The sequence below is a fragment of the Copadichromis virginalis genome, linkage group LG17 (genome assembly GCF_057382275.1).
Source record: "Copadichromis virginalis isolate Kocher_CV1m ecotype Utaka linkage group LG17, C_Virginalis_male_GT1.1, whole genome shotgun sequence".
NCBI classification, from domain to species: domain Eukaryota; kingdom Metazoa; phylum Chordata; class Actinopteri; order Cichliformes; family Cichlidae; genus Copadichromis; species Copadichromis virginalis.
In genome coordinates, this window is record NC_140634.1 from 31,535,158 (window position 1) to 31,676,680 (window position 141,523).

The 141,523-nt window shown below is 40.6% G+C and overlaps 11 protein-coding genes, 1 long non-coding RNA gene and 1 pseudogene across 19 annotated transcripts in view; 5 read left to right on the forward strand and 8 right to left on the reverse strand.

Annotated features, from left to right (window-relative positions):
• Positions 1–3,519: 3,519 nt before the first annotated feature.
• LOC146689717 (uncharacterized) lies at positions 3,520–6,223 on the reverse strand. The gene is made up of 2 exons (XR_014916186.1): positions 4,290–6,223; positions 3,520–3,617 (listed from the first exon to the last, which is right to left on the reverse strand). It is a non-coding gene; the product is annotated as an uncharacterized LOC146689717 (long non-coding RNA).
• Positions 6,224–6,506: 283 nt separating this feature from the next.
• On the reverse strand, positions 6,507–19,630 carry LOC146689718 (uncharacterized). The gene is made up of 12 exons (XM_085437733.1): positions 18,706–19,630; positions 13,825–14,022; positions 13,366–13,743; positions 12,805–13,155; positions 12,345–12,719; positions 11,592–11,794; positions 10,971–11,072; positions 10,000–10,092; positions 9,477–9,587; positions 9,104–9,227; positions 8,647–8,892; positions 6,507–8,559 (listed from the first exon to the last, which is right to left on the reverse strand). The coding sequence occupies exons 1-12, from the start codon at positions 19,148–19,150 to the stop codon at positions 7,712–7,714; spliced, it is 3,474 nt and encodes a 1,157-aa protein (XP_085293859.1). The 5' UTR covers positions 19,151–19,630; the 3' UTR covers positions 6,507–7,711.
• Positions 19,631–20,768: 1,138 nt separating this feature from the next.
• On the reverse strand, positions 20,769–26,840 carry LOC146689719 (uncharacterized). Of its 4 annotated transcripts, none has more exons than XM_085436991.1 (7): positions 26,625–26,840; positions 25,749–25,948; positions 25,458–25,550; positions 25,268–25,357; positions 25,021–25,131; positions 23,436–23,559; positions 20,769–23,278 (listed from the first exon to the last, which is right to left on the reverse strand). In XM_085436991.1, exons 1-7 carry the CDS (start codon positions 26,647–26,649, stop codon positions 21,588–21,590), a joined length of 2,334 nt encoding a protein of 777 aa, XP_085293117.1. In that variant the 5' UTR covers positions 26,650–26,840; the 3' UTR covers positions 20,769–21,587. The 4 variants fall into 4 exon arrangements, with proteins under 4 accessions (XP_085293117.1, XP_085293115.1, XP_085293118.1 ...); XM_085436989.1 differs by having other exon boundaries at positions 25,268–25,360; positions 26,625–26,839; XM_085436992.1 differs by lacking the exon at positions 26,625–26,840 and adding an exon at positions 26,529–26,607 and having other exon boundaries at positions 25,268–25,360.
• A 2,160-nt stretch (positions 26,841–29,000) lies between these two features.
• Positions 29,001–34,274, reverse strand: LOC146689720 (uncharacterized). The gene is made up of 7 exons (XM_085437209.1): positions 34,163–34,274; positions 33,063–33,170; positions 32,852–32,908; positions 32,605–32,763; positions 32,033–32,192; positions 31,584–31,684; positions 29,001–31,314 (listed from the first exon to the last, which is right to left on the reverse strand). Exons 1-7 carry the CDS (start codon positions 34,172–34,174, stop codon positions 31,150–31,152), a joined length of 762 nt encoding a protein of 253 aa, XP_085293335.1. The 5' UTR covers positions 34,175–34,274; the 3' UTR covers positions 29,001–31,149.
• Positions 34,275–35,260: 986 nt separating this feature from the next.
• LOC146689721 (uncharacterized) lies at positions 35,261–38,959 on the reverse strand. The gene is made up of 7 exons (XM_085436810.1): positions 38,930–38,959; positions 38,250–38,342; positions 37,955–38,011; positions 37,694–37,852; positions 37,243–37,459; positions 37,024–37,112; positions 35,261–35,684 (listed from the first exon to the last, which is right to left on the reverse strand). Exons 1-7 carry the CDS (start codon positions 38,939–38,941, stop codon positions 35,583–35,585), a joined length of 729 nt encoding a protein of 242 aa, XP_085292936.1. The 5' UTR covers positions 38,942–38,959; the 3' UTR covers positions 35,261–35,582.
• Positions 38,960–40,097: 1,138 nt separating this feature from the next.
• On the forward strand, positions 40,098–47,116 carry asb15b (ankyrin repeat and SOCS box containing 15b). Its single transcript, XM_085437122.1, has 14 exons — positions 40,098–40,169; positions 40,434–40,542; positions 41,190–41,242; positions 41,397–41,528; positions 41,658–41,822; positions 41,912–42,018; positions 42,136–42,274; positions 42,358–42,529; positions 42,876–43,036; positions 43,471–43,615; positions 44,442–44,597; positions 44,700–44,802; positions 44,887–45,040; positions 45,170–47,116. Exons 2-14 carry the CDS (start codon positions 40,436–40,438, stop codon positions 45,337–45,339), a joined length of 1,764 nt encoding a protein of 587 aa, XP_085293248.1. The 5' UTR covers positions 40,098–40,169; positions 40,434–40,435; the 3' UTR covers positions 45,340–47,116.
• Positions 47,117–47,944: 828 nt separating this feature from the next.
• Positions 47,945–55,206, forward strand: lmod2b (leiomodin 2 (cardiac) b). Of its 2 annotated transcripts, none has more exons than XM_085437425.1 (6): positions 47,945–48,567; positions 49,064–49,540; positions 50,872–51,132; positions 51,220–51,435; positions 52,144–52,599; positions 54,161–55,206. In XM_085437425.1, the coding sequence occupies exons 1-6, from the start codon at positions 48,292–48,294 to the stop codon at positions 54,185–54,187; spliced, it is 1,713 nt and encodes a 570-aa protein (XP_085293551.1). In that variant the 5' UTR covers positions 47,945–48,291; the 3' UTR covers positions 54,188–55,206. The 2 variants fall into 2 exon arrangements, with proteins under 2 accessions (XP_085293551.1, XP_085293552.1); XM_085437426.1 differs by having other exon boundaries at positions 47,946–48,567; positions 52,147–52,599.
• Positions 55,207–59,379: 4,173 nt separating this feature from the next.
• LOC146689724 (actin nucleation-promoting factor WASL-like) lies at positions 59,380–84,800 on the reverse strand. 3 transcript variants are annotated; one of them, XM_085437427.1, is made up of 12 exons: positions 84,371–84,800; positions 75,783–75,917; positions 75,548–75,634; positions 74,253–74,349; positions 72,522–72,545; positions 67,167–67,353; positions 66,214–66,256; positions 64,893–65,046; positions 64,688–64,705; positions 63,372–63,913; positions 63,172–63,280; positions 59,380–62,149 (listed from the first exon to the last, which is right to left on the reverse strand). In XM_085437427.1, exons 1-12 carry the CDS (start codon positions 84,473–84,475, stop codon positions 62,088–62,090), a joined length of 1,563 nt encoding a protein of 520 aa, XP_085293553.1. In that variant the 5' UTR covers positions 84,476–84,800; the 3' UTR covers positions 59,380–62,087. The 3 variants fall into 3 exon arrangements, with proteins under 3 accessions (XP_085293553.1, XP_085293555.1, XP_085293554.1); XM_085437429.1 differs by lacking the exon at positions 72,522–72,545 and having other exon boundaries at positions 84,371–84,799; XM_085437428.1 differs by lacking the exon at positions 64,688–64,705 and having other exon boundaries at positions 84,371–84,799.
• A 14,941-nt stretch (positions 84,801–99,741) lies between these two features.
• Positions 99,742–103,248, forward strand: LOC146689725 (zinc finger MYM-type protein 1-like). The gene is made up of 2 exons (XM_085436182.1): positions 99,742–100,039; positions 100,820–103,248. The coding sequence occupies exons 1-2, from the start codon at positions 99,955–99,957 to the stop codon at positions 103,246–103,248; spliced, it is 2,514 nt and encodes an 837-aa protein (XP_085292308.1). The 5' UTR covers positions 99,742–99,954.
• A 1,313-nt stretch (positions 103,249–104,561) lies between these two features.
• On the reverse strand, positions 104,562–107,137 carry LOC146689726 (uncharacterized; annotated as a pseudogene).
• A 1,431-nt stretch (positions 107,138–108,568) lies between these two features.
• LOC146689727 (hyaluronidase PH-20-like) lies at positions 108,569–118,131 on the forward strand. 2 transcript variants are annotated; one of them, XM_085436476.1, is made up of 7 exons: positions 108,569–110,739; positions 110,878–111,044; positions 111,132–111,300; positions 111,413–111,631; positions 112,240–112,398; positions 113,272–113,361; positions 117,579–118,131. In XM_085436476.1, exons 1-7 carry the CDS (start codon positions 109,750–109,752, stop codon positions 118,023–118,025), a joined length of 2,241 nt encoding a protein of 746 aa, XP_085292602.1. In that variant the 5' UTR covers positions 108,569–109,749; the 3' UTR covers positions 118,026–118,131. The 2 variants fall into 2 exon arrangements, with proteins under 2 accessions (XP_085292602.1, XP_085292603.1); XM_085436477.1 differs by having other exon boundaries at positions 111,413–111,556.
• A 2,262-nt stretch (positions 118,132–120,393) lies between these two features.
• On the reverse strand, positions 120,394–124,392 carry tmem229a (transmembrane protein 229A). Its single transcript, XM_085436478.1, has one exon. The coding sequence runs from the start codon at positions 124,277–124,279 to the stop codon at positions 123,215–123,217; it is 1,065 nt and encodes a 354-aa protein (XP_085292604.1). The 5' UTR covers positions 124,280–124,392; the 3' UTR covers positions 120,394–123,214.
• A 16,473-nt stretch (positions 124,393–140,865) lies between these two features.
• Positions 140,866–141,523, forward strand: part of LOC146689729 (uncharacterized) — an 844-nt gene continuing 186 nt past the window's right edge. Inside the window, exon 1 of the mRNA XM_085437207.1 lies at positions 140,866–141,523. This exon is cut by the window's right edge and continues 186 nt beyond it. Within this exon, the coding sequence (XP_085293333.1) occupies positions 140,994–141,523 (530 nt within the window). The 5' untranslated portion in view covers positions 140,866–140,993.

Genomic DNA, 141,523 nt, shown 5'->3' on the forward strand with positions numbered 1-141,523 from the left:
TCTGGAAATCAGGCTCTGACCACTTACACTTTGCCAGAATACCGAACCGGCGACTTGAATTTAAACCAGAGGAAGAGCAGGAAAGTCAAAATGAGAAAAATCCTAAAAGAAGAATGGGTCCTGGGAGTGTTTTAGCTGTTGGATTTGCGCTTAAAAAAAAAACCATTCATTCGAAACAACCTGCACATAAAGACTGCCAGGCATTAGGAAAAAGTGGAAGACCACATAGAGGATTCACACAAGAGGGATGGTGTCACAGATATGGTGACATTATCGGTTTAAAGAGGTTATTTAAGTGTTGATTCATGAATCACTGATCTTTTGTGATGGGGAGCATTCATTCTCTGAATTCATGGATTTATTTGTGGAACTCATTGCAAACCACACAGTCTTTTTATTTGATTAGTGTGGTTAGTCTGATTTGGCCCATTTCTCACAGGCTGTAATATCATAGAAATGAACTTTTAAAGAATCTAGGTTATTTATGCAGCAGTAATGTGGTGCAGATCCAAGATCAGAGGTGGCAAGTTGCTCAGGCCATGTCTGTCTTGGGCCACAAGGAGGAGATCCTGAGGTGCAACTTGGAGGTCCACTTTTAGAGAAGCGCCATGTATCACCAAACCATACAAAACTAGCCAGGCAGCCACAGAGCATCCACCTTATCTACTTTTGGATCCAAAAAGGTTTCGGGGGGATTGTGAAGTGAAAGGGGAAAAAGTGGTGGAACCGACTGCAATGCTGTCAGTGGGAGCGTACGAGATTATGTTCTAGGTTTCATTAAACACAGAAAATAATATTTATGTGAATATGAAAATCTCTGTGGAGAACATGAATATTTAATGGCCGTTTCAAAAGGCATGAGAAAGTGGGCATGTTTGGGTTTTGGACTGCTGTTGGACTAAAACTATCGAGGGGGAAAAAAAATCTGTCATTTTAAGCCTCAACAGTTGCACTGACACATGTCTTATATTTACTACAGCAGCATTTGTTCTTCATGTCGGAAAACTGAGACATCTCAGGCATGATTGGATAGTTAAACTTCTTTACACTGACGGAAAAAAGAGTTTCACCGGACCAGCCGGTTGAAGACCAAAGAGGCTGCACGAGTTTGACGTCTCTCCTCTGAGACTCAAGCCATTTAAAGGAGGTTTGATGAAGAAATGCTAATTGGCAAGACATATATTACAGTAATAGTGACCTGAAGGTGAACGCGCGCAAAGCTACTGGTCCGGACGGGATTCCCGGCCGCGTCCTCAAGTCATGCGCGGCTCAGCTGGCTGGAGTGTTCACGCACATCTTCAACCTTTCCCTCTCTCTGTCTGTAGTCCCAGCCTGCTTCAAAATGGCCACCATCGTCCCTGTACCCAAATCCTCCACCATCTCCTCATTGAACGCCTGGCGACCTGTAGCCCTGACCCCCATCGTAAGCAAATGCTTCGAGAAGCTGGTCAGGGACTTCATCTGCTCTGCACTACCCGACTCACTGGACCCTCTACAGTTTGCATACCGCCACAACAGGTCCACTGATGATGCCATAGCCCTGACACTACATACTGCCCTGTCACACCTGGAGAAGAGAGACACGTATGTGAGAATGCTGTTTGTAGATTACAGCTCAGCATTCAATACCATCGTTCCCTCGAAGCTGGACAGGAAACTGCAGGATCTAGGACTGAGCAGCTCCCTCTGCAGCTGGATCCTTAGCTTCCTGTCTGACAGACGCCAGGTGGTCAGACTGGGCAGCATCACCTCATCCCCCATCACACTGAACACTGGTGCTCCACAGGGGTGTGTACTGAGCCCTCTCCTGTACTCACTCTACACCTACGACTGCACAGCCACTAACAGCTCCAACATCATTGTGAAGTTTGCGGACGACACTACAGTGGTGGGTCTTATCACCAACGGTGATGAGACGGCTTACAGGGAGGAGGTCAGCGCCCTGACCCACTGGTGTCAAGACAACCATCTCACCTTCAACGTCGCAAAGACAAAGGAGTTGATAGTGGACTTCCGGAGGTGCAGAGAAGTACACACCCCCATCACCATCAACGGCGCTGCTGTGGAGAGAGTGAGCAGCTTCCGGTTCCTTGGAGTACATCTGGCTGAGGATCTTACGTGGTCAGTACACGCAAACAAAACAGTGAAGAAGGCGCAGCAGCGCCTCTTCTTTCTCAGGAGACTGAAAAGATTCGGCATGAGCCCCCGCATCCTCAGGACCTTCTATCACTGTGCCATTGAGAGCATCCTCACTGGATGCATCACCACCTGGTATGGCAACAGCACCGCCTACAACTGCAAAGCTCTCCAGAGAGTAGTGCGGTGCTCTGAACGGATAATTGGAGGTGAGCTTCCCTCCCTCCAAGACATCTACAGGAAGCGCTGCCTGAGGAAAGCGGGGAGGATCATCAAGGACTCCAGTCACCCCAGCCATAAACTGTTCAGACTGCTTCCATCAGGAAGGAGGTTCTGCAGCATCCGGTCCCGTACCAGCAGACTGAGAGACAGCTTTTTCCACCAGGCCATCAGACTGCTGAACACGTCATAGACACCTCAGCTTCACTACTGGAACTTCAACATTATGCACTCCACACTGTATATAAATGCCACTTGTTTTGCACATATTCAACTCTGTATATTTTATATATTTTATTATTATTATTATTATTTTATTTTTTTTACTATTTAATTTGTAAAAATGTGTATACACACACACACACACACACACACACACACACACACGTAGGAAAATATTTAGTATACACATCCAGAAATGCATACACTATTATATATTGTACATATATTTATTAGTTTCAGGTTGGCCATTCTTGTATTTTGCTCGTTTGTGTTGTTGTGTTTGCACATCTCTGTTGCTTGTGGGGCTCGCACACAAGAATTTCACTCACATGTGCTGTGCCAGTGTGCCTGCACATGTGATGTGACAATAAAAGTGATTTGATTTGATTTGAAGCCCTGAATTTAACGTCTGTGTGCAACAACAGAGATGATAGTATTTGAGAGGGGCTACAGTTAATACCACATTTGGAACAGCAGATGTCTCAGGCTGTTCACTGAAAACGCCAGGCTCTGGGGGTAAGTTGGTTTAATTGTCCTCTATCAGGCCTTCCACTCTGTACATGGCTGATTTTGAGATTAAAGGCTCCAGCTCAGTTTGTCTAGACACGTTCAGCTGATCTAATAATGTGGGCAACGACGCATCCCGAACATCAAATCCTGATTTGTCCCAGATGAAACTGAGGATACATTATGAATTGTATCAGAGTGCTCATCTGGAAACAGTTGAGTAGGTGGTACATTGTTTTATGATGACAGTGCCTGTTATCCTCTTTTGAAAGTAGATGAGAAGCAGACAGGGTCTGTGAAGGGTGGATTTGGCAGTGTTTTAGTCTTTGGAGAGAAAATGCAACACTTCAGCTCAGCCCCCTACAAACAGAAAGAGTGTAATATTATATTTAACCCTGGAATTTAGACTTTATAGAGTCAATGTTTTTACATAAATTAACACAGAGAAATTGCTTTTAATTCATCTCGTACACCTTGAGTGATTTTTGGAGCGTTCCAGCTGTTTGCTATTTCATCAACTGCTCTCATTTTTTCTTTGGAAAAAAACGAAAAAAAATTAGCTCAACTTATTCCAACATGATCGTACTGTTCATTCACTATTACAGGTTTCACAGCATAGGTTAACTATCATTTTATAACTATTTATTTTATTATAAATCAACATTGAGAAAGACTGCCATCTGTTATTCACCAACAAAATGTTTGCTGGGAAGTGTTGGAAGATATTTTGTCACTCCTTTATTTTTCTTTCCCCCTGGCAAACATTTCAATGTTGAATAACTGTAGGCTGTTGGTCTGCTGACATTACCACAACGTCGGTTCAAGGTGGTCATCCACCCATCCATCCATCAAAATTCCCTAACTCTCATGCTGCCATTATAATTACTAGAATAACAACTCAGAGGTGCAATCATAGCTTAAAAAGTGACTGTGTTAGTGTGGTGTTGTAATCAATCTTTATGTGATTCTCAATAAAAAGGCAAGACTCTTAACACAGTGATCTGTTTTCCACGTGTCCTATGCTTGTCGTATTTTTCTGACTACATTAGGCCACATATGTCCCTCCATTCATTCATCCACTGAGCTCCATTCAGCTGTGGGCTCTCTTTCAAACAAGGTCAAGTCATTACAACATATGATCTGAATGACTAAGAACCCGGAACAATCCTACATAGTCATATAGATGTCAACAGCAGCACACTTACCACGTGATTGGCTCTCTGAGTCAGTGTGGTTTGTTCTGTAAGATTCTGTCTAGAGGGGGGTTTCCATCTTATGAGGTCTCGGGGTCAGACAAGTGGTGAGCGGTTCTCCGCTGATCGCCCTCTGTGGCAGCTTGGAAGTAAGAGGTTGAGGTCAGCGGCAGTGAGGGGTGAATACTGTGTGGTCTACAGGATGGAAACAGTGTTGAGAGAGCTTTGGTATTGCAACTTTCCCAGTCATTATATGAGTCTTGGACTTTGAAATTGGAAACTTGAATTCCTGCCTTTTGGGTACATTTAGGTACAAAAAAAAGAAGCAAATATCTTGGGTCTATAGTGTGACTGCAATTTCTTCTGTGCAATAAGCTGGCTGATTAAGAGTTCTTATATTTGCGTGGACAGTGTATGTTGGCTTAGCTAAATCAGACAGTCATTCCTCATCTTAGCAATGAGAAGGCCCCAGAAGCTGAGCAACCCAATCTCCCATGGCATCTTGCTTCTCAGCAAGCTCACCTTGCCTATAAACTCGGGGTTTCTCTTGTTTTAGTAAGTGAAAACAGGGGGACAAAACTGAGGAGCAAATGCAGGCATAATTCAAGAGTCGCAGAATGTCGGCCCAGACGATCCTCTCCCTCTCAAAGCAGGACAAAATGTCTCTATTAGAGACGGAGGCAAAACAAACTTATTTTTATTGACTTTAAATATCTCTGCCAATATTCCAAAGATAAAGTGATGCTACTAAAAAGGATTTTATAATTTCCCACCCTCTTACCATGCTGAGCTCTTCTCAGTCACTCTTTTGTTCAGCATTAGCTGATAAAAGTGGGCAGTGCACTTCTCTCCATTGCAAGACACTTTCATGTGGTATCCCGCAATCCTTTATCAAAGGCAGAGCAGATAGGCTGTTGGTTTATTGACTGAATATCATCTAGTGGGTCAAAGTGTTATTTCCATCAGCCAGTGATAGCTGGAGGTCAAAGGTAAACTTGATGTTTAGCAGTCTGGGAGACCAACACTTCTGGTTTCAAACCTCCTGGTGATCAGTTAATCAATTAACAGCACCTGGCTGCTACTTACCCTCTTAATTCCTGTGGAAGCAGTAAAGGTGTACCTATTAATTATTTATACTGCATTTAACGCCCATCTACTTGAAATTATATCAAGAAATATTAAATATATGGTTGCTTTTTGGTTTGAGTTCTTGCGTAAACAACATTGATCATACAAACTACACTTACCATGGTTATGTTAAGTATGACATGTATTTGTGTGTCTGTCTTTATGTAATGGTCGTGTAGCCCAGTTTCTGGAAATAAGCAGAATGCGTAGGAGGTGCCAGGTGCTGTCAGGTGTCAATTTCACACCCTGCTCAACATTTTCTAAAGACCACACAGGTAAATAAAAATAAACAGTCTTATAAATCTGTAAGCAAAACAGTTCCTTCCAATATTTTTCATGAAAACATCATTTCTTTCAACTCCTAATAAAATCCTTTTTGGAGTTTATGGCTGCGACTGTATATTCCACTGGCTAAAGATGAGACGAATCTGTCTTGTGTGGATGCTTCACCACATTTGAGGCTGTAATATCTTCAAGAATGTGATTTACAAACAGGTGGGTATCAGTTTTTAACATGACCAGTATTTGTGGTATGGTTTGGGGGTTTGGTAATTTTTCATAATGGGCAAATTGAAAAATGTTGCAGCTCTGTTGTGTCAAATCAAGAGTCTTCATATGCATTGCTGCTACAGCTTCTATATCTATTCCCAATGTCACCCATAAACATCCATAAATCTAAATTTTAGGCATCAAAAAACTGGATTGTTGTGGTGGTTAAGGTTTCAGTCATCCTGTGTGGACTGATGGGAGCAGGCCTTGCTATGACAAGTTCCGTTCATCTGTTCTGGATCGTCAATGCAGACGTTTTGTATTCAATGAGTCCCCCCCCCCCCCCCAGGTGATATGTATATTCTTCTTACCCTGCTGGGTGACCCGGTACTGGGCCTGTTGTGGCTTTGTGTTGGGTGTATTGCTAAGAACTCTGGGTGGGGAACCTCTGATAGGCCTACCTTACGTCCTGCCTCTGCCATGGGACAACATCCAGGAGGACGGCCACCAATATCACCTGTTTTCTTTTCGCACTGCCATTATGCTCATCAACACTGGAACTATTTTACTAATATCACAGCTCACTGAGTGGCTGTATGAGAAGAGCTTTCTGAAAACGAATCCTCATATCGACTACAACATAAACTACACAGCACCAGTCCTGGTGTCTCAGTGTCTCACTGATCCTCTTAAAAGCACTAAAGAAAGGGAAAATTGTTGTGATGCAATTTTCATGGCAGGAAATAAGCACAAGTGGAAAACAGGCCTCTGAAATAAATCATTTGGAGACCTAAGAGTCACATATGTTTCACATTTTTCAAACTGCTAAAATTTATTAATGTTTTTATTATACAGATTAATGTTTCAGAACGACATTTGGTTGTGCATTGTGAATTTCTTTGTGTCTTGTTTTCCTTTGAAAACGTGTTGATGAGACAAAGAGAAGCAGCGGATCAGACGTTGAACCAGAGATCAAGAACATCTGTGGAGAATCTTGATTTAGATATTAGATAGTTGACTATTTAGAGATTTTGTTCTTATAATTTGGCTGAACTTACCTTCTGATAACTATACACTTATGAACCCAAATAAAATTGAGATTTAAACTTTTGTTATTTGATTTTTACTCAAAGTAGCAACAGCTACTTTTCATTAACAAATAACTTCAGTTTGTAGCTCACACAAACTTTTAAAGTTACCTGTGTGCTAACTGGACTGTTTATGGAATATTAGCTTTACAAAGTTTTCAAAAACATTTGCCTAAAACCCAACAGCTCCCCAGTTTGAGACCAGGAGGAGACACAAAATGTGCCCTCTGTATTACAGAAGTAGCCGAAAGAAACACAGAGTTACATCGTTTCCAACAATTAAGCTGGTTCTTTAAGCAATAGTGGAGTTATATAAGTGAATGAGAACTTTTAAACTCAACTGCTGAAACTAAAATATTTTACACTGCCATTTTTTTAAAGGAGACCTATTATGCTCATTTTAAGCTCCATATTTTTTTTATCATAGATACTGTTAGAGCAGCTTTGAATGACTTGTAGTTGAAAATATACGTTATATATCTCTGTGCAGCCTCTTAGTTTAGTCACTGTTAGCTCTCTGTTGGCTCCTCTGACTGTTTGCCCCTTGTGGGTTTGCTCTAAATGACATCATAAAGATCCAAGAGAGGAAAAAAAACCCATTGGTGCAAGCCAAGCATTTATAGCAGTCTAAAGCCTGAGGTTTTGGCTTCTTTGTCTGTTTGAACGCTGACCTCACAACTTGAAAATTTGGACAGAAAATAAGTGGTAGCATAATAGGTCCCCTTTAAATCATTTGTGAGTCTCAGCATGTGTTTTGAAAGTTTCCTCTTGCCGGAATATTTTACCACACTTCAAACACTGGAAAGACTTTTTGCTTGAGTGTATCACCAGGTGTCTTTTCTGTGCTCTCAAAGTGCGGAAGGACTTCGGACACAGCAAGCACCTATAAGGACTCTCCCCCGTGTGCTGGCGGGTGTGAACAGTCAGCAGGCACTTTGCGATGAAGCCTTTCCCGCAGTGTTTGCACGTGTACGGCCGCTCGCCTGTGTGAAACCTCATGTGAAGCCTCAGCTCCCCAGAGGACAGAAAAGCCTTCCCGCACTCGGTACACAGATAGTTCTTTTCCCCTCGGTGCATGCGCATGTGTCTCGACAGATGCTGGATTGATGTTTTTCCGCATATGGGACATTTGTATCGGCGGTCTCCTGTGTGTATACGGACGTGCAGAGCAAGGATATTTGAAGACCTAAAGCCTTGACCGCAGTACGAACACAGATATGGAGTCTCGCCTGTGTGAATCCGACGGTGCACTGTCAGCGACCACTTGGAGGAGTACTTCTTGTCACACTTGTCACAGTGGAATGGAAGAGTGTGTGTTTTAATGTGGCTGGTTAGGGCTGATACATCCTTAAAGACCTTCCCGCAATACTCACAAGTGTCCGTTATCCTCCTCATCTTAGGAGTGAACGTTTGATCTTTGACTCTCTGAAAGACGCAGTCTTTCCCAGGATCTGTGATGGGATTAGATTCCTGGATCAGATGCTCTTCTCTGATGTGCCTGAGAAGTCCTGACACATGGCTGTCAGAGTAGGGACACAGAGAGCAGGTCTGCAGCTGCAAAGGTGCACAATTTAAATCTGAAAATGGGAAGATAATGAGGACTCATAAGAATGTGGAAATTCAATGGAAAACAGTTATTCTCAAAGGCGTCAGTGCTTGCATACCTGAGCAGTATGAAGATGCCATGCCATCGCTTTGTTCATGTTTTAACTTTAGGCCTTTAATTTCTTTCTCACAGCCCTTCACAGGTGCTTTGCAATCAGCTGGCTCTTCAGCCTCGCTGTAATCAGACTGTCTTTCATCTTTGCTGCTTGAAAGCTCATCCAGTTGTGCTGAAACATGCTGGAAGTTTCCTTTGGGATTAAACAACAGCTTTGGCAAAAACATATTCTCGTCAGCCTGAGAACAGCCTATGAGAGACAGAAAAACTCACATTAAATACTGATGTGCAGCCTTCCTAATACAAGTTTTGTTGTATTCCAATAGATTTAACTTCTGAATAGTTTTATTTCCAGGCTGAAAATTTAAAACTTGAGTTAATTTTGAAGCTTATTTACTTATCAACAGTTTAGCAAGCCCAGTCAGCTGATCATATTTTAACCAGGGTAGTAACCTATTCACATTTGCTTCCGTTTCCTGACTGTTGCTGATGGAAGTTCAGTAGCGCCTTCAGCTGATCAGGTTCCAGAATAAGCCGTGCACATTCTTCTGTGACAGAGGGAGCGGAGCTGAGCCACTGTGCAGTCTGTGAAAGGTTTGCAAAACACTTCATGAGAATGCGGTGCTGTCCCGTATTCAGTAAGTGAAAATAAAATAAAAAAATTAATTAATTAATTAATAAATAAAAAAAAAAAAGAGAGAATGCGGTGCACAATCAACAGAATAAAGCATGCTGACACATCGCTGATCAATTTGTATTCAGTAGTTTGCTTAAGGTCATGGAGCACTACAGTGTGTGTGTATTGATATGAAAGACCACACATTTAAACCTTACCTGTCTAATATCAGGGATTGGTAAGAGATTATCCAGCCTGGAGATGAATTTCCACACCAAAGCTTGCAATGTGACATCATACTGTTTGCCATAGTATATGGAGAAGACCTCCTAGAACAAATGGGAAAAAGGTCATTTCATCTCACTTTACCAAATTTGAAACAACTCTCCAACTCAGATTTGTCCAGTGGATAAACCCTTCTTCACAGGAATTTTGCAAAATGTCTGGATAATCCAGTTAATCAAGATAATCTAGTTTTCTAGTTAAAAAAACATCATTCTTCCATAATGATAGCAAGGACTGGAAATCTTTGTGTAATTCCTATTAAGACGTGTATCTTTGTCCTGGATGTTTTTCATGAAAGTCTGAGATGGTAAAGTGGAAAGAATTGAACTAACAAACTGAAACATGAACTTGTTGCAAAAACTGAAATGGAAAAAATAGTTGAGCTCTTTCTTCTCAAATAAAGTTCACTCATTACATATTTTTCAATTATGATAACTGTGTTACTGTGCGTCTCACCTTATAAAACCTCTGTCTCTCCTCTGGGTCCTCCAGTATGGCATGAACAACCTCCACAAAGTTGGACTTTGAATTTTCCAACTCGGTGGCATCCTGTCAAATGGTGTCAAAGACAAACATGTTTAACATGTATATGCTGGGTTCTTTAAACATAAAAAATTGTAATCATTTGATAATTGATAATGGAGTGTGAGAAATGTGCTGAGATCTGGTCAATGTGTATTATAGCTGAAGGACACAGCCCACAGTCTCAGGATTAAACATTTGGAGGCTACTTTTAATTTGTACAGAAATATTAAATAAACAGAGTTTTCAATTTGAATATGTGAAAGTAAACTAGGATTTTAAAAAACAAACAAACATCAGAAGAGTTTATTCAAAGCTCAAAAGCTCAGTGAAACATCAGTAATAAATATGCTATGAAAAAAGCAGGGAAAAAAATCAAAGAAGCTCAGCATAACTGAACAAACATGGGACCAACGCTGATCTTAAATCGGAAAGGCGTGTTCAGTGTCTCAGGCGAAGTATAGACTAGCCCTACTTTTTAAATGTTCAAGGGGGTTAAGGAAGGAATGTTACTTAATTTGAGCAGGCAAAGAGCAAAGGTGCAAAATAGGGGTGCAAAGACTGAATGAATGCATGTTATACACATGTTAATTTACCATTTGATAACAACGGGGCATCCATTTAATGACCACTGTGCTTGCAAAATGGGAAATCGAAATAACTAATGCGACTACTTCTTTGTTGTTTGCTTATTTTCATATTTCACTAAGGTCAGTTGAGAAACACGATTGTTTCTGATTTAAAAAACATGTTGCTCAAAGTTACTAAAAGCTCAAGGCTTTCAGAAAAGAGCTGGAAGCCAACCTAATTTCATCATTTGTGCTAAATTCTTTGGTAAAGACGTTTTTAAAAGTCTGAAAGAACATAAAATGTATACAGAGTGAAACTGTACCCGAGAAACCTACCTCCTGTTCACAGCTTAAGGTGAGGTCTCGGATGACATTCAGGTGGGGCTGGATATTCAGCAGGTCAGTCGTGTTCTCGTTGAGACACAACTCCAGCACAAGCTGAAAGAGACATTTTCAAATGCTAATTAATGATCTACACTATCCATCCATCCATCCATTCGCTTCCGCTTATCCTTTTCAGGGTCGCGGGGGGTGCTGGAGCCTATCCCAGCTGTCATAGGGCGAAAAGCGGGGTACACCCTGGACAGGTCGCCAGTCTGTTGCAGGGCTAACACATAGGGACAGACAACCATTCACACTCACATTCACTCGCACATTCACACCTAGTGACAATTTGGATTAATCAATTAACCTATCCCCACAAGCTGCATGTCTTTGGACGGTGGGAGGAAGCCGGAGTACCCGGAGAGAACCCACGCAAACACGGGGAGAACATGCAAACTCCACACAGAAAGACCCCGGCCTGATGGTGGAATTGAACTCAGGACCTTCTAGCTGTGCGGCAACAGTGCTAACCACCGTGCCACCGTGCTGCCCTTGATCTACACTAATTAAGTATTTTTCCCCTTAGTTTGTTGTTGAATATTCATAAAATATACTCTAATGTGGGCCTCTCACCCTGGCTCTCAGTCTGAGTAGGAGTTGCACTCTCTCTCTGGTTGTCAGCAGCTCTGGAGCCACCTCCGTCACTAACTTCACCAGCTCCTCCACCTTTCTGTACTGCGCCACATTACAACACTGAACCACCTGCCAGGCAAAGGCGCACATCAGTCGCAGAGTTGGAACGAGGAGGCACAACGAGGAGACGGACAAACGGCAACCTGCAGAGAGAATAAGAAAGACTGAAAAATCTAAATTAACAAACAAACGAAATTGGCATATTTAATTATCAAGCTATTATTTTGTGTCTGTAAAGTCTAAAAAGAGCATGTTTTAAATTGCAGGAAGTGAAAGCGGAGTTAGTGGATTGAGAAAAGGTTAGTTGATGTGTATGAAAGCAGGGGGGGGGCTTTGAGATTTGCTCCCTGGCTTGTTTTTAATTATTACCGTGTTACAACAAGGTTGTTTGGAATTCACAGGGTGAATGCTTTGCAGGAATGCAGCGTTGAGTTTCTATTCATGGATCCTGCATAGTTTAGGTGGAGCTGATCTTGCTTAAGAGGTGTCTTCAGTTGTGGAAGGTCATTTAATCCGTAAACAATTAATTGTAAAAATAATACAAATATTTGATCGTACTGTAACTCACTTTACTGAAAGCTACAGCAAATTTTGTCATCTTGGCTGCGATAATCCCTTCCACACAGAGACCCACATCCCATCATGTTTACTGCAGCTGCCACTGTAAAGTGAATAAACAGGAGCTCATTTTACCCTCCGCTGTGTCAGGTAGGCTCTGCTGTGATGTCTGCAGAGATGCACGCTGTGAATCTCTGACTGGTTTAGTTTCAGTCTCTGTCTTGCTGCGACTGAGGACTTTATCCATGATGGCAAACCATCTGCTTTTTTGCTTTTCCGGGTCTTCCTGTGCCTTGATCCTTCTGTACTTTTGTGTCAGGAGTGCTATTTTCGACCTGCATTGACTCGTGGTCTTATCAAAACCCTGAGTGGCGAGCTCGGAGCTCAGCTGAGCAAAGGCTCTCTCGTTTCTCGGATTTGATCGAAGCTGCTCCTGGATGCTTTCCTCTGCCCATCGACTGAGCAGAACTCTGACTTCGTCTGGTGTCCAAACAGCCCGCAATTTATCTGCTGGAATCAAAAAAAGAATATAGCAACAGATCAGCAAATTTTTTTCTGCACAAAACTATTTATTATTACGTTTTAAACAACTTACCATCCACGTGCTCATGTTCTGTTGATTTAGGCTTTTTCTGCACAACGCATAAATTCACCTCTTTCAAAGTTGCTCCATCAGCGTCAAAAACACTATCCAAAATAGCAAACCAGTCGCCTTTAACAACTCCATATAGCTCCATGTGCTTAATTTTTTTGTACTCCTCTTTAAGCTCATTCACTTTGACGCTGCACTGACGTGGTGTCTTGTTAAACCCCACCAGTGATAGCTCACTGCTGAGGTACGTGAAAACCTGATCGCTCGCTGCGGTGAGAAGTTGTTTCTGAATGTTTGGTTGTGCCCAAAGTGTCACCAGCACTTGGACTTCATCAGGCAACCACAGCGTTTCATCTGAAAATGCACAGAAATTTAAGAATAAAAAAAAGTGCATGAATTATGACTTATGTTTACCTAAGAAACACAAAAATATTATTTATTATAGAATTAAAAGTAATCAATTTGAGAGATAACTTGTCAAAACCACAGTTATGAGGACACAGTTAGGTCAATAACTACTCTTAATGGTAGGAGTTATTTCATAGTAGTTTATTTCCAACTTACCATCTGTATCCACATCCAGGGCAACGGCCTGTACAGCTAGGGAGTGCACTGTAGAGGAATTCTGCACTGTCTGTGAACGCTTTGCTGTGAGAGCCTGGGAACTGAGGACTTCATCCATAATGGCAAACCACACACTGCTGCTTCCACCCCTGTATTGGCCGTTCTTGATCCTCTTGTACTCCTGCTTTAGCTTTTTGATCTTCTCCCTGCATTTCTTTGGTGCTTTGTTAAAACCGAGCAAGGCCAGTTTGGAACTGAGACAAGTGTAAACTTTATTATTTCTCACATTGAGGAGAAGCTCCCGTTGAACCTCGGGGTTTGCCCAAAGCGTCAGCAATGCTTGGACCTCTTTACTCGACCAACAACACAAGGGGGTGTCTGTGAAAGTAACAGAAAATTATTTATTCAAGCCGTAAAGCAGCCTTACTTGTAAATATGTTTGGCTTGATAACTACTTGCCTTTGATTGACGTTTGTACAGCAGTGGAGGTGACTGGATTGCTTGTAGAAGGACCATCAAATTCATGAAGCTGAACAGAATAGAAAGAAGATACTTGTGGAATCCCTGCAGGACAAGCTTTTGGTCTGGGCAGAGTGAGTTGCAGTGAATGGGTGGATGTCGTACAGCTTTCTGGAGTGTCTGTTACAGCGGGTGGACCTTAAAGAGACAAATAACTAATTAAAACCCTCATAATGTCCTCCCGATTTGCATACAATGTGAGCCATCAGGGGTCAAAAGTGTCCCCACTTCATTTGACTGTTTTTTAAAGTATAAAGTATAAATTGTCAATCAATTCAGTGTTACACCTTAGTTTTACTTAAGACCAACACATTAACACAAAATTTACTCAACATTTTACATTTTAGGGCCACCAGACCTTCTTTACAAAAAATAAACCCTGTTTTTTTAGCGAAAACAAATTGAGAAAATTAAATATTTAATTGTTTAGATAATTTTGACTATCTGAATAACTAGAGAGTGCTGTATGTTGAACTTTAGTGAGAATTTTTTTTTTCAAGCGTTTATAAATTTTTAATGGCAGCAAATAATCACACTGGTGGTCCTCAGGGGTCAAAAGTGTCCCCACTTCATTTGACTGTTTTTTAAAGTAAAAAGTATAAATTGTCAATCAATTCAGTGTTACACCTTAGTTTTACTTAAGACCAACACATTAACACAAAATTTACTCAACATTTTACATTTTAGGGCCACCAGACCTTCTTTACAAAAAATAAACCCTGTTTTTTAGCGAAAACAAATTGAGAAAATTAAATATTTAATTGTTTAGATAATTTTGACTATCTGAATAACTAGAGAGTGCTGTATGTTGAACTTTAGTGAGAATTTTTTTTTTGAACCATTTAAATTTTTTTAATGGCAGCAAATAATCACACTGGTGGTCCTCAGGGGTCAAAAATGTCCCCACTTCATTTGACTGTTTTTTAAAGTAAAAAGTATAAATTGTCAATCAATTCAGTGTTACACCTTAGTTTTACTTAAGACCAACACATTAACACAAAATTTACTCAACATTTTACATTTTAGGGCCACCAGACCTTCTTTACAAAAAATAAACCCTGTTTTTTAGCGAAAACAAATTGAGAAAATTAAATATTTAATTGTTTAGATAATTTTGACTATCTGAATAACTAGAGAGTGCTGTATGTTGAACTTTAGTGAGAATTTTTTTTTTGAACCATTTAAATTTTTTTAATGGCAGCAAATAATCACACTTGTGGTCCTCAGGGGTCAAAAATGTCCCCACTTCATTTGACTGTTTTTTAAAGTAAAAAGTATAAATTGTCAATCAATTCAGTGTTACACCTTAGTTTTACTTAAGACCAACACATTAACACAAAATTTACTCAACATTTTACATTTTAGGGCCACCAGACCTTCTTTACAAAAAATAAACCCTGTTTTTTAGCGAAAACAAATTGAGAAAATTAAATATTTAATTGTTTAGATAATTTTGACTATCTGAATAACTAGAGAGTGCTGTATGTTGAACTTTAGTGAGAATTTTTTTTTTGAACCATTTAAATTTTTTTAATGGCAGCAAATAATCACACTTGTGGTCCTCAGGGGTCAAAAATGTCCCCACTTCATTTGACTGTTTTTTTTAAAGTAAAAAGTATAAATTGTCAATCAATTCAGTGTTACACCTTAGTTTTACTTAAGACCAACACATTAAAACAAAATTTACCCAACATTTTACATTTTAGGGCCACCAGACCTTGTTTACAAAAAATACACCCTGTTTTTTAGCGAAAATAAAACAAGAAAATTAAATATTTAATTAAATTAAATATTTAAAAAAAAAATTTTTTTTTTAAATTCTCACTAAAGTTCAACATACAGAGTGCTGTATGTTGAACTTTAGTGAGAATTCTTTTTTTGAACCATTTATAAATTTTAAATGGCAGCACATAATCACACCTGTGGTCCTCAGGGCTCAAAAATGACCCCGTTTGCTTTGAAGCAACAAGTATAAAATATCATCCATCTCTGTGTTTCAAGGTTTTATTCAACTTTATTCCAACTCATTGCCTGACAGTTTTCTATATTTTGGCATGGTAGGAGGGCATGAGTCTGAGTGAAGGCAAACTTTCATGAGGACAAAGGCGTGTCCATATTTGACCCAAGTGCAGGAGGAAGCTCAGGTTTATTCCTCTGCACTGGTCCCATCATGGACAGCATTCTTTCTGCAGTTGCAGGCCAAGGGGCATATACAGTAAACAAGCTGTTACAGGTGATTGTTTTCTTTTGGAAACCTGCAATGTTAGGGACAACTCGTGTCCTGACTGCAGGACAGACAGTTTGCCATCGCACACGAGCATGTTCCATGTACAGCTGGACCTGCATCACATGCTGCCCATGTTTTTGTCTCAAAGTTCCCTGGTTTACTTGGATGTTCTGTTGGAGGGGACAGAGTCCTCTGAAGGGGACTTGGTGCTCATACAGTCACATCAGTACCAGGATCTTACATCACAGCAGGAGGAACACCCACTTGTGTTTCAAGTCAAGTCAACACCAACACACATCATACACCTCAAATGGGAGCACGTTTGTGTCATGAACGACGATCATCTATTGTGTCTTTATCAAGAAATTATGTCCTTTTTGTGCTTCTATGATTAATCTTGTGTCAGCATGAAAACTTCTCTACCAGACTCAGGATGTCATAAACTGGCCATAGCGACTCTACTGGATGCACGGCAGTAAGAATCAACACACCCACATATGCCTACAGCTGCATTCGGTCCATTTTTCTTCCTCTCTTGTTGTCCCTCCTTGTTCATCATTGAGTTGGCTGTAGAGCAGGTCATCTGCTAATTGGATGGTTGTTGGTTCAATCTCTGTGTGCTCTAGTCTGGAGTTCTTACCAAGGTGTCCTTGGGCAAGTTACTGAACCCCAACTTGGTCTCTGATGCATCCATTGGCATGTGAACGTTAAAAAGCAGAATACAAGCAGAATACACTGTGTATAATGCTTTCAGTACTCGAGTAGAAAAGCCACTGAAGGAGTATGGGACCTGGCACATGTGCTTGGACTGTGGTAGATCATCTTTCTCTGAGGCACATGAGAGAGTCATGCATCGTCTGTCACTGGGAAGGTTAGAAGACCAGATCAGTGTTTCCTCACGTTACTGCAAATATTCCTCTGTCTCAGCTGATTCCTCTTTCCTGCTTGATTCTTTGTCTTCATCATAATTGAAATGGATGATGTGTAGTCCTCTGACACATCTTCTATTTCAGTTTCACATTCTGAAAATTCAAGAAACTTCAAGAAGCCCAGTCACTTTCTCTCCAAGCTCCTCAGACTACCATGTCCTGGATGCCTGAGAACCTACTTGAACATAGTTCAGATTCTTCATCACTTTTCTTCACTTCATAGCCTTCTTCCACTTCTGCAGGTGGCTGATGTGCTTTTTCAGAGAAAGGGTAGCATGTGCTCTAAATATTGACAATATTTTCTATATCTTCTAACCCTGGATCTTCCTGAACATTGATTCTCCCTCCTCATTATACTAGAGGACAATATGTGCTTTGTCCTACTGGTCATTGCTTTGCACAACATGGTAAAAAAAAGTATGCTCATCAAAGTATGCAAATCTCCAGTGCAATGGAGGCTTTTGAGGATACTTTCTGTGTATGTATTATTGTAGAGTCTACCTTACAATACGAAACACTTTGATGCGGCTGTTGTTGTGATTTGGCGCTGTATAAATAAAATTTCATTGAATATAGAGCACCTGCCTCCTCATTGTGCTGCCTGTTGTGGTTGTTATGACCAGTGCTTGACCCCACACATCAGTGATCCAAGATCAAAGATGTTTGAAAACAGTATGGTGTGAAAATACGGCTCTTTGCAACACTTTGTACTTTGGGGTCATTTTTGTCCACGAGGGCCAACAACGTTATAAAATTCAATAAAAACCACATAAATAAATCAAATTACTTGAAACTTATTACAATCATTCATAGTATAGTAATGAATAACTTCTGTTATTTTCAGCCCATTTGATGAATAACAAATACATTTTTGATAGCAAAAGATTTCTTTAGAGGACAAAAATGACCCGTGGACCACACAAGGGTTAAAATTGGCAAAACTGGGAAGTTAATGTGTTATTCAGTACTGTCCAAAAGTCTTGAGCCACCCTCAGTTTCTTTGTTTTTCTATGTAAGTGCCTTCTCTCTCAAATTCACGCACATTCATAGTCCGATGGATGCATCGGAGAGCAACTTGGGGTTACTCCAAAGACATTTGGCATGCAGACTGAGGATTGATCATTAGAAAGAGTAGTAGCTCTACCTCATGAGCTACAGGCACCCCATATAAGGCATAACAGAGTTTGTACAGTTCTAAGGTGCTTGAAAGTCAATATTTGATATGACCATCTTTATTCCTCAACACACCTTTTACTCTCTTACGCAAGCCTTCTTTTGGAAATTAAATGAAGAAAAAAACTTTTCCTCTGAATATGGTCAGGTCTGGATTCAAAATAAGTGAAAAAGCAGCCAGTGCCCAGAGAAAAAGTTCAGAAAACCTGGAAAACTGTTGCTAAAGACCACTTTTTAAAAAAAATTAAGAGGTGAGGAGTGACTCAAGCCTTTTGCACAGTAATGAGCAGCAAAAACATTAAACAGAAACTATAACAAAACAGCTTGCATCAAGTTCAACAGCTCAGTATACTAAAATACAATATAACATACAAAAACAAACTAAATAGACAGTAAAATAGAGAAGAGAAGCAAGAATCCATATAAAATCTAACTGCTGTTAGTATTTGCTGTACTTTGCATCTGTATTTAATTTATTTCTCTCCAACTTACTTGCTTCCACATCAGGAACCATGACTTCCAGTACCACAGAAGACGGCCGCTCTCTGCTCTGTGTCCGGGCACTCTTGTCACCCATGATAGTGTCCATAGCATCATACCACCTGAAGGTCTTTGTGACTGCCTCACTCCTTTCACCGTGTCTCCTCGTGTTTCTGTATTCCTGTTTAAGTTTCTTTATCTTGGCTCTGCACTGTTTAGCAGAGCGGCTTATTCCCAGAGCAGCCAACCTGCCTGACATCTCCCTGTAAACGGTCTCGTTTCTGAAGGATTCCTCCAGGTCACGCTGGATTTTCTCCTCTGACCACACACCGATAAGCGCTTGGGTCTCTTCATGAGACCAGTGCACCAGCGGCTCCATGATCTCTCCTTTCTTGCAGTTCAGAAATCCAGAGCAACTAAGAGAAGCTGGAATGTTTTCACTTTTTTTTTTCAACATGGCGCTCCTTCCTCCTGTCGCCTAAATGACGTCACCTCATTGGAGCCAGTGAAGTGGAGCGTTGCCTAGATACGGCTCGGCTGAGATAGTGGTTGATTACGGTTTGGCTCATAGCGGACCAGAGGCGTGCCATCCTGGGCCAGTGGAAATGCGCGGTTAGGTGCCACATTGGTGACGGAAACCGCCCCGTAGTTATGGACTGAACTGAGACCAGTGTTGCCAACTTAGCGACTTTGTCGCTATATTTAGCGACCTTTTTTCTAAAAAGCGACTAGCGACAAATCTGGCGACTTTTTCTGGTGTTATTGGAGACTTATTTATGACGACTTTTTGGCGTGAAAGCGCATATCGCTCTTACTCTCAATAAGCAGCGGGTGCTGCTGCGGTGGGCACCTCGCCCGTGCCAAAGCTCACAGGCCAAGGATAGTCCTCCCCCAGCGGCTATCAGGGCAGGAGATGTTCACACCTATGCGTCCAAACTGCAAATGAATCGCGCATGAGCGAAGCCGCTGCTCCCGCACTGACTGTAATGCAGTCAGTTCTTCTTTTACTATTATGTTGTTTTGTGGACCACAAGGTTTATAACTACTTATAAACACACACACACACAAGGTAACGCCACCAGAGTGCCTATTTCGGGTCACTTTTGCCGGTCCAAGCCCGGAAAAGGAGCAGGGTTGGAATTGTTACATTAAAAAAAAACAATAATTGCTAAAATAAATTTAATTTGTAGTTCTAAATAAATTATAAATGCATTTAAGACGTTTTTTTTACTGACTTTATGTCTCTTCCACGATATTATTTCTCTCTCCAACAGGGTAGGTTACAATACATTAGCATGACCAATTATATTAGCATGACCAATTATGCTAATTAGATGACGATGACGTCATTTAGCGACTTCTAGCGACTTTTAGGACAGCCAATAGTGATTTCCCTTACTGAGGAATTGGCAACACTGGACGGCACCGCGACAGGGCGTTTCCATGAAGTTAAAAAAGAGCAAGCGGCATCATTTTTCGGTTGGAAGTGGCACACTTAAAATCCGACGGTTTCTTTAGTTATGGTTCCGGCGATATATATAAATAAATAAAATAGGAGGACCTGTAAGCGGTTTTACCGTGCTGTCGTACAAATGGTTACAAGAAAGCGAGCTAGCTGTTCCTGGACCACTGTCTTTAATAGGAGGCTTACTATACAGTCACATAAAACTAGGTTTAAAACATTTTAACATGAATGGGAAACAGTTGCAGCAATTTATTGAAACATATGCAAACATACTTGGTAATATAATAATAAAAAAAAAGCAAAAAAAGACTTCACAGTCTGAACTATATATAGTATATTACACTAAGAATATAAAACAATACTGAAACTAATTAAAAAAATATACACTTAGTATAGTAGTTCAACACTACTAGTAAGAACTATAATAAATCTTCTGCCTGTATATTCAGATACACTAATAGAGGCATTTTTCTTTATTATAGTTATTTTGGTTTTTTTAAAGCATGTTGTTTACATACTAAAGCTATCTAAATTCAGGACATTCAGAAGACAGTACGGTGGGCATATTGTTGTCGTGAATTAAAATTTAACAAAATACACCAGTGAGAGATGTTTGCCACAAATATTTATTTTACTGAAAAACATCACAAAAAATACTGAGAGTAAGTATATTTCTTTGGGGGTTACATAAACAAAAATGGAATTCACAGAACAACCTCATCACATATTTGCATAAGGTTAAATGGTTGTGCACAGATGAAATAAAGGTCGTCTGTTTCTTGATATTACGTGAACACACACACACAAAACAACTATCAGTTTTAAATCACAAATACATGAATTATATCACTAAAACTATTTGAAAGGCTTACAGTTCATGTTTCATTTAAAAAAAAAAAAAAGCATGTGGTGGAAGTAGTTTTAATTACTAAAATTTCCACAAGAATAGGACAAGTTAAAATGTTTCGTGGCAACACTACAGCATTTTATTACACAGCAGTTTATCTACAGTCACATGCGCTGAAATACTTTTGTTTATATGATACTCATCTCTTAAGTGTTTGCTATATTTAGATAGCCTCTTCAATAGCATGATGCTGGGAAAACATTTTTATCAATGAACATGACTTTTTTTTCTACATAAAATGATTAACAACATTTTAATTCACAATCAGAAATGCTCTTGGCTACCTTAATTTCCAGATAATGTGACATTTTGGCTAACTTCATCACCTAAAGTTAATTTGTCACATTGCCTTATTTTAAGAACATAAACAGTGGATTCTTCATTAAGATGCTCCAGCTAGTCAGGCACTGATTATAGCACGCTATAACTCTGGTCTGTAGAGTCAATGATTCCTAACATCACTTTAATGACTCAGTGCCTCAACATTAAAACACTTTTATTGAAATGTCAGCGTTTCTACAGTTAATAATCATCGCTGACCTCCTCTTCCTCATCAAACTTCCTCTTGAGGGAGAGCTTCTTTTGCTTACCCCTGTGCCTCCGCTTACCGGAGAAATCAGGGTTGGCTTCTCTCGTGTGCAGCTGTTCGTGTTTCTTCAGAAGTCCGGGGACAGAGAATCCCTTCCCGCATGTGTCGCACGTCCAGGGCTTCTTGCACGTATGTGTCCTTTTGTGGACGTTCAGGTGGGATGCCAGCTTGTAAGTCTTCCCGCACACATCGCAGCTGAAGGGCCGCTCATTGGTGTGCAGCCTGATGTGGACCTTTAGATTGCCAACCTGAGTGAAGGTCTTTTCACATATAGTGCACCGGTAGGGTCTTTCTCTGGTGTGGATCCTCAGGTGAACCCTCAGGCAGTACTTGCTGGAGAATTTCTTTTGGCAGACAGGACATGGGATCTTTGCTTTGGGGACATGGTCCTGCTGGTGTCTCTTCAGGTCAGACAAATAGACAAAGGTCTTTCCACACTGGGAACAGAGATACTGGCGGTCGCCAATGTGGTAGCCCATGTGTCTCTTCAGCAGGCTGGGGACGAGGAATCTCTTCCCGCAGCGCTCACACATGTGAGGGCGATCTCTGGTGTGCCAGCGCTCGTGGTTCGACAGCTTGAAAGCCGTAGGAAAAACTTTATTGCAGTGCTTGCAAGGAAACGTCATCTGGCTTGTGTGGCACTCCATGTGTCTTTTGAAGTAGGTGGACTGTGTGAAACCCTTGTTGCAGATGTTACAAAAAAATGGCTTTTGCCCACTGTGGGCGAGAATGTGCTTCGTCAGGCTCTGGAGTTTTGTGAAACACTTCCCGCACTGCCCACAAGCGTAAGGACGAGATGCGTTGTGGGTCTTGAGGTGGTTGTTTAGGAAAGCCTGTGTTCGGAAACTTTTGTTGCATGCTGAGCAGTGGAAAGGCTTCTCTCCTGTATGAATTCGTTCGTGGTCCATCAGCTTGGACTGATAGGGGAAGCTCTTATCACACACACTGCAAGTAAACCTGTCGCCCAGAGGCCTAAATTGCTTTTTTCTTCTTATGCTTGGCCTTGCGTCATCTCCAGCACTCAGCCTGGGTGGAGGAAGAGGTGGGAGGGCAGGGAGTGACAGAGAGTTGGAGGCTATCTGTGACACCCACTGATGCAAAGTGACACGCTGAGTCTGGGGCTTCTGGCCATCTTTTGTTCCCGCACCATCTGCATTTGGTAAAGTGGGAGCAGTTTTGCACGGCACCGTAACTACCCTGAAAGGGATTGATTTCAAAGGCAGTGGCTGTGGTGCTGGTTTCTCTGCTTCTGATGGTGGCGGTTGGGGTGCATTATTCTCTTTGCTCTGCGGAGTTGGAGCAGGCTGTTCTTGTGCAGAACTCTCTTTCTGCACCAAATTCTCCTTTTGAGCTGCTGTTGTGACACTCCTTTCCTTTGATGCAGAGCTATAAAGTGTTTTAAAATCATACCGCCCCCTGCGCGGAGGACTGTAAATGTTGACTGCTGGGCTGTCAGGGTCATCTGAAATTACAGCCACGTCTTCGGTGTCACTGACGGAAGTTTGGTTTGTTTCTTTAGCTGTGACCTCTACTGTTTTTGGAGATTCTGGTGGTGGATCAACAGGTTTGGGCCGGAAGGCAAGTGAAGAGAGGACACAGTCGCCCACTGAAGACGAGATAGTGGCTGCACAAAAAGAAGTGCACATTTTTTAAATTGAACTGAACGAGTTATAATACCAACAAGCTTAGACACCCATATATCTGTTGTTATATTTTGATAAAAAAAGGAATAAAAATTAAAAAAACAAAAACTTTCAATCTTTACACAGCCTAAAGTATACCTTTAACACCAAGGAGTCCTTTGGCCTGCTGGTGTAGAAGGAGTGTCTTCAGATCCACTGGATCAGGGATAAAGCCTCCACATGCCTCCAGAACACTGGGCTCCGTTGAAATCATGGCACCAAGCTGAAGTTCAGGCATTAAAATTAATTAATGCTTCTTTCAGTTGCTTCCTTATAAGAAAAGACTCGGCACAGTGGATGGATGCACATTAGGGCTAGGCTATATCATACCGTTCACGATAATATCGGTGTAATTTTGGGCAACGATAGGAAAATGAAATATCGCGATAGAATATGGGTAAAACACGCATGCACACTAGGTTTGCATACGCAAATGGCGGCGACGTAGAATGTGAAAAGCGAAAGCGGATCGTTAAATGAAACGGATGAACCAGAATTGGTTTGTAAAAATGCTGCAACTTCAATGGTGTAGAACTGGTTTGGCTTTCGTCCGTCAGATACACAACAAAGCACTATTTTTGGTAGCGCATGCTAGCGGGCCGTCGTTATTACCGTGTTTTTTGGAAAATACGACACACTTAAAATACATCCTTTGATTTTTTCTTAAAATCGACAGTGCCCCTTATAATCCCGTGTGCCTTATGTATGAATTCTGGTTGTGTTTACTGACCTTGAAACGATTTTATGTCGTACATGGCGCTCGAAAATCTGTCAAATGTTTTAGTACGACTTTGCTAAGCTACGAACCCGCACCGCTTGATGGATTGTCGGAGCGTAGGCAGGCGCCTCGCGGAGTGATACGTACTGTGCTTCAACACAATATTACCGTATTTTGTGTTTATCACCTCTTTTTAAGTTTTGTGGATGTTATACATGGTTATGCTGAGGATATGTCGGCCAATTTCCACTGGAAATGCCTTTTGGTTAAACTGTCAGCGAGGAATTTGCACTGTTACATTTTTATATAACTTTAATGCACATAAAAAACAGCTGCTTGTTTAAGTGAAAATACATTGATGGGGTTTTTTCCACTAATAAAGTTGTGGAGTTGTAAAGTATTTTGTCTAGTGTCAATTATATCGTTATCGCAAATTTTCAAATGTATATCGTGATAAATATTTTTGGTCATATCGCCCTGCTCTAATGCACATATTTGATTTGGCACAGATTTTTATACCGGATGCCCTTTTTGACACAGCCCTTCCAGGGATTTGAGTCTACATTTGTCTACATTTTCACATTAGACAAATAAAAACCTTTAAATAGAGACTTTAAAATTTCTGTTATCAGTGTCAAACAGACAGACAATTAATTTTCTAACTCTGACCTACATTTATGATAAAAAATAATTAGGTGCTCCATTATCCATGGCGTAGAGACGTACAGCAGACACCCTAGCGTGTCTGGACACTTTAATGAGTGTTAAGATGAATAAGAATTATATTATTATATTGCTTTAGTTGTGGCCAATTACGGAACCGGATAAACACTCTGAAAGTCTGCAACAGCATGTTTTGCAACTGAATTTAGATCCTGAGAAAAGACATGTCGGATCTCTAAAAAGTAGCCCACCCTGCTGTGAGAGCCCTGGGATAAATGTCATAAATGTATCACAAAGGCATACCTGGGACAAATTGGGCATAGGAAGAAGTTGCTCCAGCTTGCACACTAAGCCTGCAATCAGAGTCTGCAGTGCTGTGTCAAACTTTGTGCCATACTGAACAGGGAACACTTCCTATTGAGGGAAAAAAAAAATGTTTAACCATGTTGTAAACAGTAAATGGCATATCTCTAAACACTATACTGACAACAAAAGAGGAAATACAAGGGTTACAACCAGTGCCTGTATAATACCACATTAGCATGTTTACCCTGAAGAAGCGCTTCCTCTCAGTAGGGTTTTTAAGCAGATTCTGGACCAGTACCATGAAATTTGTTTGCGATTTCTCCACTTCTGCATCCTTCTGCAGCAGAGGAAACACTTAAACTCAGATTTAATCCACGCATTTAAAAAAAATTGCAAATGAAACTTTCAAGCAGAATAGTTTTTTGCACACCTACCCCTGATAATGTGGAGACCTTTAATTTATTTATAAGAGTCTGTATCGCCTTAGAATCCGGTGGACCGTCTTTACGAAGCAAATCCAAAATGATCTGCAGCACAAGAGCACATTAGTCACCATACAGATTGTATTAACTGCCCCCCGCCACCACCACCAATTGTAGTGTAAAGGAGGCTTGTAAAAAATAAATAAATAAAAAAATCACTAATCTAGACTCATACAATTTATGGATTACTCTCAGCTTCATAATCATCAACTAGCATTTGATGCAGACACACAAACAGCTCACCCTTGCTCTCAGCCCCAAGATCAGCTGGGCAGTCTGTTTGAAACTCATGAGGTCAGGAACAGTCTGTACCACCATGGTCACAAACTCCTCCACTTTCCCATACTGCTTAACGTTTTTCTGCCGTACGACCTGCCAGATGTACGAATACGTCAGCTGCAGAGGAGATGCCATAAGGCGAAGGGAGGCCAAGGGAAGGGCACCTGAAAACGAGTTTGAAAACATTACGTTGCACAATGTGGCTCTTACTGTGCTGTTATGAGGCCAATATTTAAAAAAAAAAAATCATCTCCGGCATCCACACCCACAAACTTAGCACAAATCCGCCCTGTGTCAGTGATAGCAAATTGGCGAGTTTTGGTCATAGAAAAACTTCAGACGTTGTGCCATTTGTGGGGTTGTGCCATTGCTGCCTGTAGGGGGCGCTGTAGCGCAAGCGGGAGGCTTTTGAAGGCTGCAGAGAAGCCGCAGAGGGTCTGAAAAAGTGCACGCCTGCGTGTGCGTGTGCAATAGTGTAGAGAATGAGCGCCAATTTTCTGCAGAGCTGGATTCAAACTTCAAGTAGATGTTGGGCTCATCTTACCGTTGTTCGTGGGAGTTAGCGTAAACGATAATATACAAAGACAAACGAGTGCATCCGGAGGATGGATGTTTTAATTTAAAAGCTTTAGCCTCCTGAGCTAGTTAGCCATGTAACTACTTGTCAAACAGCGCTCAAAAATATCCTGAGAGATGTAACTGCATTCAGGGTGGCTATAGGTTTAGAGGAAAGTGTCTGCTTACTGCAACAGATGGATGGCGTTGCATCTTCTTTTCTCACCGCCTGTCTCGGTGGCGGATAGCGACAGATAGCTTACAAGCGTTAGCTTAGCAACTTACTTGTAGTATGAGAGCGTTTTTCCATACTGTGCTCAGGATGCGTCACCACTTCAAGAGACGGTCAACCGACAGCACCAGACAGACTGTAACAGTTTAAATCGAAATGTAACGTTTTTAAAGTAATAAACCGTCTTTAGCTTGAGCGTCAAGCCAGGAAGAATAATGGCGACCGCTTAGCAGCGGCTTTCCAAAACAAAAGTCCGGGTACATCCGGCGGATGTTCTTAAACAATATAAAAGCACCAAAATCTTCATTGTTCAGGAGGAGGAAGAAAAACTATGAAAAGTTTCTTTAAATTATTACAATAGTGAGTCAATTGACAAGGAGGCGAGCTTCATATAATGAATCCAGTGCAGTGTAAACCAGCATTAGGAACAGGCTGTGTATAAATATTCAGTTGGAAATCTTTTTGTTTTTGACTGGGACAAAAGAGAAACAAAACAACCCCCCCCAAAAAAACAAAAAACAACTAGCTGCTCATATACACTCACTTGCCCCTTTAGTAGGTGCACCTGTTCAACTGCCTGTTAACCCAAATATCTAATCAGGCAATATAAACCAAGCATTATATTGAGAGTCAACAAAGCAACGTAATATAAGTAACTTTTGCATGGTTTTTGCTACCAGACAGGTTGTTCTGAGTACAGAAACTGCTGATCTGTTGGGATTTCCCCACAAACATCTCTAAGGTTTATAGAAAATGGTGCAGAAAATGAGAGAAAATAACCAGTCAGCAGCAATCTTTGCTTTTGCACAATTTGAACCTTGAAGCAGATGGGCAACAGCAGCAGACCACACCAGGTACCAATCCTGTCAGCTAAGGACAGGAAACAGGCTATAGTTCACACAGGTTCACCAAAATTGGCCCAAGATTGGCCAGTGGTGAGTACAAAATGCCTGGGTAATGTCACAAATGCCTGGGTAATGCCACTGATGACTGTCATCAACATGACAGTCATCAGTGACATTAATTAATTTTCATTAATTTTCAACATTTTAGATTTTAAATATTCTAAGCAAGTCTCTACCAATTCTTGCAAAATTATCACACCCTCCGGCAGCGAAGTTTGAGCTGCTTCCATCTGGCTGCAGACACAAATTACCACGGTGCAGGACTAACAAGTTTTCCTTTGTCGTTGCTGCCATTAATGTTTTAAGTGACAAACTGTGGAGTCCTGTTGTTGTTTTTCTTGTGTCTGATATTTTTCATTGCGCGCTTGTTTGCCGCTAGTGTACCACAAAATGCCCTTTGGGGATAATAAAGTTGACCATTTTTGGTACTCTGATGATATAGGGTCAGAGTTTGGCATAAACAACATAAATCCATCCAGCCTTTTATTAACAGTTCAGGCTGGTGGTGGCGGTGTAGTGCAGTCAACAAATCTGCAGTAACTGTGTGATGCTGTTATGTTAATATGAAGCAAAATCTGAAAGGAATGTGTCCAGCACCTGATGAATTATTGCCATGATGAATTAAAGCAGTTCTGAAGGCAAAAGGGGGTTGAATCCAACACTATCAAGGCGTACCCAAGGAAGTGGTGATTTAGCATATACACTATTTGCCCTATAAATTAAAAGGCTGAATAGAATATTTACCTAAAGCTTTTCAATATAACCCGATTTCTGCTGGCCATGGTCTGCAAGTAAGAAAATTAAATGGTCAATTAAAACTTAATTATTCTATATTATTAGGTGTGTCTTAAAGACATGTAAACGTCAAGTAATTCATCTTGTGTACACCAAATCTTACAAGATCTTAGGTGCTTTGTCGAAAAATGTAATCATTTATAGTCTAACAACATTTGGCCCAAATGCACGGTTTTGTTGAACATAACTTCATGAATTAGTTTTATTGCAACAGTCACAGAGACATTTTATGGGTGGTAGTGTTGTTTGTGAAGAAAAACAGAATGTGGAAAAATTCTCCAAATAAACCTCTGTCCCTTTGGAATAACACCATTCTCTCTGAATACAATACTTTGTTCAGAGGTCATGCATGTCGAAATATTCCCCGAAGAAGAAAAAAGAAAAGAAAAGAATGGAGGCCTTTTATCAAGCCCAGTGTTAAATAAACTTCACATGCCTGAACATGAAGTCTACCATTTCAATTACAAAGATTTCAGGAAGGCAACAAACTTGGTTCACTTTGATGACAAATCAGAATATATGCACAATACCGGCAGAACATCTGCTTAGTAGCCATTTATATGGATTAGCAAAAATAAAGTTCCTTAAAAAAAAAAAAATTCTATTGCAATGAAAACTACAGTAAAAGGCGACAGTATCGTATACACTTTATGCTAATTACAGATGTTACATCCAGCTTTTCCCCACTTTTGCCTCCTCAAAAAAAAAAAAGAAAAAAAAAAAAGGGGGGTGAATGACACGAGGGAGATGAAACAACATTTTCTGATTATTTCACTGCGGTCACCCTATAGACAACAAACACAGCCACACCTTTACAGCAAGGTGCAGCATTGCCAGTTGGCCACTCTGCTTTAACTATGTGCCTCTGGAGGAACAGATGTACAGACATTCACAACACAGACAGAGAGCAGAGGAGTGAGACGGAGGCGTGTAATGTTGTCACCACGTTTCCCCACCCTCAAAGCCAGAAAACTTTTATTGGCTGGGAGTTAAACACCCACTGCTGGAGGGCTGAAGCCCAGAAACCTCCTGAGCACAGCAAAATGTGGAGAAAATAAGAAACTACAAGCAGAGGAGAGTGGAAAGGCTCTCTGCAAATAATTACACTGTAACAGATTTATAGTAGGTCCAATGTGGTGACTGACATCTTGTAAAATTTGCTTTCGTCTGGGTATAAAAGATACTGAACAATCAACAATGTTGCATGTGAATTATCAATATGAGGGAAAAAAAAAACAGTTAAAATGCTCCTCCCAAACTGCAGCCATGTCAGTCAGATGAACTGTATAGGTGAAAAACCTCAGGAAAAACAGAGGAAATCCAAGACAAACAGTTTTCAAATATGGGGACAGTATCTAAATATAGTAATTTGTAAATGTGATCAGACCCCTGCAGTGCAAAATGATGGATTTCTGAATTTGGTGAGAGTTACAACGCGCTTTCCTTTCTGCGTTCACAGTATTTTGTCTAGCTCCTGTACATTCACGATATAATTGGGCGTGTTCATCATTTGCATCACTAAAACAGCTGGAAACATTTTTGTAAGTGAAACACGTAACCAAATAACTTAAATACTTCACACACAAATAACATGTTTTCACAAAATACAAATATGAAACCTTTACAAACAGTTCACTATAAAGACAACACTGTTTACACAAAGTCTACGACAGAAAGACATTTTACCAAAGATATATCCATATTTCATGGGTGTGTTTTGGAAGTTAATCATTCAAATACAGTCAACTGTTATTGAATACTAACCGGGCTCTGTAGGGTGCTTAGCCTGCGGTCTAGAAGGATTCTTAGCCTGTTGATTCATAGGGATCTGTGCACATCAGTCGTGTTTGTAACTGGCATTTCCTCCAGCCTACGGCCAGTTCTTTTGTGACGAGAACAAGCCCTCCTTATGCTTCTCACTGAGCTCATCCGTCCATCCATTTATCAGTCCCTATCTCCCTCACTTTCCCTCGTCCTGTCTGCACTGTCTCTCGCTCCGTCTGTGACACATGCACTACAAGAGCACTCACACTCGGGGAGTCATGTTCTCATGACTGAACATGATTGACCCAGTGAATAAGGCATTAAAACCTCTAACACACTCACTGCGGCTGAGCAGCAGCTATAGATCACTGGGCAACGGCTTTGAAAATACAATGACTGGATTCAAAGTGCCTCTGGCGATGGCTATCTGCCATCTGGTCAGATCTTTGATACACAAAGTGGGACACTTGTTGAACTGCTCAGTGTGTTGTTTGTGAGTAGCAGGTTTGCAATTTGCGACAGATCGCAGATCATAATAATGTCAACAACAAGTACAGGACAGGCTGCGTGAGATAAAACGCAGCAACAGCATTTTAGTTGTTTCCTTTCAAGATAGCATTAATGTGACTGTACGTCTTTTTCTGCTTGTAGAAATCAGGTTGTTGCGAAGCAGTGAAAGGGCGGTCTTGGCAACCGCCCAGACAGAGTCATCAAGTGGATGACGTGTGATGATTACATGATTTTAAGCTCCAGCGATACTTTTTTTTTTTGATTGCAGCTTCAAAGTGAAGCACAAACCCCTTAAAGATATTAGTCCAGAGTGTGAGGAAAAACAAACTGAATCTGGTTGTCACAAAATAGGCCAGCGGAACCCAAGGCAGGAAAATCTGTGCTTTGCCAGCCATTTTGAAAGATAATCAGCTACCAAAGAAGTGCCGATGGGGAATTTTGTAGTACACCTGCCTCCACAACAGCTTGGGTTTGCTCTTGCAGAGTAGCTGTGGACCCTGCGCTCAGATGAGTGAAAGCAGAGGAGACCACTCATTTATCCAGCTGACTGGAGAGTGAGTTGGTATGCTGCTGTCCAAGTTTTTCCTTCTTTATTAAACGTCCTTCATCCACTTTCATGTTCAGCAATCGCTTCCCGCTCTGGCTGAGCGTCAGCAGCGTGGGTGAGTGTTTGAAGTGGGATGGAGATAGACACAGTTGGGATCGTGTCAGAAGGTTCCATTTGGCTATTTTCAGTGTTGCATACTGGTAAACGCTTTCCAGACTTGACCTAAAAAAAAAACAAAAAAACAAGGAAAACAAGAAAAGCACCAAGCCTGTGTTGGTCATACAGTTTCATATGACAGAAAGTAAATCTGAAAAGTGGGTTTTATTACGTTAACAGAGTCTCAGATTACTAATGAATTTTTGATGAGCTGTTAACCTTACAACTTCCTTCCTGGAAGTGCTCAATATAATGAGGGCACATTAACAGCCAGGCTTTTTTAGCCTAACCCACAAAGACCAGCAGACGGAAGCCTCAAGTCTAAATTCACTTACCAACCACACTATGAGAGCAACACAAGTGATGAAGGGGATGAGAACCAAAAGCAGGGGAGATCTTCTCGACCAAGGATCCCCACGATTCCCTTCATGAACCCCTGCAAGGAGGACGTTATTGACAATGTAACCAATCACACTTACACCTTAGAAATATGATAGAGGGCAGACCAATCCCCTTATTGAATGTGTGACAGAATACTCTGATGGAAATCAATCTTAGTTACAGCTAGGGACTGGTCATTTCAATACCTTTTGTTTTTGAGAGGTCATCAAATTACTTTTCTTTTTTTTTGTAAAGAAACGCTTCTGCCTTAAGGCTGCATATCTGATTACTGTACACAGCTGGATTCCTAATCCTAAACGAATGCCTCCCCCTCCAATAATCTACTTTATTTTGGAAGCTTTCACAAAAAAATCTGAACTTTAAATGCAAGTGAGGACTGTACCTGGTGTTTGTTCAGTACTAAGGCATGGTGGTGGCTCACAGGAGAAGTCAGTTGGTCCTTGAGCAGCAGTGTGTAAAAAGTCTCTGATGTAGTCAAAGTAAGGACCAGTCAGTAAGCCATGTTCCTGATAGTGACACTGGAAGCTCTGCATCGCCATTTCCTGTGGGAAATCAGACAACAAGCCAACCTTAAATACCTCAGTTATTCAATTAAATGTTCCTTAAAACAAGTCCCTCACTGTCTAGGTTATTACATTAATTTGGCATAAAATTAAGCTGCAGGGCTTATTTGCAAAACTAGCATAGTGTTAGTGTGTTTCCACATGCCCTGTAGGCCTGAACATTTCTAAGCGTTACCTGATGGAGATATACATACGAGTGCAGGCACCCAACGGTCTGCACAATATCACAGGTAACTTTGATTTTACAACATGTCGTGCTACACGCACACCAACACACTGCCAAAAGGGCTTTCTACCTGATCACTGATACTTTAAATTTTACAAAGGCACAAATTCAAGTACTGTTTGCAGAGAAGATGAGCAGCATAGACCACAGTGTCTCATTACCCACCAGCCTCTCGTGGTCTAAGGTGAAGCGTAAACTCTTGAGCATTGCAATGAAGAGGAGTACGTTGTCTTTGTTGGTGGAGATGGTGCCAAACGTGCTGGCCAGCTTCCGAAGACTTTGCTCCAGTGGATAGATATTTAACACCACCCAGCAGGTGCCAGCCTGAAGACGGAGAAACAGAACTATGAGCAGCTTTGATTCAATTCAAACCAATTTTATATTTGATTCTCTCACGTTGCATTATACATACCACTTCTTTGGGAATGTAACTAACAGGAATCTCATAATCATAGGGGATATTCTGCTTCTACAGAGGAATTAATGACAGGGAAGGATTTTTGTTTTTACTACAAATGATCAGGAATGGAAGCTCTTACAGAGATAATTTAACATGAAGCACAAAACAGAAGTTCATGTGTCAACGCACTATAAATATATGTATCAGTCTTGTAGTAACTCACCAATACTGGCAGCTTGTTCACATCATCAGTTATTGGTGACCCAAATTTTCCAGAGCAAAGATTCAAACTTGTTACCAGACTCAGGAGGAGACAAGGTGCTTTCAAGATCTGAGGGGGAAATGTATACCTTACATTACATAAGGTACAGCAATCGACATCTGCTGCGGTGTTGTTACTGAGCATTGATTTACCACATCCCTGAAATGAAAGTTGACCAGTTCAACCTCAGTGTTTTGTTTGAGGGTAGTGTGGTTGTATTACAGGATAATCAATTCCCCCCCCCTTACTTAAAGGTGAGGATTCCAATGTCTTTGCCAGGCATAAAAGCCAATAAATAAAAGGCTGGGCAACATTTTAAGACTAGAAATGGAGCTAAATCTGTGGATCCAATTATTTTTAAATTTGATCTATAAACTATTTTAATGATCTGCTTTACCTAGTATAACCTTTTTCTCATTTTTGTCAATATTACAGTAAATTTACGATACATATATTTTAGACTGTCAGTGAAGTAAAGTGACACTCCCAGTTTAAAACTCACTGCTTCAAACGATAAACAATGAATTAATAAATGAATGTGCAAACTCGTTAGTGTCACATTTAATGCAAAATGCATTTTATCCTTTTATTAAAAAAAAAAAAATCAATTTTTTTTACTCCTCTTAGCGTGTCACGTTACTGCCTCTTGAAGAGTGCTGCAGCAGCAGTATGTGCAGCATTTACTGTAGATCTCTTAATAACATTCAACTGCTTTTAAATGCAGCTCAAAAAGGAAGCATGCTTCATAACATGAACTTTTTGATGTAGTCCTGTAATGTTATATGATTGTAATATTCCCTTTATCAGTTTAGCACTTATCTAATAAAACAGTCAGCTTGAAGAAAACCACAAGGCTACATTTCTTTATAAAAAGCACAGTGGCATTTCATAACAAGTAAGCAGCTGACAAAAAAACAAAGAATGCAGGAAATGTTAATATAAAATAATATTCCTGTTATTTAATGAGCAAAGTTAAGAAAAATCAATGCCAGTATGGAAGCGTATACAGTTACACATATTACATATGTTAAAAACATTAAAAAATTAAAGGACATACTTACTTTCTTCCTCATATGGAGAAAGAATCCCAAGTTTCTCAAATGCAGTGCATGAAATTCAGTTTTTTCAGTCCAAAGACAGAGCTCATCTCTGTGTGTCTGTGGGTGTAATGTCCACGCGTGTAGTGAAACTTGAGGATGGGCCGGCAGTCTGCTTTCACTTCAGACAAACTGGCGGACTTCTGACGTGTTGGAGTGGCCGCCTACAGGCTGAGTCATTATGTCGCACACTGACGCTGTCTGAGACTTTTCCATAAACTCCCACATATCAATTTGTTCGTCAGGATAAAGTGGGTGCTTGTTCTCTCGAGAGAATATTTCGCTTAGAATATGTCAAGGTTATTCCTCAAGCTGTTGTTTGGAAAGTGAAAATCAGATGAGGTAGTTCAGACGTTCAGCCGTGCTCTTTGATGCAGTACTTTTTGCTGTAACCTATTACTGTTTACATATTTTTTGATTATTTTGGACATACTTGGGCTCAAAAATACACATTATTGCACGTATAGGTGTTGCATAACCCACTTGTGAAGTGCATTTTTATACATTACAGAAAGCAAGAATTCCATGTGTGGACTTGCGTAAATATACTCCAGTTAAAGGCCGATCTCTAACCACAGGGAAACGGCCAGTTGATGACAGTGTAATGATATTTTGATTTGAGGTTTCAATGATATTTTTAACTGCGACTCCCAAACTGAATCACCACCTGAATGGCTCCAGTTCAGAATAGCAGATAAAGAACCTGGTCTTTTCAGAAGCGTCAGACAAACTGATTTAAACAGCAGCCAGGATGAGAAGCAATTTTTGACAGCTATCCAGCCACTAATTTCTCCATTTGTGCCTTGTCCTGCCTCTGACCCGGAAATCATCTCAGCGCACAATCATGACGAACAACGCTATGACTATACGAATAAGTTAATTTGTATTTAAAAATATTTGTCATTCAAAGAGATCTATTCTCAGTTTGTTCATGACAAATAAATATGACATCCATATTCTGTTTTCTTGTGCCATACAAAATGCAAGAACTTTCATCAACTCCATTAAGTGGCAGCAGTAAGCTAGTGGAGAGAAAGAGACACATTATGCAGCTGTGCATCATCTCATTTAATTCACATTGGTTCAAACACATAACTAAAGATGTCCCGTTTTGTTGCCACGGTTCCCCTCTTCTTGCTTCACTTGCTCAGATATCAGGTTGGAGGAAAAGAATTGAGAGATAAAAAAAAACATAAGACCGGATTCTTGTGGCGTTGTTTGCGAGATAGCACCAGTTGAATTCCGCAATCTCTCATACAGCAGCTTTAGTCTGTGCCTTGAAGCCATCAGATCACTCATTTATCCAGCAGACTCGTGCCAACAACAGAACAACCTGGAGAGCGAGTCGTTCTATTGCCGTCCAGTTTTTTTCCCTTCCTTCTTATTAATCATGCTTCAGAGAGGCAGTCGGAGTTTGGGTCATTTTAGTAGGTTGCATTTGAATATTTTCAGTGCTGCAAACATGTAAACGCCTTCGGGACCTGGACTGGAGAAACAAAAAAAAAAAAAAAGAGCACCCAAATAATGTTTATCATACAAAAACAGCCTCAAAGTACTGCTGAATTTTTGATGAGCTGTTGAACTTTAGAAGAATTGCCTTCCTGGAAGTGCCAACTAAAATGAAGACTCATTAGGAAATAGGCTTTATTAGACCACACAGGCCAAGAGTCTGTACAGCTGAGTTGAAGTTTTAACACTAAGGGCGATTCTCTTTAGAAGAGGTTCATAAATAGATACCCCAAATTAGGGTTTCTTAATCCGGAGAGGACCGTGCAGTACTCTTTGAACTGTTAAAAAGCAGCAGCACAGCTGTGGTCCCGTGCTTTCTCAGCTTGCATTACGGACCATTTCTGCACTAATGCAGTTATCTGCCTGAATAACCGAAAGCCAAGAGTGCACTTCTGGAGAGGTTGTACACAGGAAAAAGAGTTTTGAGCTTAATGCTTATGCCATTGTGCAACAAGCCATCCATCTTTCACTGCTTATCTGGGTTTGGGTTGCAAGGGCAGCAGTCTGAGCAGAGAAGACCAGACTCCCCACACCAGCTCGTCCATCCGGGGGTGACACCAAGAGATTCCCAAGCTAGCCGAGAGATGTAGTCTCTCCAGCGAGTGTTTGGTCTGTCCATCGGCCTCTTCCCGGTGGGACATGACCACAACAACATACCTAGGAGGCCTAGTCAGTAGCTTGAACAATCTCAACTGACCCCTTCTAATGTGTAGCAGCTCTACTCAGAGTTCCTCAAATGACTGAGAGCCCATTCTTAGAAGGAAACTCCTTTCTGCTGCTTGTATCCACGAACTCAAACTTGTGGTCACTACCAAAAGCTCATGACAATAGATGAGAATAAAAGTGCAGATTGATCAGTAAATTTAGACCGCTTTGCTTTTATGCTTAGCCCTCTTATTACTGCAAACGCTACTCCCAACCAACCAGACTCATGGAAGTAATGCTTCCTGTGAAGCTACATAGCATGTCTTAAAGGAGGTGTTACACCAACATGCACACAATTTTAATACCAAATAGGAATGTCTGGCAGGTTTGTTTAACATATTGATCATATTTTACTGATAAAAGTACACCACTAAAGTGTTTTCTATCGGTATTAAACTCAAACGTTTTGTTGGCATTTATCCATAAGCCAGCATGGATGAATGAAATTGTTGACTCAACAGTACTTGCTGGGGAAAAAAAAACAAAAAACAAAAAAACGATTTGATGAACTGTTGCATTCTGTTAGAGATTTTACTCACTAATTTGTTGGGAATTTCAGGGCAAGGAAAGTTGATAAACTTACTGGGTTAGGGGTTTGATGGTTTACTCACCAGCGACAAAAACACACAAACAATGACACAAACTGCAATGGAGATGGTGACAAAAATCAAAAGCGTCAAGTTGTCGTACTCCAGAAACTCTGCAAATGACAAAAAACAAAAAAAAAAAACAAAAAACAAAAAAATACACTGAGTACACTTTCCCCCCCATTATTTTCTAAGTTACAGAAAGCACCCAAGTCCGGTGCATTAACTGCATTAACATTGTACCTGGTGTTTGTTGAGTTCTAAGGTTAGGTGGTGACTGGGATGTTTCTTGAGGAGTCGTAAATGTTTGTCGAGTACTTGGGCACGGTGGTGGTTCACATGAGAAATCAAATAGTCCTCGATCAGCTCCACGTAAGAGGTTTTCCATGTAGTCAAAGTAAGGGCCAGATGGTATGTGCTGTTCCTGATAGTGGCAATCAAAGTACTGCATCAATATTTCCTGTGGGAATCAGATAACATGCTCATTTGAAATAACTAAATTACACAATTAAGTGTACAAAAACAAATTCTGCCTAAAACTGAGTTTCAGTGTTCTCTTGCACAGTGAACCAGTGTGCTTCTACAAATTAAACTACATCTCATTTTAAAACTATGCATGTCACAGTCCAAACGCTATTTAAAATAAATATGCTGTCAGAAATGCATATAATGAATGAGGTCGATGATTACCCACCACTTTCATATGGTCAAACTTCAGCCACACAGTTTGGAGAATTTCAATAAAAATAAGCAGGCTTTCTCTGTTGGTGGATTTGTCACCAAAATTGTTGGTCAATCTCTCAAGACTTTGCTCCAATGGATAGATATTTAGCACCACCCAACAAGTGCCAGCCTGGAGAGGCATGTACAAAAACCATGAACAACCTTTGTCAAACAAAAATAAAATTAAAAATAGTAAAAGAAATTTGCTCATATTTCTTCATTTCATACATACCACCTCGTTGGGAACATAACTAATGGGAACCAAATAGTCACTGGGAAGATCCTGCTTCTATAGGGGAAATAGGGACCATCAGAGAGGTTTTTGTTAAAAAAAAAAAAAATCCAACAGAATTGTGATTAAAAATTAAAAATTTCTTTTATCCAAGCATAGCAGACCTCTTTGGTTATCATATTGTCAGAAATAAGAAAAAAAGATTTCTGTAAGTTCTCCAGAGGTTAACTCTGGGCCAAGAAAAGCCCCGCAACATAGAACAAATGTGACATACATCAAGCCTGTAGCAACTCACCAACAGTGCCACTCTATGGAGATCGGTTACTGGTGACCCATATTCAAAGCAGAGAGTCAAATTTGTCAAGAGACTCAGGAGGAGAAAAGGCACCTTTGGGATGAATATGAAAGTATTGCTACATCATACAGTGTATATGCTTTACATTATGTATAGTCATTTAGAGTTATAAAAATAAATTTGGGATTGGTGACGTTTGTGTGCAGCAGCAGAAATGAGATTTCACCATAGTCTCACATTTAAGTCTAACAGTCCCAGTATTGTTTAAGCTATATAAATGTAGCTATATATAATTTTTTAGGGTTTAAAACAGTATAAAACTAGCTGATGACAATAAAATCTTGCTCTAAGTGCCACCTTAAATTTACTGTCAAATATAGCATAAATAGTACAGTTTGACATAAGCATGGGCCACTGTTTAAAAAAAATTAAATTATAAGGGAATTCAATTAGTCACACTGTAAAAATTTACACAAGTTTTTATGTTTACTGCCAAGTTAGCTGGGATTACTTGTAAGAGTTGCTCTGATATTTTGTTAAAACCAAGATAGCTAGCTCTAGTTTACGTTGAACTTGCCAGCGGGCAAGCTAGCAGCCCATCCCAATTACAGTAGCATCGTTTTAAGTAAGATATGAGATCAAATCCCATCAAACAAGGTCTCACTGCCCGTTTGGCCTACCTTGACATCCATTACCAACACCTGCACCCTCTGACTGACAAAAGTGAGGGGGAGGAGCTGCAAACGGCCTTTTATGGAAACCCTTGGACGCAGGGAGGGAAACCCCATGAAATATACATTACTCTAGTTGCAAGATCTATGCATCAAAAAATAAAAAAATAAATATTATTTAATGACAATACTGTTTATAGCCACTTTATATTAAATGATTAACCATGTTTTTGTTTTGTTTTTTTGCTTTGTTAAAGCTCTCGTTAAAGTCATTAAAAGAATTTCATTGAATAAAAAAATATTGAAATGATTTAATTTCAATATGCCGTTAACATAATTTGATATTTAATTACATTTTTGGTTATTTTGGATTTGATTAAAGCTATCTTAAATTGTTTGTTTCTTTGTAGTTAGTTAATTTGCTAATATCCATTTCCCTTTTGTATCTATTTTTCCAAAAATTCTCCTATGTCAGTTCCCCAGACTTTGGCAGCTTATGGTTTTTAAACATTTTGCTGTAACTGCTTTCCCTTTTATTACTTTATGATCAAATTTTACTATGAATCATGATCATCAAATAATTAGGGGGCAAAATACCCCCCACTTTTTCAAAACTTCAAACAGGCCAAATCAGCTCAGTCCCTTTCTGCTATGGGCATAAGTGTAATATACTTAAGGTTGAGAGACTGTTAATGTGGAGATCATTCTGGGCTTTGAGAAATTACCACTGACATTTTCCACTATTTTTTCCAACATTATACAGGAATGAATTATGCAAATCAATCAGAAATCAGCTGCAGCCATGTGTCCTTTCACTGTCTTTCCATGTAAGCAGCTTTGGAAGGGAAGTATCCCTTCTTTTGCATACATCTGATTCAACTTCTTCATTCACATTACTGGGATGTATATTGTTAAGATTATTAATTATATGTAGAACTTCTTCATCATTTTATTATTTTGAGCTAATGCAATGAATGCAGGTTTCCAAAAGTCAGGTCTCAACTTCTCACAAGCTTGCGTGTTTCAATTACATGGGAACAAATAACTTCATTCGACTGAACACACAGTGCAGAAGTACTTTGTCTGCTGCAGTTGTAAGAGAAGACGTGGAAGGCATAGTCTGAGCTGAGGCAGGTCATCTAAAGCAGGCCACATCTAAATATAACCCAAACAGCTTAACACACTGCAAAACAAAAACACAACCAGGCTGTGAGCTGGAGACCTCAAGGGGACTTATTCAGATCAACCGGTGAGACCGACTAATATGACTAACATGAAATGCAAGTTAAGGTTGTTGTGTAATTTCCAATAGGACTGCTTTACATTAGCATGCTTATGTCCTGCATGAATAGTGGTGATACCGTGCCAGAAAGTTGCATGCTGTGCAGAAAGCACGATCTACAGACTGATAAGGTTTCTACATTGTATAATTCACCTTCATACTGTACGCGAAACTCCTATTTATGAAAAGAATTCAAGTGCCCCTTTCTCTTGCTTTTGTCTCTACATATAGAAATGGAGGACTTTGAACAGGAGGCCATAAATGAAGACTTGATTGAGTTTGCTATTCGAGAGAGCATTCAAGATGCCTACAAGCTGCCATGCTCAGTGCAAACAGATAGGTATGGAAAACCAAGAAGGGTCTTTAATGTTTATTATTAATGAAAATTGACAGTTAGGTCAATAAGTATTTGGACAATCATATAGATTTTGTAATTTTGCCCGCATACAATGTCACAGTGGTTTTAAATGAAACAATCCAGATGTGATTGAAATGCAGACTTTCAGCTTGAGTAGCATTCCCAGTATGCTTCAGATCACGATCTGTTCTCATTCTGAAGCATCATCCAGTCACTTTTGCAGCATTTGGCTGAATCCGAGCAGAGAATACAGCCCTATGCACATAATTCATCCTGCATCTAACCAAGTCAGAACACTGTTGAGGAGGTAGGCGTACCATTGTCAAAGTCTACAATCAGCAGAATGTAAATACAGAAGGTTTACAACAAGGTGCAAACCACTGGTTATGCTCAAGAACAGGAAGGCCAGATTAAAGTTTGCCAGAAAACATTGAAAAGAGCCTGCACAATTGTGGAAAAAACCAAGATTATATGAACTTTTACTATACTTAACCTGTACTTATGGACCTAACTGTATTGTTAGGAGTTGTTTATGTTCCAAATTAACAAAATTTTAAGGCAATCAGCAATCAAAAGTATAATGAAGCTCTATCATAGTGTTTCCAGAGTAAACGCTTTCATTTTCATAGGAAAAACACAAGTAGTGTGGAGTTTATGAAGATTATGGCAGCCATTCAAAAAGGTAACGTTCCCTTTAATCATGTTTGCCTTTTGCATGCGGCATTAAGCAAAGACGTACAAGGCGGGCGCGCCTACATTTAAACTCACTGTTGGTCATAAATATTAAAAATGTTTCCCTGTGAGTCTCCTTGTGGCTCTTGTTTGTATCTTGGCAGGTGATGTGGATGCGCTGCAGGAGCTGTCAGGTTGCGCGTCTGCCTTCAGAGAGAGTGACAGCAGGGGCTGGCTGCCTCTGCACGCAGCAGCTGTGCAGCTGCAGCCAGATGTCCTCCACACAGTGCTGCAGGGTGAGAGTGAAAACCAGTATGATGTCAGCTTGATCAAACTATTTAGTGGAATGTAAGCTACAATTACTGGAGCAGTGGGCTGAGTAGATTTCCACCTTTAACGCAGTCTTAATGGTGTTCTTGTTGCAGTGTTGGAATCCACCGACCTGACCCTGGAGGAGCAGACGGAGGACGGTGATACGGCTCTGACTCTGGCAGCTGAGGCCGGCCAGGTGGAAAACATCAAGCTACTTCTGAAGCACGGAGCTTCACCGCACAACAACAACAGCAGGAATGAATCACCTCTGCTAATCGGTAGCACAACACACTCAGACAGCTGACACAACACCTTCATTATTATGCTTTTTTTTTATGGAATCATTTTTTGTTTTCCATTTTTGCAGCAGTGAGACAACGCTCATACGACATGGTTCTTTCCCTCATCATGGGCGGGGCCTTCGTAGAGCAGGTGTGTCTCACCAAGTGGAGGGCCATTCACGAGGCAGCAAAGGTGAATGGAGCTGAATCTAAACTCAAAGTTCAGGTTTAAGCACAAAATTTTATTTTTCTCTAGTTTTTATTACCTTTCTTCCTTCTGTGTTCATGTGTGTCCTATCCCTCACCCCAGGAGGGTTGTGCAGCTATTATGATGCTGTTACTCCGACATGGAGCCAAAATAACAAGCAGAGACGGTCATGGCGTGACACCGCTGGGGATCGCAGCTGAACATGGCAACTCTGAAGTTTTAGACATACTCATACACCACGGTAAAACAGTATATGTTGTATCATGCCTCATAAAAACCTCCTGACGGGTCAGACATTGCTGTATTTTCTCTGAACTCCACTAGGTGGTGATGTGAATGCCCAGGCAAGCAATGGAGACACAGTCCTGTATGATGCAACCGGATCTGGAAACCTGGACTGTGTCAAGCTGCTTTTGGAGCACGGAGCCAACCCAAATGTTGCCAGCTACGCCTGCCAGCTGCCCATCCATAGAGCTGCGTATGAAGGATACATACTGTGAGTTCATGCAACTTTAAGCTCACTCTCAAACCCAATAACATCTGACTACATTCAACAACATTCTAACTAATAATCCCCAAAATAAATAACTTGACCAAAAACACTTTCCTCTAATTTTGCAGCCAATTTGAATGTAAAGCATCTGTCTCCGCAGCTGCAGTGCTTTCTCTGTACTCATCGCCACAAAGAGCCCTCTGTTTATCACTGTTTTTCACTTTTGTCACTGAATAACAGTAGAGCTCACACCACGATCTAATGAACATTTTTGTCTCTGTTCTGTTTTGTGTTTTGCCCCGCTCTCTTCCTGTTTATCTCCCACCCACCCGATCTTCTTTCTCTTCAGAATCCTGAGGACTCTCATCCCTATCACCACAAAGAGAGCTATTCGCCTCTCAGGCCAGAGCCCCGTCCACTCTGCTGCAGACGGGGGGCAGGTTCAGTGTCTAGAGCTGCTTATCCAGAAGGGTTATGATGTCAACGCCCTGCTACATGCACACATCTCTGGTACGAATCAGCTGGATGCGCACGTGCACACAACATCAACTCAGGCCATTTAGTTATCATAGTGAGTTTCTAAATCATGCAGGACTAAAGCGGTACACGCAAATACACACATTCGGTAAATGCAAAGATGCACGCACATGCAAAAAACAAGTGCAGATGAAAACATCTCTTCAGTGACTGTGAAGGGTGCTTCAGCCCCCATCACTGATAAAGTTGTGGTTCATATTTGCGACATTGCACTGCAAAAAATGCAAATCAGTGTGAAGTTTATCCATCTGAACACAGGACTAAACATCTATACACTGGACTATATATGTAGAGCAATATGCAAAGTCAATGCTTGGTGATGTTGGGATTTTCTAAAGTGATGAAGTTTCCAGCCCTCTTAAAAAAGTCGTTTATATTTGTAAGCACAAGTACTGTAAATGCTGCAGAGAACTACGGGGACCTCAGGAAGACTCCTCTCTACTTCGCTGTATCCAACGGTGATGTAACCTGTTCGGAGAGGTTGCTGGCGGCTGGCGCGAGAACTGACCTGGATCCACTGCGATGCATACTGGTTGCTATACGTGCTGAGAGGTAAATAGCGTATGTACATACAGTGCTGTAAAAAAGTATTTGCCCCCTCCTGATTTCTTTGTCACATTTGCATGTTTCCTATCGTCACACATTTTAAAATTAGACAAAGCTAACCCGAGTAAATACAAAGTACAGTTATTTAACAATGATTTAATTTATTAAGGGAAAAAGCTGGTCCAACCAATCTGGCCCAGTGTGAAAAAGTAATTGCACCTGCTTGGTGCAATTCAACTGTAATTAACTATATTTTTTATAGAAAGCTGAATTTAGTCACTATTCACTATTCAAACCCAGGCCCGATTATTACCTACTGAATGAGGAATTTGTGTGAAAAAGTAAAGGAGGCTAAAAGATCTCAAAAATCAGCTCATTGTTTTAAAATTTAAAGAAACTTAAGAACAGATGAGAAACAAAGTCATTGCTATATATCAGTCTGAAAAGGCTTACAAAGCCTTTGTAAAGCCAACATTTCCTGGAGTGCTTGGCCTACCAATATTACTCCAATAATTATGTCATGTTTACCAAAATGTGGCCTAGTCAAAGCCAACCACTTATTAGATTTAAAGGACAATTACTGTGTAAAATATTTAGTGTTTACACAGGTTACCTCTGTCTATTATCTGAAACATGCTCACAGGCAGTGTGACAAATATGCAAAACAGTAAGAAATCAGGAAGTACGATTAGGCAAATATTTTTTTAACATCACTATAAATGTAATTTGACTATACAGTACATGTAATTTCTGACTATTATCATTTCTGGTATTGGCAGCGCTGTGTTACAGCAGAGGCATTAAAATCTTCTTTTTTTATTTCTGTAACCAGGTTCGACTTGGTGGAGCTGTTGCTGTCCCATGGAGCAGAGGTTAACTGTTATTTCAGAGTGATCAGCAACACGGTGTTCCCCACAGCACTGCAGTACTGCTTCAGAGACCACGTCATGCTGCGATTGCTGCTCAACAGTGGATATCACGCTTACAAGCACGTATACCTGCTGTGAAATTAGTCGATATTCGATTTATTTACAGAGGATATGTAGTTCAGATTCATCAATTTCATTATCGGATTTTTGCAACCGTACAGGTGTTTCCAGTGCGGTCATGGTGACAGTGAAGAATTGGATAGTACCTGGACTGAGCTGCATAACCAAGCCTATCAGATTTACAGTCAACCGAAAGTCATCTCAGTAAGAGACACTACAGGCAGACACACAGACCATCTGTTAGCTAACCTCTACAATATGTCACTTCCCTTTTCTTTTCTTTTTCAGTTCTGTGAGTTTGTGTCAGTATCATGCCTTGCTCACGTTGTAGGCAAAGTGGTAAGGATGCTACTGGACTACGTCAGCCATGTCAGCATTTGTTTTAAGCTCAGACAAATCCTGCAGAGGAGGCCGGAGTGGGATGAGATTTCTGACATACTGGGTAAAACTGCACAGACAAGTCTGTAGATAAGAAAAACGTGCAAAACATGCACTCTAAAGCAGAGAAAAACATGACATTTTGAAAAGTGATTTAAAAAGCTGGAGGTTATGTGTGTTTCTGTGTCCAAAGGGAAGCCACGGTCTCTGCAGCACTTGTGTCGACTGGTAATCAGAAGTCACATGAGCCTCAGGACCTTGAATGACCCTGAAACTATGGCTGCTGGTCCCTTCCCCCCAAGGCTGATGAACTACCTGACCTACAGAGAGCGTGACCTGTACGGTGACCTGTTATCTGTGTGAAACACGTTTTATTTATACATGTGACTAAAGTGTGAAAACAGCCAAAGTGCTCATTTAATGCAATACCTTATTTCAGTTGTTTTTTTACAGACTGAATTAAAAACCAAAAAATGAATGTCTAGTATATGAAATAGATGTCCCTCACACAAGTGTTTCAGTTCATGCATGAAGAGAGCTGAGCAAGTGTGACCTGGTCCTGGACCTTTGCAGGGTGACGTGTGTTAAACCTTGGATGCACGAGTGACTGGACCCAACATTCTTCCATAAGTGGGTCAAAAATGGCCTGTGTTAATTATGCCGCTTTTGTTATTGTGATTAAAAATAATCATTTGTGTTATATTTTATACTATATTTTGGTTCAGACAAGAATGATTTGATGTTTGAAATATTTTTTTCACATTTTGAAAATCAGAAATGAAAAAAACAAAAACAAACCAGCAACAGAACAATGTCAACATCCATTTTGTTTGTGTGTCGGTATGAGCGATACTTCCTCTCTTTATATTTTCTTTGCCCTCCTGTCTGTATGAAGTTTTGACCTATTTCTGGCTGTAATCCCTTCACACAGGTACATTGATTTTGTCGCACTGACTGCTGACTTTATGATCTTCGTTACTTGGATCTGAAATCTTGTTGTCTTCGATTGGCTTTTTTTCCTGGGGCCCAGTTGTGACTTTTGTCACTGTGATTGTGGTTTGCCGTTGGGAGCAACCTTCCAGCCGGCTTCTCATATGTGATGCAGCAAGCTCCTTTGAGAGCTCGGTGAGGACGACCCGTCATGCAGTTGCGATACCAGATACCAATGTGAAGCTGCACCACAGCACCATGGGCCACCTCTGTGTTTTACACTGGCAGGTGTAGGTGCCAACAAACCGTGGAATGTGATTAATTGTGTTTTTTTTTTAATCCTTTCTGGTATTTTCCTCCATGCCGTACCGCTGAATGCAAACTCTGTGCTGTAAACCTCTTCAGAAGACACTGCACAGGAGGCAACATTATCTGTGGTGATGTTGCGTCTTGTCTTTTTGAACCTAGTGCAAAACTGCTGGACCGGGATTTCCCCCAGATTCTGAACTTCTTCCCCTGACTGTCTCCCAATACAAACCCGTCCAGTTCTTGCATAGGGGATGCATGCATCACAGACTCAGAAGAACTTTTGGCTATGACAAGCTTGTTTGGCATCTACTGTAGAAATTTGAACCTCCCCCTGAACAGCACAAGCTGTTTATCTACAGTGACACAATCACTGTAAGTGGTAAATGTGTGCTGCCTGCTAGTTCTTGCTGTTTAAAATAATCTTCTTAACGTGTTACACTCTTTGTGTTCAATAAAATATATTTTCCTGACAGTCGCAGTTGACAATAATCAAAGGTTCCCATGAAATTCCATAGGAAATGATTACGGGTATTTTCTGGCCCACTTATGGAAGCTTGGGGTAGTAACACAAAAACTAAAACTTTGTACATGTATAAAAGGTAAGTTAAAAATGTCATTGGCGTAATATCAAAAACACTTTTTTAAGGAATAGTTGGAACATGAAATTATAACAACTTTTCATTAATTAGATATTGCAAGGAAAAGACCACACCAGATCCTTTTTGACCCACTTATGTGTCTAAGGGTTAACAAAATCTCAAGCCCACATGGCCATTAAAGAGATGACGGGTAAACCTCGCATTAATTGTTTCATCCTTCTTTTTTAGTGTCTTGACAATCTGGTGTCTTAAAATGTAAACATAAAAGTCATAATATCAGTGAAATATAATAAACTGTGACATTTACAAAGTTGTGTAACCTCTGTGTCTTTATGATCTGATGACATCCAATTACCAAAGAATGAATTTATTGTTTTCTATTTGAGTTAATAGTCAGGAGTCTGTGCACAACCAAAAGAAAAGAAATCAAACGAAATCAATTCTTGCAACTGATATTTTTTAAAACCAAAACTTTTAAACAAAACGAGGTTTAGTATTAGTGGACATTAGTGAATGAAGAGACAGAATCTGTGGTGAGCACTCTACTGAATTTAAAGCCTGATTTCATGACCAGTAATACCCACTGTTCACCCCCTAACACAGCTTAATTTTCCTCTAGGTTTGAATTATTGGGAGGTATTGAAAGGTGGGATCTGAGGGAGAGCCCAGCCACCTTTTGAAGGAATCTCAGTGGCCACTACCCAAAACTTGTGGCTAATAAAATATATGTTACATTTTAGGTCCCATTTCTTTGGTGGGTAAACCAACTAAAGTTGGCAGAATTCAATATAAATAAGGCTTTTGTCCCTCACTCAATATGTTTATCTACTATTTTATGTGTTTATAAATTCATCAAGACTGGCATAAAAGAGAAAGAGAACTTTTTGCTGAAGGATATGTAGTGGCCAAGCCTGTGCCGTTTTTTCAACTATATGTCATGCGTCTTACTTCTTGTGTTGACTATATTCTGAGCCCAGTTGGCTATAAACAAAGGTTACAGACTACTACATTGACAGGACACATGGTCTCTGAGCTCACAGGCTTTTTGTGTCTCTGCCTCTCAGAGCAGCACCTCCCAAAAAAAGATGCTGCATCATGGTGCCTACACTTTAGTACGTTCCCCTCTGATCCCTCTCTTAAGGCCTGAACAGCAGCTGTGGAGATTAGAGAGGAGAGGCCACGGACACACACGGAGGATCTCCGTCACATAAACTCGGTTGGCCAGGACAGATCTGGTTCAGACTGGAGTGGGCTTCAGTGGCAGAAGACTGGATCCAGAATATGCCGACAACTTTTTTCTTTGCCATTAAGGACCTGAATTAACTTTGAATTTCTACTAGTTTCATAGTGGACCGTATCTTTTGTTGGAATTTCCAATCCCAAGCGTCTTCATTTTGGGGTCTACACCAGATCATAAGCAAATCAAGAACCGGCCTGTCTGCATTTCTGTCACTTCTGTGCTTATCACACTTTGGCCATGAGCTGTTTTGGGTATCGTCGAGAGCTGAGTAAGTATGAAGACCTTGATGAAGATGAGCTTTTGGCTTCTCTCAGCGCCGAGGAGCTGGCTGAGTTGGAAAAGGAGCTGTCGGACATCGATCCTGATGCCAATGTGCCCATAGGACTCAGACAGCGAGACCAGACAGATAAGACCCCGACAGGCACCTTCAGCAGAGAGGCCCTCATGAAGTACTGGGAGAACGAGACACGTAGACTGCTGGAGGATGAGTTAGGTGGAGCAAGTCCAAAACTGGTTAGTGTTAACATTTATTTTATTTTTATGTTTTGGTTCTGGTGTTCTATTAGTTTTGCTAAAGAACAGAGTAACTTAAAGTAACATTATTACAAATTCTTCTAGTAAGACGCTGTCCATATCACATGATCCTGCTAGCATTTCAAGATTTTATTAACTGTATTAGTCTAAAGAGCTTGGAAAGAAAAGCATCTGGACTTCTTTAGGTTGCTTGAAGACATTTCACCTCTCATCCGAGAAGCTTCTTCAGTTCTAAGGTCAAATGGTGGACAGTCCCAGATTTAAGTCCTAGCGGACTGTCCCCCAAGAGGGTCATGAACCCCCTGTTGATCCTCTACCTAGATCTGACCTTAGAACTGAAGAAGTTTCTCGGATGAGAGGTGAAACGTCTTCAAGCAACTTAAAGAATCCAGACGCTTTTCTTTCCAAGCTCTTTAGACTACGATGGTCTGGATGACTGAGAACCTTCACAGACATTAACTGTATTAAAATACAGGATGAAGAACAGGAGGAGGACTGTGTGACAGAAGAAACCAGTGAAGGAGAAGAGGACAAAGATGATGAAAATGAGAAGGAGCAAAAAAAGAATGAAAAACAAAGTGAGGAAGAAGAGGAAGCAGAGAACAGTGATGAAGAAGAGGAAGAAGAGGAAGTAGAGACGGAGAGTGAAGAAGAACCTGTAACAGAAGAGGAGGAAGAAGAGGACGAGGAGGAAGAAGAGCAAAATAATAAATCAAAACCTGAACCGTCAAAAAATTCAGGGCAGGTGACGTCGTGGGCCGAGAACCTAACCCTACTCAAGCCCCAGAGGGTGGAGCCTATTAGGCGGACTCCTCCTCCTCCTCCTCCACCACCTGCTGACCCGAACACCACTGGAAACCCAACTGTAGTCGATGACGCTCTGCAGCGAGTGCTTAGAAATGACTCTGAACTCACTGAGGTTAATCTCAATAATATAGATGACATCTCACAGGTACAAATAAAATTCTTTCATAACAAACTAATTTCACAAAATATCTTCACCAACATGTCACAGGAAATGCAGATAACTATGGTTATGATAACAATAATAACAATTAGCTGCTGACTAAGAATTGCATGAATCACAAGATTAGGTTCATTTAGGTTTTGATCCTTCTGTGTGTTGCTTCACTTGTGTTATCATAAGGCAATCAAACAAAACAGGTTTGCAATCAGCTCTATCGTGAGTTAAACAAATTTGTGACTTTTTGAAATTTAAATCTATAAGCCTTGTTTCCAAATCCAGCAGTTTTGCTCAACTTTTAGCTAAATTTCACAACCTGGCAGATGAAGATACAGGAAGTTCTTTACAGGACACTTTGCAGGCCTTTTTAGCAAAAAGGAAAGAACTGAGCAAAATGCTAATCAGCTATCTTCCGATGATGACTACATTTTTTAGCAGCTTTTTAAATTTTATCCACATTAGCATCCTAGAATGGGCGACCGTGGCTCAGGGGGTTGGGAAGCGTATCTGTAACCAGAAGGTCGCCGGTTCGATCCCTGGGCTCTCTGTCCTGGTCGTTGTGTCCTTGGGCAAGACACTTTACCCTACCGCCTACTGGTGTTGGCCAGAGGGGCCGCTGGCGCGAAATGGCAGCCTCGCTTCTGTCAGTCTGCCCCAGGGCAGCTGTGGCTACAACCGTAGCTTGCCTCCACCAGTGTATGAATGCGAGAGTGAATGAATAGTGGCATTGTAAAGCGCTTTGGGTGCCTTGAAAAGCGCTATATAAATCCATTATTATTATTATTATTAGAAACGAAGTCATGAGATGATCACGTTAGTTTCCAAATTATTTCTCATTGACTAAAATAGATGCTTGCAGCTGTCACCCTGGCTGAGGCTGGCAAGTCCAAACCACCCATGAGATTCAGGGGTCGGCAATCGATTTTCCTAAGGAACCACATTAAAAACTGAATGTGTTGGAAGGTTTGGAGTGGTGTGGCTTTCCAAAACAGTCCCAGTTTCTCATGTGCTCTAAAATCGGTGTTTGATGCTAAAGCCATTCTGGTGGGTTGCACAATAGAAGCAGGAAAGTTACTCATACAAGTTGCGGCTAATTTTAGTATTGTTGTAACAGCAGCTTGGGACCAAGGCTTTGTGTCAGTGTGGTAAACACTGGCCTTTCTGAAGTGTCAGATGACTTCAGGAATGTCCTGGCGTCTATGTGGTGGTGGCAGTGCTGAAGGGAACAGAATCATATTATCTTTCACTTTTTATAATGCTCTGTGCTTCGAGGTTCTGATATGTCTGAAGAATATAAATACTAATAATTTACTTCTCAGGAAACTCTCATCCGATTTGCTGAAGCATTGAGGTCAAACACACACGTGAGAACCTTCAGCCTCGCAAACACTCGAGCTGACGACCACGTGGCTCTGGCCATTGCTAAGATGCTAAAGGAGAACTCCTCCATCATCAGCCTGAATATAGAGTCTAACTATGTGTCTGGAAAAGGCGTGATGGCTCTGGTTCAAGCACTACCAGGAAACAACACCTTGACGGAGCTCAGGTTTCATAACCAGAGGCACATGTGTGGAGGACAGGTTGGATTTCTTCCTTCTCATTCCTATTCTGTGTCTGTGCTGTGCTAATGACATCATGACATCATCATGAGCAAACACGTCTTGCAGGTGGAAATGGAGATGGTGAAAATTCTGAGGGAAAACTACACCTTGATCAAACTGGGTTACCAGTTCAACCTACCTGGGCCGAGAATGAGCATGACAGGGATCCTCACCAGGAACCAAGACCGCCAGAGGCAGAAACGGCTGCAGGAGCAGAGGCAGCAGCAGCAGAACCAGCAAGGGGCACAAGAAGGAGCTGTTAACCCCAGAACCACTGCACTGGTTTGCAGCTTTACTTTGTCTAGCTGGACAGCATCCCGCACCCCACTTATACTAAAATTTATACTGACTTTACTGCTTTCAAAGTTCTTATTTTTGTGAAAAGGAGTAAGATCTTCATCATAAATGTTAACTCCAGAGCTGACGATCACTCCAAGGTCATCGTTGACACCAAACTACAGAAGGAAAACTGGGGATGCTAGAATAATAAGGAAATTTAAAAGAGAATGTAAAAATTAAATAAACACAAAAATCTCCTGAAATCTCATTAAAATGTTCCCTGATGGCTTTATGATTTCAATCAGAAGTCATATTTAATAGGTCATGGTATTTATTTTGCAAATTATGTCCAATTTTAGAGTAAAATAAGCAATAAATCAGGGTATTGTTGAGGGTGTAGCTGCCTTGTTATTGATAAATTGCTATGTCATCAGTCTGCAGTGATGTCACAGTCTGATACTACTCATTTTCGACACCTAGTTCAAAAACAAAAAAACAACTCCCTTTTAAAAGTTGGACGTCACTAACCCCTGGGTGAATGAATTTTTGGCCATTTATTATATACGTATTTTTATTTTTCACAGTTCCTCTACAATGCTAAATGAACACCTGCTCAAACTTTAATGCGCACCCTTTCACCTGCACAGCTTTTCCAGAAATATTACTTTTTCTGTTTATCCATTTATTTGTCTATGCGCCTTTCTCTGCCAGCAGAGAGGAACGCCAAGTTCATCACCTTACAGCTCACCCAGGGCCTCTCCCTGGTCCTCACCTAAACTGCCCCGAAACGACCTGGCTAAAAAACAGACACCCCCTGCGCCACCTCCTCCCCCACCTCCACCCCCGCCTCCTCCGCCACCTCCTCCTCCACCTCCTCTCCCGCAGCAGGAGAAGAAAAAGCCCACGAGGATGATTGCAGAGGTTATCAAGGCGCATGAAGCCGGCAAGAAAAAGACGGTGAAAACAAAAGGGAAGAAGGGGAAGAAGGGGAAGGTGTCGGGCAATGATGAGACAAACGGCATCCTTAAGGAGCTCAAAAATGCCCTTAGGCCAGTGTCGGTAGAGAGGAGAGGGGAGGAGGGCAGCAGGCCATCAACACCAATGAGGTCAGCCCATGATCAGCTGATGGAGTCCATCCGCAATAGCAGCATGCGCAATCTGAAACGGGTAAGTGGTGTTAAATTGAGGTTTTTCTAGCCCCAAATTTGCTTCTAATTACTAATAGTCACATTAAAAGTTGTAGCAGACTGAAACTTGATTATTTAGAAGTGCACTCAGCCAAACATTGTGTGAGGTTAGAGTGCTTCGAGCTTTAGTGTGAGAAAAGTTCAAAATTCAACACTCAAGCAGAAACACAAGCAGACGAGCAGAGCTCTTGAAGCAAAATTGCAGAGTCTCTCGAAAGCAAACTGAACAAGCGGGGAGTTTAATTTAGATGTGCATGACACAGAGTCAGCGGTGTCTGAGTCATCTCTGTGGCTGACATGCTATGTTCTGTCTGTAGAGGGTAGGCAGGCAAAAGGCTACTTGCTGCCATCCAGCACTTTGGAGTGATCACAACGCTTTTACAGCCAGTAAATAATAATGACGGCCAAACAAGTCAAGTATTTTTATCTTGAAGAGGCAGATTAACTGATATGGAGGAAAATATAATAGGACAAACAAGAGGGAACTGCAAATGAACCCATCTGGACTTTGTTTTTCTGCTATTATTCTGAGAGCTAAACTATTTTTACCTCCGAGAAAAGAGATGCTTTTGAAGCTTTATTACAGCTCTTCACATTGTTAGAGTGGAAAATTAGCTCTGCCCTCAGATAGCAGGGTCTCCAAGTGTAGCTGTGAAATTCCAGCCACTTAATGCAGGTATTTATAGAAACTGTTGACTGAAACTTAGATAAAGACAGACACAACACCTTACCAGAACACAACACGGACCAGCAACACACATTTAACACATCTACTGACACCAGCGAGGACATTACGCACATCACTGATGCAATGCTCCAGTTTGTGTTAGTCAGAAATCATAATGACACAATGAAAATGCTGTATCCTGCTATTACAACTAGGAAAATAGTTCATCAATGGTAGCCAATGCGTCTGGGTGATGAATCTAATAGATGTAGCTAGCTAGCTTAGCATTAGACTGGGGAAGGGAGAAAACATTAGCTAATGTACAATAACAAAAATTTCATAAATATGTGAACCGATAAAATTACTTGTCGTCATGAGTTGACCCCTAGATTGCTTTAGATGCTAGCAGGTTGCCGCCATAGCCTATAGTGTGCGTGAAAGACAGCAATTTGTCTGCAAACACTTGCTAACTACTTACCGGGTGGTGGCAAACCTTGAAAAAGTGCAGCGCAAACTGGAAACAGAGAACGTTCGCCTTCAAAGTAAAAGTTGTGCATCCAACAGATTATAAAAGGTGGTTTACAGTTTGCGTGGGACTCTTCACAGTTTCACTACTGCTTGTGGAGTAGTTGGCAAGTGTTTGCAGACAAGGTGGCATCTGCCATGGAAAACAGGCAATCTGGTAGTGACCAAAACAACTTCAAGGACGTTTTTGCCAAATGGTTGGGGAATAAACATTTTTGCCCAGGCATCCAACCACCGTGCTTTCTTGTTTGATTTGGGTCAAACAAAATGTCAGAGAGATGAAAGTCACGTGGTGAGCAGTAATGTGCATTAATACCTCCTAGCTTGATTATATCATTGTCTTTTCCAGGTGGAAGTCCCTCGTCATCTACGATAAAAGTGTCATAAAAGACATCATCTTGTTATCATTTGGATACTGATGACGATGGACTGACCGACGGTGGTGAATGATGACAGGTGAAAACTTGGGTTTTCTAAGGAGGCCGACGTGAATTCTTACTCATAAAAAATACACTGGAAATTTGCACTGCAATGACAGCTTTACATTTTAAAAATGTTGAATTTGTTTTTTTTAAGTATTCACAATAGGAATTAGGTACATGGCATTTGTATTTTAATTTGTGGAAGGAGTGAACTAATTTGTTTACTGACAAGTTTTCTAAATCGCTGTTTCCTTAACTGTAAATATGATTTGTTGTGGTTGAACTGATTTAAATATAGCTAAATATAGCCACCTGCTGTTTACAATACCACTTGTGGAAGGATGCAGACTCTTTTCTGACTCTTTGGTTTCTGGATGAGCTCCATTTGAAAGAAAGGGGTCAGGCTGTTAAAGGGAAGAATGCAGTCAGTCCCACGGAGCCACTGTTTTTGTGTTTATCAGTGAGTCAGCTTACTGGTCAAGCGCCACTGATGCATATTCCCACTTCAACACACTCACAATACACCCACTCAAGATAACACGCATTAAAGCAAGGCTTTTGCGCTCTTTGAACAATTCACAGTGCATGACAAGCGAAGAAACTACGCAAACAAGCGTGATTAAAAATTTTATAATATCAAATAAAAACCGATGAGCCCCATATTTGTTCAGCCCAGTGAATGCCAGTGAATGGCACAGCCTATGACCAGTAGCCTAGCTTGGGACGACTAATGACAACTAATGTTTGCTAATGTTAGCCACCTTTAAATAACTTTTTGTAAGTACCAGCTGTTTTTTAGCAGTGTGTGCTGAAATGTATTTTTTGGATGTGTGTTACTTTCTAACAGTTGGTGTTTCTTTTAAGCTACACCGAGTTTCTCCAGAGGTTTTGCTTTTTGGATAAGCTGCCATTGTAAACAAGAACGTGCTCTTCATGACTTGCCTGGTTAAATAAAGGTTCAGTTGACTCACTACACCATTTTGTGGTACAAAGTGGTATTGCACAAATGTCCAGGCCTAGTTCAACTTCAGCTGATATCACTTCAACTCAACATGCAGATGTTTGAGATATAAAGTTATAGAGCAGCTTTAGTTAACTTTGGAAGGTTTTAATCCTCTGAGGTGTAAGTCATCATAACCTTAACCTTACCCAATAAACCCTGTTGAATAGATTTTTTTTAACGTTTTGAATAAGAAATAGAATAGATTTGACGCATGTCTGTAATTCAATTCAATTCAATTTTATTTATATAGTGCCAAATCACAACAACAGTTGCCTCAAGGCACTTTATATTGTAAGGTAGACCCTACAATAATACATACAGAGAAAAAAACACCCAAATCAAATGACCCCCTATGAGCAAGCACTTTGGTGACAGTGGGAAAGAAAAACTCCCTTTTAACAGGAAGAAACCTCCAGCAGAACCAGGTTCAGGGAGGGGCAGCCATCTGCTGCAACCGTAAAAAGGATGATTTCTGTTTATCTTGATTTGAAGACTCGGGAGAGCATTTTAATAAAAATAAGAGGTGGCATCATGAAAGTAACAATAAATATTTTTAAATGCAGGAATTTATTGTAATCCTCCGTAAATTTAAAAGAATAATACTAATACAGTGCAAAAGTGGCATAAGTACATTCACCAGTCACTTTGCGAGGTATATCTGACGTGTACTAGACTGAACTCCCTTTTAGAACACTGCCTCAGTTCTCAGTGGTATAGATTCAAAAACCTGCTGGAAACATTCCTCAGAGATTAATAGTCCATATAGATAGTCCATATTAACTGTCAGCATCGCACGGCTGCAGGTACACATCCATGATGCGAATCTCCTCTACCAGACCCCAGAGGTGCTCTATTAGCTTCTATCTGACTGTGGGGGCCGTTTTAGTACATAAACTCATTGTCATGTTCAAGAAACCAGATTATCTGAGCTTTGTGACATGGCAACAGTATCCTGCTGGAAGCAGCCATCACAAGATTGGTAGACTGGGGTCATAAAGGGATGAACAAAGGGCAGAATGGATCCATTCTTTAAGGTTGTTTACACCAGAGTCTGATCCTACCATCCGGATGGCGGAGCAGAAATTGAGATTCATGAGAGCAGCCAATGGGTTTTCCAATATTCTATTATCAAATTTTGAGAGCATCAGTTTCCTGCTTTTAGCTGACAGGAATGGTACCTAGAGTGGCTTCTGCTGTTATAGCCAATGTACTCCAAGTTTCAGTTAAATGCATGCAGAGATGCTCTTTTGCATTTGGCTGTAACAAGTGGTTTTTGAGTTACTGTTGCCTTCCTATGACCTCAAAGCAGTTTGACTATTCTCCTCTGACCTCTAACAAGAAGGTTCTCTCATCCAGAGAACTGCCACTCACTAGATGTTTTGACCTCTTTTGGGTTACTTATATTACCTCTCTTCCCCATTCTGATCCTCAGTTTGAACTTTATCAGGTTGTGGTATGCCCTGTTAGAGCAGTCACACTGACATGATAGTCAGGTGCTAGTGAGATGACAAATCAGAATGGAAAGAAGGAATGACGTGTCAAGAAGAAGATCATATGAGGTGGGGGATGAGAGTTGAGAGAGTGAAATCAAGAGACTGAGAATTGTGATCTATTAGTGTCAGCCATCCTAATCCTGGTCTTGTGTTTGTTTATATGTCTTGGAAGAGTTCCCCAACTCCTAAATCCACAGAACAGCTGTTCAAAGACAGCAGTGTCAGGCCCTGAGAGGTGGCAACGGCCAGAAAACTACAGATTTGATCAGGACCGACAGTCTCCAAAGCACCAGTCACTTGATCATTGGGTTTATTGTGCATCAGAAGGCTTAGGTTTCAACATTCAAGATTCAAATTTGCTGAAAAAATATGTTTTTTATTTCACATATAGCCACTGAGTCTGAAGACTTCTTCTCATTGGTGGAAGACAGGATGGAAGACATAAAACGTATTTCAATAAGCTCACGACATTGCACAAATTTGCACAAATGAAAGCTGCAGAAGTTGCAACAATAATCTAGATGTGAGAAGTCTGAATATAGTTAAACTGGGCTCCTATGGAGGGGACTATTTATACTGGAAACCATTCTATCAGTGGCATCCGATGCACAGCAGCTCAGTATACACAATACTAGCTAAGTGTCCTGCAGTTTAAAAAAAAGAAACAACTTCCTCTACTCAAGCACAGCACTTTGTCATGTCTGTCAAGCTGTAAATAGAGGCATTCTTCCATAAAAATCATCGATAAAGAGCAGAGACTTCCTGCTTGTAGATGCACTCAGGGTGGTCACTACACTATCCCATATGGAATTCTTGCCATGATTTTAAGGATGTACACTGGGTTTAATGCTCTGCAGAGAATTTTAAAACCCTTTTCTGAACCACAAAAAATGTTAAGCAGGCAAGTTTTCATGTATCACATATTTTGCCAAAGCCACACATAACCCAGAGCTGTTAGGCCTCTGAGTCACAACATTCAGGTTGTTTGAAATATTAACATAGGCAGCTACTGCTGCTGTTAGAAGAGTACAGTTAACTATTACAATGATGAACTCCATTGATAAAATGTCAGTGGTGAGTCAGGGGTGAGCAGCATTTTATTTTTCGTAGGGTCAAAAGCTGACACACGTAGTGCCGAATTATGTTAACGTGGTAGATTATTTTACAATAGACTATTTACTATCGCAGAAAGGCTGACTGTTTAAGGAACACTTTTTAAAACACTTTTATGTGTTATGTGCCAATTCTGATATCCCCGTGTTGGCTTTGTTCTATATCATTATAACAGTGTCGCTCCAGGATCAACTTACCAAGAAATTAGCTAATGGTTTTAGCTTTTTCCACCAGATCTCAAACTTATGACATCACAAGAACGTGATTGGTCAGTGGCTTTTAATCTTTTAATCTGGCTTTCAATGCTGAACCAACATTATTATGATATAGAAACAACACCAATACGGGGATATCAGATACACCGCATTTAGCTGTGCTGTCACTGTGTACAACAATCTGTGGGTTGATGGATGGGAGTATCAAATTTAACCTTTGATCAAGGAATTATATTGGCATAAATATAATTGAGTAATTTATCCAGTTTGTCTCACTGGCCAATGAACTTGCCCAACATCCTTTTTGTTTTTTCAATAAACTGGCTCAGGGTCATTGAAATACTAGTTACAGTGAAAGTGGTAAGGACATATTTAGTGGTCCTCTGCATTCACTAACTGAAAAATTCCATATTCAAAGGAAGAAAATGACATAATATCTTTGAAAGCATTCCCATTAAACACACAAAAACTTCACAGAAGTGCTTCTGCTTATATAAAAGCTTTTTCTCTCTTTGTGTGTGCTGGTCTCTGTGGAAGTAGTCTATCAAAGTAGGAGCACACTGATGGAAAGTGCCATACCTGCCCTAATCCCACCAGAAGACAGGGAAGATAACAGACCAGCTGATGTGGCTATTTACTAAAAATAAATGACCAAAGCACAGAGCTGTTGTGGTCAATACATGTCTATAAATAACATGGAAAGGCCAATTATTATTTCCTCAGTCTTTCTTTCTTGTGTTTGTGTCTGTCTTGTGCGTGTATATAGCTTTCTTCATTTACTTAGAGTATAATGCATTTTGATATTCATCAAGTGGCACCAAATACAAAGAAATGCATGCTTAGATTTACAGACTCCTGTCAAATAAGGTAACACAGCCTCAATGGACTGGACTACTATTATCTTGTTACCTCACATGAGCTCATTCTGATCACAAGGGGGAAAAAAAAAAAAAGTCTTATTTTTTTTAATTTTAAGAATCAACAGTTGAAATTCACAGTCAGGACTGCAGCCATGTTTTGCCCTTTATTCTACCTGGGTCAGTAAAGGCTGTGATAATCCTCTGTCCAGCTGTTTCCAGATCTGTAGGTGATGGGACCTACATTCCTTGCTCACATTACATGCTGGACTGACATGATTGTGATCTCCTTTCACTTTACCTCTTCATTATAGAAAAGGAATGTTACCATGTCTTGTGAGACCTACAACAAAAGATTTACCAGTGGTTTTGTACGAAAGGCAAAGATTGGAGGAGACATCCATTGTGACAAGATGTGAAGGTTAAAACAAACAACAAACATAGCAACGAGTCCAAATAACAAAATACGTATATATCAACCTTTTATTGGAGTGTACATTGTAAGAGTCATTATTCGTCCAGCCTTTTTGGTAAGACTTGGCATTCACAACGTCTTATTAACCGAGTTACCTACAGAAGCTAACATCAGCAAAACATGGCTAGTTTTTCTCCCAAGAAGTATCTTAGTATTTGACAAAAAAAAAAAAGAAAAAAAAAAAAAGAGGTCAGTTAGAAAATCAAGCAAGTGGCAATTTGTCTCTCAAAGACATAATTTGAAGGAAATATTTGTTTTCTTAAACAGCAAACAGAAGGAAAGGAATTATAGTTTGAAAAGCTTTAAATGTTTTCAATCACAGTATTTTTCAAGAAACTTCACGCACTGCGAGTGTTGTATTGGCCTTTTTTTTTTTTTTTTTAATTATCCAGAAACGTATTAGCAAAATTACCCAGACTGGAATGCTAATATGCTTTTTTAAGGTTTAATTACTAAACATGACAACTTATGACACAGCAACAGGTTTTAGATTTTTTCCCCCTTTCTTGGCGAGCGGTACTCCTCACCCTTACTTAGTTCAGTTCACGGTTTTCTCTGCCACGTTTATTGTTCTGGCATAAGCAGCTAGCATATGGTTAGCTAAACCATACCAATCAGTCTTCATGATGCTTCACTGATTATGTACAGGTTGGAAGTCAGGTTACTTCTATTTTTGAGGCCAAGGGTTTAATGTGTGCTATAAACATATGCTAATGGTTAATGTTTGCCAACAATAACAGAAAATATATTACTTTATGATAAATGTTAACATTTTCCATTTATGGCTGCTGTTAGAGCTAATTTTATAATATAGGGTTTACCAATACCTGTCATTTGTCACCATTGCTCACTAGTAGAAGTGACTTGCCTTCTTTATTTTCCATTATCTGTCATAATTTTGTTTAGCTTCTAAAGCCATTTTCTGCCAATGCAAAAAAAACAAACAAAAAAAACCTTGAAATTTTGAGATATATTTAAATCAAAATTTTGACAGACCCAACTTGAAATTTTAACTTGATTTGTAATTAAGATCTAAATTTGTAGGAAATAAGCAAGCTATTCCACACATTCAGGAAAAGATGGTTTGTGCTGACGGATAATTTTAACCATATCTTGCAGAACCTTTCAGACAGAAAGCACTAAAGGAAAACTTATCAACTGCTGTTTAGCAAAAGTTGTTATACAATATCACTTTACAGACAAACAGGTTAGAAGGAATTTGCACAACTGTGGAAATTACAGTTCTCTAACAATTAAGCAGATTTTTAACTAGTTGTGACTTAAGTATTTTGTCCTATTTAACATTAAATAAAAAATGTTAAACTTGCTGATAACCGTTTTCCTTTTTTTAGTTCAGATCAAATGACAGCTTGCATCTTTAGTCTTTGTAGAGAACTGTTAACCACAGAGTTCTTTATGGAAGTAATTCCTATGTTACACCTCATGATTTACAGTTAGCTAAAATAATGATACTTGTTAGAAGAATGCCATGAATGCATTTCTTCCTATAGCAGGAAGTACATGATGTTAGCCCTGGTGTTTCTGCACAGTAACTTTGCATATGGACCCATGATAAGCATCAGGTATGAAAACTAAAATGTCTTTATTCCACAAGTTTTACATGATGAATGACCTGATTTCAACAAACAGGCATTTATTAATACTCTGCTTGCTATTGTAAAAAAACAGAACACAGATTCAGCTGAATCTTTAGTGTTGTTGGAAAAAAAAAAAAAAAACAAAAAAAAAACAACACCCCAAAACCCTAAAAATCACAACAGATAGCCTGCCATAACACTGTGGGCTACCTCCATTCATGTACTCTATGTAGTGTTGTGTGTTTAAAAACAAATGAAATAAAAAAAGCTTCATGTTCAGGTGTATTTCTGTCTCATTACCTAAAGCGTATGTAATTTCCATAATGAAGCAGACCTGAAAAATGTCCTGTATTCATGCAGCGAGTCTCCTCTTTTTAATCTGTGCAAAAATATAACAAGACTCAAACTCTGGAGAAAATTTACAGTCCACAACAAATGAAGCTAAATATTCCAAAAATCCTCTTTGTTTTAAGAAAATATGAGTGCTAAACTAGGATCATTTGAATACGTAAAAATAAACTACAGAGCAGTAGGGTATGAAAATAGTTAATTCTTTTCCCTCCTAATGAACAACGATGATACGACTAATCAAAAGATCTGTGGCGACCTGTTTTGTAAGTTACCACCCCAAAACTACATTTAACTCTGAAATTTGAAAGACAAATTGATATAAAATTGCACGTTAAACTGACGACTGGGAACGTGTGCAATGGGAGGCAGCAGATATGAAAGATGCCTGAGTGACAGATGAGGGAGTGATGTGGGGGGGGCAAGGGACACTTAAAATGAGAGATGAGACATATTGCTATCAAGAGACAGATCCAGCCAATAAGGCGTAAAGGGAGAAGATGAAGGGCCGACGACCGAAGATGACAATGACAAACATTTACAGATTAAATGAGGTATTGCACAGATTAATAAAAAGGCATGAAGGCAACAAAAAATATACAGCAAATCAATAGAACATTTACATTAATAATTTTGAAATTAACGATTTCTTTTTCCAAATACAATTTTAGTGTTGTGATCATTTGGTTGGGGAATTGAGGAATGGGGGGTTTGGGAAGGGGAGAAAAAGAAAAAAAACAAACAAACAAACACTAGTCATCCCACTCATCCTCCTCCTCAAAGTCTTCATCATCTTCATCATCATCATCCTCATCTGTAGAAAGAAAAATCATGTTATCTAGGCTGAAAGAGATGAAAAGTGCTTAATGCAGGCAATAAAACAGCAATATTTACACAGAGGCTATGTATGATGAATTATACTGTTGTTCAAAATTCTCTGAGGGTGACTTTCATGTTTTGTTTTGTTTTTAAATGAGAAAGTGAAAAACAAAAAATCATGAGGATGTTCGACTGATGAGGAAGTTGTTCCACAATTTGGTTGTACGTGTACAATGACAATAAAGGGCTACTCTATTCCATTGTATTCTTTAAATGTCATCAGATTTAGAGTAAATGACGTTCAAATGACTGCAGTTGGTGTAAACTTGGTGGTGCTGACAAGCCTCTTCAGGGAAAACGCTCCGAGATCGACGACAAGCTTTTTTTTCCCTTGTTGTATTTCAGTTTATAAAACTGTCCGATGACTGCGTAGCACAAGAATAGCTTAAGAAAGTTTCATTACTTTGCATTGACTTCATGTGAAACCGTTTTCGATATATGGAGCTGAATTTGTGTGAATGCCAACTAAAAGTGGAAAAACACTAAGAGACTCAAGGCTGCCCTACCTTGTTCCATGTAAAACAGCCAATGAAATTAACTGATAAAGATCACTTCCATTCCTTTTTTGCAGGGTGATTTACATCAGTACTTATTATAGGCTGCTAACAGTGTGTCAGGTAAGCTTGAATTTAAATGCTTTACTAATAAAATCATGTTCAATACGGGTGGAAAACTTGACCTCTGACCTTCAGGTCAAGGCCACTGAGATAGAAACTCATCTGAGATTTTTAGTAGATGGTATCAGTTTGAAAATCCTACACTGCCTCATAGTCAGTCAGACAGGTTTTTTTCAGTCATCGCATTCACAAATGCCGGGGTCATACCCCATCGGCCTTTTCTGGCTGAGAGGTAAAAATTGGTAGTCAACAGGAAACAAAGATAGTCCTAGTTTTAACTACAGATATATGTTGTAGCGATAGCTGAGTAGGTGATAAAGACTGATATATTTGAAAGTACCTGAAGAGTGAATAGCCCTTTTCCTTTTCTCCATCACCTCCATGAGGGCCCCAACAATGCCTGATGATGGGGCTGGTGAGGCAGGTGCTGAGTCATTATTATCGTCCCTCTGTAAAGACAATACATAAACGTGGTGGTTAAAGCACGCAAAGAAAGCACAGCGGATGGAGAGATGCCGTGTGGGATGGATGAATACTCACAGTTTTAAGTTGGATTCCTTGTCGGATTTGGTCCAGAAGCGCGTCTCTGCCCACGTTGGATGCTGGCCTCTCTTTCTGCTCCACCTTTTTAAGCTGGGTTCCTTCTCTGATCTGACTCAGCAGCGCCGACTTGTTTCCAGATGTCGGCAGGCTGCTGTCCCCTCCGTTAGCTTCTGTGGCGAGTGGAGGAGCTGGGGGTGGAGGGCCTGGAGGAGGTGGCGGGGGAGGAGGAGGAGGTGGTGCGCCAGCGCCGGATGAGGGGGGAGGCGGGGGTGGTGGGGGAGGTGCAACGGGAAGGGATGCGTGGACCGGTGGAGGGGGTGGCGGGAGTGGGCCGCGGCTGGGAGGAGGCGGCGGTGGAGCAGATATGCCTGGCCGTGATGGAGGGGGAGGCGGGGGTGCAGAGACGGGAGCTCTGGAGGGGGGAGGAGGTGGAGGTGCACCTCGTCCCCGTGCGGGAGGTGGTGGTGGGGGAGGGGCGGAGCCGTGATGTGGGGGTGGGGGAGGAGGGCCGCCTCTGGATGGAGGTGGAGGTGGAGGTGCTGAAGAAAAGGAGGAGAAGAAAAAGGTTAAAGCAGAAACTTGTGATTGAACCATTTGTAGTTCACACTGTATCCCCTACAGGTTATTTTTCCTTTTTATTCTCTACATATAATTTTAATGAAGGGCAGAGGAAAATCTGGACAATTCCTAAAGATTTTAAGGAATCTCAGTCAAGAAGTGCTCGTCAGGTCCTCTTGCGCAAAGCCATGCAATTACAGAGTTGAGTGAAGGAGCAGCCTTCTTGCAAATAACTGGTGGGGTTTTTTTGTTCACAAAATCTGTATTGAGAAAAAAAAATGTCCACAAACTTTCAAAGAAAGATGTTAATACTCCCAAATTGGACTTCGTATCCCCATTCCAAGTATGTGAACACCATTTAAAAACATGCTTTCCAAAGCTCAAAAAGCTAGTTTGGCTCTGCTTCACTGACGACTAAAGCCTGGTTAAACAAACGTAAATTCACGTGCAAAGTGTTTAAAACATGACGGGCCAAACATTTACAAGTGTGGCTGAAGTTCATGTGAGAGGTTAGATAGAAACAAAGTATTTAAAGTAGTGTCATTGCAGGACAATGTTTCCGTGAAACAAAGGAAACCTGTCTAACGTGACAAACAGCTGGTATGTCTCCAGAGAGTCGACAGCACATCCAACTCGAGAACAATCAGGTGCAAAACAGCAAAGATCTTACTAAAAAGACTGAAGACCTGAAACAGCTCGGATTCATAGTTTGACTCTACATGCACAGTCACAGCAGGTCATGCATAGAAACCTACCACTCCACCTGGGCGGACCTGGGGATAAAACCACCACACTAGTTAGATTGTCAATTAAAGACAATCAACCCATTAAACACATTTTCAGAGGGTGAGTGTCCTGCACAAACACGCACATACATCAAATTTAACAGTATAGTTAAATTCCTATTTCTTATATCAAGATATGAAAACCCGGGCTACATATTCGTTTCTGTGGCCGTACCTTGTTTCCGCAGCTCATCTTTGACAGCATCTACACCTCCGTTCTTCTCGATGAAATCATAGATGACCTTAGAGGTCTCTTTATCCTTTAGCTGAGCCTCAGAAATGCCACACATATCAAACAGGTTTTTCAGCTCTGGGTCCAAGTTATTCAGCTGAAGAATAAACAGAGATTTAAACATGACATTTAGCCTCTGCACCTACACTTTAGGTTCAGGTTATCCCACAGATAATCAGATTATGTGCAGCTGCAAATGTACAAACAGGAATTTCAGACAAACATCAACTAGAAAAATACCTTTATTGTTCACGGAAATAAGATTATAAGGAAATATTTTCAAGAAAATATCAAAGAATATTTTGAAGTTTTAGGAGATGCACTCTGAGCCAAATCAAAAGCTGAATGTGAGGAGTAACTTTCTGTCAATGTCATGTTGTTTTGGGGAGACATTTCTAAATAAAAAGCTGAAATAAGAGTGGGCTCGAGAAAAGGCCAGAATATCAGCCGTTATGGTGCCACCTGGTGGTTTCAGTTCTGAGCTACCAAAGGTCTGTGTAGGACTTGTTACAGGAGTGGACTCTGGAAGCAGAAAATGCTCTGTTGCAAGTCGAGATCAAGTTGCAAGAGATGAAGACCTCAATATGACATTTAATCTGGCTTTCTAATAATATGACAGGTTTGACAAATTGATTCAAGCAGACTATTAAAAAAAAGACCTTCTGTTTAAGGGGAAGTTCTTTACTTTGACTTTACTAAAAGTACCTGAAGAACAGATTATAAAATATATCCCTTACCCTTTTATGAATCCTCCAATTTGTGCCTAGGTTTTAAAAGCCTGAGGATTTAAGAGGTGAGCAGGTTTTGTTTGACTGACGTCACTCATTTAAAAAAAAAAAAAAAAATCTCCTTGAAAGCATTAACTTATGAAACCAAAATCATCTGAAATTCATTTTTTCATTTACAGGGAGACCAAGTCTCTTTGACCTGTATAATCTCAGAGCTATCATCCAGAGTTACTGATGAAGCTTTTTGGGAACGAGTCCATGGATTATGCAGATGTGGGTTGATTCCCTACATCACCAAAAAAAATGAATAAATAAAAAAAATCTCCTTGTGTAACACTCCGGATGGCTCAGCCACACAGCTCAGATTAATATTTGGGAGCCAGTATTAAAATTTAAACTATCTGTCAAGAAGAGGGATGCCTACTTGACATATGGATGAGCTACACACAAATGTCTAGAGGTCACATAGCTGACATGTGCAGACACGCACAACAAACATGTACATATTAGTGTTAGGTTCTGTGGATGCTGCTTACATCAAAGCCTGTGTTTGGATCCCATCCTACATGTCCAATGTGCCTGTGAGAAAAGGAGAAGAGAGAGCATGTGAGACATGATGTGTTCAGGAAGGGGGCAGAATACATAGACAGTACATGATGTTTCCTATATTCAAATAAAAAGCAGACAAAGATCCATTAGCTATTAACTGCAAAGCCAATCTGTGTTTGTCAGGTAAAAGCAAAGATATGTGTTTATTTATTCTGTAGGATGGCACTAAATGGATTAGTGCTGCCACCCCCTCACCTCTTCTTCAGATGCAGAAGTTCATCAGTGCAAATGTGTCAAACTTTTATATCAAATTTTAAGACATCTGAAACTCATAGCATAGCTTTAAATGCTACTTTTGACTTTCTCAGAGGACTACCTTCAACGTTAGCGCTGCTTAAAATTCATTTAATTATTCCTGCTGTGTCTTAAAAACCACATTATAAAATACAACATGTGTAATTTCTCCAAGTGCTGCATAATTAACTAAATGTATTATTTATAAGGGTAAATGGGTGATTGACTAATGGCTATTAAAATTTTGGAAATGGAGTAATAGTGCAGCAGTTCATGCTGGCTGTGACGTGGGATTATTAGGCTTTGTAAAGAGCAAATTGTCAAAGCGGGAACCAGGATTACAGCTGACTTTTTAAGCTTTTTGTGCTGCTGTAGCGCCACCTAGTGCTGTCAAACTCTGCAGCGCTGCTCTGATTTAATTTATGCATGACAGTCCAATTTGTTGCACTTATGTGAACTCCAGGCATTTGTGTAGGAAAAGTATGGCATTCAATTTATATGAAATTCATGGTAAGTGGTAAAAACACGACCTACAAAAAAATACAATACTGGAAAAAGCACAAAGTCCAGGGAAAACAGTTTACCAAGGAGACCAAAGGTCAGCGTTTACCTCTGACCTTAAACAAACAACCCTGGGCTCACTCACTGGAAGTTGCTCGGTGTGCCAATGTCTGCCTTTGTCAACCTCTTCTTCTTCCCCCCTTTGACTTTTTTCTCCCTCTTAGGAAAGGAAGAGTGCACAATGTTGTTCATCTGAGAATTGTTGTGATAACGCTGAACGCTGTTGATCTCTGGGTTTTTGATATCGACAGTCGCCATGGGCAATGCGGGTCCTGGAAAATGAAGAAGACAGTACTAAAGTTACAGCTCATATAAAACAACAAAGGATTTTCCTCCTACATCTAAAGAAGTGTCTTTAAACGCCTAATGCACGAACTGTCTTCAGATTAAAATGCCATAAAAGTGTTTAACAAGCCATAAAACATGACCTGTGACCCTGGCTCTATATAGAAATAGAGTTTGTGCTTTTACTTTATGTGCTTAAATCATCCTTTAATGACTATTACAGACTGTGTGGAGATCTGCACATGTTATTTAAATCTGTTGGTGAGAAAACAATGTCAGAATATTCAGTATATGATAAATAATAGCATTTTTCATACTTCCCTGGGGTATTTAAACTAAATAATCACATTAGTTAAGACAGAGAGATGAAGCTAAACATCATTAAGACTAAAGACTTTGTACATTTTTGTCTAAAACGTGTTCAAAACCTTGTTCTCTTCAGTTTTGGTCCTCATCAATTGTCTAGACAATGGGTCTCAAACACAAGGCCCGGGGGCCAGAATAGGCCTGGGGAAGACCCCAATCTGGCCCACTGGATGACTTTGGAAAATGTGAAGGAGCACATAAATTCTAGACTTTTAACTGTATTTTCACAAGTGTTACACCTTTTCCTGCTAATAAAGACATCCCTAATAGCAATTCATACAACACTGAAATAATTAAAAAACAGACATACTGTTCTTTTTTTAATACAGTAAGACATCTCATTGATTAAATGTGTGGCTAATTCTCTGTACACTCACAGAAATAGGAGTTTCACTGCTTCCGCCAACATAAGATTAAAGTAGCCTGTGTTTGATCTGTGAGGTAAAATGAGTTTGACATCCTTGGTCTAGACAGTTAATAGATTTGCTCTTATTATGGATTACATAACCAGGGAAGTCCAAGAGGAGAAGGCATACACAGAACAGAGAGCAGACTTTATTTGACCACAAACAACGAAAAATGTCTGTTTACATACTAAAGTAATGAACAAGTTCATTTGTTTTTTGTTTTCCAGCTATTAAAATGAAGGAGAATGGACACAGGCAATGCAAGATTACCAATATAGTCAATAAGTCACATGGTAATTTTATCTGCAAACCAGCAGTCACACAACAAGCAAGCACTACTACTGTCTCAACCACAGTGGTTCTCAGAATGGGGATTTGGGAACCCAAAGCTAAGGCGTGTAAAAACATTTACCGATTAATGCTAATATTGTGCTGTGTAACTGAAAGCTGCAAAAAACTGTTTCCATTACTCTCCCAGGTTAAAGTAGGGACAACACACTTTCTCTGATTTGATGACACATCATGTCATCAAATCACTCACTGCTCTTAGGCTGCAATAAAACACACTTGCTGCTGTGTAGCCTGGACTGTTAATAGCTAACCTTTTCAGGGGTTCCTTAGACATCGCCTCTCCTTTAAAGGATCCTCAACCAAAGAAACCTACAATCACTGTTCCTAGCCCAGCAGTGAGCATCTCTGATCCCATCGTGCGAAACAACTCCAGCCTTTACAATAGAATTGTACAACTTTCAATTGGCACCTCAAATGAAAGACATACCTCCGACACGCTTGCTACAAGGACTGTTGGGCGTTTTGCTGGGTGAAGGCGATGCAGACCGACTGCGTCGCCTTCTCAGGTTATCCCAAATACACCTGCTGCTTCTTGCATTGCAGGTGGTCACACTGATGTCTACAAGCACTTTGTCCACCAAGTTGCAAGCTCGGTCTTCAGAGCAGATGGAAAGTCGAGCAGTGGGGTCAGAAAGAGATGGGTACAGTTCATCCTGGGGGAGAACCAGGCAATGTAAGGAAGACAGGCAGCTACCTGGGCTCAGCCCTCCACCTCCCATAGTTGCTCCTCTTCCAGAAGCTTCACAATTAAGTTCCTCAGAAGGAGAAGAAAGAAAGGTGGTGCAGAACATCATCGTAGTTGTTGGCTTGGCATGAAAGATAAGGCGGGAACGAGGTCGGATTTAAAGGCAGCAAAAAGATCTCAGGTCTTCTTTCTCAATTTAGAAAAGAAAAAAAAAAAAGAGGTGCAGAAATGTCTGGTGAACAATACGTCTGAGCTATCAATCAAAGACTATCCACTTGTTGCGTTGTGTCAGATGTGAATCCAGTTCAGAAGGATGTTTCTGCTTCCAAAACGATACAAGAAGATGTGATGGATCCGAGTCTTCATTTACTGAATAGATTTCCTGCATCTGATGATGATTATATGGTTCCTTCCTCAGCTGAAAAAGCTAACATCCAACAATGCATTTGGAAAGGGGGAAAGAGCCAAAACTTTGCCAGCCAGCGGCTAAAGCTTATTCATCCCCTTCGACTCCCTACTGTCAAGATTGTAATGCCCGGATTGGCTGGCTGTGATCATTTCACCACCAGTCTGTCCACTACCTCCTCCCTTTTCCTGCAAAACATATCTAATCCCAGCAAGTTATTCTGGATTTTGTGCCTCTGTTTTACGTAACCATTAAAACCCATCCATGTCATAATCCCACAATAATCTCTGGGGTTTCTAAAACATGATGAATCAGTGGAGAGAAAGAAAGAGGGAGAAGGGCAGGGCGATAGATAAAAACATGAGAGAGAAAACAGACTGATTAAATGAAGAGAGAGGGAGGGCAGATGAGGATAATTGATGAGCAGGCAAGTGCTCAACCAGGCAGCAGGAGTAGTGGAGAGGACAGCAAAAACCAGACTAGAGATGACAGTAACAGAGTGATGATGCAGTGATGGGAAAGGAGAGAAAGACAGTTAGGAATGGAGAGGAAATTCCAAAGGGATTTCCTTTGGAAATTGACTAACTTACTTATGCAAAAAGTACCTTTCCACAAAAAGAGACCATGCACGGCAAATCCAAGATAGAAATGGGATTTGGATAGGTGGATAGGTGGCTGCTTTACTGGGCACAGGTATATAGAACAAGTTGCCTTTAGAAACCAGTTTTTGAATTGTCATTTCCAACTCTGACCTTGAAAAAGCTGCATATGAATACCAACTCAAAGTCCAAAATATGAATCCTGAGCTGATTTACATGATGTTTATGTATACAATCAGAATACCATCATGCCCAATTCCATTAACCTACCCCCAATCTAAGCATCAGCCAAATACTTGTCTAAGTTAATACCTCTTTATGCTGGCACACAAACAAATATATGGGCCAAATCTTCCAGTCTAAAACTACTTCATCACTGCTGTCTCAAACTAGGCTGTGTGTCTTGTGACACATGTCCAGAACACAAGCGTCTGCACATCCACAAATGTATTCCATCTGTTTACTCAGACCATACTAAGCGGCAGAATGACGCTACACCGAGGGCATGACTCCACTACGGGGCAATGTCGTGTCATGTTATGGTTTTGCTCTACATTCCAACACCGACCAGGATTAAAAATACCAAATCAGACATTTCTTAGAAGTTCTCAAGCCGTCATTCAAAGAAAATATTTATGAAACTTCCTTGAATCGCCTCACAAAATGTTGATGTTTCTCAGGCGGTTTAAAGGTAATTTAAAAGGAGTAAGACAAATAATAGGAAACAGAGCATGTAGTTTCTTTGCTGTGTTTTTGATAACACCCTGCAATGTGTTGTGTACTGTTTATACAGTAAATCATTTATTATTCATTAAAAAACAAAACAAAAAACAAACAAAAACACCCCCAAATCAAAACAAATAGCAGACAACCATTGTTTATGAGAGAAAAAAAAGACATCCCAAAAAAACAAAACAGGCAACATCAAAAACCTTGAGATGATTCATGTCAAACACATCACTTCTTCTTGAGCTGCTCCTGGAGCTGTTTCACAACTAGTCTTTCCAGCTATAAGCAGCTTCTCTATTTACTTTGTATTTCACAAAGGGGAACAGCTCTATGCTGGCAAAATGTTCTCAGGATGCATACTGGCTGTTTTGACTGTATATTATTATCACTGTCATAATACAGCCACTCAATCTTAAAAGTAAGTATTAAGGATTACAAATGTGTTTCAAGGAACTTAGGGGTTTCGTAGAGGAGCTTTGGGTTTCTGGAATTTGTGCTTGTTGGGACTTTTGATAAAATTCTAGTGACATTTCAAGTTTTTAGTTTTCAGGTTTGTTTAGTTTTTTCCGTGCCATTTTCATTAAGTTAACTGTAGTCTTGCGCTTCTGTACATCCCCTTTTAGGAAGGTCATCTGTTTGGGTAACCAGTGCATGATAAAGGTTTATTGTTTTTGTGTGGGAAGTAAGCAACTCTCCCTCATTGTCACAAGTGTTTGAGAACTAACGTAGCAAAGTATAAATCCATAGTGTCACACATTCCTCTTCACCTCTTTTTATCACAACAGAATTGGTACCAAGTGAAATCTGGTTCCCAGCTATGAGCTGGGCTAATTAAAGACACTTAAACCAAACTAAAACCAGATATCGCCCAACTATGGTTAGAAGCCATAGATCAGGAAAGGGGGAAGCTTGTTGAAAGTTTTGCCCTATGACTTGTCAACTGGCAGGTCATTCCAGCTGATAGCTTAGACCTCAGTCACATAGGCCCAGAGACCAGTTGACAACCTTCCGGCAACCTCTGGTTGCTAGGGAAAAAACCCCAGTATATCCCCTGAGTGGTTGCTGTGTGACATCGGTCGCAAAGTGATCAGTTTTCACCTTGTGACTACTGGCAACTTCCAGTAGCCACTCATCAACTGGTAAGAGAATACACATTTTTCCCAAGCAACCACCAATTGCCAGAGGGTTGCCAATCAGTCTGTAGGCCTGACGTTTTCCTTGTCTGTTTCAGACCAAGTCACCTCTTTTTGCATTTCTTGTCAGCATGAATTTCAGTAAAATAGACAGATGCTATGCTTAAGTCTTTCTATGTGACATATCCCACAGCTTATGTCTTAATAAACTATACAGGTGTATGTAGTTTGCATATGTAGTTAGCATTTTACATTTCATGTAGGCATTATCAGTTAAACTGCAATGTAGCTATGTAGTTTCCTCCACAGTATAAGAAGAAATGAACTATCGTTGAAACCATGAGCTACGCAGAAACCCTGCCAGTATGACACAGTGAGCAGAGTGTCACAAATGTTTGCCAACACCATCAGACACAAGTCTGACTCTGGCTTTACACTTCTTTTCTGATCATTTCAGAAAGAAACAGTGGAAAACATACCATTTGCAGGGTCGCGTCTCTTCTCTGTGAACACACAGACAAATTAAGTCATTACACTCCTGTGCTAAGTAGTGGGCTGTGTTAATGTGAAGCGGATGAGTGTGAGCGCGTCAGAGTACAGACGTTAAAAAGAGAAGAGAGCCGATTTGTAGGTTTCGGCGGGATTGTGCGTGTATTGCACTGAATGGAGGGTTATTCAGAAAAAAATAAATTGCCAAGCAGAGTTCAGTTAGTGTGTTTAGAAGGAGTAAATCACACATTCTTACACACACACACACACGCACACCAGCTAGAGTCCACACTTAAACTATCAACAACTCAAGAGGGCTTTACAAGAGATGTTGCATCTCATATTAACAATAATACATTTAGTTTCTATAAGTTCAAAGGTTGTTAATTAACATGGGACACACACACACACACACACACACACACACACAGCTTGAGTTTTCCTGAGGTGGAAGATCAAAAAGAGGAAGCCTTGTTGATACGATTAAGCACCGAATGCAGCGGGCTGAGGGGGAAATATGAAAGAGAACGATCGATTCAAAGGTCAGGAAATGACCCGCAGAACAAGCAGAGTGGAGACGGCTCGGTTTTAATCAAGCACAAGATAATCAAAGTTAAGAACTGAGTGCCAAGTCTGAGAAGGCATCTGGATGGCTGTGGATAAGAATCTCTTCAGTTTCATGTTCAGTATGAGAGTCTGTGTGGATGACTTTGTCTTTAGGTGGAGAGTTTTAGAGTTGTTGGTGCATGAAGAAATGAACTGAAGGAAAAACTGCCTGACCCTGTTTTGTTTTAATCTGGAGCTATTCAAGTGTTACTGTAAATACTGACACAATAGTTTAGGGGTGCAATATTTAAAAACTGGTTTCTCAAACCAATCGCCATGTTCAGTAAATTACAAGAAAGCACTGGAAATGCTCTACTCCTGAGAGATGAAGCAGGAATCATTGATTGGTTCTGCACATTTCATTCTGAAACTGCAGTGCCCCCCTTGGGACAGTCAGCATATTTCTTCCCCAAAAGCCTGGGTGCAGTATTATGATGCATTTGTTTTGGTTGAAAAGTCATGTGATGGTATTTGTGTCAAAAGAAACATTTGGAAGAACCATTTGGAAGTACGTGGGGAAAACCCCTAAAAGCTTTCAATTTCTGTTAACATGTTTGAAAGTTTTTTGGCAGCACCAACTTTATGAGGTTTCTGTTAAGATGACTCTGAAGATCTGTTTTTTTTTTTTTTTTTTTAAATAAGACTACGTCACAGTAGGGCAGTATTCGGATCGTACTCTCACTGAACGTGTTACCAACAGCTCTGAAAACTTTATAAGATGAGGAGAAGAGCAGATGATAACAGCAGACAGACCCAGGCAAAAAAAGACAAAGGAAAAAATTAAAAACATAAGGAACAGCTAAATGTGGCCCCAAGGCACATCTTCCATTAATTGACTACCTCTGATTAAGATTGCTTATGTATTGAAATTTAGACCTTTTTTTGCCCAGTTCTGTCATCCAACAGTTTCAAAAATGACAAGTTTAGAAATGTATTTGATCTTGTGCTCCCACTTAATGATGAATGGTGATGATTTGGCTTGAAATATAATCAGACAAACCAGATTGTTGAGCATAAGACAAAACTTTGCTAATCATGTCATTTTTCTCTCCCCCCAGCAAGTTAGATCAGTAGTTAGGACCTAAGGTGAAGCAGTGATAGCAATAAGTGGGTACCGGTTTTCCTCAGTTTTCTCCCCATTAGCTCTCCCGCAGTGTTCCGGAAACGCTTGCACTCATCTTCATTGGAAAAGTTCAGACCCACTTGGCATGTCTGTGAACACACAAAACAGAAAAGAAATTAAAAAACTGTTATAAATAGAATTTTGGTACTTCTGTATATCTATGGATAGTCTCTGGCAGCGGTCCCCAACCTTTTTTGCGCCACGGACCGGTTTATGCCCCGACAATATTTTCACGGACCGGCCTTTAAGGTGTCTCGGAAAAATACAACAAAAACTAGTACCGGTACTGAAAAAAGGAAGATTTATTCATAACACACGTGAAAAGACCCAGGAAAACCGAGTTAACGATAAAAACGATAACAAAATAACGCTGAAAAACCGATAAAAACCCTGAAAACCACACCTGAGCCTCAACTCTCGCGTCCGGTACCAAATGACTCACGGACCGCTACCGGTCCGAGGCACGGGGGTTGGGGACCGCTGATCTATGGGTTTCCAAATACACTTCCATTATGCGTATACTGCAACTGAACAACAATGCCGTAAAGCTTACGGTCAGCTCAAGTCTAATCCACCGTGCTAACAGTTTGTATTCTCTTTAAATAAAGATGTCTTGTGACATGAAAAGCTTTAGAAGTGACACAAAGCTCAAATTTCTAGTTCCGTAACTTTAATGGTGGTGCCTTTTGGTAAGCACACCTGGAAGTTTGGTCACACATGCTTTCCATGGCAGGTTTCCATCAGAATTTCTGGACTGAATGAAGATTATGATGAAGGAAATATGCTTTGTGGTAAACTTTAACTGATGTAGACATGCTTTCAGGAACATTTGAACAAAAAATAAGGAACCAAAACATAGGCTTATGGTTTTCAATGCCACATACTGGCTACAGAAAGTACAACTTGTACCTACTAATTCCATTAAAATGTGAGACTGCATGGGTGTAATGTTTACTCAGCAGTACACAAAAACAGAGCCACACACAGCTGAACAATCCCCCCCAAAAAACAAACAAAAAACCAAAAACCCACATTAGTACATTACTGTGTTAAAGTCTTGAGCCACCCTCCTACTCTAGGTATCGCTAAAACCTTATCGATATTCTTTCTTGGTCACACACTGCAGAACAATCTAAATGCTGACTTTCTTTCAAGAGAATATTTTTCAGCAACACTAACAGTTAACACAAAAGAAATTTAAAGCAGGGGTCTAAATATTATCAACTAACCTGAGGTTGAGAAAGATAAGTAAAAAGATAAATGTAACTGCCGAGGGAAAAAACTTACATCTCCAGCAAATGTGATGAAGTATGGTTTGGGGACACTAATGCTAAAGTTGTTGTACAGCTCCTGTTCATACATCACCTTCCCATCCTGTGGAGAAACAGAAGCACGGCTGAATACACAATAAATAAACAACCAACTAATAAGGCAAGTAGAAAGCTGAAATTTATTATCACGATAACTCAATAAGAAGCCATCTTTTACACACAGAATTGCCCCTTGCTTCCCATATACCTACCCTGATGTCAAAGACCCTGATGAAGTAGGATCGTTGGGGGTTGTCTTTAACCAAACAGGCCACCCCGCAGCATTTCTTGTTCCAGCTGGAGCTCCTATCTGCTGTGAATACCTGGACCACACCTGAAGACAATGTCTGGAAAAAAGGACAGAGGGAGGAGGAGAGTGAGAATCGCAAATATCTGTGTTAATTTTCTATACAAAGCATGTTTTATACAGCCATGTGCCAGAGATTTACAAGCTGGATCCTAAAGGAATAAAGCAATATTAGAAATGAAATACAGATAGAGAACAGAAATACCCCACTTGCCTTAAAATAAGTAAAAAAAAAACAACAACAAAAAACCCTGATAGTTTCACTAGTTTTTAATGACATGTACAATATAGACTCGATGCATAATTACTCCAATTATGTATTATGAATATTGCATGCATTTCAGCATCTCCTTAATTTAAATATTCCAAAGAAATTCCAGCTATATTAACGCATAACCCATATACACGCCCAATAAAAGGCATAGAAAAAGGCAAAGAAGCCAACATTTGTTTAAGACAAAAAGGCATCATATTATGTGCAAACACACTAAAAACACACCTGTAGTGCACACAGAGACATGATCATAAGGCAGGGTTAGACACCTGCAGTTTTTACAGGTTGCTGCAGGGAGTTTCTAACACTGAGGGGGTCCACGTTCACAGCCATTAACACATACATGAAAGCAATACCATCACGACAGGAAATGCCTCATCTAAAGTGAGTTCCAGGATGTACTGGAGGTATTAAGACAACATACGGAGGAGCCCTTAGATTATTCTTTGTAATTTAGTGGGAATGAGAGGTTTTGTTAAAAAACAAACAAAAAAAACCCCAAAACAGGGCAAGTAAATCACCCTTTTCTAATATACAAACATTTGTTGTGGGGATTTTTTGGGAGGGGGGTATTTTTCTGGCTTTTGTGGTTTTGTCCATATCTTCTTTCTTTTTTTTTTGGACAGATCCTCAAAAGTCAGTCACAGTACAAGATCAGTATCATCAGAAAAAATCCTATTCTACATGTAATACTGAAACTGGTAACAACCACACCACAAGGCTCGTCTTTGCAGTACAGCAGACGTCATCATGATGATTCTTGAATATCTGGATGGACACCTCATTAGCTTCCACTTCCTTCTACCATTGAACTGAAACTAAAAGTTTGATTTTGCAGTCAAAATGCAGATAAATTTTCTTCTGCATATGAAAAAAAAAGCCCACTGTGCTGGGTTTAACTGCTAAAATAAAACACAGGGTACCATTGAGCATTGTTTATTGCCCTCATAATGCCAATTCTGATATCTCTGCAAGAAAAATGCTTCCAGTCAGTGACTCCACACTCTTCCTACAAGCTGAGTTTAGCTAAACAAATGGCAGTCCTGGCCTTTCAGAGGAACTGCTGCGATACTGGGACAAACTGATCTCCTATTAGGATCTGATACTGATCCCATCCTGGTTTAAAAAAAAAAAAAAAAAAAAAATACAGATATCTGACAATCTATTCAATTCAATTCTATATTGGTCTGTCTTTCTCATGTCACAGATCGGGAGCAGTGACTGGGCCAATAGCGGGAGAGAACTCAACATTACAATAAAGCATCAACTTAAGTGCAATTTGTGTTGGAGCCTCTCTTTCTTGCTTATTCACTCTCACTCTGGTCACTCTTAGACACTTTCAAAATCTGTTGGAAACCCCACTTTAGTATGAGAATGAGTTTGTACTACTTTTGTCTTACTTCTTACTGAAATCTCTTTTTATGCTTCTTTTCTTAATTTTGTCATGCACCAAGAAATACTTGTCAGCAAACATTTACTGTACTATCATGGCAACATAATGTGATGTCAATATGATTGACATCATTTCCCTTCACCTGTCTCCCATTAGCTCAACTAATAGACTAACAGCAGGGAAAGGTAAGGCTTTTGTTACACTCAGTTGCAACCGTATCACAGCAGTATGCAGTATTGTAGTATGACTCAATCTTAGCTGAAATGAGCAAAGTGTAAATTATGAGATGCAACATTAAATTAGGTAAATAAATTCTTAATTTATCATAGCACTTGTTTTGAGCCTGTTGTAATTTATTGTTTTAGTGATGAATGCCAATTTAGTACATTTGTATTGCTGATTGCATTCATTTGATACAGTTTAACTTAAAAAAAAATTACACATAAAAGGTGATTCAAAGTTTCTTACTCAGAGTGAAGAAGACAGCTTATTAAATTAAAGCTCCTCTCTAACTGGATACCTCTAGCTTAGCTTAGAAGTCTGTATTGTTCAAACTGGAAAAAGCTGCATCAGCCCATTCCTGAAGTGGCCATGATAGCCACACTAACTGCATGACTAAAACACAGCATTAAATGAGACAACAGAAAACAGGCAGTTTTTTTTTCAGCTCGTCTGCAAAAGATATTTTTATCTGCATTTATGTAATCATTACATTTCTTAACACTACAACTCTTGGTGGTTTAGATTTTGATCAGAAATAGCCAGGATTGAAAGAATCATTTAAATTCTGTTTTGTAATGCATTTTCACAGTAACAGGGCCTGTGTGGTATCCAAGGTTTGAGGCTCTATGGATTCATCCTCCCATAGAGCGCTGATTGCTCCTGACAGGGCCAAAGGCTGCAGGAAGTGGGGCTCTGAGTATGGCGTCATTAAACCCCGGCCAAAAGGACCCTACACACCAAACCATTCTCTAGTGAATTAATTCCCTCTTCTTCTCTCTTATGCACTTATCCTCAAACACTTAGTTTCTACATGTGTACTGACCTCACCATGCAATTGCCCAGGCAGCACACAATCTAATGCAATATAACTATAAACATGGGGTCGATTAAAAGGAAGAAACGAAAGCTAGTATAAGCAAGTAATGACAACAAGTAAAAGATCAAGTAACATAGTTCACTATCTGTATTAGTAACACATTACAATTTTTCTTTCTATTTTCAATTCCTCAGGAAGCAATTTATGGTTAAAGAGCACTTCCACCCTTGGTGATTGCAGGAATCAAATGCAAAAATTTAACAGAAATTTAATAGAAAAATCAGACCACCGCTGAGATGAATCAACAGGAAAAGAGAAAGCATGTGTAATGTTTCAGAATTTGGTAGTCAGCTATAGTGATAATTAGAGAGACCATGTCACAAACTATCCATATTAGTAAGATACCAACAGTGTATCAACTGTAACTGTATGACAGGTCACCTGTCGAAAGTAAATGCAGCGTATTCCTTTTAGACTGATCCGCCCTCAAAAGTGTGGAGTAATAATTACTTTGTTTTTGTGCCATGTGTGTAACACATGTACAACTACTACAAATTGATTCTGCTGCTGTGTGAGTCTGTACTAATGTAGACTAATAAAAACAACAGAAAGACTTCTAAAAAACAGCAGGAAGCAACAACACTGAGAATCTGCTCCTGTAATTATTTTGTTAAAGCTTTTTCATTATTGTCATTACTAGATCTTCTTCCAGCTGGTAAAGATATGAAGGTAAAGTACAAAAAACCCCAAACAAACAAAAAAAAAAATCAACATGGAGAGGCCTGTGTCCACACCTCAGACCACTAGGCTCATGTTTATCTGTTAAACTCTGGACATTCAACGCTATGTTTAACGGGGAGTAGGAAGAATACAAGAAATACAAAAGACAGCCAAGGAAAAGGGAAAGAAACAGATGACATAAGACGTAAAGTGAGACTAAAAAGAAGGAAAGAAGAAAAAAGAAAAAAAATCACAAAAGGGGAAAGGTGGAGTGAAAAAGGAGTCACGTTCCCCTTCTCCAGCACAAATCACCAGAGGAGGCCGACCACGGGACTTCCTGTAGGACAGGACTGCTGATCAAGCAGTCTGTGCATGTGCACATGCACGCGCACACACACACACACACACAGCGTGAATTGGACGCCTTCCACCTTTTGCCAAGTCAGTGTTGCTGATGGTAAAACAGCACAAGGAATACCAATGAGTAAAACTAATGAGTGAGACCACTGTGCGTGAACCTGTAGGTGTCTCTTTTTCTCAATGCATGATTTTGGAGGATGAAATGTGTTTAATACACAAGGTTATGCTTCAGGTGGTTTCACAGTTTTAAATCAGGGATTTCTACAGTTGATAATCCATATGTATGTGCACCACTTCCATTCTTATTTTGCAAGATTAACCCACTTAACACATATGGCATATTAGGGCTGGGCGATATGACCCAAAATTCATATCTCGATGTTTTTTAGCTGGATGGCGATATATGATATATATCTCGATATTTTTTTAAAGCCATAAAGTAAGAACAAAAAGAGAGCTCTTAGTCAAAGCTGCGTCCCAGATGTCACACAGGCACTTTTATTAACATACAGCATGTTAATATAGAGCTAACCACGCTAACGGCATGGGCTGCATGGCGTTAGCGTGGTTAGCTTGTTAGCGTGGTTAGCGTGGTTAGCTCGTTAACACGTTGACGCTGTCCAGCCCCACGCATGGGGCGATGCGCAGTAACTCGTTAACGGAGATTTGCCATGTCCATCTTGTCTCTGCCTGCAGGTGAAGCGATGGGGGAGGAGGGGGAGTTGTGTTTAGTGAAGGAAAGAGGTGAGGCCGAGTAAGGTTGCGTAAAGACAAAAGTGGACGAAAGAGAGGCAAACTTGTGGCTCCACAACTATAATTATAAGAGAACAGACTATATCGATATAAAGGATATTGTCACATCTTATATCTCGTATAAAAATATCGATTTTTAAAAGAAACAAAACTCAATATATCGTCCAGCCCTATGGCATATTACAGCTGGGCGATATAAGATTTTTTCATATCACGATATGTTTTTTTCATTTCAGGCGATAACGATATCTATCACGATATAAGCCAAATAACTATATTTGTAAGATTTAAATGTGCCGTTGCTCACAAGTAAAATGTGAAATAATCAGCAGCTTGTTTTGATTTAAATATTTATTTCCCATAATAAATTCAACAGGGTAGATGTACTTAAGGAACATGAGACTTTTTCAGATAAAGGCAAATATTGCAAACTACACAAAAGGCAGCCGCTAAAGCGTTTAAGTTTCAAAATAGAACAAACAAAAAAGACTACTAAATTTTCAATTCCACTTAGAAACAAAATATTAATTCTAAAAATAAATCTTAGTTTGTTTTACAGAAGATCAAAAATGGTAAATGGCCTGTATTTATATAGCGCTTTACTAGTCCCTAAGGACCCCAAAGCTCTTTACATATCCAGTCATCCACCCATTCACACACACATTCACACACTGGTGATGGCAAGCTACATTGTAGCCACAGCCACCCTGGGGCGCACTGACAGAGGCGAGGCTGCCGGACACTGGCGCCACCAGGCCCTCTGACCACCACCAGTAGGCAACAGGTGAAGTGTCTTGCCCAAGGACACAACGACCGAGACTGTCCAAGCCGGGGCTCGAACCGGCAACCTTCCGTTTACAAGGCGAACTCCCAACTCTTGAGCCATGATCGCCCCACAAGATCAGACAAAATTGACTAACTTTTGTCAATATCAAATAAACTGAGAACTAAAAGGAAATTCTCAATCTCTCCTTGTTGTATAGCTTAGCTTTTCAAACAGTTTTAACAGTTACTTTAGTCTGACAAAAGCCGAATGACGAATTAGCGCTTCCAGTCAGAGATTGAGCATGCACCGCTTTATTGTATTTCCAGACTTGCTTTCGGCACAATTTACAGTGCGCGCTACTCTGTTTTTTGTCAGATTTGAAATAGCCGAAATACCTTCACACTACGGAACTTCTATGGCTCTTCCTTTCGACAATCTCTCCGGCATCGGAACCATCATCTGTTTTCTCTTCGGTAACCTTCGGTCATGCTCTCGGTTGACTTTTCTCTAGTCGGCACACTCATTTCCTCCATTACCCGGGCGGCACGGCGGCTGGCTGCTTCCCAAACAAATACACATGTGCGGCTTGGCACTTGTGCTGTACGTAACAAGTCACGTGACGTGACGCTGCGGCTGTGATTGGTTCGGCTCTGCGCTACTTAATTTGGATTGGCTGTTCTTTTTTTAAGAGGACAAGAGCGGTGAGGTCTATCGCAGTAGATTAATTTTTCTATCGAGAAAAAGTTATTTCGCAATACATATCGTTCTATCGCCCAGCTCTATGGCATATATTACATTTTAAACGTTCATAGAAGCAGGTAAATTCATATTTTAAAAAGGTGTTATAAGGGAAACAATCTGAGGGAAACTTTCATGCTTTAGATATATTTTATATATAAAAAGGTCTGTTAGTTTGTAACAAGGAATAGTATACAAACAAGGCTGTTACAGATACAGCAACTCTGGTAGGTAAGAGCTGTCTCGATTAGAAAGATGATGGTGCTGAAAAAGGTTAAACAACAGTTATTGTGGTTTTTACATTTTCTGATTAACAATTGTGTTGCATGAGCGCCAACCATTCGGTCAGCCACTACATCACTTGGTGGATATTCTAATTAGGTTGAGACACACACAATGTCTGTCTCTTCCAGCCTCCCTCTCCCCCGAGCCTCTCTAACACACACACACACACACACACACACACACACACACACACACACACACACACACACTTTGTCTCTTCCAAACTCACTCTTCAATGAAAAGACGTGTAGAAACACACAAGAGCGTAGGACTGTGAGGAATGTTCCTCAGTGCACGTCTCAGTCACATGCTGTATGACACAACTGCCAGAAAGCCAGATGAAGCCTGTTACTGGGGTTTAAAACTGGTTACATAGTTGTCAGGCACACCTTAGAAACCTGTGTCTAAGGAGGAGGCGGGACATCCAACCGTGTGACCTCATACAGGCTTGATATACTGTGTCATGGGACAGGAAGTATGGCCTTTCCAAAGCAAACATGTGTGCATACGCACACACAAGCATCTCAAACAGCATGGTTGGTTTAGTGCAGCAAAGAGGAAGACACAGTTGTATGTCAATCAAGCGCAACACCTTTACTATGCACAATTACAGGAAACAATGATTACTATGAGGAAGTAACCCAGGAACAGATTACATGCAAGTCACTAAGAAAGGGCAGTGGAGAATTTAATATCCCTGTTGTTGACCTCGCCTCCCGTAGAGCGCACAAAAACAGACCACTTTATTGAACTGGAAAACCTGGACTTTAAAACCAGCCTCCTCTGCAACGGTAATCAATAACAGGTGAAGGTGTGCCATTCTTTCATGATGAAACCACAGGGTAACATTTGCAACATAGTGGGACCAAACTGCTCCACAGCAATACAAAAAAAAAGTATAAATCAAACAGTAAAACTGAAACTCAAAATAACCTGTCATACGCTTAATTTTCAACAATTTTGTTGACCTTAATTAGGAAGTAAACTAAATACTCTTTGCCAAGATTACCCAACTCTGGAGTGTGATAAGTGGTCTAATAGATTAATTTAACAGATAGCAATATGGGTGTGACACTATCGAACATTAACTAAATGTGGGCTGTGGTAAGCCACAGACTCTTTGGAAGGCAAATATCTACTGATCTAAGCCCCCAGTTTCTTTTATGGTCAGCTGATGGCCATTCTGTTGTGTCAGCCCACAAAGAAATGAGGAATCATAATGTCAATAGAATGAGACATGCAACTTTTAGAAGACATGCAGACATTGCTGTGGAGAAGTGAAGGTGCAGCTGCATATCTGTTACTTGAGATAACACTATGATCTACTGGATGTGGGTCGCTCCAAGACATGGTGCTTAATGAGGACATAAAAATGAATCAGCTGAATGCTAAACATGTTACGTAACATTAGGCTATTTTACAACATTGAGTCGTGACACTGCACTAGTGGTCTTGACTGCAGTCCCACCGGTACATCGGGCTACTCCCACAGATTCTCGTCAGATTTTTTGTGACTGACAAGTCCTGCATTACCAGAGGGCTTCTCGGCTCGTCAGCTTTGTCAAGAGCTCAGCCAAGCCTGCTCGGCACATTCTTTTCGGGGGACACACTTCCCGAAAACAACCTAGGTTCAGCCACGTTATGTAATGCCAGTGCAAAAAAAAGAAAAATCATTCCTTTGCCCCGTTTTCCGCTGATGGGTTTAACAGCTCCAATACCCCGACTATTAACTGCACTCTGCCAGTGCTAGGCTCGATGCGGTTAGGCTAATGACAGCGGAATTTCAGGATTTCCTGAGTGATTTCAGGTGTGTCCAGCCTTCAAGATAAAAATCATACCGGCTCAGGCCAGAGGGTAAAATCAAACTTGTCGTTTCCCAAATGTCACCGTCGCAAACGGGACATTTGACACAATCGCTACACCTACTTGCCCTCTCCGGCCGCCTGGACTGTCAAAACAAACCTTACAAGTTAGAAATCCCAAATGTTTCTCAGTCAACACAAACCCTAAAATCAAAACAAAAAACTGTAGGCCATAAACGCACTGTTACACCTAACAGCTAATCTTTATTTTCCTTCTCGGGACGGGATACACGGTGCAAGTTAGCTGCATTAGCCTTTTTTTCTTAGCCCGCTATCACAGAACAAATTAATGGGAAAACTTACGATGCATTTCCTGCCGAGGTGGTTGAAAAGACATTCATTTTCCTGCGAAGTCAGTAGTGTCGAGCCGACATTTGTTTGCCGCCGTGGCGGCGGATGTCCACTCATTATTGAGGATCAGTTTATAAAGTATATACGGACTCTAACTCGTTAAGAGATCCAAAAAGATACATAAACAATCCCTCGGTCATCCGTGGCCTGGCTCCGACCCCGCACACCGGTTCACTTTATCCCAGGGGTCGGCAAGACTGCAGAAACAAAAAAATATGCCGCTCAGGAATGTATTGCGAGGTCCCCCTCCTCCACAAAATAAGGTCAAAACTAGAGCAACCGAGCGAACACGGAAAACGGCAAAAACTTTCCTGGGAAGTCCGGCCGCCAGAGAGCCCAGCGCCAGTTCCATCCAACATGGCAGTGTTAAGACTAGTCCACTATCCGGGAATGGGGTGCAGACGTATCCCAACTGTGTGCTGCATAACCACTAAAAGAAAACTTTAGAACAACAAACAGGTAAAAGTTTATTTATACATATCCAATTTTTTTTATCATTCACATTTTGGTGAGAGCCCGGTTATCAAATTCTATTTAATGAAATCACAAGTCCAAGCCGTCTACATAGAGATGGTTTAGTCCAGTCCGCCCCTGGGTTTCATGACAGGAATGCGAGTGCAGAATGGGAGGAGATAAGAAACAAGGTACAAGTTTCACAAATACAATGACATAATGCTGTTTACCAGAGGAATTATTTAGTTCAGAATTAATACAAAGGTTTACCCTACTCGTTAAACCGACACTGATAAGGATAAATAGGTTTTTATTTTTTAAAAATACATTCCGTCTAATGTATGTTTCTAAATTCTTGAAGTCAGAGAAGTAATGCATCCAGTTATTCTGGCCTTATGATGTTAAACATCCAATGGGAGATGATGACCCCCCCTTGAACGGAAACCTTTTAAAGGCAATGCACGCTGGTTTCATCACACTACAAATGACCTATAAATAACACAGGGTAAAATTAAGACTGCTCCAGTTACTATATATACCCTCAGGGGTAATGCCCAAATTGTGCTTACATATGCTGTAAACTCAAAGTCTGTTCTCTCTCTTCATCCCATGCCAAGTGACTGCCATATGGCCCTTAATGTATGGCAGAGTATGGCACAATAAAAGAAGTCACACTCCCAATAAGCAGGCGGTTTGAAACCACGGTAACTAGCTCTGAACATTGACAGCATGCATGACTTGTTCATATTTTAATAATGCACCTAAGGGGATTTGTTATACTCGTGTTCAGCCAGGCTCATAAACAGGTCTGTCTGCAGTATGGCAGTCCTAGCGAGTGGATAAAAAAAGGGGGAACTACACTGTCATGCAGGAATGCACCCCTGACGCTACTTTGCATTTCTGACGCTTGTGCGAACATCATGTATTTACTTAAACAATTCACGACAGACCTGTAGTTGTGGTCAGACGTTTTCATACACTCATTGTGGGCATGAATATCATGGTCATTTTGACCTTTTAATGATTTCTTTGAATTTTTTTCAGGGTGGAATAAATGTACAGCTTTAATTACTGATTTTCTCTGGGTCACAATTATATATACAGGCCCAAATATGTATGCTCACTTTAATCTTTTAATAATTGGTGCTGGTTCTATAACGGCTTTTAGCTTGACAAGACCAAGGACTATTAACTTCTCATTAGTGATCATGATTGTTCTACAACTTCTTTTTGAGACCCAAACTCTCATATGAGAGTAAACTGGTTAGGAAGTTCAGGAACAACCCAAGAACCATGAAATGGAAATGGCTGGAACACCAGCGTCTCTATCCACAGTAAAGCCAGTTTTACACCGTCCCATCATGCAGACCAAGAAAGAAGCTGCTCTAATACTGACATCTTCAAGCTTGACTGAAATTTGCATGCACCCACATGGGCAAGCTAACTGCTTTCTAGAGTAAAGTTTTATGGTCACATGAGACAAATATGGAACTACTTGCTACAATGACAAGGTGTGTGTTATTGTGATATTGATACATTGCACAAAGTGGATGGAATAAAGAAGAAGGAGGACTTCTCCTTCATATCTACAGCTAGATGTTTGAAACTTGGATGCACTTAGGTATTCCAACAGGAAAATGATCTCAAACACACATCAAAACTGCTTTTGGAATGTATAAAGCAGGCTAACATTAATATTCTGGAATGGCGTTCAAAAGCTCCAACCTCAACCCTATTTAAAATTTCTCAGTTATGCTTAAAAGCCAGGTCCATATGAGAACACCAACCAATTTCAATTAACTTCCCCAGTGCTGCCAAGAAGATTGGTCAATTATCCAGCAGGAATTATCCCAGAAGCTTGGTCTAAGGAACTCGGAAAGAATAAAGTGTCTGGGATTCTTAAAGTTGCTTGAAAACGTTTCACCTCTCATCCGAGAAGCTTCTTCACTTCTAAGGTCAAATGGGGGGACAATCCCATAGGGTTTAAATCTGGGAGTCTCCACCATTTGACCTTAGAACTGAAGAAGCTTCTCGGATGAGAGGTGAAATGTCTTCAAGCAACTTAAAGAAGTCCAGTTCAGTTCCAGCTTGTTCATGGTTACCAAATCATCTGGCCAAGGTGCAACTTGTTAAGGTGCATATAAACAAAGAGTAGTGTGGGTGTATGTTTATCTTTGAGCCTGTATGTAAACCTTTATGTAAACTGTGTCAATGAGAGAAAAAAACAACCCAAAATCCAAACTTGTACACCCTATTCTCGTTCTTCTATGTAATTATTCCACCCAGGGAAAAGCCCCAAATTACTATGACATTCACGGCCATGATGAGGCAAGATTTAGGCAAGCTGTGCATATAAAACAATAGTTACATCACCACTACTGGTGATGTACACCACAAAGCCTACACTTTGAAAAGATTTTGGTTAAAATTTTCTCTGGTGTTTTCCATATAACTAATAAATAAAGTTGTTCTAATTTGCATTTTGATTCATATGCAAGTACTTCATATTCACTGGAAATAAAGATCATCCATAATCTCGCTGACTCGGATTAGAAACCCTGTTTGACTCTGATATATGCGTAGGTGGCACAGAACTTTAACTCCTATCATCTTCATACTCGTGTCCTTGTCTAATTGTTGCATTTATTTAAATCACTGCAGATGCCTTCAGCTGTAGAATAACTTAAGCAGTCTGCCTGAGTGGCATGAAATGTAACCTCACACTAAGTTCCTTAAGCATAAACCTTGACAAAACTGTATCTAACCTGGTACTCAGTTTGCAAAAGCGGCTTTTTCGTTTGGACACATTCTGCATGCCTATTCTTGTCATCAACATTACACAACACTTAGTTTTGTTCTTCTCTTCAAAGAAGAACGTTCTGGTTTTGCTCTGAGATTCCTGAACAGGAGTGTGTGTGTATGTTATTGGTTTGTGTCTGCTTGTTTTACTGCATACAAGAACATGTGATTCTTTGTGCGTACGTGTGACTGTGTGTGTGTGTGCACAGGTGAACGAGTATGCCTTTCAGATCAATCATCCTCTGCCTGGGTCAATGACAGGCTCAATTATCACTGTTGACATCTGCAGTGTAAAGCAAAAAACATAAAATCTGCCTTTGGCTTGCTGTCTGAGTTATGACAATATATTATAGAGTTAAAATAATATGTTTGGTCAATTATTTCACTTTGTAAATAAAGCAGAAGTGATAGCGTTCCAGTAAACTGCGGTAATATAGTGCCACATAGATAAGAACAGTGAAGGAGCTGTTTCTCAGCATAAAACACACCCTCAGGTATAACTGCTTTTCCTGTTTTCCCACTCTCTGGTTTCTATTTCCCACCCTTCTTTCTCAATCACTGCTCCAAAATCCTTTTTCCCCCTCTATTTTTTAAAAACGTGTCTGCAAAAGTGGCCTATCAACTGAGGGTGAGTCACATATAACACCTCTATTGCGCATTAACCAGAGACAAAGTGGGGCAGTGCTGAGTTTCCTTAGGTGTTTCTGTGGCTGTCAGTCAGGTTTTTCAAGTTAAACAAGAGACTGGTGGAAAGCAAGGAGTTTGTTTTACCCATGTAGAAGCAAATGCAGGTCAGAGCCCATGCAGGACAGGTTGAGTGTGCTCAAGCTGAGGTTTTGAGAATGAATTCATACATTGAGTAAGAGATATGTTATCTATGTGGCCACGCAGCGGACTTAAACAACCACCTTGTGTCTAGGTGTTTCGAGATGAATGATTACATTGCTATCTGGAATCACTCTGAAGATGTGTGTGATGCTTTTGCCAATATGCCAATATGGTAATCTTCAATAGTATAAAAAGCAACCACAGTCTTGCTTACTTTATTGTTAATAAAAGAGAACTCAGAGTTCTTCGGTTCCTTTTGGTTTGTGAGACTTCTGCTTTTAAACTCGTGCTTTACACGTTCAGTCAAGTGCAAAAAAATAATCTAAAATCTAAAATCTAAAGACTGAGTAAGAGATAACATAAGTCAGTATAGTCAAACATAAGGAAGTGCATTCTGCATCTATGAACACGTCAGAATGAATAGACATGCACTATCCAGTTAATTTTACAGAAACTGACAGCTAATATTGGTTGGTATGAACTTGCTCAATAAGACAATTGAATTGGGCAGATCCTGCTGCTGCTTGTGTGAGACACCTTTGGGACATTTCTGAGCAATGCAAACAGGAATGTGTGAAACACAAGCATGAGCAATGCACAAGAAATCAGGTTTATATGCGGGTTTCACGTGGACTTATATTTAAATGTGTATTTTCTCCCATCACCCCCAACCGATTGTAGCAGATGGCTCCCTTTCCTGAGCCTGGTTCTGCCAAAGGTTCCTTCCTGTTTAAAGGGAGTTTTTCCTTCCCAGTGTTGCCAAGTGCTTGCTCAAAGGGGATGGTTTGATTATTGGGCTTTCACTTTATCATTTTAATGCGACTATTGTTGTGATTTGGCGCTATTTAAATTGAATTGAATTTAAAGAGAGAAACCCTTCATTACGTAGGTGCAGTTCTACTTTATTATGCTGAAAGTGCTCTATTTTGTTTATTTTGCTTTGGGTTTTTTTTGTTGAGGGGTATTTCTAGTACTGCTAGTAAACCTTCTAGGGCTGCCCTCCCAACATTTTTTTTGACCCACTTTTTCCAGTAAGCTGGGAATCGAGGTTATGAGAGAAAGAGGGGGAGAGGACGGCATCAATATTATATTTTGGATTCTGGAGGAAGGCGTTCCCCACAGGCCTTTTTATGAATATTTAACAGAGATGGCCTTTCAACATCCCTACAGAATCTTTAAAATGCAGTTTTAGTTTGGAAATATCACAACGGGGTCAGCTAAACAAAAATATTTATTCAAACTGGCAGGTGTGTTCCGCCAAGGGCTCCGCAAATTAGGCATGGCAGCACACACACAAACTCATGCATGCACACACACATATATACACACACTCTTAGAGCAGAGTTTTATGGGTCTGATATGACTCCAGGCCTATAAAAACTATTTAAATAAAACAATTATGTTAAAATGCTCACAGTTAATTGGCAGGCAGAGCTGTTATTCATCAGTACTCTGTGCTCAAAGTTAAGTGAGAACTCATATGCAAACCAAGCACTCATCATACCCATGTTTGTAGGTCCTGCAGTGACCTAATAAATGAATTATTTTCATATAAAATGTTAGAAAACTCTCAGAATTTCTTGTTTTGTCTGCAGCTAAATTGTTGTTTTTTTTAACTTATTAAAAAACAACAATTTGACAATTTAATTATTACTAGATTAACAATTTTAAAAAAACCCAAAACAACAATTTTGTGTTTGGAAAATTGTTGTGGCATCTCTAGTTACCAGCCCTAACCATTAGTAAGGCCCATCTATTTTCTTCTACTTCTCCAATTCAGGGTAACGAGGGTGCCAGAGCCTATCCCTGCTGAAACAGGGCGTTAGGCAGCGTACACCCTGGATGTGTCACCAATCTATGTCAAGCATGAGTACTCGGAGAGCGTGCAGACTCCACACAGAAAGGCCCAGCCTGGCCAGTGAGTTCATACCCAAGACCTCCTTTGAGGCAACACTGCTAACCACTGCACCACCTTTTTAGTAAATATTAGAATCATTAAGAATCAGACATTTATAGTTTATTAACCAGGTGCACTGTGAGAGTTTGGGAAAACAAGCACTTTTATTACAAAATACAACTGCACAAAACATGACCAATCAAAAGAATTTACTGTGTCAGTACTTTGTGTACATACATTTCTTATACTGGGCCAAACTCTGCCCAAGAAATCCTTTAAAAACAAGCATCAAAGGAAACGCCATTCCATTCACACAGGTCTGGATGTGGGAATTAGGAAGTAATGAGTGCGTCATCTGTTGGAAGAATTTGGTAAATGCTGGTGTGGTGCCAAGCAAACAGACTAATGAGTCACTCAGAATCCAAACAATCCATTGAAGGAGAAACTTGTATGTCAGACCACAGGCAGCTTTGTTGGACTGTGTGAAAGTGATATAGAGGTGGAGCTTCTTGCAAAGCCAAAGAATCTTTAAGCAGTAGCAGCAATGTTCTAAAAAAACACTACCAAATAGTTGCTGCCATCAGGATGCTCAAGATGATGCAAACAAGCTCTCAAACTGCTTTCATCTTTAAGTAATCATAAGAAGAACTCATGCAGCTATACATTACTGGTGGACCTTGAAATTTTGGATTGCCCTTTGGTGTTCCATAGACACTGATTTAAAAGAATGACGTCATAAAGCCAGCCTGCTTTTAACAAAACGAAATCCACGTCAATGTAAAAGCAAAGACTCTTTCGCATGGCAACTTAATTGAGTAGGAAATTTAATTAAAGAATAGAAATAAATGGAAGATTGTTTATTTTGCAGCCTGCATGGACCCCACTGTCCAGAGTTCTGGCATGAAATTGGATGCACATGAGAATAAATTTTGCCTTTACAGCTTCATCACTTACAGACTGGGCAAGAAGAATGTAAACTGTTGTGTGTAAAGCCCATGTTACCTGTCTGAGACTCCATGTCTCTTCTGCTATGTATGCAAAAATCAATATGAAAAATGAAAACAAATGCGCACTTGGTAAAGCTGTAGTCTCTTCAATGTCCCACCTCTACCGTGTCTGTTTTAATCCATATAGTGAGGACTGGTGCTCATCGATAATTACTGTTAACACTGTAAGAGACAGATGAGAGCTTTTACAGCTACGCCACAAGATGGCAGCACTCAACTAGCAATTATGTTACTTAAGCTGCACATTGGTTATTGAATCATGACACAGTACATTAACCAAACATGCATGTCAGGATGCATTCCATGCTATTCTGCGTACATGCATCGTCATGGGAGGCTAACAAGTGGATGAGATACAGTGATGCAGTTGCTTTGTCTGGAAGGAAACAATGCAGCTTATGCAACTGCTCAAAGCCTTTGGTAGACATGGATCTTACGGTTTGGAGCTCCTTTAAACTGGTGGGCTGTTCTTGACAATGACCAGCTGCACATACCTTGGAATAAGGAGCTCTCCTGTAGCTGCCATTGTGTAAACCTACTGCCCACAGCATCCACTTCAAGGATGACAGTGTGAAATAAAAATAGTGGTAAGCATGTACTCTGTTGAATGCTGTTGAACCTTTCTATAGAGCAGCTGGTTTCTTATCGTGAAGAAATTCATGTAATACCATTTTCCTTGATATAATTTATCAAGGAAAATTTTATGATGTAATGGGGATGTGAAAGTGGCCTGTGGGACATAAAATAGCTTTCCTAAAAATCCTTTCTGGCCCACAGGATGGGTTTAAAGAGAGTAGAAATCACAGAAAACGAAAGTATGATATTTGACAATTTCACTGTAGGAAGCATTGTGCTGCAAGTTATTAATGGATCACTGCCTTTTACAGCCTCCTTTTCACTCCTGGCTTTTCACACCACACCAGGGGCGATATTAGCCCCTTTTTCGGGGTGCTTTAGCACCCCTAGATACCCCCCCCCCTCCCAAAATGGTTTATTCCAGCTCGCCTCTCCCCTGCTCTGGCTCTAGCGCCCTTTCTGCCAGAGCGATGGTGGCTGAGCGGTGGTATGAGTGCCTGGCTTAAAACAGGACATAGTAGCTGCATTTAACCTTCAGTTACTCTTTATATAGTTAGGTAGGAGTCAGACCATGTTTCTTTTTAGCTGAAAAACATTACACCCAGGTAACCTGCAGTGTGGGAAACGTGTTTTCCGACAATGTTTGTTACCTGCAATTCGTCCTTGTGTAGTAAAATCAGCGACATTTGACCGTCCTGTTGCTCCTATTGACATTTATAAAGCCTATTTAAAATCTAAAACTTAAAATTGTCCGTAGCCTGCTGTTGTTACCACTGTCCTGTTTGAAATGGAATGAGAGAAGCCGGTTATTTTGTCATATGTTCCGATATTAAACCCAGGAGCCACATTCAGGTAAAAGTGTAAGAAATGATCCGTCAATAAAGGATAATGTTGGATCAGTGTTTCAATATTTATATCTTTTATTTGATGTACATGTGGTTTGGTTATTTGCCTTTTGTTTGAAAGTACACTGAGAGAGGACTTATTAGTGGTCTTAATAGTATTTTTTTTTCATATTAATGTAATTTTTTCATCCAATTGAATACAATCTATTTTTGTATGATTGTTAGTCCAAAGAGAGAGAGAGGAGGAAAGAGGGGAACATGAGGAGAAAATACAAGGTCATGAAGAACCAGGTAAGGAAACAGACAGGGAATAGTGACAGGCAAAACCGAAACCGTTAAACTGCTTGAGAGAGTTGACCAGCAAAAGTGATTTGCCAATCTCAAGGTGAGGTGACATAGGTTAAAATAAAAGAAAAAAATCTGCAGAGCCATAGTAGTATCTTTAGTAAAGATCTTTTCATACATTGTATACATTGTACCATAGGCAAAGTTGCCTCCATTTTATAGTGTTTTTATCAATATTTTGTACATTTGTACATTTCAAGGACTCTGTTTTTGGAGTGTATTTTTATGTATCTGTATTATATTATGCATACATATTAAAAGTGAATCTCTGTCGAGTAAATGCACTCAGTTTACTTCTTACTCACTATGATCATCATTCATCATGCCCCCCAGTAATTAAGGTTACCATATGTATTTTTTTTATTCCAATCCATTCTTCTTTTGCAGCATTTAAATAACCTTTATCAGATTTGATGGTTTTGTTACAGACTTTAAAAAAAGTGCTTTTCTTTTCTTTCACAAATGTGGGGATTGTGTTAAAATGTACAAAACAATGCTGTCATGTTTTGAGACGAGGACCCAGGCACAGAGAGACTTGATAAATTTAAGAATCTTATGATCTAATAAAGAAATTTGCAGTTTTGCACAGAGATGGTAAAATTATGATGACTGATAATGGAGATGAAGACAACAGACGATGAGGACAGGGAGGAACAGGGGTTTAAATGCACCAAGGAGACAGTCAGAGGGAACTCGGGACAACTGGAGGCATTTAAGGATCCAGGGACTCACAGAGACAGGGAAGAAGTCTCATCGTGACGAGTAAAGTTTATCTTGCCTGGCTGGGCAGCTCTCTGGGTGCTAAGCACCCCCAAAGCTCTGATCCTAGACTCACCCCTGCACCACACCAAAGCAAGATGGTCAGGCCAAGAAGGCAACAGCTTCCCTTGATTTACAGCAGCAGTGTTTCTTTGTGATGACAGAGAACTGACTCTGGAAAGTTGAAGACGTATTGTTAAAACTGTGCTTACGTTTCATGCTTTTCATGATCTGTAAATGTTTTGAGAATGTGATTTTCGATCTTTTCTTTATATATAGGGGTGCAACGATACACAAAATTCACGGTTCGGTTTGATACTTTGGTGTCACGGTTCGATATATTGCCTTTTTAATTTGTTATTCATTAAAATTATAAATATATATTTTAACTCAGAAGTACAGTTTTTAAATTTAATGTTGCTGAAACAACAAAACAATAATAAAAAAAATCTGATCGAGAAATCACTCATCTTTGGAAAAGAGAGTTTATTACAGAGAAATGGCTCTTTCCGAAATAAAAGCTATACTATACGCTTCTTCTGGGGTATACTCTCAGCAGCATATTAAACATATCAGGTCCCCATAAGGAGAATCATGTGCTAACGCAGACCTTCCCAAAGTGTGGGGCCTGCCCCCTAGGGGGGGCGCAGAGCCATTGCGGGGTGCGGTATGCCAAGGGGAAGAAAAAAAAAAAACAATGCTTGGACACTGCTAGCACGGGGCGCCCACACAAACGCAAAGCAGGAGATGAAGCACAGCTGAATATGTTTCCAAACCAACTTCATTCTAAGCCAAAGACTAGAAGATATGGTGAAGCATATTTTCCCTTTGGTTTCACCTGCACAAGTGCCAAGGTAGGTCTCTCCTGCATAATTGGTTTTCCCTTAGTCGGGAACATGCACTGGGGGACAAACAGTATCCCACATTCTTGATTTTTAGTTCACAAACACTTGTTGTAATGACTAATTACTCCTGACATTTTGGAGATGTTAGCTCTTTATACAGTAAAGTTACAGTGGGATACAAATAATATTAGGCTGATCCTGCCACAATTTGTTCCCCCTGTCAAAATCACAGACTAACAGTATCCCACAGTTGTTTAAGTTTTTAAACCCCTTTTGCACAGAGAGGCTGTTAGATTTGTGTTCTCACGAGTAAATATATTAATTTATCTTATGTTGTAAAAACTGTTTTCTGATTGTCATTTTATTTTGGAAATGATTTTATTTTGGTGATTATAGGTGACTTCACTTCCTGTTCCGTATGTTGTGAAGCGCGAACTGCTAAAAATGAATGTATGGTTTTCCCTCCGGTGTTGCTGTCAATAAAAGAACGGGAAAAGTAAACAACAAACAAAGGGTGTGCATTATTGAGAGAACATGGCCGAAGAAGAAGAAAACTCTTCGAGCTCAACAGAGGCATTTTTTGAAAAATGTATTGATAGCAATGTTGAATATTATTACACAGGAAAAAAACAACTACATATATTTACACCATGATGCCTCTGCCTTTCTAAATAGAGGGACAGTAACTGCGTGTGTATAAGTAAGCGTGTATAACCTGAAGATAGAGACAAAATACTGTTAATCTGTCATTCTGCAATTCATCTTATGTAAACAATAACATGGTGCACAGCGTGACGTTGCCTGACCAACTCTGTATTCCTCGTCCACATGTAAACGCAAAAAAGGAGTTTTAAAAAAATCTCCGTTTTCGGTGATTCGAAACGCCGTTTACATGTGGACGAAACAGCTGCGTTTTAAAAAATACCCGTGTAGGTGTGGACCTAGCGTAAAAGAGTTAGTGGTGTATTTCCTTACTACCTGTAATTTATTGCAGATTACTTGTATTTGCTTAATTGTTTACCAAATGTTTGAGGTGTGAAATAAACCACAATGGAGCAAAATATGGGTGTGTGTGGTTGGAGGATGTGTTTGTGCTGTGTGTGGGTGGGCAACATTTTTTTTTGTAAAACAAATAGTAATGGGATTTCCGGCTCTTTTTAGAGAACCGGCTCTTGTACGAGTTTTTACATGTTTTGGAGTTTTCATGTGTTTTTACTAGGGGTGCAAAGATATTCGTATCGATATTGAACCGTTCGATACAGTGCTTTCGGTTCGGTACGCATATGTATCGAACAATACAAAATTTGTAATTTATTTTATCAACTTTCCTTCTGACGATGCTGTCTGTGTTGAGCGCTAGTCGAACGCAGATTCACTGAGCGCTCAACACAGACAGCATCGTCAGAAGGAAGAGCGCAGGGCAAGCTAGTGAGACAGAAGTTAAGCTCTCCTTGCAACATGGACCTCCCCCACCCTCATTCAGATCTGGCGTTTGGAACTATTTTGGTTTTCATGTGACGTATGACCCTGAAGGTAAGCGAGTCATGGACTAAAGTAAAACAGTATGTTGGATGTGCCATGCAATGCTCAATTACATGGGTGGGAGCTAGTGTGTTAGCGCAGTTAGCTCGTTAACGTGTTGGCCGTCTAGCCCCATGCACGGGCGATCGGCGGTAGCTCGTTAACGGTAGTGATGGGATTTCCGGCTCTTTTTAGAGATCCGGCTCTTTCGGTTCGGCTCACTAAAAAGAGCCGGCTCTTTCGGCTCCGAACCGGCTCTTCAGGTTGTTTTGTTGCTTTAATTAATTTATTATTAACAATAATATAAAATTATGCACAAAAGGAATTACTAACATAAAAACAAGTGGTTTTATTTATATATGTTTATATATAAATATATGCGGTGGCCCCTAGAGACAAAACACGTACAAACTCCAAAACACATTTCTAGCATGAACTGAACTTCCAAAGCAGAGCTACTAGATCACTTAAATTACACAATTGAAAGCATGTGTGTATTGTTTGTGTATTTATACACAGGCACTCAAATATATATTCAAATAATTTTAAAAAAAAGTTCATTTACCTGTTATTACCACACACCAAATCCGGTCGTTGGTACTTGCTGGCTTGTGTAGCCACAAGATAACAAAGGCTCAACACTGCGCCCAGCATCCTGGAGCACTTCTGTTGTCTTTTGTACGTGTTTTGAGTTTTTATATGCTTCTGAGTTTTTATATGCTTCTGAGTTTTTATGTGCTTCGGAGTTTGTACGTGTTTTTACGTGTTTTGGAGTTTTTACGTGTTTTGGAGTTTGTACGTGTTTTTACGTGTTTTGGAGTTTGTACATGCTTCAGAGTTCGTACGTGATTTGAAGTTTGTATGTGCTTTGTCTCTAGGGGCCACCGTAAATATACTTTTATTTATTCACTCCACATAAAATGTAATAAATAAATCATATAATACAAAAATCAACTATTCACATTTCAAGTTTTAACTATTTAAATTTTCAGCTTTTTCCTTTCACAAATTTAAAGTGAAAAGAACACAAAACACTGCAAACCACAACACAATTAAATATAAATTATAATATGAAAACTAAAAGAACATGCATATTCTCTGTCATATGGACCTGCATGAATAAACTTTCTCAATCCTTTATCATCTGCAACTGAAAATAGTTGTGGATGATTACTATACCTTTCTAATGTTGTTGTCCCTGCCTCTCTTTCGCTCTCTCTGGCTCTGTTCCTGTGCTACTGAGTGTAACTACCGCCCCTCCCCCCTCTTCCCAGCGTAAAGCACAAGGCTCGCGTGCAGAGTGAAGCGGGGAAAAAAAGTGCGAGAGAGAGGCTGAGAGAAAGAAAAAAAAAAAAACCCACGTGACGGCTCGCGATAAGGAGCCGGCTCGCGTCGTTCACATCAAAGATCCGGCTCTAAGAGCCATTTCGTTCGCGAACGACCCATCACTAGTTAACGGAGATTTGCCGTGTTGTGGCGTTAAGGTCATTTCAACGAGATTAACCTGAAAGCACTAGTGGGAACACAACGAATATGACTGCACATTTACGCAGTCATGCTACTAACTTTAGCCGAGTCATTTAGACAGCTGTTAGCACATGATTCTCCTTATATGTTTAATATGCTGCTGAGAATATAGCCCAGAAGAAGCGGATAGTATAGCTTTTATTTTGGAAAGAGACATTTCTCTGTAATAAACTCTCTTTTCCAAAGATGAGTGATTCCTCAATCAGATACAGGGCTCGCAATATCGCTAGCCCAACGTCCCGGGGCTAGCGATTTTTTTCAGTCCGGCTACCAAAATCTATCTCTGCCCTGCCCGTCGGGCTATTGTAGGAAGGAAAAATATATGTCAATGCTTTTGCATTCTTTCAGAAATGTAGCTGGGTAATTATGTCATTGGCATCGGTGAGCCACTGTCAATATGTGACATATTGCAATCGCGTTTGAATTTGTGCTTGTTTTTTTGCTTTCACTTTGCAATCGCGCAAACTGTGTATAGAGAGCGACAGCACTGATCTGTGAGTGATGATAATTTGTGCACCAATTCCTCTGACATCGTCTTATTAATTGTTAGCTTACTATGCAAACATGACAAGTGAAATCTCACGCAGCAAGCTTAAACATGTGAGAGGTTGATCGCGCAGAGAATCGCTGAGCTTATGTGAGTGCGTGTGTAAAAGCAGCAGGATATATATTTGACTATGATGACCTGGATGACTGAGAACCTTCACAGACAGATATATATTTTAGTTCTGCTGAGCCAAATAAGACAGGTCAGGGTGAAGAAGTGACAGCCAAAGAAAAGCTTACCACAAAACGGAGAAGTTATGACAAATCAGACTATAAGGCAAAAAGAAAGTGCAGCTTTATGGTTTCATGGACAAAAGAATTTCTGTGGCTGCAATATGACGAGCTAAATAACCAGGGCTGCACATAAGTGGTCCGCAGGTGCGCATTCGCTGTCAAAATAAAAAACACGCACAAGGGTTAGGGTTAAATTTAAAAACTCTACTTTTGAGTTAAAATATATATTTATAATTTTAATAAATGACAAATTAAAAAGGCATGAACATTTTTTTTGTATCGAAAAAATATCAAACCGTGACACCAAAGTATCGAACCGAACCGTGAATTTTGTGTATCGTTGCACCCCTAGTTTTTACGTGTTTTGGAGTTTGTACGTGTTTTGGAGTTTGTACGAGTTTTTACGTGTTTTGGAGTTTTCATGTGTTTTTACGTGTTTTGGAGTTTGTACGTGCTTCAGGGTTTGTACGTGCTTCAGAGTTCGTACGTGATTTGAAGTTTGTATGTGCTTTGTCTGTTGGGGCCACCGTAAATATACTTTTATTTATTCACTCCACATAAAATGTAATAAATAAATCATATAATACAAAAATTAACTATTCACATTTCAACTTTTAACTATTTAAATTTTCAGCTTTTTCCTTTTTGCTCTTTCTCTGTCTCTCCCTCCTGCTCTGTTCCTGTGCTACTGAGTGTAACTACCGCCCCTCCCCCCTCTTCCCAGCGTAAAGCACAAGGCTGCATGCTGAGTGAAGCGGAAAAAAAGTGCGAGAGAGAGAGAGGGTGAGAGAAAAAAAAAAAAAAAAACCCCACGGCTCGCGATAAGGAGCCGGCTCGCGTCGTTCACGTCAAAGATCCGGCTCTAAGAGCCATTTCGTTCGTATGGAGCCCCGCAGGGGACATGGGAGAAAAAAAAATTAAGACGGACTTTTGCGAGATTTCGCAAAAGTTTTAGCCGCATTCTTTGGCCTTCGACCTTCCGTTAGCTCGAAGCTAACGGCAGGTCGAGACCTACTACAGCCGGGAGGAACACCGCTTTCCCGGCACATCGTGCCTCGACCTCCCGGTCGGCTTCGACAGTGCCGTAGCTCCGCAAACGCACATAACGCACACTGCGTAGGGCACCAAATGGCCGGTAGGGCACCAAAAAAATCAGGGTCGTAAAAAAAAAAAGTAAACCATATTAATACTATAAATATCATATGCATTAATATGGTTAAACAATACAAAAGCAACATAAAACAATTTTCCCGAGAAAAGGGGTGAATCTGCTTTGTGCCCTGTCTCCAGTCTCCTCCTGGTGCCCCCCCACTCCCAGTGGTCTGTTCTATAATTGGTAAACACCTGTTTGAACATGGCCTCGAAACGGCAACAGGAGTCGGGAGCGGAGAAAAGAAAGAAGAAGAGGAAGCGTGATGAAACTCAGGCGTCGCTTGCCGGTAAGGCAATGTTTAAATAATAATAATAAAAAAAGTTCATTATTGTAGCCCTTGCTTGCACGCTCATGTCCGTCAACTCTGTGATAGCTCCTGTTAGCAGTGTTCATACTGTGTTAACAAATGTTGCAAATGATTGATGTTGGGTAGTTTGTTTACGTTGTGGATATGAATATAGAATGGACTACTAAAAGCAACTCATCATGGTCACTCAATTGACGGTTTTCAGATAACGTTAGCAATCGTGACTCACGATTGCTAACGTTATCGTGATTCATGAGACTAGCATTTCCCTCCTCAGGTTGCTAGCTGGCTAACGTCATGCATGCTACTGATTAACCTTAACTTTGGGATAGGTCAGTGATGCAGTCAAGTATTATTATCAGATTAGACAAGATTACTTTGTATGTTGCTGCATTTCAGGATATCTATAAAGACGCATATCTTATTTATGCCATTGACGTCTGAACACATAAATAGTTCTCGTCTTTCTTTAGGTTCATAGATCAAGGGCGACATCTGTTGGTGAAACTGTAATATGAAACCTATATCTTCCAGTAATATAGATTTCCTACTTGCGCATTTATATCAAATTATGTACAGCATGTTTATATTGCCATTTGCCATTATGAAAATCTATACATGTAAAATATAGTTAGTAATTTTTAAATGTACCAGTGACTTACTTAATTTATTAGTCTTATAATGCAATCTTTCGTAGGCCTACTGTAGATTCAAAATTGTATTTCTGTAAAATCCCTGAATATTTTCTCTTGTATGCAGGGTCAATGCTTAAATATGTTCAAGGAGGATCTCAAGGACAGGATGAACCATCCAGTAGTAGTGCCATCCCTGGACATCAACCACCAGCCATTGTAGACCCTGCAACAATCCCTAGCCAAGAAGAACAAGAACCATCAACCACCAGTTCAGGTACAGTTCCATACACAAGTACCACTGAGAGTCCTGTCACTGAGAGACTATCAGAAAGTGACACTGTGGAGACATGTGTGCCCCCTTCAACCGATCCTGCTCTTTGGCCAGCTCACATTGTAGATGCTGATCGTGTTGAAATTGTGCGGAGAGGTCCTTTTAATGTCAGCTCTGATTTTAATTTTCCAAAGGGGCCTGATGGAAGAGCATTTCACACTAGCCTTAAGTTCAAAATTCTTCCCAATGGAGAAAAGGTTCACCGGAGCTGGTTAGTGTACTCACCGCAGAACAATGCTGTGTTCTGCTTTGCATGTAAGCTTTTCAGTGTGAAGGATATAAAGCTGAGTACAGAGGGCTTCAGTGACTGGTCGAACATCAACATCCGTTTGAGGGGTCATGAGTGTAGCCAAGACCACATACAGTGCATGCTTAAGTGGAGAGAACTGGACACACGGCTAAAGAAAAGCATGGCAATAGATCAACAGGAGTTGACCTTACTAGAGGCAGAAAGGAAAAAGTGGCGAGAGATTCTCAAACGATTACTCTCAATAACTCTCTCACTGGCTTCCAGAAATTTGTCTTTTAGGGGCTCTTCTGACTGTCTTTATGAGCCGGACAATGGCAACTTCTTGAAGGAAGTAGAGCTTATGGCAACATATGACCTTGTAATGACAAATCACTTGGCCAACATAAAAGATGAAGGTTCCCACACACATTACCTCAGCCCTGAGACACAGAACGAACTAATTCAGATTATCTCTTCAGAAACATTCCGCGCCATTGTGAAGCAAATCCAGTTGGCAAAATACTTCTCCATCATTCTTGACTGTACTCCAGATGTGAGTCACACTGAACAAATGTCAGTCATAGTACGCATTGTTTGTTTCCAAGCACAACCAGATATTAAAGAATACTTTCTTGGCTATATAAATGTGGAGCAAACAACTGGCCTTAACCTGTCCAATGTTGTCCTTGACAAGTTGAAGGAGCTTGGCATTCCATTTGAAAACTGTCGAGGACAGGCCTATGACAATGGGGCCAACATGAAGGGGAAGAAGCAAGGTGTTCAGGCCAGACTGCTACAATTAAACCCGAGAGCATTGTTTGTGCCTTGTGGAGCTCACACGATGAATCTGGTCATAGCTGATGCTGCCAAGTCCTCTCCAGATGCAACTGGCTACTTTGGGTATTTGCAGAAGTTGTTCAATTTCTTTTCCAGTGCCACCCAGCGATGGGCCATTTTAACAAAACATGTGAAATTGACACTTAAATCTTGGAGTGACGTTAGATGGGAAAGCAGGCTTCAAAGTGTAACTGCTGTCCGGAGTCAGACAAAAGAAGTGAGGGATGCTCTCCTGGAGGCCAGAGAAGCTGTAAGTGATGCAGTCGCAAAGGTGGAGGCTCAAGTGCTTGCTGAGGAAGTAGCCTCATTTCGATTTTTGATTTGCTCCATCGTGTGGTGTGAACTTCTTACAATCACAAACCAGGTGAACAAGTTACTACAGTCCAGCTCCATGCAGCTCGATGTTGCTGTCAGGCTCATTGACACTGCCAAAAGTAACCTCTCTAAATACAGACAGTCTGGGTTTGATGAGGCTGTGTCAGCTGCCAAAGAACTCTGTGAGGCCCTGAACATAGAACCACAGTTGAAGGAGAAAAGGCTCAGGAGCACAAAAAGGCAGTTTGCATATGAAGCTGTTGATGAGCCCCTCCATGATGCCCTTAAAAAGCTTGAGGTCACATTTTTCAATTGTGTTGTGGACTCTGCTTTAATCTCCCTACAGGAGAGGTTTGAGACCATGAATCAAGTGAAGGAGAAATATGGAGTGCTGCTTGATTTCAGCAAAGTGAATGGGATGTCCAAGGAGGATTTAAAAAAACACTGCACTGAAGTACAGAAGACACTGACAGATAAGGGAGTAGCTGACATTGATGGACCTGAGATGATGCAGGAAATCATCAACCTTCCTCAGCTGCCACCACAGACGTCTGCTTTGGAAATGCTGTCATTTTTACATGACAATCAGCTTCAAGAGGTATATCCCAATCTGTGGATTGCTCTGCGTATTGCACTGACCCTGCCTGTCACAGTTGCCTCTGCTGAGCGAAGCTTTTCAAAGCTCAAACTCATTAAAACGTACCTGCGTTCATCAATGGGGCAGGAACGTTTAAGTGGTCTGGCTGTTATCAGCATCAATGGTGACGTGGCTCAGAAGCTATCATATGATGACCTTATAGCTGATTTTGCAACCAGAAAATGCAGGCGTGTGCCTCTCTAGGCCCTAGAGAGGCACACCACGCCTGCATTTTCTGGTTGTCAGAGTATGCCCTAGAGTCTAGGGCATACTCTGACAACGAATTGTAAAAATGTTTAACATAGTTACTTAAGGAATGTGGCTTTTGTGTTCAAATTCTTATTTTTCTTATTTAAGTTTCTTATTTAAATTCTATTGTGAAACTATTTGTAAATATATTAATAATAATACTATTATATTATATATATTATTTTTTTATAAAAAAAATTACACATTATTGCCAGGCTCTTTGTTCTTGTTCCAATGTTCAATTTTTGTTTCAGTATTTATTTGTAACAGTATTTTTAACCTCCTTTAACCTTATTTATTTGTTTAACTGTCATGTTTGTTGTTATTTAATTAAACAAATTCCACTGAGAAATTCAAAAGTATTAATGGTTTTTTTTTTTTTTTCAGTGGCGGGGGGGCACCATAAAGCATTTGTGCTTAGGGCACCCAAATGGCTAGCAACGGCCCTGGGCTTCGAGCTGGCGTCCGAAGAATGCGGCTAAAACTTTTGCGAGATCTCGAGTTTGTTTTGCGAAGTCTCGCAAAACTTTTCTTTTTACATAAAAAAGAAAAAAAATGTTTGATGATCTGAAATGTTTAAGTGTGACAAACATACAAATAAATAGGAAAACGCTTTTTCACACCATTGTCATATAAAAGACTTCCTTCCTTCATTCTGTTCATTGACCCCATTGTTGACCACTAAAATTTTGTATACTATGTAGTATATACCTTATTTACTTTTTGTTTTGTTTTGTTTTTTTTGCACTACATTAAACAACATCAAAATAGCGTTGTCAAAAATGACAATATCGTTGGAATTTTTGTTATTTGTGTTTTGTAATCTTTATAAAAACCTAGAAAAAAAACACCTCTTAATCTTTGGTATATGGCGAGGCGCTGTGGACATCCAAGTTTGTGATTGTGTAGATTTTTCAAATCAATACCATGGTTGCATCTACTGAAAATCTCTGTGAAGCTTAAATCTCAGTGACCTTGACTTCAAGGTCAGAGGTCAACTTTTCTGAAAATCGTAGGAGTTTCACATTTATAACACAGGTATGTCTACTAGGAGGCTGAAGGGTAGCACTATATATTTATAAACAATCAAAAACAACAATTTATTTCCAATTTGTATGGAATTTATTTCTGTAAACATGGTGTTTTAGGTCGGATTAAAGGACTGATGTGATGGTAAGGTGTCCGCTGCTCTGCTTTGAATATTGGTAGGCTTTTTTTTTTTTTAATTTTCACAAGAATTGCTACTTCCCCTAGAGTTTTGGCCACCCCAGCAATCAGAAGATTCCCTATGAGCAAGCATTTAGCGACAGTGGGAAGGAAAAACTCCCTTTAAAAAGGAAGAAACCTTCGACAGAACCAGGCTCAGGAAGGGACAGTCATCTGCCGCGACTGGTTGGGGTGGGGGGAGTGAAAATTAAAAAAAAAAAAAAAGCCAAAGTGATAATTATTGGAGCAGCTTAATTAATATTTCCAGTGTAATTTGCTGTTAATATCCTTTTCCAACCCCAGTTTGTGTTTTTATCACTTTTGTCCAGGGTGGAAGATGCCATGCTGGAGATTGACTCTGTATGGTTTTTCAATGTTGATACTTGGGAACCTGTTGGAGAGGCTAGGGTTGAAAAAGGGATGCCGGAGAACCTGAGAGGGTGTTATCCGCTGGTGTGCATCCAAGGCCAACATCTCTTTAATTAGGCTGACAAATAAGCGTTGGCCATCTTCTGGTCCTCGTCTAAACATCATTATTTGTTCGAGGTCATCCAGACGTGTCAGTTTTATGTATCTTGTCTCCAAAGATTCATATCCTGTCTCGTATTTAAATTGTTGGTCAGTCTTAAATGTCCAGCGTTGTTGGTTGTAGTAGTAGTTGTCTTTTGTGAAATAGTCTTCAGTGTACACGCCAGGATCGAGAACATGATCTGGTGGCAGACCCTGAGTCTCTATGATGAATTTCAAAACATCATAATATTTTTTTCCAGGGTAGAGTGGCACCCCTGTAACAAGCTCCACAGCCACCAGCCCCAGAGACCACATGTCACATGCTTCGTTATAAGGAAGGCCAAGCATAACCTCAGGTGCACTATAACCAACTGTCCCCACACGGTCACCAGGCATCACTGCAGACGCAGGACATGCGAGGCCAAAGTCTATAAGTCTGACTTTGACTGGAGACTCATAGCGATTTACAACCATGATGTTTCCAGGTTTGAGGTTAGCGTGCACTATTCCCAAAGAACCCAGGTGGGACAGAGCATTTGTGAGCTGACCTAAAATTGGCCTGACTTCGCTTATGGGGAGACCCTGGTTTTTCCGGTCCCCTATATAGTCCCACAGGCATTGATCAAGGAGTTCGAACTTTAAGCAAACCCGCTCTCCGTCGTGGAAAAAGCCGTTCCATTTAACAATGTTGGCGGCATCTGGATCCAACCTTCGCAGCTGCTTCAGGATGAAAATTTCCATGTTTTGCCTGTTGCAGAATATCAGTGCGGTTCTTGTTCACCTTAATAGCCACAGCTTGGTTGGTCTTGGTATCATGGCATTTGGCTACAATACCAAAACCCCCTTCTCCGAGGAAAGCCTCTACCTTGTAGTGGTTTCCCAAAATACTCCCTTCAACTATTTCAAGCTCATCTCAGCGGAAGGATGGGCTGGCTGACGTGTGGACAAATACTTGCTGAGAAAATTCAACTGAGTTTTGAAAACTGCAGTTGATTTTCTCTGATCTCTTGCATTTCAAGTTTGAAGGGTGCTGAAAGACCACAGGGTTTTGTGGTCTTTCAGCACTCATGTCAATGTAAGGGGAACTCTTAGGGTTGAAAAAGGGATGCCGGAGAACCTCCGACGGTGTAATGTGCTGGTTTGCATCCAAGGCCAACATCTGTTTAATTAAGCTTACAAACAAACGTTGGCCATTTTCAGGTCCTCTTCTAAACATCATTACTTGTTAGAGGTCATCGAGACGCATCGGTTTTATGTATCTTGTCTCCAGGGACTCATATCCTGTCTCGTACTGAAATTGTTGGTCAGTCTTAAATGTCCAGCGCTGTTGGTTGCCGTTGTCTTTAATGAAATAGTCTTCAGTGTACACGCCAGAGTCTAGAACATGATCTGGTGGCTGACCCGGAGTCTCTATGATGAATTTCAAAACATCATAGTCTTCATTTCCAGGGTAGAGTGGCACCCCTGTACCAAGCTCCACAGCTACTAGCCCCAGAGACCACATGTCACTTGCTTCATTGTAAGGAAGGCCAAGCATAACTTCAGGTGCACTATAACCAATTGTCCCCACACGGTCACCAGGCATCACTGCAGACGCCGGACATGCAAGGCCAAAGTCTATAAGTTTAACTTTGATGGGAGACTCATGGCGGTTTACAACCATGATGTTTCCAGGTTTGAGGTCAGCGTGCACTATTCCCAAAGAACCCAGGTGGGACAGAGCATTTGTGAGCTGACCTAAAATTGGCCTGACTTCGCTTATGGGGAGACCCTGGTTTTTCCGGTCCCCTATATAGTCCCACGGGCATTGATCAAGGAGTTCGAACTTTAAGCAAACCCGCTCTCCGTCGTGGAAAAAGCCGTTCCATTTAACAATGTTGGCGGCATCTGGATCCAACCTTCGCAGCTGCTCCAGGATGAAAATTTCCAGTTTTGCCTGTTGCAGAATATCAGGGCGGCTCTTGTTGACTTTAATAGCCACAGCTTGGTTGGTCATGGTATCACGACATTTGGCTACAATACCAAAGCCCCCTTCTCCGAGGAAAGCCTCTACCTTGTAGTGGTTTCCCAAAACGCTCCCTTTAACTATTCCAAGCTCATTTGAGCGGAAGGATGGGTTAGCTGACATGGTGAAATGTGTCGGCTTGGTCAGTGAATTGCTAGGTAACGCGAAATTCTCTCAAAACTCTCCAAAAGGGTTTGCTTACTGTCAGGTCAAGGTCCGTTGAGCAGCAAAGTTTAACAGAGCAAAGCTCCTACTTAAGGGTTTTTTTTTCCTCAGCAAGATGATGACATCACAAAGGATCAAAGGCATTCTACTTTGGATCAAAGGCATTCTAGTTTTGATCAATGGCATTCTATTTTTTCCAGTTGAAACACTCAAAAAAAATAGTGTTTCAACAGTGCAGGCTGGCGCCCTGTGGGAGGCAGAGGTGATAGGGTAAGGATGCAGAGGATAATATCCAAGAAAAGATTTACTTATCTGTCAGCTCATCAGCGAGCAGCTGCAGAATCACAGGTGCAGCTTGGCAGAGGATGGACTCAAGGTGAAGAAACAAAATCAATAATGACTTAAGGCAAAGTTACAGTCTCAATGTTATTCTTTATTTTTTCTCAGTGTCTTCTTGAGGGACATTATGTGTATATGTGTACGTGATATTAAAATGACATTAACGCCATAACGTGGCAAATCTCCGTTAACAAGTTACCGCAGATCGCCCGTGCGTGGGGCTGCACGGCGTCAACACGTTAACAAGCTAACTGCGCTAACGCACTAGTTCCCACCAATTGAGCATTGCGTGGCACATCCGACATACTGTTTTACTTTTGTCCATGACACGCTTACCATCAGGGTCATACTTCACATGAAAACCAAAATAGTTCCAAACACCAGATCTGAATGAGGGTGGGGGAGGTTCATTTTCAGGTAGCGTTGAGGCAGTTGCCATGTTGCAATGAGCTTAGCTTCTGTCTTGCTAGCTTGCACTGCGCTCAGTGGATCTGCACTCGACAGTGCAGCCTAGGTGGAGTAGTCAAATGCAGATCCACTGAGCACTCAACACAGACAGCATCGTCAGAAGAAAAGTTGATAGAATAAATAAAAAAATTTGTATTGTTCGATACATATGTGTACCGAACCAAAAGCACTGTATCGAACGGTTCAATATCGATACGAGTATTGTTGCACTCCTAATATATATATAACATGACCAGGCCCACGTCATATCAAATTCAGCTCTATGTGGCTCTAAAGAAGTCACAACTTTAACAAAAACACACGTTGTGCGTGTATAGCATCTGTATGTGTGTCAAAGAAGTACCTGTGTTTACACTGTGCCACTAACGTGTGAAATAACTACCACCAAATGGTGTATTACACATGTCTGTCTAGACACATAAATACATAGAGCACATACAGAGTAAACAGGGTTAACATTTGCAACATGGAGGCAAAACAGTGTAGCCGTCAGTTACATTTTTCGTTATTTGTTCCTGTAAACTTCAATGATTGTGCCCATATATATATATATATATATTTGCCTGTGTTTCCTATTAGGAGAAATGTGTCCTAATATTTATTTATTACTCTTCTCTTGGCACTTGGGTGTCAAACTTTTGTGTCTCCTCACTGCAGGGACAGAATGAGCTGCTGGTCATGATAGCATTAGTGTGTTATGCTTTTTTAGTTTTTTTTTAAACTAGCTTGCTTATATATTTACAAGTAAAAATAAAAGTAAAGCCAGTAAACACTTTTTTACTTTGCCTCAATTCTGTTCTCAGCATTGGATCAGTTTTTTACTGTATCTTTACAGTATGCAACCAACAAAGCTCACACTGAAAAACACATGACGAAACCCCCAAATCAAACGAGATGACAGCGTATTTTCATTTTTTTTGTTTTAAATGTATATTTGAGTTATGTACCTTTGTTTCTGTTGTTTTAATTGTTTCATTATAACTAACTCAAGGTCATAAGCAGCCTAAGCTGTGCATTGAAACACTATGCATGCACTATGAAACATGGCACGCTCCTTAACCTCACACCCAGGTGTTCCCCCTTTCTGCTCCAGGTCAAACTTGGCACTGGGCGGTCAACACATTTTCTTGTCTTTCCTGAGTCTATCCCGGTACACAGCGATACTCATCATGTTACGCCGCCTCCTTCATACTTCTGTTTATGTCTTCCACCTTCATAACATCGGTGCCCTTCTTGTAAGGACGTTCTCACTCTGTGAGACACATGCAAAGCTGGGACATTTGGATAAAGGCATGTCCAGGTACTGTGCTTCTTTTCTTTACATAGTCTAAGTCAGCCTTGAGCTTGTATTTTGTGATTACTAGTCTATTTATATATGTAACAGAAATCATCATGCATAGAAGTAACATGCTTTGCCGCTTGAGGTTATTTTTAGCAAAGTAAGGGGATTAAAATCAGGCCAGGTTTGTCAGGTTGGATTAACATTTGGGAGACTTCTATGCTGGAGTTATTAGAGAAAAAATTTGATCCATGCTAGTACTGACACTGATAGATGTGCAGAATTAAAAACAGCCTTGACATATTCATGAATACAGTACAGTAACTAAAGAAAGTGTAGTAGCCACTCAGAAAAAAGTAGACATTATGCACAGAACTGTGCTCTGAGCATCTTAGTGAAATATGCACTATACTGATTATATATTAATATTGTGGGGTATGAGTGTTTCTTTTGTTTATGTTCTGTTTTTAAGGCAGGTTAAAGGATGGTTTCAGTTGCACAAAGCAGCAGAAGATGTGTGCTGTTGCTTCTCTTTCGTACCCGGTCAATCTTTCCCATCTCTTTCTTCACATTAGCGTTAGCAGCCCTGACGGCGCCAAAAACCGTGGCACTTCCTGCTGCTGACATTAACAAATCAATCTTAATCCTGCCTGCTACCATTTCCACTCTTTCAGTGGAAAAATCTTACAGCGTATCACAGTCCTACTCAACCTTCTCTTCTCCTGCACGTACCCCACAAACTTTGTCAAAACTCCCAATCAAGACTGACTCAAATGCCAAGTCCTCTACCTCTGAAACATCAGTTCAACTCATCAACCCAGCACCCCACAGAGATGTTGCAAACTCACCTATAACTTCTAAAAATATCCATCCGTTTGGCAAAGAGGTCTCTCCTAGTCCTTATTCAGGCCATTGTCGCCACACATTTTTCTATCCTGTTCAACCCCTAAAACAAATTTCATGGTTGCCATCTAACCCCTGCAAACATCTGAATTTGTCCCACAAAGCTACAGCACCTTTTTCACACAAACACTCTCAATCACCTCACACCAAGAGCTGCCTGTATCCTCTTTCTACTGGAAAAGTTCATCTTCAACTTGCGAAAACTTCTAAAACTCAATCTCCTTTGCCACCAGCCTCACTGTCTCCCCTTTCCAACTCAACCTCACCTCAAAGTGCTTTAAAAAAGCGTCTGGCCCCTCTTCCAGTGTCACCCCTTTCCGCAGCTTTAACCTTCAAAACAACACTGCCTGCCCTTTCTAAAACATCACCCCTCCTTCCCTACAACACCACTTCATCTCCTCCGGAAGCAACAACCCCTCGCCTTGCACCTGCCCATCTTCCCCACACCGTAGGCCCGTTGTTTGAACACCAGCCATTCATTGTTACTTGGAATATCCCTGATCTAGTGTGTAAAAGGTATAACATCTCACTGGACACCTCAGCCTTTAAAGGAGTGGCCACACCTGCCAAGGTAAGAGTGAAAAGATGATGGATAATCAGCAGCTGTTGTGTTTTTATACAACCTTTAGGAGGTTATAAAACTGTCTTAAAAGGCAAACTTATTTATGAGTAGTGGAGATAAGTTTATTGGGTCTTGTTCCTGCTGCAGGTTCCAGGGCAGTTTCTGTCTCTGTTCTACACAGATCGACTGGGTCTTTATCCACACATAGACCTCAAAAGTAGGAAAGAATTCTACGGCGGGATCCCTCAGAGAGCTAACCTGAAAGCCAGCTTGGAAAAGGCCAGAGCAGATATTAACTACTACATCCCATCCATGTAAGTAGGCCAGAGTATACTGTCTTTGCCCCTAGTGACACATTAAATGCTGATATTGACCTCCATCACCCTCCTCATTCCTTCCAGGACAAACCGAGGCCTGGCTGTGATAGACTGGGAGGAATGGCGCCCCCTATGGGACAGAAATTGGGGAACCAAAAGAATCTACCAGACTTTGTCAGTGGCCCATGTAATGCAGGCTAATCTCTCCCTCTCAGTACAGCAGGCCACAGTAAAAGCCAAACAGCAGTTTCAGGTCAGAGCGCTTTGCTTGAGGCTTAATGATAAATTATATACAATACAGAGCTCAGAGCACCTATTAATTATTCATGCCATCATTCCTTCACTCCTGGCTTCCTTCCTCTTAGGAGGCAGCAAGGAATCTTATGTCAGGGATGTTGGCCTTGGGCAGAGCTATGAGACCCAACTATCTTTGGGGCTTCTACTTGTTCCCCAACTGCTATAATTATGGCTGGAAGGACCAGCACTACACAGGCCAGTGCTCCAAGGAGGTGAGGAGGCAAAATGATGAGCTGCTCTGGCTATGGGAGTCAAGCACAGCCCTTTACCCCTCTGTTTACTTGCAGGTTGGTGATTCTCCTATATGGATGACATACTTCTAATATTATTATTTTAAGTATTTATTTATTTAGTATTTATTTATTTATTGTCATTGTCAAGAACAATGAAATTGCGTTTGGGGCTTCCATACAACCCCCAAAAAAAGAAGAAAATAATAAATACCCCTTAAAACCCAAGTGTACATATTTAACCCAGTGTGACTCCAATGCAATAAGACAATCCTTAGCAATAATGTTCGTAGAAATTCAGACAAAGACCTGAGAAACATGACAAAATACAACAATGCAACCCATTCAATATTATTGTACTGTGAGATATGATATCAGATATGATAGTTATCTATTTAAGAAAGAGGGGGGGGGGGGCAGGAGGGGGAAGAGAATAAAGATATGATGCACCAATGCAGACCAGTTCATTGCTATTAAGAAGTTGGATATGGTTATTGTCCGTGAGAGGGGGGCAGAGAGTTCAGGAGCCTCACAGCCTGTGGATACAGGCTGTTGGCCAGTCTGGATGTTCTGGCCTGTATAGACCTGTACCTTCTCCCTGAGGGCAGCAGATGGAAAAGGTGGCGCGCAGGGTTAAGCGGTAATTTTCCCTGAATCTGTTTCAGACCTCTCTAGCAGACAATCCAAAAGCCGCTCTGATGGTGAGAAACCGCGTCCAGGAGGCTTTGAGGGTGTCTGCCCTTCCTGGATGGAGTGCTACTGCACCCGTGTTCGTTTACATGCGTCCTGTTTTTGTTGATGACAACAAACGCTTCCTCAGCCAGGTAACAAAGACTATTTAAATGTGGATTTGTTTAACACTTTATTCATAGGCACATTACGTAATAGTCTGCAGCATGACTTTCTGACCTGGTTGGGATGTTCTTGGGAGGCATTTGCAAATGACAAGCACTAAGCATACAAATTAAATGACTTTGCAGCTTAAACAGATTGCATCTTTTCCAGTAACTCATTAGAGAGTAAATGCAAGCACACTTGACTAGATTACATCTTACATCTTAGGTTACTTTATACATCCCTAGAGTGGAGTGTTTCCAGCCAGGAGGTCCAGTTTTAAGGGGAGTTCAGTTTCTTTGGTGTAACAACATCCTTCTCAGGTGGTAACCACCACACGATGTTGTAATCCTTATCTTCTGTTCTCATTTGTGTGAGCATGCTGCAAAAAACCTCAACTCAAAACCATGATGCAATTCTTTGCAAACCTTTTTAGTTTAAAAAGTGCAGAGAAAGCAAAAATTCTCCAGCATTTTTCACCAACACTGGGGCGCTCAACAGTTTGGGCATCATTTGCCATATTTTTAATTTCATAATGTCCGAAATGCTTTCAATGATGGCAGGTATAGGCCAGTTTAGCACCTGGACTGCTTTGCTAACAATCAAGTACTATATAGAACACTAATTTGATAATGGTAATTTTCATACCAGTAAAATCTTTTTTAGGGAGGTTTAAGGACATCTCTGTAAACGGTAAACAGTAAAATTCAATGTGTTTTAAAACCTCTTTAAAAACTGAAAATTGCTTAACTTTGAAACAGCTCAACATTCATCAAATCTAATCTTACATTTTTAAATATTGGCTCAGTCTTTTTACATGTGTAACGAACAATTAGTGAAGATGATTAACTATTTGCGTCCAGGGGGATCTGATCAGCACCGTCGGGGAGAGTGTGGCAGTGGGGGCATCTGGCGCTGTGCTATGGGGAGCCAGCGGTGACTATGATGACCAGGTAACATCACACCACAGGCCTCCATTGGACTGCTGAAAGATATAACAATGTATTGATGTCAGTCAGACGGAACAAGACAAAGACTTTAATTAGACGATACAGGAAGCGGTTTATCTCTTCAGCAACTGACAATATCTGCTGAGTGATTGTGGCGGCTGGTTTAGCAACCACAATAGTTAATCCACAACAGCAAAGCCTAAATTAAGCAATGATGGTACATTTAACTGGATGTTTAAATTGCTCTGACAGAGACCTCAGCATGTAATTAATATTCTTGTAGTTGCATATCTTAATTGCCTTTTATTACATATTACATGCTGTTAAATAACTTTATTACACGTCCTTAGTGTCTGCTATTCAGTGCATTAGGCTTTTTATAGCTGCAAGATATTTTTTGTTAATTCTGCCTGTTCTGCAGTTAATGAACTTCTTACTCCACACATTACAAACCTATCAAAACAATACTCTCAGTCAGGAATAGCTGGTTTTCTAATATGTAAATATGCTAGTTTGTTTTCTGTTGATTATATCAAAAGGTAATACCACTGATACAGTTAGCAGCTGCTTAGCTTATCACAAATATTAGATTTGTAACATTACAGATCTATCAAAATAGTGCTCTCACACAGGAACAACTGTACAGTACATTTTATAATATGTATGCTAGTTCAGCCCGTTCTCACTCCCGAGGCGTAACATGCCGACGTTTTGTCGGCGATTTGAAGAAAAAGAGCGAACATGTGTAGATTGAGTCCATACGGTTGTCATATTTCCTCATTTTTCTGAAGTCGTCATTTAGGAACGTGGTGGGTAGCCGAAAACGTAATATGTTGACGATTTGGCACCTAGCGTAAAATGTTATGCTTTGGGAGTGAGAACGTGTTGGCTAGTTTGCTTGCTCTTGAATGTATAATGAGCCCTTAGTGCGCAGGGTGCCACCAGCCACCCGCACAGTGCAGAGATGGTCAGAGGAGAGCGAGGAGGCTCTTAAGGACTGTTTTGAGTCGACTGTGTGGGAGGTGATCTGTGACGACCATGGAGAGGACATCGACAGCCTTACTACATGCATTACTGACTATATTAATTTCTGTGTGGATAACACCGTACCTACCAGGACTGTACGGTGTTTCTCCAACAACAAACCTTGGATTACCCCAGAAATTAAAGCTGTCCTCAAGCAGAAGAGGAGGGCCTTCAAATCCAAAGACAAAGAGGAGTTGAAAAGGGTGCAGAGAGAGTTGAGGGGACTGATAAGGAATGGGAAGGACAGCTACAGGCAGAAGATGGAGAACCAGCTTCAGCAAAACAACGTTGGTGAAGTCTGGAGAGGCCTCAGAACCATCTCAGGCCACAAACAGCAGAACTCTCTGCCTGGGAGGGATGTGAGGTGGGCAAATGAACTGAATCATTTCTTCAACAGATTTGATTCAACCATGAGACAGTCTACATCGGCTGCAGACTCACCCACCCCCACTGCTGCTGTTCCACCTCTGACACCTCAGACACTTCACACCTCCTCTATTCACCCTGCTCACTCCTCCCCACCCCCAACAACAGCATCCAATACACACTCAACACAAGGCTCCAGCCTGTCTCTCTCAACCACCCAGGTTAGGAGGGAACTGAGGAGGATTAATGGCAAGAAGGCAGCGGGCTCAGATGGCATCAGCTCGAGGGTCGTCAGGTCCTGCGCGGACCAACTGTGTGGGGTGATGGAGCACCTCTTCAACCTGAGCCTGAGGTTGGGAAGAGTCCCACAGTTCTGGAAAACCTCCTGTGTTGTACCAGTGCCAAAGACTTCACGCCCCAAGGACCTCAACAGCTACAGGCCGGTGGCTCTGACATCCCACCTGATGAAGACCCTGGAGCGGTTGGTCCTGGCTCAGCTTCGGCGCCTAACAAGCTCATCACTGGACCCACTTCAGTTTGCCTACCAGCCTGGCATTGGCGCGGATGATGCCGTCATTCACCTCCTACATCGTTCCCTCGCTCACCTGGAGACCGCTGGAAGCACTGTGAGAATCATGTTCTTTGATTTCTCCAGTGCCTTCAACACTATTCTTCCCTCGGTTCTGAAGGACAAGCTGGAGAACTCTGGAGTGGACCATCACCTCACTACCTGGATTTTGGACTACCTCACCGACCGACCACAGTATGTGAGGACTCAGGGCTGTGTGTCGGACAGGGTCGTCTGCAGTACGGGGGCCCCACAGGGAACGGTTCTGGCTCCGTTCCTCTTCACCATCTACACTGCAGACTTCTCCCACAATTCCACCCAGTGCTTCCTGCAGAAGTTCTCTGATGACTCTGCAATAGTCGGCCTCATCACTGATGGGGACGACAAGGAGTACAGAGGACTGACTCAAGACTTTGTGGACTGGTGCCAGCTGAACTACCTCCAGATCAACGCCAGTAAAACCAAGGAGCTGGTGGTAGACTTCCGCAGGCACAAGCATTCTCCACTGCAACCACTGAACATCCAGGGTATGGACATTGAGGCTGTGGACAGCTACAGGTACCCTGGTGTTCATCTGAACAACAGACTGGACTGGACTCATAACTCAGACGCCCTCTACAGGAAAGGGCAGAGCAGGCTGTACCTGCTGCGGAGACTCAGGTCGTTTGGAGTGGAGGGCCCACTCCTGAAGACCTTCTATGACTCTGTGGTGGCTTCTGCTATCTTTTATGGTGTGGTCTGCTGGGGCGGCAGCATCTCTGCTGGGGACAGGAAGAGACTGAACAGGGTGATCCGAAGGGCCAGCTCTGTTCTAGGATGCCCTCTGGACCCAGTGGAGGTGGTGAGTGACAGGAGAACGGCGGCTAAGCTGTCATCCCTGTTGGACAACGTCTCCCACCCCATGCAGCAGACTGTGACAGCACTGAGCAGCTCCTTCAGTGGGAGACTGCGGCACCCACGGTGTGGGACGGAGAGATTTCGCAGGTCTTTCCTCCCCACTGCTGTCAGACTCCACAACAAAGACTTTAACTGAACAAACACACACATCCACACATGTGCAATAACACTAAGTGCAATAATCTTTTCTGGCATCGTTGTATTTTTACTCAGTTGTATATAGCATTCGTATTCTATTTTTATCTTATTGTATATTTTTATTCTATTTTATTCTACTGTATATAGTATATTATTTTATTCTATTCTGTACAGCTGTGTACTGTATTTATTCTTATTGTATTCTAATTTTTGCGTCATAACTTTTGCACTGTCCACTTCCTGCTGTGACAAAACAAATTTCCCACGTGTGGGACTAATAAAGGTTATCTTATCTTATAAAACAGTGACACTGCTGCTACAGTTAGCAGCTGCTTAGCTTAATTCTCTGCAGAAACAAACTTGCCAGATCTAGCCTTGTGAAATTTTTGCATTAAGTCAACATAAAGTAAGAAAATCAATAACATCCTATGCCTCATTAGAATTAATCTGTCCATGTTATTGAACCACTCCAATAAACGTCAACCGATATAGTGTCTTCAGTCTGGTCTTAACAAAACTGACCTAACACCACCGCCACCGTAGCCCACTAATGTCATTTAGTAATCATTAAGGCTAGCTAAGCAAAGCTAAGCTAGCTTTAGTCTTGTTTTTAAGGAATAGGTATGCAAGTGGTATTGATCAGTTTTTTTTTTCACGTGGACATGTTAATACAATTCACGGTCACTGAATTATTGTGATGCTGTCCTCTGTTTTAGGCGACACAATTGTGGTCAGAAGTTTAAGGTACATGCACACATCACGGGCATGAATATCATTGTAATTTTGAACTTTTAATGGTCTCTCTGAACTGTTCTTTTTCCACGGTGGAAAGGGAGAACAGCATACATGTTCAGTGACGTTAAAAAACAAGAATTTGCGTACACAAGTTTACATTTATTTTGCCTAAAAGCTGGACCAGGAAACCATCTAATTTAAATAAATTCTACCAATAATGCCAAGAAGAGTGGTCAAATAACCAGCAAGAATTATACCAGAAGCTTGTTGATCGCTACTGAAAGGATCTGGTTGAGGTGCAACTTGCTAAGGAATATTTTACCAAATATTACTGGGGATGTATCTATTGTAGTCTGGAAAAAGAACAGTTGAAAGAAGTCATAAAAAGCCTGAACTTACCGTGACATTCATGCCCACGATGAGTGCATGTAAATTTGTGTCCACAACTATAGTGATCTTATTTATTCCTCTCTCTATTTCTCCTCTCCAGCTTTCTTGTGAAGCCCTCTCCTTCTACCTCACCTCCACCCTGAATCCTTACATCACCAATGTCACGACAGCTGCCCAGCTGTGCAGCGACTTCCTGTGCCGAGGAAATGGCCGCTGTGTCAGAAAAAACTACAAGTCCAGCCATTACCTCCACCTAAACCCTGAAAGTTTCAGGGTTGTGAATACTCAGAAACGCTACTTTGTTCTAGGAAGTCCAAGCTTGGCAGACCTGAAGTCTTTAAGCAGGAGATTTAACTGTCAGTGCTACAAAGGACTGAAATGCACTCCTAGGACATACAAAGAGCTTGCCAAGGCCCTGATGTTCAGTGTTAAGCGAGGGCAGTACCAGAACTCCCCCACTCTGAGAAAAGTTGGATTAGATGACACCGAGCAGGCCAGCACCGCTAAAGATAAAGTTAATAAGAACTTTAATGCAGCTGACAATTAAATTTGGTGGTTACAAACTAAATTGTTAGTCTGGTCTAGAACCCAGAATCAAACTTCTACTCGCATAGAAGATGAGCTTATAGTCAACGATTAACTCAATATATATAAATATAAATATAAATATATATATATATATATATATACTGCTACCTTTTGCTGTGTCAGTAAAAAACGACTCAGTAAGCATAGGGCTACTTCATGTACTATGAATAAAACCACTGACAGAATCTATAAACTACAAGCACAATACCAAATCACAGATGTGTCACCTGTGCCTGACAATATTACAGCCAGTTGGTATTTGAATATGATTTGACTGCATATGCAAATGGAAAAAAAAGAAAAACTGCAGCAGTTTTTTATTTCTTTCTCTGCAATGACAAAGTACTGAATGAATGAAAACATTTTTCATTTTAAATTCTCAGTAATTTATTTAATTTATCTCGGCTCTTTTAAAAATATGTCTGTGTATGCAAATGTATAGCGAATATAATTTGTGTGAGAAAAATAAACATGAATCACCAGACGCACTGACCTTTATTCCAGTTTAGATCGTTGTCAGTGGCTTTTGATTGCTTGAGAGAAAAGGTCTGACAAGCAGTGGATTATTTAAGTCTATAAATGACAAATGAGGAAAGTGCTGGAAACATTCCTCAGAGAAAGTTGCCTGTACTTCTATGACAGCATTACACATAGCACCACAGAGTTGCTGTAGATTTATCATTCGATCGCATTCCAGAGGTGCTGTTGGATTGAAATACGGTGGCTGTGAAAGCCATTTCAGTTCAACAGAGCACCTGTCATGTTCAAGAAAACATTTTGAGATGATTTGAGCTTTGCGAAATAGCATGTTGTCCGGCTGGAAGAAGCCATCAAAAGATTGGTGGTCATAAAGGGTCTTTCTCGGATCAAAAAAGCAGCAAGTACTTGGATCAGGATGCTTTTATATTGATTATGCCAGATTCTGAACTTACAATCAAATGTTGAAGCAGAATTCGAAGCTCATCAGAACAAGTAATGTTTTTCCAACCTTCTACTGTCTAATTTTGGCGAGTCCATGCAAAATGTAGCCTCAATTTCCTGTTCTTAGCTGAGGAGCGGTACAAAATGTGGTCAATCAAGTGGTTATTTGAATTATTGTTGCCTTCCTATGAGCTCAAACCAGCCTTGCCATTTCCTCTGACCTCTGACATCAACAAGTCATTTTCACCCAGAGAATTGCCGCTAACGGGTACCAACAAACAACTTACATTCAAAGAGTCACTTAAATCATCTTTCTTCCCCATTCTAACGGTCAGTTTAAACTCTCTGTCACCATGTCTACTTGTCTGAATGTACTGAGCTGCTGCCATGTGATTGTCGGATTAGACATTTGGATTAATGAGGACATAAACAGATATGTAATGTGGCGACTATTAGAGAAATATCAATTAATGGAATTTCCCGCTGGTCTAGTAAAGTTTTAAGGACCATATTATAATGTTTTATTATTCAGGTGTTGGAAAGGAAGTTGCCATAATAATCAAGCCAACTGTTCAGTTTCACTTCCTAGTATTAGATACCAAAAGATATGTTGAAAATGCATGTTCATTTTTATAAACAGCAGTCACAGATTACTTCTGATTGAACGTGTTAATGAGGCTTGGTGTATGTTGCTCCCATTGTGATTTACAGTAAATATTGTAGGTCACTGGTGTATTCACTCAGAGTCCTCTGGGTGGTGTGTGTGATGTCTAAATGTTCGTATTTGCTTATGTCACAATGATCTCCATGGTGTCGCGGAGAGAAAGAGAGGGAGTGAGAAAGTGAACACAACTATACAAAAAACCCCAGCATCACATAACTAAAATTTTAAATGAATTACATTGCTTTTTTGCAATTTTCTCTGTCTTATTTGATTTATATCAGTGCTAACTCAACCAGAAAGCAGTAATTACAGATAACACACATATTATCAGGTTGTGCCAGGAACTATTATCTTATGCACTAAAGAAAATGATTTGCAGCCATAAAACCAAGATTGTCTTGATTCTGTTGCTTGTGTGCCTGGATCTGCTGAGATTTGTTCAAGCTTGTGGTATGGAAAACTACAAGTATTTCCTATAGTTACCAGTGTCTGGCAGACCTTTTTTGTTCCTAGCCTTTTAGCAGAATGCAAACACCAAGTCAGTAAATAAAAAGAAACCGCACCCTCCACAGGGCAAAACCTCTGTATAAGGGTTTGATTTACCCTTTCACTTTACGCCTGGACTGCTTTTAACTTTTAACCTTGACTCTTCAACAGGAAGTAAATATTTCCATAGATATGGTGTAATTGCGCCTCTGCTGAATAATGCAAATGTTAAAGAAATGAAGGAATACCAGCTGCGTCACAGGAAAATTGTATTTTTATTTAAAATTCTAAGTCATACAGTACATGCCATTGCAAGTTAGAGATATTTTTTTTTAGTTATTGTGCAATTTCTTTCAAACGTTCTTTTTTTTATAGCTTTTTAAAAGTAGTTTGGTCATTTTTTTAAAATCTTCAAAAAGTGCACAGCCAAACACGAAAGTTAAGTATGATTAAAATACAGTTATTCTGTCATGGAAAAAAACTGTAAGTTGTACAAAGTTATTCATGTGGGACAGAGTGTAAATGTTTAAGAACACCAGTGTAGCTGCCAGGTTAAACAAGGAAAAAAAATCAGTAGCCAAAGTATTAGGCTGAGTAGGGTTCAGTTCAGCTCTCAGTGCTAATCATATCAGTAGAATTTCAAAGGGCTTTAAAACTAAAAAAAACAATTAATATGAATATTTGTTAATAAACAAAATAATAAAATAAAGCACCTGTGCAAAGTATGCTTCTAAATTTGTATAGACAAAAAATAATTTGTCACCTAAATAATCAATCAATCCCAGAGAAGATCATCGTGTTTCTAATTCTAAGTGCAAAGTGACTGATTCTAATATTTTAATGGTGTTCAAAAAGGTCACAGAGCAGAATCATTTCTTTGCAGTTCATTGAAGCATATTACTTCTAATGAGGCAGCATAGGAGGTTAATATCTAGAGAATATAGATGATACAGGTGATACATATAGGTGACTGGCTGCTACAGTATGTTGGTGAACCGGTATGGCCTATATTATATCAATATTATATTAACCCATATATCACTAAGTCACATATTTTGTATATCAATAAAAAAATCAATATTGACATTGGCCCCCAAAATCCATTTTCAGTCAGGCACTTCCTTTCGACCCACAATTGTAGCACTTGCAGATAAAAAGCTGAGTTTTTTTTGTGTCGCTTGGACTCAGTTTGCGCAGGAAGGCACTCGAGCAAATCAGTGTTTGGGTCATGAAAAAGAAACTGCAACATCATGTCTCCTCATAATCATTTAGCTACGGATTCCTTTGCTACATATACCACTGGGTTTATATCAACTCTAAGAATTGCCATGCATTGCTCTGTGATCATGTTAACAAGCTGAGTGGATGCAGTTTGTTTTGAAATGTTAAGGAGTCGAATAAAAAGGTGAAAAATTAACAGATGACTCTGTCTTAAAAATACTGACTTTGGAATATTAGTTGATACATGTGAGTTAATGAATAAAAGAAAGCTTTACTGGTATTTTAGCATGCAGATAGGACACTTAAAGCATGCTGATGTATAGGTGAATAACGTAAGCGATCAAATCCAAAACACATCTGCCATATGTGAAGAACGGGAAATCAGTCACTGCAATCCATACAAAACGGAATCTTCACACTTTCAAAGTCATGAGGACATGTAAAAGTTGTTCATGTTACAACTGTATTTTCCACTAAATGGGTAAAAACGGCAGTAATTGAATTTAAACAGTTAGGGTCCAAAGTTTTGAATTCCTTGCTATACCCTAAAATATCAGGCAGAGCAGAATAAAAGCACAGGTAACGAGGGTTAGGGTCGACTCGTAACTTCCAGAAGTTATTACCTCCACAGAAAATCTTGCTGAACACACCAATCTTCACCAGCCTGAAGAAAATGAAACGTATTAAAAAATCTGATAGTATTTTATAATACAGAGCGCAGCTAAGAGAGCAATAACTCTAGAATTAGAATTGGTATGCCAATGTATTTTATCTGAAATGACAATGTTATTATATTAATCTAGATATAATTAGTAGTAGACTCATTAGAATTAGGGGTAATAATTCAAGCTTTTACAGGGAAGAAGAAATAATTATACTGTATATAATTTTAGGTACTGCATGAATGATAGTGGTAAACCCACAAATGATAATTATTTACCTATAACTACTTAGCAGTAGATAAACTAGAATTAGAGCTAAAAAGTCAAGTTTTTACAGGAAAGAAGAAATAATTATAATTTTAAGTAGTCTATTATGTCCAGGTATTTTCTTTTTCTCTGAGTTTAACCATCCTGTACTGTAAATATGCTGTACTTTTTGCATTTTTTTCTGGATTATATTCAATTTTCCATTTATATTACCTATAAAAGTACCTTTCCCACTTAGAAGAAAAAACTAAAAGTTGCAAATACTGCAGGCCACACAGGTGGCCCATGTGATCTTTTAACAATAGAGTAATCGGGCTGGTGTTTACTTTTCCTTGGAGTCCAACCTAGAAACAAAATTTCAATCCTATCACACTAGTATCAATCCAACACCAATACTAGCTTCGGTATTATATCTAACAGTATTTGGATTGATCCGCCCACTTATACTCTGAGGCACACCAATGCAATTCACAATGTCAATATAAAAAGTAGAGCATAAATATAGAATAAAATTTGGATCTTTTTTGGTTCACTAAAATAGATGGAAATAATACACTACTTAAAATGATTGATTTCTATCTCATTTCCTGTAAAATACCCAGATGTTGTGCACTACTTAAATTACAAATGCAGTACTTAAGAACATTTTTCTGCTTTCCTGTAAAAAAAAAAAGAGTTGAATTATTACCCTCTTATTCAAGTTTGTCTACATGTAAATTCCATTTAAGTCTATTACACCCTTGATCGTGGACTGTATTATAAAGTGCTACCAATATTTTGATATATGGACAAATGTTCATTTTTAGAAGGTGTAACGTAGACTCTGATTTTTGTTGTTTACTGCCTGATAATAAATAGATGTCCCTTATTAAATTAGTTGTATTTCTTCCTCACTTATATATTAGTTTACAACCATCAAACTTAGAATTAAAGTTGCTTTTTGTTTGGCTCCAGTTGTCCATTGACGTCTCCATTCTCTTCACTTAAATCATGCACATCTTTGGTGCACTTGATTCTCAGCAGGACATTGGACAGCACGTCCTGATAGAGACTCAAGCAGATCCACCCGGGCAGGTAGAGCAGGGTGATAAGTCCCATGAAGTTGTGAGGATAGTGGGAGTAATCCCACGAGCAAGCGTTAAACTGCCTCAGGACCAGACCCCACGAGAATTCCCACGTGTAGATGAAGCAGATGTAGATGGGGAGTCGTCGCCAGGACCCCCAGCCCAGGCTGAAGTGCAGGTAAAGGTAGAGCTTCTCCACCACGAAGCTGCAGCTTCCGTACATCAGGAAAGACCACAGGGACGTGTGACCGCTGAGGGTCCTGTCAGACTTCTCCACCAGGTTGAACAGAGAGGTGAAAAGGACCTCGTCCAGAAAGCCGTGCATCCCGAAGAATAAGAAGCGCGCAAAGCCGGGAAGACCGTGCGGGGGTCTGCCTTCCAGCTGGAGGTCAGCGGAGAATGATGGGCGATACTGTAGATGTGACAGCTCTCTGTGAAACACCTGAGAGAAGTAGAGAGCCAGGATGTAATGCACTACCAGCTGAGTCCCAGAAACCACCCTCACTTGCTCGGCCAAAGTGTTAATGTTCCCGATCAGAATCTGCAGCCCGATGTAGATGGACGGGTAGAAAACAAGATGAAACACCACAGGCCGACCTAGGAAGCACCTCTTCTGTGAGTAGATCTTTTCCAGCGCAAAATGGGTCAGCGAATGCATGATGCAAAGATACGGAGAGGAAAAGCCCATCAGCTTAGGGTCCCGTGAGTGCAAAAGCCCCTGTAAGGATGACAGCAGGACATCCAGAGTCACGCCGTGCATCCCGTAGAAGTAAAGCCGCATCCATCGCGGCAGTCCTCGCGGCGGCTCCGTCGCGTCCCGGGTGTCTGAGCCCGGTTCTTGCTGCTGGCGGAGCTTTCGTGCCGGTTTGAGGCCACCGTCCTGCTCTCCCGAACACACGCGAGCACCGTCGCGCCACCGACCGGCCATGATCACTCTGTGCGGAGAGCTCCAGCTGTCCCCTTCCTGTGCATTGTTTTCTTTTATGTTGTGCTGCAGACGCGCAGTGAGCGAGCTGCGACTAAAAGCATCTCCTGCAAGAGTACGGGATGCTGCGTTCACGTGCTCCCCAGAAGAAACAGTTTTCTGAGTACACTTTGACAGGGTTTTAGTTTTCCTACGTACCATAAATGTGCTGTTTACGCTTACTTTTTCTCATCAAGACGCCCTTTCCGCGGGCTGTACTTGAGGTTTAACTAATTTGTTTAGCGGATTTCCTTCCCGATAAGGCATTTGCAAATTCAACTTTGAAACTGAATTGTTTATACATGTTAATTACCCGCCAGTCTTCTCCTTTCCTTTGTGGGCACAGTGATATTTTTCAGCATAGTACATAAACGACAGCTGAATTACAGACCAGAATGAAGCCAGTGGTGGGATGTATGTCCTCGATGTGTGTTCTTTCTGTTGTTACAGCACGAATAAAACATGTACCCACTTATGAAAATATGTCACAGTAGGCCTACATTTTAAAAGGAATGCATCGGTTGCTTTAATTTACAAACTGTTTAAAAGAGATGTGAAAAAATGTACAGGTGTACATTCACATTCACTACAATGCAACACTGAAAATGTCATGAAGAACCCACATTTTCCAATATTTTGCAAGGAAAATAGGAAACGATTCCAGACATTTATTAAAACAGGTACAAACATACATAGAAATACAGTCTGTAAGGCAAAAAACAAATAAATTTAAAAAACCCGAACAAAACAAAAGCGGATTTTGTACAATTCTAATGAGCTTTAAAGTCACCATGACCACGTTTATTCTTCAACATACCCTGAACTCTCATAGGCAAGGTTCCTTGTAATTTAAGATGCCCCCATTTGTTATGTTTAGGCCTCCCACTTCTTATTTTTGTTTTCCACTTGTTTCAGTTTCCTCATTTTTTTTAAAGGCCAAAATACAAACAATGCCAAGAAATCAGAATCAGAATACTTTATTGATCCCTAGGGGAAATTATTTTTTGTTACAGTGCTCCATTATAAACAAACATTAACAAAGACAGACAATACCCTAACTAAGAATAACACAATATATACAGGCATATATATACATAAAAGTCACTTATTAATAAATAGCTGAAAAAGAACATGTGCAAGAAAAAGAACATGTGCAAGAAATGGCAGATTTGCAGCTTCTTGTTGGTTCAAAAATACTAATTTACGTCTGTAAAATGTGTCACTTTTCAAGGTTTATCTAAAAAAAAATGTAATAAATTACATGTTTCTGTGACAGACAGCTAAGTCCTTTATGTCTAGATAAAACACTGTCTCATCGCTTGACTTTGTTGCTTAATAGCTGATCAATTCACACATCAGTGTTTAGTGCCTTATAAAAGAAGTGTCCAGACACAAACTTTGAAAGACCATTAGGCCAGGGGTAGGAAACGTTAGTCCTCGAGAGCCGGTGTCCTGCAGGTTTTAGATCTCACCCTGGGTCACCACACCTGAATCAAATGATTAGTTCATTACCAGGCCTCTGGAGAACTTCAAGACATGTTGAGGAGCTAATTTAGCCATTTAAATCAGCTGTGTTGGATCAAGGACACATCTAAAACCTGCAGAACACCGGCTCTCGAGGCCTGGAGTTCCCTACCCCTGCCATTAGACTGTTGCTCAAGATCACTTTTAGAGAAATGAGGGGTGATCCAAGACTTTTGCACAACACTCCATTTGAACAATAATAGAATAAAATATGAAACCAACTGTATGCAACAAAAACGCTACAACCCACAGTCATGCTAGAAATTATAAATATGATGATCACGCAGTTTGATGCGCAGCCACTGATGTCAGTGAAGAAACACAGTGCTGATTTTGCACATTTCCAATAGCAGCTGAACGCAACACGAGCTGATAGAGAAGGCAGCATGGCTGCAGACGTGGTTAGTAATTGAGCTCACGTCCCCCTGCGACGTCCTGACGCTGTATAATTACGACTCATTAATGATAATTACAGCCGATTACTCTGCTGTTATGCTAGGCCAGGGCTGCCCAATCCCGGTCCTCGAGAGCTACCGTCCTGCAGCTAGTGATGGCCCGCTTGAAGCTGACGCTCCGGAGCGTGTGTCGAAAAAAACAACACACTGGTTCAGAAGCACTGTGTCGAGGCTTGCTTCGTTTGGCAAAAGTCACGTGACCAGTGACGTCCGAAGCTTCATTACGCACGTAACTGCTTCGGTACCTGATTCAAACGGATATAAGGAAGTGAATCATCCACGGGATTCGTGGAGTGTGTTGATGGTGACAGAGAGCGAAGAGGTGATCATTCCACTGACAGATATGGAGCCAGCGAGGAAGAGAGGACGTTCTGGCGTGTGGGAATATTTTGAGTTGATTTTGCTCAATTCATTTTATCTGCCGAAGTGAAAAACTTGAAATGTCCAAAATCATGTTTTCATAATGTAAATATCATTACAGCATATGACTTCAGGAACACTTCCATGTGAATTAAAGCTAATGAAGACTACAAAAATGTATTTGACACTATACGTACATTACATTGCTACACAGTTTAGAAAATCATTTTGTTTATTGTTTTTAGGTGATAGTCTGCAGGACCCAGGAATACCTGCATATCTACCAGCTTGCAGTGTAGTTCCTGCACTCCACAGCCTCTTCTGTTCCATGCAAGTGGATTTTCTCCAGGGCAGGAGAAACTATTTCTAAGAAAAGAAACCGACTCAGCCAGCGCACAGTAACACTAATCCTCTTTTTAAATGTAAATAACAAAAGGGCTACCTGACATAGAGCATGTTTTTACTTTGCAAGTTCTTGATTAGGGGTGGGTTTTGATTATCGCCTTTCTGATTACAATCCATGCTAAATTGAATAAAGTGATATTGATTCATTAAAATCCCGTGTCGATTTGTAAATTAACGTTATTATGCCTGAAACGCCAGCATCTCAGGTTAAACCTCACAACATGTCGTCAAACACCATGCAGCTAAAACAGTAACTGGGAGCAGGTTTACGGATTCTGCATACAAACGTGAACACAGAGCGCGGACCCGACGCGTCAGAGTCAGATTTTGGTGCGTCGTCGGGTCCGCGCTGTGTTTGCCTCTTTTTTTCCCCGCTGGCTTCTGCAGCTGCAGGTTTCATAACTCTCTGTTTACATCTCTAATTAAGTCTCACATGTGTCAGCTTTCTTTTAATAGATACGAAATTATGGATATATACTGTTAAATGATCAGAATTGTAATATTTCTGACTGAGGCAAAACTTTCCAGATTCCAATCAAATTGAATCGGATCCTGTATCGAATCAAAAATGATTCTACAAATCAGTGACGATGCAGCCCTACTCAGCTCCCTAAGCATTTTCCCTTTCCAGTTCACAATCAATCCCACCCCTAGGTCAAAAATATGTATAGGACAATTGGCCTCATCTAATATTTTGTATGAACCTGTCCAGCTGTCCAGTGATTAAACGACAAGTAGATGGAGGCAGGACTTCACAGCAGGGGCATACTCCATAATGTGCTGTGCATTCTCATATGTATATTATATATATTGCTCACTTATTGTATTTACCAACATCAAGGAGTTATGAGCAAAGAAAGGCCACACCATAGTGCATGTTTAAATAGGGAAAGTTTATTGATCAAAATGTATTACGCAAATACGCATTACATTTTTTTCAGCCCCCCAATCGAGAAAACAAAACCAATTACATGTTCAAAGCAACGGAACGGTGGCCCAATATCAGAGAGAACTCCACTCTTGAGTGAGCAGCGATGATTGAGCAGTCCGTTTTATTTTGCAGATTCAAGCTGCTCTTCAAAATTTTCACCACCAGATGTCACCGGAGAGGACTGTGTTGAAAAGCTTCGAGTAATGAACCGTTTTTCAATACAAGCTTCAGTGCTTCGGAAAGCTTCATTTGGCCATCACTACCTGCAGCTTTTAGATGCATCCTTGTTCCCACACACCTGAATCAAATGAATGGCTTGTTATCAGGCCTTTGCCAAACATGATGGCATGCTGAAGAGGTAATCAAACCATTTGATTCAGCTGTGTTGGAGTAGGGATGCATCTAAAAGCTGCAGGACGGTAGCTCTCGAGGACCGGGATTGGGCAGCCCTGTGCTAGGCTAACTAAACTCATTTGTAAAAGCCACACAGTAAAGCAGTGTATTGAGGGATTGAGGGATAACCTTAATCCTAAATCACGTGTTCAAATTTGTTTTATGTATTTATTTATTCTTACATTAGAGTAAGAAAACAAAACAAAAATGCAGTCATTAGATTCAGTCTGCATGCAGACTAACCATGATGTTTCTCTACTTCCTCTTGAGGTTTCCTTCACTGTTACTGCTGCACTGTCGTGATCTTTAATCGATAAAAAGATGGGTTAAAAACGTCTTTCTCAGTCGTTCAGAGGAATAGATTAAATCGAATTATCACCCACTACTCCAGCAACAGTTAGACTCACGACATAGCAAACGTGATAGTGACCACAATGATTTTATAACTGAACTTAGTGGAAATATGAGCAATAGGCTACGTGATAACCAGTAGACACAAAAATATACGCTCTCAGCCTGCACTATGCTGTCGAAATGCCCACAGCCTTTGCAAGAGCTTCGCGCACAGTGAGAAAGCATTTTAGGCTTTCAACTTTTCGATCAGGAAGTGAAACTTGAGTTTATGAGTCGCATTTAACCACGCTGTACAGGCCAGACGCAGACTGCACTAATCCTACATGTAGCCAGCACCCACGACTGGTCTATATGCTGGCCAACATTACATTTGATGACATTTTTTTAATGCAGGAAAAGATCCTTGGGTGATTTAAAAATGGTGTGATCACATAGTGTGTCCAGCAGAGAGGCTTCAATTCTCAGAGACTTGTATAAAATGTTAGCGAGACAACTTTAAATCGCAATCCCTTGCAAAGCCTTCAGTGTTGTACAACGCATTATTTTGGTCTTATGGTCATATACAATGCAATAATGTGCTTGGTGTCCCTGTATGACCACACGGGGGCACTGCTGAGCATGTTACTGTGGAGCTCATGTTCACTAAAGAGAACTGAGTGCATTTTCATCGCAGGCTTTGATGTGAATCCAGGCGGTGTGGGTGACACGGTGCAACAATTGTTGACGCAACTACAAAAAGTCTCTCGTGAAAGATGCCGCGGCTCGCTTATCTCTTCTCGAGATGTGTGTTTTCATTTGAGCCCTGACTGTTTCTGCCTGGGTTGCTTTACTCAGAGGACGTCTGTGTGTGTTTGTGTGTGTGTGCGCCTGCTGAGACAGAATGAATATGCCACTGTTTATATTCCACCTATTTCAGCAGTCATGGTTTCACAGACAGAAAATGAAAAAAAAAAAAAAGATTCAGCGCAAGTTGTTTGTGCTGAGTGATTTCTGGGAGTGTCGGCATGCATCTGTAGGTTGCACTTCTGGGAAAGAAGTGTATCTGTTTATGCATGTGTGTGTGTGTATTTGTGCGCACGCACCCGCACAGGAAATAGAGATATCAGTGGTCTTTTTGGGGCACGGAGATAACGGCGCTCCTCTGCTGGCTTAGTATTATCTCAGTCACAGAATAGTGACAGCAGATTTAGAGGCGAGAAAGCAGAACACATTTCAAATAGTCTGGGTCAAATATATATGCCAGCAGAGCGATATCACTCCCTCTATTACATACCTCACTCCATTACCTCTTCTTTAACAGTAACACACCCTCCTAACTTTATGTGTAGAATGGAAGCCGCCAGCTTTCAGACCATTCTTCTATGGAGCTAGCTCTCAGTTTGGATTCAGGAGACAGACACCCTCTCTACTTTTAAGATTAGGCTTAAATCTTTCCTTTTTAATAAAGCATACAGTCAGGGCTGGATCAGGTGACTTCAAACCCTCCTTAGTTATGCTGCAATAGGTCTAGGCTGCTGGACCTATTGCAGCCTAGACCTATTGCAGGTCTAGGCTGCAGTGGAATGATGCTCTTGGTTTTTCGTCTACACTCACCTTTTTTTCCATTCACTATTTGCTTACACAACACTCTGCATTTAATCATTAGTTATTAGTATTAACCTCCTAAGACCCGAACTCTTCCACGGTATGCATTTTTAATTTCTCTTTGATATTTGGGCATATTGGGGCCCAAGAACGTCAAAACAAAGAATTACCAGATTTTTTTTTTACCTTATTTTTGTTTTTAAGAAAAATAAGAGCCACATATGAGGATATTCGTTTAAATATTTGATATAACAGTAGCAGTATAATGTCCTCGTAAGTGGATATCAGGCCCTTGTAAAGCAAAATTGAGTATTTTGGTCTAAATAACCCAAAATGTGATGTCCACATATGTGGATGCCAGGTCCTAGGAGGTTCACCGCTTGTGCTCCTTCTGGTGCTTGATACTTCTCGAGCTTCTCTTGTTCCTTCTTTCACGTTGCTATCACTTGCTATAGCTACATCTATCACTATACGGCCGTCTTCCACATAGCAAAATTGGTATGGCCTGGATCTGGCCCACACAATGTGCTTACAGATGGCCCACATACCGCAAAGAATGACGGCCCTTTGGTGGCCCAGATCTGATGATGTGGCCCACACATGGGCCAGCACAAGGCCAGTTGCAGACACACTGCTGGCCCTGTGCTGGCCCAGAACAGTTTCAGCTCTGGCCCAGAACAGTTTCAGCTCTGGCCCCAGATGTCAGCCTAATGTGTACCTTAATCAAGCCATGTAATAACAACATGCGATGGAACATGATAGTGCAAAAGTAACATGATGAAACTCTGTTTAGACACTGAATGGACTGATTCTCATATAGCACTTTTCTACTCTCCCGGATTACTCAGAGTGCTCTATACAACATGCCACATTTATACACTTTCTCTAAATTGAGCGCTTCTTAACTACAGCCACACACATTCTTACTCTTGACATGTAGACTGGAGGAGCCATGGATCGAACCACTAACCTGATTAGTAGGTGCCCTGCTCTACCTCCTGAGCTACAGCCATCCACCGGCAAAGGTGAGTAAACCGTCACTAGGTTTTGGATAAAGTGCACACTCACAAACCTGTCAAACCTGCATTTGAAAGGTTGGCTACCATAGCAGTATAGTATTGCAACATGGCATTTGGATCTTCTAACTAAAATAGGAAAATAGGAACATAGACAGTGCCATCTATTCCAGGCCTGGCCCATATCTGGATGACATACCACTTACCATGCCAGAAGTCAGCCAGCAGTGCCGGCTTGATACCAGATCTGGGCCAGACCAGCTTGCTATGCGGGCTTCCTCTGCTCGTCCACCACTTATCTGAAGTCCACAGGATCTTAGCTTGGTCATTCTCCATCACCCTAGTCGGTGTTTCCCATTTTGACCTCAGGACTTCCAGGTCATACTCGGCACAGATTTTTCTCTTACCTATTATCTGCTGGATTGTCATTCAATCCAGCTTTGTCCAGCCACTGGTAAGATTGCTTGACATCAGCCACTTCTTCTATCTGCTGGTGGTACATACCGTGTAGGGCCTTGTCCTTCCATGATGGCGCCTCTTCTTGCTCTTCATCCTTCTCAGGTTATATTTATATGGGGAAACCTCAACCCTTTCCCAGGCCAGCCAATGAATGTAATATCTCCAGCATGCCCTGGCTCTATGCTAGGGCCTCCTCACAGTAGGACATACTCAGCTGGAACACTTTAACCAATAGGCAACACCTTTAGCCGTTTCCTTTCAATGTAGAGGACTAGCTGCTCAACTCTGGACCGCTCCATAATTACTGAACTCCTCACCCTATGGCTAGGGAGAGCCCAATCACCTTTTGGAGGAAGTTAATTATAATTTACCAGCCCTGGGCATCAATTAAAATTCTAACAATTAGATTAAATGCCTAGCAAGTCCAGTACCGACTAGTGACAGCAACAACGATTAGTCGGCTAGTCAGCTAGTCATGCACATCCTGACAGACAGAATAAGTAGAAAGTGCAGTGCGCCTTCAGTGCATGAAGAAAATTAGAGATATTTATTGATTAAATAGGCACTTGCATTGATCTCTGCTCTGAATCTTGATGCTACATTTAACTAACTTGGTAGGTGCAGCTCAGTAACAGATTGCTGTATAAACTTAGCGACTATGTAAAAAAAGAAAAGAAAAGAAAAAAAGACTCAAAATCCATTCTGATTTACACTAGTTTTTAACAAGTCTTGGCTTTTGACAGACTGAAAAGTTTTTTATTCAGTAGACTTTGTGTTTGCAGGCAGTATATTACAAATATACGGACCATTCTTTAATTAACAAGGTTATATATAAGCCAAAGGCTCAGCATGATACTGTATTATATTGTAAACCTCAGTGCGAAAGATCCTGGTAATAGAAATCAAACTGAAAATGATTTTCTTCATATCATTTCTGGATTTTCGAATATTATTCTGTGTAGTGAAGCTTCCATTTGATCTCATCTGAGTCCACAAAAGAGATAGAAAACGCCAGCACTGCCTCCTATATTGGATTTCTTTGTATTTCTCCATGCTCTCACTCATATTTTACAGTTTAATTTCATTTATCGGAGAACACAGAAAAGCAAATATTTGTTCTATCATGAGAAGAAAAAAAATAGATGAAAGTTCATTACTAATCCAGATAAAAAATGTTTTTGTGGGGTTGTAAATGATCTCAGGGTGTTGCAAAATTATTTTGAGTAATCCTCATTTATTACAGCTCCAGCACATTTGACGTTTCACAATGCCTTGGTTATTATAATCATGCACATAAACTATTCAGTGCCATACTTCACTGAGGAGTCAAACAATAAAGCTGGCTTCTTTCCCTCATGAGCAGTTGTCATTTAAAATCAGTCCAGCAAAACAAATTCCTGCAGATTTATGAGACTTAAAAGAAGTGAGTGAAATGCCTTTGATCTGGATGCTTCATGCAACCATTACCACACTTCAGCCTGTCCTTCAGTGACCTATCAGCGTGTCTGATGTCCAGCGTGTCCGTGTTTAAAACTCTGTAGACCTTGAGCTTATGTCCTACAGTCTGTCAGTCTTGTCTCTTTTGTAAATGTGGTGCATTTTAATGCTTTTTCAGGAGAATCCTAGTAAGATAATAATAATTAAATAAAAAGGAAGACAGAGGAAATGATGTAGAAAGTATAATGAATATGATTATAAAAGGGTGTGTCAGCACAAAACATAAATATAGCCTGTCATGCTGACTCTAGAATCTGACACAAGTTGTGTGGTTTTTTGCCTGTTTAATGAAACATATTCCAGTTATAGATGTATGATGGACACGGACATAATGTGTAGGCTCTCAGCTTTCATTTGAGGGTATCCATATTTAAATTAGATGAAGGGTTTAGGAATTTCAGATCCTTAACATGTGCCATCCTCTTTTAAAAGGGACCAAAAATAATTGGACAATTAACTCAAAGGCTATATTATGAGCAGGTATGGGTAATTCCTTTGTTATGTCATTAATCAATTAAGCAGATTAAAGGCCTGGAGTTGATCTGAGGTGTGGTGCTTGCATTTGGAAGATTTTGCTGTGAACAGACAACATGCGGCTAAAGAATGAAACAAGCCATCCTTCAGCTGCAAAAACAGAAAACTCAAATCTGAGAAGTTGCTACAATATTACGAGTGGCAAAATCTACAGCTTGGTACATCGTGAGAAAGAAAGCAAGCACTGGTGAATTCAGCAATGCAAAAGACCTGGACGTCCACAAAAGAAAACAGTGGCGGGTGATCACAGAATCATTTCCATGGTGAAGAGAAAGCCTTCCACAAAAGCCAACCAAATAAAAAACCAGAGGTAGGCGTATTGATATCCAAGTCTACCAAGACTGAAAATAAATACAGAGGGTTCACTGAAAGTTGTAAACCATTCATAAGCCTCAAGAATAGAAAGGCTAGATTGGACTTAGCTAAAAAAACATCTACATATGCCAGCAGAGTTCTGGAAAAACATTCTTTGGACAGACGAACACAAGATCAACCTCTATCAGAATGATGGCAAGAAGAAAGTATGGAGAAGGCGTGAAACATCTCATGATCCATAGCAACCGCATCATCTGTAAAACAGGGTGGAGGCAGTGTGATGGTTTGGGTGTGCATGGCTGCCGGTGACGCTGGGACACTAGTGTTTGCTGATGATGTGACACAGGACAGAAGCAGCCAGATGAATTCTGAGGTGTTCAGAGACATACTCAAATCCAGCTAAATGCAGTCAAATTGATTGGGCGGTGTTCCATAATACAGATGCACAACGACCCAAAACGTTTAGTCAAAACAACCCAGGACTTTAGTAAAGCAAAGACGAGGAATATTCTTGAATGGCCAAGTCAGTCACTTAATCTTAACAGAACTGAGCAATTCACTTGTTAAAGAGTAAACCTTGGACAAAAATGCCCACAAAAAACAGCAACTGAAAGCTGCTGCAGTAAAGGCCTGGCAGAGCATTAAAAAAGAAGGAAGCGCAGAATCTGGGGCTGTCCATAAGTTCAAGACTTCAGGCTGTCATTGCCAGCAAAGGGTTTTCAACCAAGTATTAGAAATTAACATTTTATTTTCAGTTGTGCAAAGCACTTTGAGTGCTCGGAGTAGAAAAGTGCCACAGAACCAGTCTATTTATCACTGATTTAATTAACTTTTGAGCCCCTGAAATGAAGGAATTGTGTTAAAAACAATTTATTTCCTCATAGTTTTATGCAATCTTTTTGTTCAGACCACTGAATTAAACTGAAAGTCTGTGCTTCAAATACGTCTGAGTTGTTTGATTTAAAATTCATTGTGGTAATGTACAGAACCACAAACAGAAAAAGCTGTCCCTGTCCCAATTTAAGGGCCCTAACTGCATCTTAATTTCAGAATGCATTTCCTCTCTCTTAATGCCACATGAGATCCTTCGCTCTGCTGCTGTTTTCCATCACACCTTACCTTTTAAAGTGCATATTTATTGTGGATTTAGTGACTGTTATGTGTAATGTACATTTATAACTTAACTTTGACTTGACTTGACTTTACTAATGTTCAGAGATTTCAAGTATTTAAATGACACACAAGCAACAACATGCATGCATGTCATGAACAATAACTTGTCTATTATTGTAACCAATATAATACCAAAATGCAGCACCACCAATGCAATACCTGTACATATATATGTATATATCCCTATCCTCTTTGTGCTGCTTCAAAATATTGTCTCTTTGGAATTACACACTAGATGGCAGCAGTGCGACACAGACTCCCATGGCTTGGGTGGGCCCCTCTGACACCAAAATGTTTTTCTTTTAAACCCCCCCCCCCCCCCCCCCCCCAAAAAAAAAAAACAAAAAAAACAACAACAACCCCAAAACAAAACATGATGTTCACCCTCCTGGGCACGTATGGCTCAAATAATGGCCAAACGCTCACCGCACTGTGCTGGCTGGAATCATTCTGCTCCTGCTGTCATCGTACAGGACGTCACTCCATTTGAGGCACACAATCCAAATACGTTTAGTCCATCACAGGACATTTCTAGCACACTCGCTTCACATGAAAAAGGCGCTTGTAAATGAACAAAATGGACACACCAGGTGTTTGATAGCCTCTCTTCAATTGGGCAGAAAAAAAAACATTTTCTCGTCCCGTTAAGCTTGTTACAGGTTGTGAATGGCTGTAAGATGAAACTGCGCTACGCCTGATTGATGTGACGCTTGACCCCATCTCCTACCCACACCTCCGCCTCTGTCCCACAGGAAATGAATGCGAATCTCCAGTCATGCACTTAAAATGAGAACCTGAAAATGTAATTTCAGAACCCATTTCCTCCAATTTGAGCTGTTATTGAATGGACTGCTGGCCCTATGTTCTCATATTGTCTCACATGGTCAGGTTGGGTATAGTGATGTGTTTGTGTATCTAGCCTGCACATGCATGTGCATTTTTCCTTTTATACTTTTCTCATCTCGAGATTTCAAAAGCAGGCCTGTGCCTGTCGCTTAAATGTGGAAATCTGCATGAGTACATGGGAATTAGTAGTGCTCCTTACGGAGTTGGGAGAAGGGGGAGAAAGGAGGTGATAAAGATCATCTAACTGATTGGAGGTTTGCACCGTTCCCGAATGTCGTGGCAGCTTTTGTTTGCAGTTTCTTCCTCATTTGAAATTCTGTGCAACCCTGAGACCCTCCGGGCCTCACCTGGTCACACAGCAACATAACAACCTGACTCACCCTGTGTCACCTTGCTTTATACCTCTCTGCTCTTGCTGCATCTGCCTCTGAATGCTCGCTCCTCTCCTCTGCTTTTGATATTCTAATTCATTTGTGACTGACTCACACTCGCCCAACTGGTATTCACTGATTGCTTCTCCTCCGCTACAATTTTATGAACCACATCTTCTCCAAGGACGATGGGCAATATTATTTAAATATTCATTTAACACTTGCTACATAATTCTATTGTTGGAGACTTTCAGCTTTCCTCACCTTCTCTTCCAAGCTTCCTTTATTTTTGCCTTCTCTTCTCTTCTCTTCTCTTCTCTTCTCTTCTCTTCTCTTCTCTTCTCTTCTCTTCTCTTCTGAGTAACTCCCAGTAGATTTCCTAGTATAATTAATCTGTGCTTCCTAACCATCATCACACATCTCATTTTCCTGCTCACCCTCTCCTCCTCTCTCTGCCCCGCCTCTCCCCCTGCTGTAACCTTAGTGACCCCTCCTTTACCCTTGTCTTAAATAGCCTCCCTCCACCCTTTTCCACCCTTAACCTCATCCTAACCTTTGTTTTCCTTTTTTTGTTACCTGTGCATAGCTTTTGCATTTCACATTGCTCTTTTCTTCTTTCATGTTTGTTAGACTGATATTCTACTGACTGTGGCAGTGCTTGTTACCTCTTCTCCTCATCAGGATTTTTCTTCCCTTGCTGTCATAGACAGAGTGCAAACAAGTGCTCCTCGCTGTCAGGATAACACTGTAAATTGTGGCTCTCTACTTACATTATATATATTTTTCATGTCTTTCTATTCGTCAAAGAAGTAAAGAAAAGACAAAGAAAGATGTAAAAGCAGCACTGCTACAAGGTAAATCTTTTTAGTTAGGCAAAAGCTGATAAAGATTGATTGATTGATTGATTGGTAATTTATTTCAACATGTGAACAATATACAAGTACATTTAGAAAAGAAATGAGAGAAAAAAAAATATATACTATACAAATTACATACAAAAAAAACATTCTGATTAATTTATTAATTTTGATGTGAGACATCAGCAGGACGAATCGCACAACTGTGACAATCCTGATCCTGTTATGTCCACATTTGTAGGTTTTAGGCTAATTACCCACCACTTCATTAGCTGCACCTTCATAGTACTAGTTTGGATCCCTTTTGGGCTTCAGAGCTGTTTTAATTCCTCTTGTCCCCTTACCCTCAACCAGTTGTGGCAGATGGTTTCGCCTCCCTCCTGGTTTGCCAGAGGTTTCTTCCTGTTAAAAGAGAGTTTTTCCTTTCCACTGTTACCAAAATGGTTAATATAACTGTTGTTTTTTCCTGTTTTCTTTGTATGATTGTAGGGTCTTTGCCTTAAAATAAAAACAAACAAAATCGAATTGAATGCATTCTTCTTAGCACAGATTCCATAAAGCAATGGAAACATTACACAGAGATTTTGTTCCATATACTGACATGACAGCATCATGCAGTTGCAACAGATTTGCCGGCTGTACATCGATGAGGCAAATCTGCCACATCCCAAAGGTGCTCTACTGAGTTGAGATCTGTTAAGCTTTGGAAAGATTTACTCAGAGATTTAGGAAATTCGGAGTGTGCTTTTCTTCTTTTTACAACTTCCTACGATAACTACTGTAGCTTGCTAACACATACAAAGTGTGGTCAAAAATTTCTGGGCTTTTACAAATACAAAAACTTTACCTTATTCATATCATATTTGTGCTCCCTGACCCATTTCTACTCATATGGGGGCAACTATTTTCTCTTCCAGTGTGCACAGCTTTCAGAGTATAAAGCTGTTATCACTGTCATTGTGAGCTTGCCGATATTAGCATTTAGCTTAGAGCTCTACTGTGACAATATACTGAATTTGCAGTGTGTGATTTGAAAAACATGAACATACGTCTGTGTCTTTGTGTTAGCCCTGCGATAGACTGGTGATCTGTGTGGGGTTTACCCCACCTCTCGCTCCATGAAAGCTGGGATAAGCTCCAGCCATGCACGACCCTGAATTGGATTTAACGAAATGGTTGGATGGATGAAACACAAACACTTCTTTCTTTACAAGCATTATAGTCTAAGATTCTCTTTTGTCAACCCGACTGCTGCATGTTCTTCGTCTCCCATTTTTTTCTTTTTTTGGGTGACATTTCAAAAGTCCCTTCAAAAACTCGCTCAGCACTCATAGTAACATTTTCAACCTTGAGTGCTTTGCTTTGAAATCAATAAACATGTTATGGCCTATGTGAAGTGGGTTGTTTTCCCCCCTCTTCCTCTGTCTTTCTCTCTTGTGTCTCATGGTGCTGGTGGTTCAGGTCCAGCTGACTCCACTCAGCCATCAGCTCAGCAGAGAGGGGGCACGGCTGATGTCAGTGGACCATTGTTTTTGCCAGAGTTTAAGCTGCCCACTCCTTTCTGTGGAAAGGAGCGCTTGCTTGTTTGGCTCACTCCTTCTGTTGACCTGCAGACCAGGTTTTGCGTATGCGTGTGTATGTGTGTGTATGTGTGTGTTTTTCCTACAGCCACACTTATGTAAGCTGTTTTAAAATGTTGATAAACCTCTTGCTTCTTTGTCTCGTTTTCTTTCCAAAACACTGCAGTTGTTTTCCCCCTCATCCCAGTTGAATCTTTTACAAAGACTTGTGACTTTGCCGTAACCCTTATGTATTGTTGCAGATTCAGTTTGACCTGGTTTGACATTTGACAGCAGCAAAAATAGTCTAAATTTCTTTTCTTTTAGTCTGAAACTTTAATACTTTTCTTATAGTGACCCAAAAAAGCCCACAAAAATCAAAATATTTTAAGGTTTTAAACAGTTGTACATGCTGTTCTGGGTCAAATTTGATTCACAAGTATTGCAGTGGATTTTAGATGCACCAGCATCAGTCAATTCAAAGGAAATTGTGTTTTTAAGGAAATGTCTTTGTGCATTTTCTATGAGAAAGTGGTGGCAGGATTCAAGGGGACCTTGATTCAATCACAAAAACTGTCTGTGCTTCAACCACATTTGCTCAGGTTCCTACAGATGTGGTCGCCTGATGGGATCTGGAGGATCATGGTAAATGGCCAGTATTTGTATTTGTATTTGTATCATGCAATGAGCATGATACAAATACAAAGCTTAGAAGTGATCATATGTGGTGCACATAAGGAACAGATGCCATACAGAGTATCTGGAGTGGTTTTCCTCCAAGTACTCCAGCTTCCTCCTGCAATATAGGGTCATAGGGTTAAATATGAAAGACAGAAACAGCCTCTCTAAAGTTCAGTATGCACCTTTCATAGCATAGCAACAGCAACCTCTCATACTTCGTCTCAATGCTAACTTAAAAATGTAAACATCATTTCTTATTGCCCAAACTCTATTTCAGACTTTGACTTCTCCTCGGTGACACTGCTCGGTGACATTCGTCTATCCTGGCCTGAAAGGAGACGCTACCGGTAGACTGCAGCGACAACTGCCAGCATCTGAGCCAGCCAGACTCCATCTGTCTCTCTCATCATGGTCACCTAAATGCACAGTAATAGCAGGTTTTGTAATAAGGCAGATCGCGCTAACATAATATGCACTGTTAGTTGATTATTTACCTGCCGCATTAACGGGAGAGGACGTGCAAACGTTACCGCTGCTGCTGGGTTGAGATTCACGAGTCCGGAGCGGAATTAAAAACACGACATTCATTTAAGGTCATCGCGTGTTTTGTGAGCAAATGCTTTTGCATATTCGTAAATGAAATATCCACTTTGCAAGTATTGCAAGTTGCCCTGTTGTCATCCGTTCTCGTAAAGTATAATCAAACTTTTGAGCGTTTGAGCTGCTTACGCGCCGTGTTTCCTGCCAGGTAAATGACGCTCCGCAACGTGGTGACGTCATTCGGGGCGACTGGAATCGATAAGGGAATCGTTTGCAAAAATGGCAAACAATTCCAAGGAATTGAAACAGTGGGAACCGGTTCTCAACAAGAACCGGTTTTCGATACCCATCCCTTCTGTTATATTGTTGGCAGAGGCTAAGCTAAAGGATAAGTAACATCATACACACAAACAAGAGTAGCCCACATTACCTACTCTTACGCATATTTTTCACACTGCTATATCTCTTTTTTCCTACCTGCTCTTTGCATATCTGTTGACTCACTCTGACAGGCCCAGGCTCTTCCAGCAGCCACTAGGCCCAGGATCCTACTGCTCCACCAGGCCCAGGCTCTTCCAGCAGTCACTAGGCCCAGGATCCTACTGCTCCACCAGGCCCAGGCTCTTCCAGCAGTCACTAGGCCCAGGATCCTACTGCTCCACCAGGCCCAGGCTCTTCCAGCAGTCACTAGGCCCAGGATCCTACTGCTCCACCAGGCCCAGGATCCTCCAGCAGCCACTGGGCCCAGGATCCTCTAGCAAGGCACCAACAAGTAAATCAACAGTGACAAGACGGTGAACGGAGCGAGCAAGACAACAAGCTCAATGGGGCCTAAGAGAACACCGAGCGCCGATGAAATTGAGGACATCAAAAAGTCATTGGACTTTCTAACTGAGGAAACATCGGCTATCAAGCTACAACAGAAATATATCCTAGACTTAGTCGAGGAAATAAGGTCGCTACGTAACCAGAATGCAGAGAAGGAGAAACGGATCGTCTATCTGGAGAGCAGGGTCGCGGACCTGGAGCAATATACCAGAATGAACGACGTGATCATCACAGGGCTGTACATAAAACCCCGGTCATATGCTCGGGCTGTGACTGCTGGCAGTAAAGAGGAGCAAGGAGATCTGGATGGGAGCTCTGCGGAGCAACAAGTAGCTGGTTTCTTGCAGTCGAAAGGGATCGACCTGGACTGTAATAACATCGAGGCATGCCACCCCTTGCCCAGGAGAAATGCTAGTGATAAACCAGCTATCATCATAAGATTTGTAAACAGGAAACACAAGAATGCACTGCTGAAGCAGGGGAGGAAACTAAAAGGATCGAACATCTACATGAATGACCATCTAAC

What these genes read in the sequence shown, in the direction of transcription:
- tmem229a (XM_085436478.1), bottom strand. Translation starts at nt 124,279, where the DNA reads ATGGCCGGTCGGTGGCGCGACGGTGCTCGCGTGTGTTCGGGAGAGCAG.
- LOC146689725 (XM_085436182.1), top strand. Translation starts at nt 99,955, where the DNA reads ATGGCCTCGAAACGGCAACAGGAGTCGGGAGCGGAGAAAAGAAAGAAG. An exon ending in AACTCAGGCGTCGCTTGCCG is followed by an intron (nt 100,040 to 100,819) that starts GTAAGGCAATGT and finishes TCTTGTATGCAG; the next exon opens with GGTCAATGCTTAAATATGTT.
- lmod2b (XM_085437425.1), top strand. Translation starts at nt 48,292, where the DNA reads ATGAGCTGTTTTGGGTATCGTCGAGAGCTGAGTAAGTATGAAGACCTT. An exon ending in GTGGAGCAAGTCCAAAACTG is followed by an intron (nt 48,568 to 49,063) that starts GTTAGTGTTAAC and finishes ATTAAAATACAG; the next exon opens with GATGAAGAACAGGAGGAGGA. An exon ending in ATATAGATGACATCTCACAG is followed by an intron (nt 49,541 to 50,871) that starts GTACAAATAAAA and finishes TTTACTTCTCAG; the next exon opens with GAAACTCTCATCCGATTTGC.
- LOC146689724 (XM_085437427.1), bottom strand. Translation starts at nt 84,475, where the DNA reads ATGAGTGGACATCCGCCGCCACGGCGGCAAACAAATGTCGGCTCGACA. An exon ending in ATCCAAACACAGGCTTTGAT is followed by an intron (nt 65,047 to 66,213) that starts GTAAGCAGCATC and finishes TTTATTCTTCAG; the next exon opens with CTGAATAACTTGGACCCAGA. An exon ending in AAGGAATCCAACTTAAAACT is followed by an intron (nt 63,281 to 63,371) that starts GTGAGTATTCAT and finishes TTGTCTTTACAG; the next exon opens with AGGGACGATAATAATGACTC.
- LOC146689727 (XM_085436476.1), top strand. Translation starts at nt 109,750, where the DNA reads ATGGTTTCAGTTGCACAAAGCAGCAGAAGATGTGTGCTGTTGCTTCTC. An exon ending in GAGTGGCCACACCTGCCAAG is followed by an intron (nt 110,740 to 110,877) that starts GTAAGAGTGAAA and finishes TTCCTGCTGCAG; the next exon opens with GTTCCAGGGCAGTTTCTGTC. An exon ending in ACCCCTCTGTTTACTTGCAG is followed by an intron (nt 111,632 to 112,239) that starts GTTGGTGATTCT and finishes AATCTGTTTCAG; the next exon opens with ACCTCTCTAGCAGACAATCC.
- LOC146689721 (XM_085436810.1), bottom strand. An exon ending in AGTTTGACCATATGAAAGTG is followed by an intron (nt 37,460 to 37,693) that starts GTGGGTAATCAT and finishes TGATTCCCACAG; the next exon opens with GAAATATTGATGCAGTACTT. An exon ending in TAGAACTCAACAAACACCAG is followed by an intron (nt 37,113 to 37,242) that starts GTACAATGTTAA and finishes TGTCATTTGCAG; the next exon opens with AGTTTCTGGAGTACGACAAC.
- LOC146689720 (XM_085437209.1), bottom strand. An exon ending in TGAACAAGCTGCCAGTATTG is followed by an intron (nt 32,909 to 33,062) that starts GTGAGTTACTAC and finishes ATTCCTCTGTAG; the next exon opens with AAGCAGAATATCCCCTATGA. An exon ending in TAGTACTGAACAAACACCAG is followed by an intron (nt 31,685 to 32,032) that starts GTACAGTCCTCA and finishes TCCTCCTTGCAG; the next exon opens with GGGTTCATGAAGGGAATCGT.
- LOC146689718 (XM_085437733.1), bottom strand. Translation starts at nt 19,150, where the DNA reads ATGTTGAAAAAAAAAAGTGAAAACATTCCAGCTTCTCTTAGTTGCTCT. An exon ending in AGAACATGAGCACGTGGATG is followed by an intron (nt 12,720 to 12,804) that starts GTAAGTTGTTTA and finishes TTTTGATTCCAG; the next exon opens with CAGATAAATTGCGGGCTGTT. An exon ending in CCTTAAGCTGTGAACAGGAG is followed by an intron (nt 10,093 to 10,970) that starts GTAGGTTTCTCG and finishes ACCATTTGACAG; the next exon opens with GATGCCACCGAGTTGGAAAA.
- LOC146689719 (XM_085436989.1), bottom strand. Translation starts at nt 26,649, where the DNA reads ATGGAAAAACGCTCTCATACTACAA. An exon ending in AGGTCTCCACATTATCAGGG is followed by an intron (nt 25,361 to 25,457) that starts GTAGGTGTGCAA and finishes CCTCTGCTGCAG; the next exon opens with AAGGATGCAGAAGTGGAGAA. An exon ending in AGAGGAAGCGCTTCTTCAGG is followed by an intron (nt 25,132 to 25,267) that starts GTAAACATGCTA and finishes TTCCCTCAATAG; the next exon opens with GAAGTGTTCCCTGTTCAGTA.
- asb15b (XM_085437122.1), top strand. Translation starts at nt 40,436, where the DNA reads ATGGAGGACTTTGAACAGGAGGCCATAAATGAAGACTTGATTGAGTTT. An exon ending in TGCTCAGTGCAAACAGATAG is followed by an intron (nt 40,543 to 41,189) that starts GTATGGAAAACC and finishes TCATTTTCATAG; the next exon opens with GAAAAACACAAGTAGTGTGG. An exon ending in TGAATCACCTCTGCTAATCG is followed by an intron (nt 41,823 to 41,911) that starts GTAGCACAACAC and finishes CCATTTTTGCAG; the next exon opens with CAGTGAGACAACGCTCATAC.